This window comes from Chelmon rostratus, chromosome 11, assembly GCF_017976325.1.
Source record: "Chelmon rostratus isolate fCheRos1 chromosome 11, fCheRos1.pri, whole genome shotgun sequence".
Classification (NCBI taxonomy): Eukaryota; Metazoa; Chordata; class Actinopteri; order Chaetodontiformes; family Chaetodontidae; genus Chelmon; species Chelmon rostratus.
This window is the reverse complement of record NC_055668.1, coordinates 3,414,240-3,558,418: the sequence shown is the minus strand read 5'-3', so window position 1 is coordinate 3,558,418 and position 144,179 is coordinate 3,414,240. Positions and strand designations below refer to the sequence as shown.

Below are 144,179 nucleotides of genomic sequence, written 5' to 3'. Positions count from 1 at the left end.
TATACAACGCTTGTGATTATGGTTAAGGTTAAGCAACTTACTTAAAGACTTAGTTAAGGTAAAGAAGAGCTCATGGTTACATTTACCAAAAGGGGACTGTGATTTACGGCTCTGTGATGGGAATCAGACTCTGGTCTCCCCAACCAGCCACCACTGCAACATCTATACTGCTACATGAAGGACACGCTACTCCCTGCACTGGTACCGAACATTGGCACTGGACATAAATCATGAGGTGAATCCTCCAAAATGTGAATAATTGCTGGGTATACTTGGCTGCTCTAGGTGTTATTTCTTGTTTGAAGTCATCATTTAAGCCCTCTGCACATGATGAGCATCAGAATTCACTTGCAGCATGCGTTTTTTTTGTTTGTTTTTTTCGGCGAAGCAATGACATCCAAACTCGCAGCAGCAGCTCCACTTCAGGCATCTCACGTTAATTTTACTACTACTTATGGCCCGTCACCGGACTTGAAGCTCAATCAGGAATCAGGAAGAGTTCATTATCGTACAAAGCAATCTTACAATCACACCACCATGTGTTGGCGGGAAGACGTAGCATGAACATAATGTCAGCAGTCAGACAGTAAGGAGTGACCTGGTCTGCTACCTCGGGCTCACTGATGGCGTAAACTTACACTACACCTCCTCTCCACTGTGCTCCTCGAGGTGCTCGTAGTTGGTGCAGCTGATGGGGGATGACTGAAGAACGCTGGACATAAAAGGCGCCATGAGGATGCAGAAGAACAGTTCCTGTGCATGCAGCAGATGGGTGGGGTAAACAAGCACAAGGTACACTTTCTTCATAATGCCCCCTGACATATCGTGACTAGAACTGCCTTTTACAGTGTTGCCTTTGCAGATCAAAACTCGTAAATAACACATCACGACACAAAAGCTATAGAATAGCTTTATTTGTTCTTAGGTCATTGGTCTGCTTGGCTTTCAAAGGAAAAGCTTTTATTCTGTGAACCTGTGTTTGCACTTGGGGGTGTGTAGGGTAAGTACGTCCTCACATTTCCCAATTAAAAACTCAAATAAAGGTTATCGAGTTAAATTCAATGCAGGAGTAGAGCGGCTAATGCCTTTAGAAAACTTAATGAAATGGCAAGCTTTGGGGCTGCTCAGCTGCTTACTTTCGTGTTTCATGGAAGAATCTAATGATATTTACCTTTACGTGATGATTTCTTGGAATATGACATAAAATCGTAAGTCTTAATGCAGTTCCTCATCATCTCTCTTTTTTTCACCAGGAAGAAAAGGAGAGACAGGGTAGCTACTCTAGATTTCAACCTGCGCCTACAAGAGTTTCATCTTCCCACCACTGGGAAAACACCATGATCCTTTTAAGCATGTATCCAGACTGACCCCGTCCTTTCATCAAAAGTGATAAAAGCTTCGCCTTTACCTCTGATGCCACCTTCCCCCCTAGCTTCCCACCTCCCTACCTACAGTCATTCTATGACGGCTACATCTGAATCAAGAATGCAAATGGGGCTGGAGCCTCACAAAGCCTGGGGTGACCTATATTACAGCTAATGATGGGCCACAGTGTCGGAAGAAGAGCTGGAATGAAAGAGAATTTGAATGAAGCTGACCCACATACAAAGGCACAACCAGTCGAAAAGACATGTTCCCTTCCTACTAAGTAGGCCACAATGGGCTTCAGGATTATGCACAAGTTCCCCTTTTCTCCTGATGGATGGAAATGGGAAAAGTGATGGGGAGCCCCTGGCAACAAGAGTCATTCCTTACATGCAGCTAACAGGTTTGTAGTAAGGTGGGAGTCTCAGCTTGTTGAATAGGAATCAGTTTTCTTTTCCGAAGCAGAAAAGCCATGGACAGCATAGAACGTCATAATGCTGGCTTTATGTGGAGCCCAGCGTTCCATTAACAACATGATTAGAACATAACCCGAATAGAAATGTCCTTTTGTAACCACATCACACAGAATAGGCGAATCCTCATGTAATTACATTGGTATGAAAAAGGTATCCATCCTTTTCCAGCATGTTAATGTTTTCAATGTAATCTTGAAAAAATGGTCCAAAAGTTTCCAAGAGTGAGATGAGAAGATCAATACGGATCTCTTGCTCACTCATTTACTCTGAAGCTGGGGCTGGGTTAGCCTAGCTTAGCATAAAGACTGAAAGCAGGGAGAAACAACTAACATCAATGTGAGAAGATACACCCACCAGTACATCTAATTCACACTAGTTTAATACCTTAACGCTGATTGTCGCGAATTCGCATCATACCACTTTAATCCACATTACAGCCGAATCACGCATGCATTCCTCTAATGCCAGTTTGTGCATTGCGTTTCTCGTTGGACCGGTCAAAGTGAAAACTACATCCGTTGTGTTGTTGTTACAATGTAATGGTTGCGCCAATTTCAGGGCTTTTATTATGCACATTTACGAATTTTGAAAAAAAAGTATTTTAATGCAAATTAGCAACAACATTAACGCCCGTTGTCACTAATTTGCATCATACCTAAATTTATATCTATTGTATGTGCTACAGAAAAATTAACAAACTCCTCTTAATTTAGGATCAATTTGAAAGCAAAAACACAAAGAATTAATTTTTTAATATAATTCGAAATAAATTCAGGCGTCAAGGGGTTAATCTGTACGCAAACGCAAATGTAAATATGACATTTCTTAGTCAGCGACAGTGACTGTGTGCAGCTTCCTGAAGCTACACCGCTGCCGTACAGGTAGCCAGGTGTGGTACCATCATCCCTGAGCTGCAACCAAAACCTTTGCTCTCTGATAGTGTCTGGCAACAGATATAACTGGAGGCGCTGTCAAGAAATAGTTCTTGCACATAATGCCCCCCCCACACACACACACACACGCAGTCACATACACAAAAAGAAAAATTAAAAAAGAAAATACAGGTTCATTAGTGTTCTTTAGAGGTGTCGGTCGTCGTAGGCAGTAGGTGTGAAGCTCTTAGGCTCCCATTAGCACTGTCTCCTAAAAGTTGCATAGATACACAACTAATTGACATTGGTTAATAGTTTTTGTAGGAACATAATGATGCCTTGTTTACAATTTTAATGAATATAATTAAACATACTTGTATATATATCTGCACATAGTTCACGACCAACATCAGTGTTTTTTCGACAAAATCCTTCTCCTGGCAAATAGAGCACAATTAATGTGTCCATGGTTATATTTACGTGATTCAAATAATTTCTTTACGGTTAGGGAAAGAGCCTGGTTGTTTGCTTTCCTGAAAATGTCAACATCGACTACTAATACCATAATTTACTTCGATTTCTGGCTTCCAAAAAGCTTCCTCGGGTAGAAGATGGGGAGGGATTCAGCTACAGGTATTCTTCTGAAAATTATTACACAAATGGCACCAAATGTTTTATTCTGTATACATGTCTTAGGGAAAGATGTTTCTTTTTATTCAAAATAACAGAGAATATAATGGAAGTGGGAAAACATTTTGTGCATGTCACTGCAGCAACACCTCAGGGAATTGGACACACCCGTGAGACATGAATGTATGTGATTTTTAAAACATGCTGTAAACTCTCAATTATGGCCTTTAATAATAGCATAAACTGCCTGGTTAGTCATCCCGCCCATTCAGATCCCTGCCACTGAGAAAACATTTTCTGCCTTTGATTTCCACATGCATAGTTCAACAATAAATGAGTACATACTCCAAAAGGGTATATGTATTTGCATGACCCCACATTACTTTGTGCACACGGAGGGCCGGGAGTTCCCCTTTTGTAAGAGACACAGATAGGAAATATTTCATTTCCCGAGCTCATGTGGCAAGCAGGTAGTAATTGGTGTGTGTGTTAATCCTGGGATAACAAGTGTTTTCCAAGGAGAGTCAATGATCATCTTACAAGGTCAGTTTAGCCCCGTACGCTGCATGCATAATGGAGAATGCAAAGGCTAATAGGAACATAATCACATCACACACAGGCACACACACACACACACACACACACACACACACAAAGACAAACGTGTGCTTTGTACTCATTCCCCAACCACAGGTGATGTACCCAGAAAAAAGTTTAATCTTTAACTGCCATCTTCCCTCTCTGCAAGGCTTTTCAACTGAATAGGGCCACCCTGCAGTCTTACCAAAGCTTTGCCGTCATCTTAGCGGGGGACCCTTCCCCTTCACCTCTAGCCAATGGGATTACAGCTGGGAGGCGGCGACGGCAGCGACCACGCACCGTGACCCGTCCGTTTTTTATGACTTCATTATTTTCCCTCCCTGCCACGCTCGTTTTCATTCGCCAGAGCGGGGGCATAATGACTGCGCTATAAAAACGCAGCCTTAACGTTTGCATACTGTTCTCATTTGGTCCGGCCCTCAACCCTTCAGCTAGCATATGGCAGGTAATCAGGTCTGCAATCAGGGCTGCACGTTACACAGGGCCCCGCTTTCAGCACAGGGGCTATTACCCATCTGTCTCATCACACACACACACACACACACACACACACACACACACATACTGATACACGTGTATTCGGGCAAGCATGCAAGCACACAAAAAATGCACAAGTAGATACTTGTACACAAATTCATTCTCCACATAGATGCAAATGCGTACGCACACACACAAGCACACACACATTCTCATGCACATACACAAATGCTTACATAACTACCCCATCTCCTAACCTATAGAAAATCCCCTTATAAGAGACTCAGGGTAATGGTATTTTCTATGAAATGTGCTGTGACCATAAGTCCTGTGGCTTACTTTATGTGTGATTAATAGCAAAAAGACATGTGATTTTACAGCTGTGAGTGACAAAATGCATTTGCTAGTATATGGAGCTTATGCAAAGCCAGTCGTATTATAACCGAACCCCTTTGCCCCTGACCTCCGCATGACCTGGAATGATCATTTTACACACATCAAGGCACATACATTCTCAATAGCTCAAGCATATGGTTCCATCATTAAGTATGAAGTACATGCAAAGCCTGTAAAGAAATCTGTCTGGGACCCGTAATGGTAGGTGCGACCCACAGCCTTTTTCAAAGGTTTTTTTTTTTCTTTTTAACACCATCATGAGACGTAGATTTGATGATAGCTGACTTACAACTGATAGTTTTGGATACGTTTCACAGTGTAAGTTAGCCTCACTATGCGATAGATGTATAACCCAGTTTAATTCATTAAAAAGCTGTGACACGGATGGAACTGTTCACATACATGAATACTTTGTGTGTAGAGCTAAAAATGGCAACAGAAGAGAGCTCAATAATCTCTGGCCAACAAGTTTGCCTTGAGAGCCTAAACCTAAACCTGATTAAACATGCAGGTCTCTGTATTGTTAATGTTAGGAGGCACATAAAGTGGAAAGTGGCTCTTTAAAACTTTTGTTATTTGTAAAGAGGCTGCAGCTGACCTTGCATCACTCCCCCCACCATTCATGTACAATTACATCTTCCCAGTGAGTGGTGTTAATGTCTGAGCATTCATACAACCAAAGCATCAAAAGACCTGGTCCCAGTTATTAGAAATGAAGTGGACCTGTGAAGATCTTCAACATCAACGCTAATGATGCAATCCTAAATCACTCCAGGTTAAGATACGGGATAATTCATGAATCCATTTCTGTTTTTGGCACGCCATCAGCGGGGAAGCTATTTCAGTGGATGGATATATGAAGCATAGCTGCATATGGTATGTGAGATGGAACAAAAGGGCCTATGTGATGAAGATGATGGACTTAATGTGACTGGCATACTACTGTGCAGTCCAAAGGTCACAGTTACAGACAGGAGGGTAAAACTAAGAGGGCCTGTTTCTATTGGCAGGCGAGAATGGAACTTCCAAAACTCCAGCCAAAGACAAAAGAGACATTTCAAGTCAGTGTAAAATACTACAGAGGCAATTCTGAGGGCGGCCAAGACAAAAGATAAAACATGGTTGTCAGTAAATACAGTGGTGATGACAGGACGAACCCAATCTGGCAACAGGGATGGAAACCATTACTTCCAACCGGACTGGAGCTTTGAAGATTGGAGGAATCTTGTGGTGGGATATCCACCCCCCAACCAGGCACCCCAGCAGAATCCACCAGTGCTCTCTCATTTGTACAGATGTCCAGCCAAATAGTGCATGTGTGTGTGCTTTTGTGTGTCTATCCCATCCTTCCTGTGTGCGTGCAAATCCACTAAGTACACACACATTCTCTACCTCAGCTCCCATGTTTCATCCTCTCTGCTCTCCCCATGTTGTGTTTGTCGAGCTCTCAGGCCTAAATCCATTATTACCTCCTGAAATGACAACTCATTTCCACAAATGTAATCCCTTCCCTTGCCTGCGTGAGGCTGTAAAGTAAACACAGTCCTCTCTCTAGAAAGCACAGAGCAAGGAGGGTAGGGACTACTTCAAATTTGCAAAGGGAACTCAGAATGGTGAACGCCAGACCTGAGGAGCGAAGATGATAAAGACTGAGAGCATTTGAAGGGATTTATTCCAAAGCACCACAGTCTGTCTGTGTGTGTGTGTGTGTGTGTATATATATATATGTATACGTCACCAGATCATGAAGGTATGGGTGATCTGTGGTAATGTGGCACCTGTTTCAATATTTTGTTTTTACAATTCTATTTGTTATCAATGAGTTTGCCCTTTATTTTTTCAATTCATCAATAAATTGCTTTGTCTATAAAGTGCTGGGCACTTGTGCAGGTCATGATTTCCCACTTCTTCATTTGTTCTATCTGATCAACAGACTACAAGCCAAGGACATTTAAACACAGCAATCATTTGTTTAATTTTCTCTCTTCCAGCTCTAGCTGGAGTCAAACTTTCTTTGTTGGAATTAACTTTAAGCATATAAAGTGCAGTATCCTGCGTCCGTGTTTTACAGCCAGAAGCTAACGATCCCTAAACTGACTTTCTTTCTTTTTTAATATACACAAGCACAAGCTGCTGGTGGCCCAAAATGGCGCTCAGCATGTTGAACCACTTTACATTTTTTCCATGTACTGTTTGGATGTGTGGTGTATCCTCCTCATGTCTGCCAGACGCCAGCAGTTGCTTTTGTTGTAGCCATCCTTGTTGTGATGTGACTGCGCATCTGCTTGACCATCCCTGATTGACAGCACGGCAAGACAACACTGAAAGCACCTGGAAGTGGCAGCGCCCAGCTTCAGTGCAGAGCCCATGACTGTGGCTCCACGTTACATGATGTTACAGGACGTTACATGGTGGATGTTATGTCAGTAGCAAAGCACTATATGTGGAGTACGAAGTTGAAAGTTGCATGCTGAATTATAATGCTGAATCGTAAATCTGAGGTTGAATTCTGAGCTTGCAAACTGAATCTGTTTTGCAAAAACGAAGCCATAATTAAAACCAGACGTCCTCCCTGCCTCAATTCAAAGGTTGAGCATCATGCATTCCCATACACACATTCACTATGCACACACACACACACACACACACACACAAAGCTCCATCTTCCTCACCCTGCACTCACAGAGATAAACAACAATAAAAAAAAAAAAAAACGTCCTCCATCAGCCTGCCCACCAATCCATCCCTCACCCTCAGCCACATCATATGTGACTGGTTTAATCGCAGGCCAATCACTGCCGGGTCACAATTAATAAAAGCCACAACAGCCGCAAATAATCATTCCAAATTGCTGCCTTAATCGAATGATGCAAACATCGGTGAGTTACAAAAGTTCACTGCCACCACTGACAATTTCCTAATTGTATTCACTCATTCATGGCAATTTTATTAACATGGAGCGGATGTCTTCTGCCCTTCCACTGTCACAGCACCAGGGATCTAATTTCATTATTTTCCACAAGATTTGCTTGACTACTGCCGTCATGCTAGTGGCGCGCCATGGCCAGATGTTTATGCTATTTAAATGAGGAAGCAAAGCCTGTTGGGTAAACATAATTAAAGAAAGTTGAAGCTTTATTTTTTTTTTTGTTTTCTTACTTCTCCTCTTCCTTGCCCTCTCTTTGTCTACCTACGTCTTCTCATACGACTCCCTCTCTCTCTCTCTCTTTCTTAACTTTACTTCATTAGACATATTTCAATTAACATCAGAGCCACATGTTTCTCTGAGGAGGAGCACAAGGCCTGCACGGAGGGCTGGGTACGCAGAGAAGTGTGACACGGTGGACAGTGATAGCGCACACACACACATGCAGAGGATGCACAGATGCTTTAGCCTACACCTAACAGAAAAAAATCTGCAGTTTGTGCACAAATACACAAACATCAGCTAACGAGTGGAGAAAAGAGTAGAACAGAAAAAGCAAGGAGCTGAAGTCTGTGTTTTCTTCACAGGACATGAGTGTGTGTGTGTGTGTGCATGTGTGTGTGTGTGTAGCATGCTCTTGAATCATTCACAGCTCCATCCTACCTGTGGGGCTGACGAATCCAAACACTGTTGACCTGTGGCCCCCTCGGCGTGTGTGTGTTTATTAAAATCATCACCCGGCGCAGCCCAATCACACAGGCATTACTGTCCACGCCTGTCGCATGCTAAACAAGAGGAGAGACAGAGGAACGCAAAGAGAGACAGAGGGGAAATTAAATCACTCGTGTCACGGTGCTAATAGGCCAGCCTCACTCTCCAAGTCATTCCAGAGGCCGGCACCGCAAAAAAATCACGTGGGTTAAAAAAAACGAACGCAAGAACAATCTATTGGAGCCGATATCACAGTGTGCTACAGGAGGTCATTACAAGATTATGTAAACCAGGAGAGAGCGTTTCCACGCAGTGGTCATTTACATGTGATTATTGCATCAGAGTTAGGCGGTGATTATACAGGGGGCGCCTCAGCTCGACTCAGGGCACGCACATTGAATTATGTCACGAGTGAATATTATAGAGGGGGCTCGATCTTCAAAAATCAAAGCAAACTCGCAGCGGCTCCTGTTTGCGGGGCGGTTGTTTGGAGTGAGGATTTATTCGCCGATGCCCCCATTTAGCGGCGTGATTCGGGAGACGCCTGGCTCATAAAAGCCCTCGTTCTGCCCACCAGAAGCAGAAGCATTCATTTACTCCGTTTGATAGAAAACAGCCCATTCTCTGCGTGCACTGCTGCCCCACGCAGCCGGCTTGATGGCTGAAATATGCTTCGCGGCTCCAGCCATACAGGCACTTTTTAAGTATGCAGCGCGCGGCACATTCGATACCCTTTAGTGCACACGAACTGAGTAGCTGTCAAAAATACAACAGGCATCTCAAGTAATTATGCAGATTTATGCAAAACATTAACAAGAAGAATTAAAGGCACAAATGAGGTGGCTACACTTGAATTGTTAAGATTATGAATAATTACCATGAATCTTTTTGCTCTTAATATAACTTGTTTTTGATAAACAAAGCCTTAATTATCGGAATACTTTGGAGGATTCTGGTGACCTTCATTAATCTTAGACAACAAGACTCCGCTGAGACTTGAGATGAGGCCTGTGCACGGGCACGTTCACGCACACACACACACACACAGAGGCGCACGCGCTCACACACACCCGTATAGGGTAAACACGCACGCATGGCGGCGCATATGCTAACTAGCCACTTCAGCCCGGAGCGAGGAGACAGACAGGTACATCTCCTAGTTAAGCCAAGAGAGCTCCTCACACTCCCTGGTGTGTCCAGGTACGCTAAGCCAGGAGGACAGATGCACATATACGCACACACACACTCGCACACGCGTACACACAGCAGGTGACTCAGATGCTCCTTTGAGAATTGGCAGCACCAGGTTCTTCACTAATTACAATTACATCTCACTTCCCTCCCCTTTCCACTTTCCTCCAACTTTGGACATGAATATTCCAGCGGAGCTATTGTGCATTGGACACGCTGCTCAATATGTCCCATAATTAAAAACATGATGTGCGAGATGAAAATACTAAGGGCACTCTGCACAGAGCTTGCCGTAGCAGAGGAGAAAAAAAATGAGATTCAGCTTTTTTTTTTTTTCGCCCAAAAAAACAACACAGTTGAGTGGAGCAGCACTTCATCTGCGTTCAAACTCCTGTTTTTGGCTCACTGCACAACAGCAAAACCTCAGCAACTGTTTTTGAATTAAAAATATCGTATTAAAATACTAAAATTATATGCAATAATGAGTGTAGTTTGTAAGCAGATAATGTTTGAAATCAATTCATTTCTGTGTCATTCAGTAAGATATGGAGAGATGTGTTATATCCTGTGTTTGAGCCAGGATCGTCCAGGATAGGGTCACATGGGCCCATTAGTGTTGTTCTAAGGGGGTAACTCCTCCAGGGAGCAACGAAAAACACTGTGAAAACTGAACACCTGCACACCGGTGCCACAAAATAATATCAACATGATAAAAGGATGGTGGTGGCAAACTTATGAAATGCAAACTTATGAATGCTGAAAGACTGATGATGATGCTTGTAGAATTACTGGTTGTAATGCTGCATATGTGGGAGTTTAGTGGCTGAGGAGGGGGGGGTGAGGGAAAAAAAGATGTTGACATGAAGAACAGTTGAGACGGCAGGAGTTCATGCAGAAAAGGTGGTGGTTCTATGAACCAAACATTACAATGAAACAGAGGAGAAGAACAAAAGTCTGGGAACTTAACAAGGAGAACATAAGATACAGAAATGAAAAATAACTGAAATGCCGCAGCTTCACAACAAGCTGCTGCTGCAACAGCAACTCTCCTTACTGTCAGTGCCTTAATAGATTTATATACAACTCCCGACCCCACCCTAACTGGACTAAACACTGCTAAACCAGAGGGAGAAATCCCCACTAAAACCTTGTGCTGCCACAATCAAAGCAAACATTTACGTGCTAAAAATATTTCAAGGTGAGCAACTGCTCACAAACTCTTCCTCCTGGGACGAATTTATGCTCCCCACCTTAACTAGCAAACAGTGTCTGGTCACACGGAAAGAGGAGGAGACTGCTGGGCCCTTCTCTTCCTCCTCAGCCCAGGCTGCCAATGACCACAATGACTGATACTAAAAGGGGAAATCACGGTTAGAAAATGTAGGAAACGCTCACTGCACAGACGAGCATATAAACCTGGTTCAGGTGAACATGTTTCATTGTGTCTGTTATTGATTCGGTTGGAAATAAACCAACTAATTGATGGCGCCACAGATGCCGTTGTTGGAATTCATCAAGCTGCATGATGCTGGGGCCCAGGAGTAAAATTAATTAAGTAAAATTATAAAACCCTTCAAGTAAAACAACATAAGGTATACATGTTGTGTATGTTGTGCATGTATTCATTTACAAAGGCCTACATATAAAGTGCAGTAAATACAGTGTACCAGGTATCTTTGGGTCAGACACTACAGCTCAGCCAAACTGCTACAATGAACAAAGTGCTGCTCATATGTCATTACTATTTAAATATTATGCATAACTAATACTATCAGATTAAGTTTGATATTATTATTATGCATGTGTATCGTAGTGGTGACTTTGCACCCTGTGATGCTTCAGCAATTAGGGCTTGTCTCATGGGTGCCAAGCACCCAGGGGTCCTGTCAATCAAATCTCTGTTGATTGGCTTTTGTTTAGCTGTTGTTGGTTCTGTTTTTTTTTTACACCTTCCTAATGATCCTTTGCCGAACGTCTGTGGAGAGGGCTGGTCTAGAGTCAGTACCTTCTATCGGCTGTAGCAAATATGGTGACCTCGACGTCTACATCTTTCACACAGAGAGCTCAGCTTTTCCTAAACTCCTCGTAACGTGGCACCATGCAAGACCCCCGCAGTAAAACAATGGTCGTGCAAGAACTCATGGAAGGCACTTGATGGCCAATCTATGATGGGACGAGCCTTGCACTCATTTGATAACTGCTAATACTCCCACATTCCAGGATGTAGCCTAGAAATTGGCAGCACACAGCACTGCGAACCCAGGAAACACAGAACAAAGGGACAGCCTCTGCAATGCAAAATTAAATATATGTGATATGTTTAAGTAACCTTATCGGAAAAATAGGAAGGAGTTCTTTAGCATGTTGATGCTGATGCAGGAACAATAGAAACTGTACAAAGTTCATCATGGCCTGGCTTTCTTTTCGTGAGCTGGCTTGACAAAGCCGAAACTGTAACCTCAGTCAGAGATAATGGCTGTCGTGACAATTGTTATCAACTTTCTTTGTTAACCCAGCTTTCCTTCATCAGGCTCTATGCACATTCGTATTAAAAGGGACGTTTGGTGCATCATTTGACCTGAATCCTTCTGCACAAAGTGGACGGATCGTGTGCCGCCTACCTCAGTCAAGAGGAACACGTCATTATAATGGAGCGCTGCAAAGAATATATAAAAAAAAAAACACCAAATAGCAACACTGTTGCTGCAAATAAGGCAAGAGAGGAATGCTGGCAGAAAACCGCTTATCATGTAAATTAATAAGTTAATATATTTATTTTACCTCTCAGTACGTTCACTTGAAACAGCATATTCTCTGTAACCCAATGAAGGATACATGGAAATCATTTTAGATTTTGGCCAAATCAAAGTGGAATAAATTTTATTGATTAAATATTATCTGTGATATATATTATGATATAAATTTTCTGATCTGTGCCCTGTCAGTCACATTTAATGACTGCTATGGGTGACTTCAGCCTTGTTCAGACTGTCAGCCAAAATCTTTTTTTTTTTGCCAGTAAGGAGTCTGAGGGCAGGTATTAATCGTCTTTTAACTGAATTCACTGTCATGAAGACACCAGATTCAAGACCAGCACTGCAATGTAAAAAGTTTTACATAAACATAACAGTAAAAGCAGCAAAGACGCCAGCCTCCACCTGAGTCGGACCTTCAAAAATAATCCTATTTACAACACTGAGTGCAGTCCTTCAGGTCCTCATCCTTTAAACACCACAGGACGGCAACTGTAACACACAACCTGCAGGAAATACACTGATCAATAATTTGACATAGACTTGGACTCTTACTAGCATAACATTAGCTAAGGTTCTACGAGCTGAGCAGATTAGAAATATCTCCTTTTGCTAAGTCATATGATTGCTCCAGGTAGGCCTGTTAGTCAAACCCACAGGCGTTAGCAGGGAAACAGGGTTATGGCTTGTGAAAAACGTAACATTTTGAGGGCAAAATGGATGAAAATAAATTCATGGCCTTATTTTGTTTTTCTCTGGTATGTGACCATGGTATATTTGCGATAATGTCCGCCGAGGTGTCCATAATCAGGAATTAATGGACTCAACAAAGGTTTTTGCAAGTCGTCCATTAATTCCTGATAATGGACACCTCATTGTGCATTATCGCACTTATACCATGGTCACTTACCAAAAGAAAAAAAAAATTTAAATGTTGATATTACCTGATGCAAATGGGAATGAAACAATTTTCTGTATCACCACCTGAATGCATGTAGTTTCCCATGGCAAAGAACCGCAGAGCCATGCATACAGTTAGCATTGCTGTAATTACACCGCTTCATTTGGTGACATTATTAACATACAGGAGGTTTTCATATGTAATGCATTCCCTCAGCTGAGCATTGCTCATAGAGAATATTGTCAGGAAGTTACCTAGTGAAAGGGTGGCGCCTCTTTCAGACTATATCAACTCTGAACAGAATTTATGTTAGGTGTGCAGCATAGGTTACCATGGTGATTAGCCAGGTTAAAAGAGAGAACCGTCACGACATTCTTTAGCCATTGATCTTAAGTCGTAGGACACCTGTCTGTTTACATTTATACATTTACTCTGGAAAAGATGCCATGTGTTAGACAGTGAAGTAAAAAATTATGTACAGATCGAACCGGTAAAGCGGCTCTAGCTCGCAATAAGACAAAATGTAAGTTTAATGGAGAATTAATTGGGTTCAGGGTTGCTTGAACTCTGTTCTTGTTGACCCGTTGCCTATGCGACAGAACTCCGAATATACTGAAGGCCGGCATCCAGCCAACTTTGTGCTTTCAACACGCTCTGAACTACCATGTCTGTCACACCCAGCTAGGTGGAGGTGTGAGAAGATCCTGCTGCCTGAGAGAGAGACAGCCAAGTCAAACCAAGTGGCCGCGTGGGACCGAGTGCACCTGAGGATACCTGAGAGCTCCAGGGAGCATCCACAGCAACCTCCCCATCCACCACAACTTTTCCACCGGCCATCTGAACCACCAGGTGAACCTTATTTTCCCTGTGATGCTGGGGTTGATGCTGTTACACAAGAGTAACGAAGAAGTGATAAGTCAAAAGAAGGCTCACCAATCGACATAGGAACGGCATTTAATGTATTTTCCTTGTACTTCCGAACAAGCTCTCAGACGCTGAGTCGTGCACTGAGTTCCTCTCACTTGTTAATGCTAAAGTTTCCAGCCACTTAGCGGTCTCCTGTCTATCCACAAATGAATACATCTCACCATCATTCACTGCTTTATCTGGTCATTAATTGTCAACCTCCAGAATCGTTTTCCCTTTTGTAAGGGTGGTGCCCCAAGGCGAATTTAATGCAAGTTAAATTCTGTTATTTAGTATAGATACTGATTATTTCTGATAGCCTGAGGTTGAGTGCAATCACTCTGCTTCATCTTTTATACTGATTAATGAGTTAATGCTACCTCACTTTGGTGCCTTTTTGAGGTTGATTGATCATCGTTACATATTTTGGTATCATTTAAGGCATTCTTCCTGAAAGTGTCTCTGGATCCATTTTATAAATAGACACTGATACACATCTGGCTCTGCCCTCTCCTTCTCATGTAGTTAATAGAGGAACAAAGAGTCACATGCATGTCCACTGTCTTTGAACATCATTCACAAACCCTAGCTCGCCTTCTTGTGTTTTTGTCTTTGCTTGAGCACAGTGGGGATTTTTTTCCTCTACCATAAGATGTTTCTTCTGTTGTCAAAGAAAATATTAACTCCATGCTGACTTAAACTGACATCATCACAATGGAAACAGCTCTCAAGGCTTTTTGGTCAGGGCAAAACAAACCAAGATAATGGAACTTCTTAATCAGAAATTTTGAACGCAACTAAATGAATTAATTATGAGAGCAAATCAGGCTGATTATCAGGCTATACTCTCTATGCACACCTGTAGGTAGAAAAGAGGGTTTGGCTCCAGACACTGTCCATGATATGCAGCCCAGTGCTGGGGCAGTTTCTGAAATAGCAATAAAATATAATTTATAGATTTGTGTACGAGACACGGATGTTCCATTTCCTTCATGACGCTCTGAAAGTCTGGGAGGTGGTCGGGGTGGATGGATGGGTCAAACACAGGACCTTCACACAGGATACTGATTCAATTTCTGCTTGAAGCCAATGTGAGAGTCACCTGATATGTTTCTCAGCAAGCTTCATATTGAAAGTCTAACTGGACGTTGCATATTTATTATTCCTAACTTGACCGCAGAATGAGGACGATGGTGGATGGCGGTGCAGGCATGAAAGATACTTCCAACTGAAATCCAATAGCGTGAAAGTTGTGCAGAGTGTCATACTTCTTTCTTTTCTGTTCGTGTTTGTTTGTGTGTTTGTTTATTAGCGCTTGTGGTGAAATGTATTGTTATGCTCATGTGTAGGACTTACTCCATCGGCTGAAAATGCAAATGCAATGGGTGAGTTTTGTGGAGCTGCTTGTTTTTTCACCTGCTGTAGAAAGAGGAGAGTCAGAAACCTCTGTAACTGGTGAAGTTACCAGAATGGATGAAGCATGCTCTTCAGAGAGAGATCCTCTGCAGATATGTCATGGTTTTGTTCTATGTGGTGTAGGAATATCTCACTTAATGCACCATCAATGTTCTGGCTCTTCTTCAAACCTGAAGCTTTATCCTCATAATCTTTGTGTCAAAAGAGGGAAGTCGTGGAGGGTAAGCCTGCCTGCCACAGAATTATATTTTATATAGTATAATTCACCGTTATGCTGTTAGGGAGTTCTGTCTAGCCAGCAAGTTCCTGGAGTTTGTAGTTGTGCAGCCTCACTATGATCGCTCTTGGCTTTGCTTCCTGGGCTGGTTTGGGACTTCTGTGAGCTTCATCCACCCTTTTGTTTTTTCTCTCCAAGTTTTCTCTCGTTGATTCAAATGATCTATCACCAGGAGCGAGCCTGTATGTCATCGCAGATTCACAGAGTTAGCGTTCCGTCCGTCCAGCTCTTCAGTCCATTTCTTGTGCGACTGTGTGGCCTCCTCAGTCGATGTTAAACGGATGCTGACCTCAGCAGATGCAGATTTCAGACCTGGGAGGGTGGTTTCAGCACATTTTTTGTCCACCGCATAATTCAGTGTGGCGCTAGCCGCCGAGACATCCTCATTAGTAGCTGAAGAAGAGCCAGCTGTAGCATCACCCCTCTCTGCCGCTTCAGTTAAAATGTCGCCAAACAAATTTGTTGTTTTCAGACTATTTTCCTCTGCCTGGTTTCGTCATTCTGCTCAGCGATGCGTTTACCACTATTATTTGTGAGGGTTTCTCAGGAAAATAAAATATTTTAAAGTGCGGATAAAACTAGAAGTGTAGTGGAGCTCTGGACCGCATGTCTATTCCATGCCATTGCACAAAGTCATGGTATTAACTTCCTCTGAAGACACAATTAGCTCTTATTGGTTGTGTTTGCTTCCCTCGTGATGGATATCAAATGGAGGTCACAGTTTTCCTTCCTTTTTATTTACCACCACATCACTGATACACAACAGTAGGCATATGGAGGCATCAAGCATGTTCAAATTATTTCATCCCACCATATGTTTCCATAGGCACTGCTGCTGGACCGAGTCACAGTCCTTTCCTCAGACATCTGATGAGATGACAGCTTTACATGCCAGACCTGTGTGACTGCTCTACTGTCCCTAATAACAGCAACTCGAACAGTAACTCAGGCCCGGTCTATTGATCATGAAAACACAGCATCCTTCATCGAGAGGAGAGCAAAACAAGCCAATATAGCTTTCAAATGCTTTACTGCCCTCTAGAAAACATCAATGCAGGAATATTGGCCTGGTTTACATAGAAGGCAACGAAAAAAGAGCAAAAGAAGTGAGGGGGGGAAAAAAGATGGCCGCTGTTAAGCTGTTAGTCAAGAGAGCCAGATTTACCGTTTCTATTTCTACATTTTCCCTCTGCAGATCGATCGCTTCATTTTCTCCGGCATCAATACTAGGGAGCCCGGTACAGTTCGCTCCCCTCCAACTGCCTTTCATCCTGGCTACACTGGAGCTCGTGGATGTTAGTGTTAGCCTGACGCTCGAGGTGACGGCTGCCCTCCCCGGTGCAGGATCAGCTCAGGCTCACCTTTCCACGCTGCAACCTCAGCCGCGTGGAGGAAGGCGGAAGAAAGGAGGAGGGAGGAAAAAAGAAAAAATAGCTGACCTCTCAGGGCAATGCCTACCTCTTTTGTAGTCAGTTGGTGGAACTTTGGAGGACCTTTTCCCACTTCCTTCTCAGCAGCAGGAAGCTAAATGTTGGCCAGCTACTGCCTTTCCCGCCATGATGTCTGACTATGGAGGTGCCTCACGGAGGGAGGATTCCTTTTAAAGCGCCTCAGGAGGCGTGCGGTGCCCCCGCCAGCAGCTCTCAACAGCTTTGCCCCCAACCCTAGTTCAAACCTTGAAGCAGCGCAGGCAGAGGACATTGGAGAAAACTGGCCTGAATCTCCATCTCAGCACCCTGACCTCACCTCCTGGGCAGTGCGGTGGTCAAGGTGGCCGACGAGTCGGGCTGTGGACGGGGGATTGCAGTGTGTGTGGGGGGGGTAGGGGGGGTTCTTGGCACACAACTTTGAGAGTGTGGTCCAAGGAGCTCACAGGAAATCATGCCCCAGGACAGGAGCACTACCCTCTGTTCTCATGACTTCTGTTTGATGCATGTGCTCCTTTTTTATTTTTATAGCTTTCACTCTGTTTTGTTTTTGAAACTTCTTTTTGCGTAGACTCCTGGATACTCAGTAACAGACCAAAATTACTTGGTAGGATAGCAAGATCTATGCAATTAGGTTCTTAGGATGATCAAATCTTTTTTAATTTCTATTCAAGATAAAGAATCATGCACCATTTACATAGATAATTAAAGTTGGAGTCAAGGTATGCAGGTTTTACTGATGTATCATCTTATATTTCATTTTTTTACAGATATAGTTGACTTGAAAAATCAGAAAAGTGGGTTGCAAAGTTGTCGCACCCATATCCCAAACATATGTAACAGTAAAAGAACACTTTGCTTAAAAGTAGGCAAAAAAAAAGAAAAAAGAAAAGAAAAAATGACGTATAGCACAATCTTCACTGCAAAAACATGATATGCATTACATCAAAGTATCAGAATAATCTGATAATATTTGGAGTGAAATCCAGTTCACTGCAGATCACTGCAAAAAGATAAGGTAAATTAGTTATGTTTTTATTAATTATTCTATATGTATTCATTTACAAACCAACAGATACAACATAAACAGACCCACAGAGAAAAAAAGTCCAGACACGAGACAGGATGTGGGGATGTGGGATCAGGGGGGCCGGTTTGGGGGCAAGGACAGTGGCACCAAGCTTAAACATCGTTATGTCCAGAACTTATTTCATAAGCTTTCTTAGTTACAAGAGGCGTTTGACTAATCAATATGGCCATTAGTTACACAAATTATAATCTGCAACAGCAATCACAATTCTAGGAGGTGATTTGTGGAGGGATGGGGCAGAGGGACAAAGGGGGATGTCATCCCCCTTGTTAGCAAAATGCCGCCCCTCTTGTTAACCTGCCATCCACCTCTCCATCCCCCCATAGCAGAGAGAGAGCAGGCATGGAGGGGCTGTTTAGTCGAATATGCGCGTCTGGTCTGTCTGACTCGTGATGCTTGGCCTCGACCTCGCCTCTGAGATATCAGCAGCCTAACTGCTGCGCATTGATAAATCCACGGTGCTGTCCGTGGTGCTGAAGTAGCTGATTCATTTGTAATCAGGCCTCCTTCTGTCTGCTCTCACCTGCAGTTACCTGCTCCAACATGGACTCCAGAACAAGCCGCCAGCGCTGCCATTAGGTCCCCGGCATGATGGAGCCTCCATGCCGCCCTAACACAACACCCAACATCTCCATTTATCACATTTGCAGGAGTGAGAATCTGACACACAGTCATACGGCATAATTTTAGCATCCATGACAATTTGTGGCTAGCATGCAAAAGAACAAAAACAACAACAACAAAAGCAGCGTGCAGGACAGAGGGAATATCTGCATGATTTTTGCAGATATCCTGTCAAAACCAGACACAACTTGAAAGCAGGATGTTTTTTTTTTTTGGTTTGTTTTTAACTCCAAGCACACATGTCTTTGCTGTCAGTTCACAGTGGTATGAGACAGAGGCTACATCCCAGAATAGTCATGAGAGTGTCTGTTTTTAGGATTCCTGCAAGAAACAAATATTACAAAATATGTTTAACCTACTAAAAAAAATCCTACAAAAAATCTAGATTACATGCCATCAGAAATTCTGTGCATTTAGATTTAAATCCACACATTTTCCCGTCTTTCTGTCTCTGCCATACACACACACAGGACCACGCTTGTTCAGCTCACCCCACTTCATTTGTGATTTTGCCATTACTGAAGGGTTTATGTGCGCGTGTGAAAGAGAGGGACTGCATGCAGTGCATTTGTAAGAGAAGCTCGACCTGACAAATGTATTCGGCTCCCAGTGGCACCGCAGAGCCCCCGAAATTCATGTAAAACACCAGCAACCGACAGCGCTTTTTAAAAAGAGATCGGCTGATACAGGATAATCATGGAGATCTCAGCTTGATTATGGGAGCCCATCCCCATCAAATATTTTCATGTAAAAAGGCATTCAGGCCTGAGCAATCTATGGAAGAGACAGAAAGGACACATGTAGGTGGAGGGTGGTTTAGGTGGAGAGAAGAAGGAGAGTACCTGTAAAGCTAAAGTGAAGCTCTGCTGTTTTTTATTTAGTCTAAGTTTCAACCTTTGAATCATATTTTTAAAGGAAATCACAAATTCCTTTATGATATTTTACGACTTATTTGCCTCGATCTTTCACAAGTTTTAATGTGGGAAGTCTTCTGGCCCATATTTCTCCAGTAACGGTGGTTCTCAACCTGGAGGCTGGGACTGCCCACATGGGGTCACAAGATAAATCTGGTCATGAGATAAATAACAGGACAGGAACCAGAAAAAGACACACTTCTCCTAAAAGTGTGTCCATTTTCTTCAAATCTCCCTTTTCTGCTGAAATACTGCATAATAAACCAGTTTTTTTCTTAAATCAAAAAGAATCCTTGCTTGAAATGGTCACAGTATGTGCAGCTGGTGGCAAAGGGTCACATATGCACATCGTTTTATTTTACAGCAGCTCTATCAAATTAGGCCGTGCATCAAGTTTATCAGCGCATTGCAGCTTACAGTATTTTTGATTATTAAACATATAAGTATTTAAAGTATATAATGTTTGACGTCTTGAATGTTAACAAAACCTTTGATATATAGAGAGAAAAGAGAAAAGATCCAATCAGTTTGTCTTGTATGAGGGGCTGATTTGCTGCAGTGTGAAGTTAGACTCCAGGCTACATCATCTCTATTTACTGTAACACAGTATATGCAATCAATGAAATGAAAAGTTTGGAAAAGTCTTTATTGCTTATCGTTTCAAATTATTTTTATGCTCGGGGAAATGAGATGTTAGTGGTTATTATTTCACAGTATTAGGTGACAGTGACCATCTTGTTATAAAATGCAATGATAATCAGAACTTAATTATGAACATATACAATGTTAAGATGCTCTGATAATCACTTGATTCATGCATAGCTAATTGGATGCAGAGGCCAAGATGATGCCAAGGCAGTCATCAAATACTTTATTGTATTACTGTAAATATAAACAAGCCAGCTCAGAGCCTTGCTTTGCACCACGGCAAAATGATTGTGATTGTAATTAATTGCATAAGTTTACATGTTTGTGTTTGAATTCTCTCTGTAACACAACAGGTTTAAGTTGAGACTGAAAATGAAGGAAGGCAGTCCTGTAATGCTGCAGCTCATGAAACCATAAAGCACAATTCACACTACAGGAGACATTTTGACTGAAGCACATAGAGACAGAAATGTACTTCAATGATCAGCAATTATGTTTCAATGCTGCTGACCTAATATTGTTACCCTGAAACACTTTCACGTTTCTGACAATGAAGATTTGAACAGAAACATAAGAGAAAGGAGAATTCTGCGTGTGCCGTTATACACTTTATTCCTGTTAGCCTGTTAGTGCAAATCATATCATCTCAAAGTAAATATATGACTCGTTCCAAATGCAGTGTCATCTGTTATAAGGCAAAATGAGATGGAGAACAGTGCTACGGATTGTACAAATAAAACACACATTCACACTTTTTCAGAGACAAATGCAATTTTCAGGCCTCATCTGTGATTTGAAGGATTCGTTACGCAGTAACAGTAATATAGACTAATTTTAGGATCTTGGGATAAGATAAAGCAGCACTGTGTATGCTAAGATGAGATACAGGAGCCTGCAAAAATATCAAAAGCATCATGAAAGCACTGAAAACAAAACATGATATTAATATGTTTGTTTGTTTTTTTTATCTAGCCCTAATGTATGCTCCGAATTTGCTCGACTGGGTAGACAGCGAGCTTGTCCACCTCCTGCACGTCACCGCTGGCAGACGCTGCAGAACTTTTGATTCATTTCTAAGTTTTGAGGTACATCGTAAATGTAGTTCTGTTCTCCTGTGCGTAAAGCCCAGACACAAAGGTGGTAAATGGAGACGGGGGGGGGGGGGGGCGGAAAGGAGAAAAAGTAGAGGTCATCAACAAGTCAAGGCGGCCATCTCCTTTTATTTCCCTCCGAGCAATTTAGAGTGACACAAATGTCTGCTTCGGGAACCTATTGGATTCATGTTGATAACCTATGAGATAAATATGCTAAAACATTCGTCTGTGAGAAGGAGAGGGTGAGAGAAAACAAGGACAGGGCGAGGGAGAAAGAAGGAGGTGCAACAGGCATGCACATAATCAGAAGTTGCCGGTAATGTGCAGGCATTCACCCACTGGACGAACATCTTTCACTTTATTAGCATGACAAAGAACACAATCATTTTGGATATGCCTGAATGCCGTTTTCATTAACTTCCCAATGATTTATTAACAAAAGTGTCTGGAATGCTGCGAAAGCTGCAGGCCTCTGCCAAAACCGAAAAAAAAAAAAAAGAAAGTGAACAAGAAACAGAAAAAAAAAAATAATGCACAGCAAATGAAGAAATGTCATCTTAAGAAATGAATAAAGAGGGAGCCGAAGAGAGACGAAGAGGGGTGAAGAAGGGGTTAAAAGGTAGACGGTTTTATAACGGCGAATCCCATTCTAAATGTAAAGTATATCCAGTTAATTATGACATTCATTAGGTTTTAACACAGCACATTCAGACTGAGACTCCCAGCTGGGAAACATTCTCCATTCGGCTAATAGGGAATTCCATCAGCCATGGAAGAGAATGAGGCTCATATGGTTTTATACGCTGCCTCGCAGAGTCTGCATATGTGGAATTAAAAAAAGAGCATCGGTAGTAGAGGCAGCGGTGTAGCAGAGGAGGGACGCTGACCCTCTGCTCTCTTTGGCTACATATGGACCAAATAAATGATGCTGCTTTCATCAGAGCAAGCATGGAGATTATAATGTTTGTCACATTGTCACATGGATTTTTATTTTTTTTTTATTATTATTGTTTGAAAGCTTGATCTCAGCCATCAAATGATCATATTCAGTAGCTGCATTCATTTTTTCTGTCCCTGGACCCTAACCCTCTACAGCAGTGACAGGCAGACAGCAGCCTGCCCCTCCTGCAGTACTACTGACGCCCTGATGGTAGTTCACATTGAAACCTTCACAAATGTACTGTAGACAAATACAAGTAGTGAATACAAAGATCAGGGAAATCCCAACAAATATGAACTCCACACATCTAACACTGCCCCCATGTGTAAAGAGGCTCACAAACTGCAGCAGCTGCCGCTCGCTCTGCACAGTGCTGCTGACATTACGACTGATTCGCTGACCGTATGAAGAACACAGGTCGCAAAGTGCTTCATGGAAAATAAAACAAAAGCAAAAGCAAAAGATTTTAGGAAACCATGAATGAAGCAAGTCACTGATTGGATCTCTAGTCTCGGGCCTCAGCACAGAATACCCTTGAGTCTTTTTTTTCACCAAAGCAGTGTCAACATAAGCTGCCGTAACTTGTCAGCGCTCGCTAACGGAAAAATGACATCTGCCCTCAGATACAACACATCTGTTGTATTCTTAGATGAATACAAAAAAAAAACATATTAAAGAAATACAGGCGTGTACAGCACTGCCCTCCTAATGGACATATGTGCTTTGTATATTTACTTAAAGCTAATACAGTACAACCATTTCATCCCTCATTTGTTCTCATGGATCAGCTACAGTGATTTAGCACAAAGCACGCTGCATAGGGATGGTGTGTACAGTCTGGGTTTGCTTTTGGGGTTGTTGCAGTGTAACGTTTCTTTGATTACTATTAGATATCCTGACATTAAGTCCCTAGTCTAGGTCAAGCTGCAAAATCCTGGATCTCTCAAAACCCTGTTTTCAAGGTCAACAATGAACTTTCGCGCTCTAAATTTCAGTAGCTTTTCATTGAGCCACATTGTTCTCGAGTGGTATTTTGTTGAACTGACCCCCTGCCCCTCGTAATATTCACGACCCTGGCCAACAGTACTTGTCTCTATACCAGGTTAAAGATTTCTGTCTGCATCCAGTCCACGACTGAAACATTAAGACCTAAATGAGACACAAATACACTCGTTCACTAAAACCCAGGATGATGATAACAAACCACTCAATCAATTACAAAGCAAAAGTGCAGCATTGCTGTCATATCAGGGGTGGATGGCACTGACTAACATGCTTTTTAAAAGACCAGAAACAACATGATGAATTATTTATTCATCATGAATTAATTAAAAGGATAGGCTTGTTTCAAACCTGAGATATCCACCTCTTCATACAATACACTATGAAAGTAATGATGATGAGGACAGAGCTCGATGGTATGAAACGCATATTCATACTGAGAACAAGGAGATATGAGCTGGAGACTGCAGCAGCGTTCTAGTGATCCGTCCATTGCTTTCTCCGTTTCCTGCTGTACAGCGTGAGTCACTTCATAGCAGAAGGAAGCAGAAAATGAGTCGCAGACCTGTTTTGTTTGGACCCCTGTTCGATCATGGTATGCTTTTATGAGTGCGTTTTTCACTGGAGCTCTTGGCTGCAAACGTTTAACAGCTCATTTCGGCATCCAAAAGGCTCGCCTGTCTCCCATCACCACCTTCGCCCGCAACGCAAACAGTAACAATGGAAAGAAGGAAACTTGACTCAGAGGAGACAAGTGTTTTAAAAGATCGAGCTTTCCACCGCGGAGCTGATGAACGACTCTCCCCTTCCCAGTCCCTCTGAAAGAAACAGCCAATGAAAATAAGCTCAACAGTGCAATTTCGAGAGCCTTATAAATCAATCCTGGTGAGTACACATATTTCCGTGTGGGGAGAATTTATATGTTTAATTACTGAGCACAGGTGCCGGGCCCTGGCTTTACTCATTACAGTAAGATATATGAATGGCGGTGAGAGCCCGGATAGCGCAGGACAAAAGGGAGGACAAAGTAATTAGCTGGCTCTTATTTAATGGGACCCTTCCTCAAGTCATTCCCAGCTCCCGTTGCGGTTCCTCGTCCATATGCTTCAATTCAGAAGTCATTTCATAAAGGACCACTGGTGGCAGGTAGCACAGCAGCAATTAACACTGACGGGGAATGGAATCGGCTGGGATTGAAAATGAAGTGTTAAACACTGTGTAATATTTGATTGTCCAGCTTTTCTTATCCCCCCACAGCCCCCACCCTCCCTCTTAGATGGATTTTCCCAGAGAGATGGAGAGCCAAGCGCTGGGATTCCCTGCTGAGCGGGACCGTGCTGCAAATGCCTTTGGCCACAGAGTGGTCGAGGTTGGTTTTGGCCGCGCGTGAGTGTGTGTGTATTTGGCCAAAGTGTGTGTTTATCCTCCCGTGGCCTGTGAGTGGACTTGGCGGTAGATTCAGCTTTGGCTATCCTGAGCCTGTGTGTGTGTGTGTGTGTGCGTGTGTGTGTGTGTGTTTAGCCGAGTGGCACCTGTACTGTGTGCAAAGGCTAGTGTAGACACTAGCCACTGCGCTGCCAGTGTGCCAAGCCCGTCCTGTGCCATCTTACCTCAAGGACTCTGGACTTGTACCAAGCAGGACCGTGCCAAAGGGAAGCACTGACCGCCCAGAGGGGGAGGTTTCATCTACAATATGTGTGTGTGCCTCAATATTCAGTCTATGGGAGAGGGATATAGTCAGAAAGAATGAAATTGTGTGTGTATGTGTATGTGTTTGTGGTTTGTGATGCAATAAAAATACAAATGCCGAAGGATCTTAAAGAGCAGCGTGTTTTATCTCAGTGTTTGTTAAGGCTTCTGAAAGATACCACAGCTGAAATATGTGAAAACAGAAAAAAAGAAAAAATGAAAAAGAAAAAGTAATAAATGAAACTAAACAAAAACTAAACAAATGAAATAACACAAATAATTAAATAAAATGAAAAATAAAAAAAATAATGTCAAATAAATGAATATACAGGCATGTCTTGATTTGACAATTAGAAAATTAAAGACTAAATAAAAAGGAATGTCCAATGGCTGATCCCTGCATGTTTGAACGGCTCAGAAGTGGCTTAATTTCACCGTCTAAAGCAAATTCTGTGAACACATTAGAGCCTGAGGAAAATACCACGATTGTACCTCCTGATTAAAGCCCATCAAAATCCAAGCCTTTGCTTATTGTTCTTAACTGTTCTGTCCACCTCAGCCTGCTGTTGCAGCGCTGCTGTCCTTTCTGACAGCCAGGCTCACTGCATGTCCACATCAAGCTGAGACTGTTTGTGTGAGCTGGCATGAGACACTTTGGGTTCTGATGACCAGGTGGGCTAAATAATAAAGTGAACAATTTAGCGCTCTGCAGCTGTTACTTCAATCTGACAGACATGTGGTCAAAATCAAGGAAAAGTCAGGTAGAGAAAGAGACAGAACGTCCAGATACACAATGTTTTCAGATGAGGATTAGACCAAAAAAACTTGATCGGACATCCCTAATAAATATAAAGAAAAAACAATAAAACCAAATGAAAGCAAAATAAATGCAATAAAAAGTAAAGTAAAATATGATACAAGAAAAAGCATATAACTGAAGGCAAGGAGGAAACATTAAGTAAAAGATAAAATAAATAGAAATTAATAAAAACAATGGAATAAAAATTAGCATAACAATAACATGAAACACATGAAAAACAATCATACTAAATGATCACATCAAAAAATGCTGGCTATCAATAGAGAAATATCAGTAGCAGAGCATCCACCATCTAACCTTTCATAGCCTCTGTGGAGACGCAGCACACAGCATTTAATGCAGAGTAGCAAATTTTAACGAGGGAGGGGATATCCGGCCCAGACCTCTCATCACCCACACCGGCCAGCGAACAGCAAAGCAAACCCACAGAGGACGAGCTGAGCGTTTTCTGTCTCAGTCTGTCCACACACACACACACACACACAGCAGTCATGTTGAGTTAGTCCAGCCAGCCTGGGGGCGTTGTTTGGCCAACACTAAACCAGGATAACCCTCACTGGACTCCACTTGGCTGCTCCCGACCCCTGTGTACTCGCCGTCTGGCCACAGGCTTGTAGCAATTGGCAGGCCCACCGTGTCTCTGGCACATGCCCACTCTGAGTTCATAGCTTTTGACCTGTGTGTTGAGAGGATGCGTTTGGCTCATGCTTAGACATATAAACATGAGAGCGTGTAGCCGAGGGCCAGTTTGGCCCGAGCAGCCGTGTTTCACAGGCCGACACCGGCTGAATTAAAACACCTGATGTTCTCAATCTGTCTCGGAGCCACTTGCAGCCACTGTCCTTTGGCAGTCTGGGCCCATGCTAGACGGCATGTGGATCGTAACATTAAGTGGTAGTACTATACACGGAGAGCAAGCAAATGCAGCTCAAAGTGCTGCATAACCAACTTTGTAATTGGGGAAACTCCAGCGAACAATTACATGGCCTTTTGAGAACTGACAGACAGACAGCATTGAAAATGTCGGCCTTGTGTTTTAGTGAGGGCAAGAAAAACTGTTGATCACATAACGCAGGTTTCGTCACACAGGCTGGAGCTGTGGCGCTCTTTACCGGATGGCGGCCGTGATGCACGTCTGTGTCGCTTCTCAACCATAAGAAGGTGTGAGTAAAGATTTAGAGATTTAAGATAAAATCGTTCTGTCGTTTCAGTGTGGATATCTTTACAAAAGCAATGTTAGCAGTGTTAGCAGTGGTCTGTTAACAGTAGCTAAGTCTGAGAGCAAAAACCTTCCTCACAGCCCCAAACTGAGGACAGCAATCAACACTCTGCTGTATACTACATCACTTCATTTGGAAGTTGAGACGTCCAGTGTGAAAACTAAACCCAGAAGTCAACTGCTTTGTCTTCCTCACTTTCTTTGTCCCATCAGCAGCATACAATATATGAGCCCCCTGTTTATTTTAACACTGCTTCAACTTTGGATGTATTTTGAGCAAGTATTCAAAAACGTGAAAAAATCTGAATAGGGTCACCATCGATCCAGGATACCCTGCAAGTTCTGCAGGTGCACCATGGAGAGTACCCTGGCTGGCATTACAGAGGGTGCTGAAAACCACACAGCACATCACCAGGACAGAGCTGCCATCCTTGGAGGACCCCTAGCCCAGCAGTGCAAGAAGAAAAGGGGGGGGGCAGCAGGATCATCAGAGACCCCAATCAAACCAGTCACAAACAACAGTCTCTCGCTGCCGTCTGGCAGACGGTGCAGCAGCGTCTGGTCCCACAGAGACACTTTCATCTTGTTCAACTCTTCAGCTCTAAAGCTCACCACTATGACACTTTACTCACAGCACATTGATGCATGAATGTGACTTTACACTCTATATTACTTTGCACAGAACACACATATTCCACTGCTGTGGCTCACATGTTTACTCACCTAGTTACATCTCTGTATATATATTTATTACTACTTGTTTATTCCTGCATATAGCACACAAACATATGCATAGTATGTACATACCTGTTTACAACTTATTTGCATTACAGTTTATACATTTACCATTATTGTACTCCTGTCTACCTGTCTATTTTACTTCTCTTGACTTCTCTTTATTATACATATTTGTGTGATCATCGCTGGAGGATGCCTGAGAACTAACAGCTGCTTCACTGTCAAATTTGTGCAAAGTGTTTGTGCAAAAAACTTGAATAATGCAGAAGATGCATAGGGACTTGTTGTTATGGTAAACTGTCAAAATGAAAGTTTAGTAAGACTGCCAAAAAGAGACTGACTGACTCTCTCTCTCTCTCTCTCTCTCACACACACACACACACACACACACACACACACACACACACAGGCAATGAGGACCACACTGACTAACAACAGTGGCACTGTATGATATTCACCACTGGACGGGTGACAGATAAAGTAATGGAAAAAAAGTAGTGAATCTCTACGGCGGGTAACAAACTTTGAATGTCAGCGAGCATGACGGCCACTGGTTCAGTGAGACAGAGAGAGATTGAGGCAGAATTGGCATGGATCCCTACCGGGTTGAGAGCGGTTGGCACTCCTCCAGTCAGCGTGCCACCCTGGCTGCCATCTCTCCTCCGAGACGTCCCGCCCAGGCTCCATGCCCCATTTCCACTCACGCTGGGGACGCAACCACAAAAGCACCAGAAAGAGACAAGAGCAGGACCAGTCACTAATCAGGTAACCATCGGATCAAACAAAGAAGAAGAAGGCCATTTAATGCTTCAAGCCTGTATCAGGTGGTACACATTGCCACTTCAACATCAGTGAAAATACTGGGCTTTTAGGAATAATTCTTATATTTGGCTCCAATCTCATCCAAACAACAGATTTAAGTTGAATTACACAACAATGACCCCCCTGCCTGATCTATTTTCCTCACTGTAAGCCAGCTTCCATGGCAAATAGTAGTGAAGTTGATTTGTTCGACTGTTGGAAGTGAAAGGACAAAAACACTGACTCAAGCTTTGTTTCCATTAAATTGCTGTGCAAGTCTTAAGCCAAGTTTTAAAATTTTGTCAGGACAGATGTGAAGTAGTGCACGTTTCCCTCAACTACAAACATGTGAATATATTCAAAAGGACAGTAACTCTGACTTTTCATTGTTCCTTTACTCCTAAAATAGCTTTTTTTGTTTTCTCACAGATCCATGTGTACCCTGTGGTCAGCCTTTACACCAGTCATTACAAGCTCATGCATTGTTCGAACGCACCAAACTGTATTTTAAAATCTTGGGGGGCGGGGTCCCAAAGTTTCCAAAGTCCGGCTGAATTTTGAGAAAGATGTTACCATAAAAATACTCCTCTGCTTTAAATATTCTGCTCAGTGTAAGCATAATGTAGCTTCAATTAAGAGCTGGAACAAGCTCATACATATTATAAACTGTCAGACTGTGTGGAATAAGATGACTTTTAACAACCTTAAAGCCGCTAACAGGAAAACTTCATTCTGATCAAATTATTTTATTCTGAGCAAAATGCGAAAATATGCAACCCATATCACAAAAAAACAAAAAAATAGAGATATTGTGCTAAAGCTAAGAAGAGCGGGATAGAGAGAGAGAAGGAAGAACAGAGGGAAAAGAGAAAAAGTGGAGGGAGACCGAGTTGGGGGGGGGTAAAGCTCAGGAGGAGGAGCGATGAATTCCCAAAACTAATCTGAGTATAATCAGGGCACTGCCCCAGTGTCCTAACCCCATCTACACATACAACACATACATACACGCACACCAGAGCGCTTCTGCCTACCCATAACCCCCAGTGTGTGGGCGGTGGTGTTCCCATGACCCACTTAACACATCTGGGTCAGCTGTATTCAACCACCAGCTCATACACACAGGTACACTGAGACAAATGAACACACACACAGGTTCAGATAAGGCAGATGGGCTCGAGCTTTTTTCTACACTGTGCTTGTGAGCTATGATGAAAATATAAGAGTTCTGGCCGTTTCATCGCTCATTACTGAAAAAGCAGTACATCTGTGACCGTCATGTGATAAATTCCACTATTGTTCGACATCCGTATCACAGCATTCAGAGTTCACCAGTTGTTGTTTTTCTGAGAGCGATTACCCAGGTTGAAATACCTTATAATACCCTTCAGAAGGCCCAGCTCGAGCTGGAGCAGGGGCCATATACACTTCACACTTCACCATACTGTATATAAAGAGCACTGTGAGACGAACACCTTGGAGAGCCAAAAGGTTGTCTCGTAAGTTGTAGCACTGGATGTAAACTACCAAGTCTTTTTTGGCGCGGTGGGGCCTTTTTGCAGAGGCAGGAAGCGAGAAAAAGGGCACATGAAGGGAGCGGTTAGGCTCTTTAAATGCAGGGGTAGTACTGACTGTATCGCTTCCAAAAATAAAAAATAAAAAATGAAAAAAAAAAAAACTTTTGAAGTGTGTTTGTGTTTGAGGCGAGGGAGCAAAGGTGTGCTTTAGAGTTTGAGGCAAAAGGCAGGAGTATCTTCAGTATGTGTGTGTGTGAGAGCATGAGTGTGTGCGTGGAAGTCCCTCATGCCAGTTTTAAAAACCATCCGTAGCCCAGGTAAATGGCATGCTGTCCTTTGCACATGCCCGGTGGCTTTCTCTTTCTCTTCACAGGGAAGAGTTCAGAGGGCCAGTTAGCACCGTTCACAGCGGACCCCGAGGCTTCATTCAAACACACATACTCACACACACGCACGCACACACTGAAATTCATGCACAAAGATTTCTTTGAGCACAGACACACGAGGCCAAAAACACATTCACACAAGCTCAGAGGCTCTCGTAAATTCATGCAGCGGCAGCAGTTGTACATGCGTACACACATATGTGCGCGCACACACATGCGCACACACAGTTGGCCCGTGGCTAGAGTGTTCAAACAGGCGTGATATTGAAATCCAGCAGTAGGGAGAACAGTGGGTTTTGCTGAGGTCCATAGCAGGTTATTGATCAAGGTTAGTTTACTGTGAAAACTCTGCCTGTGGCCAAGGGCCATTCACACCAGAGGTGTGTGTGTGTGTGTGTGTGTGTTTGTGGTTTGTTTTTGTGTGTGTGTGTGTGTGCGTGTTTGTGTGTGTGTGTGTGTGTGTGTTTGTGGTGTGTGTGTAGGAAATCTTTGTGTACGGACAGAGGAGTGCAGATGTCAATGTGAGACAGTGTGTAGGTGCATGTGTGTGTGTGTGTCTGAGTGTGTTTTTGCACTCACATGTATTGGGAGTTTATGAGTAGACAACAGTGCTGCTGTGGTGCATGTAATGTGCTTCAGTGCAGCTGTGTTTTCATTGTTTTTGTACAGAAGTTCCTTTTCTTTTCTCACAACTGAGCTTGTGCGCTGTTTCTTCATCCCAGCTCTAAAAAAGTAAGGCTGAAAATTAATCAGCAGGTTCTGGAAAACCACCACAACAGTGAAATTTGTCAAAAATTATACACATATTTTCAAGTAACTCTGTCTGTGTGTTCCTGTCCACCTGTGTCTGTGTGTTCTCATGCCATCACCTCACCTATTTTGAGGAATTAGCTTCCTGGAAAATGGCCACAGTCAAAAAAAAAAAAACAAGTCAAAAATATCTACCATGTCCACTGTGTCCTCGAATATTTATACGGTATTGCATTGTTACATTGCAACCCTAATTGCATTAACCCGAGCCCTGTACACTGTACGATGATTGTGTGGTCAAGATGCTAACATTGCTAAAACACAAACCCACATGTGCTAACCTTGTTGCCATAAAATTCAGGTTTTGTTCTTTAAATGTTCTGATTTTTTCTGTGAAAGGGTGCTCATAAATCTGACATGGGACCTTTCATGAACAGGAACGAGCCTCAATGTATGTTTATCAATCAGTCAATCAATTATGTCGTTGTTTGACAGTAAGCAAGACACCATAACCGGTCAATGTGTTTGTTTTGACAACCTCAGATTAAGTTTTGTGGGGTGAAAACAAGACCAACGCTCCCCCAGTGCTCCAAGCCTTAAGTCCAGGCAGAGTCAGCTAATAGGACCGCCAGTTGACTACCTAACAGCAGCTACAGTTAGCAGCAATTAGCAGTGACTTTAGCAACAAGTGAAGCTGTCCATCAGGAAACTCGATAAAGCACAAAGAGTTGACAGGTTGAGCAGGTAAACAAGGCATGACAACAGTCCAAGTATGAGGAAATAAATGCATGAATATGCTCTCATTCTGCTAACATTCCTGAGCTGGTAGACATGATTGTACCATTTTGTGTGTATTATCCAAAAATTAGCTCGCTGTCAATGATCACACGCAGGTTCTGAGCAATGTCCTTAATATTTGGGACAAGAGGACCGAGAGGTGGCTGGACCTGATTTTGAAGGTTGTCATGGGCAAAAACTTTTGTGACATCCAGTCTCTCACATCAGCTCTGCAGTCTGGCCAGCTTATTGCATTCATAGGGTTTAATGGGGAGATATATCTTTGTATCATCTGCATAACAGTGAAATGACCTACTGGCAGCATATACAGAGACAGCAGGATTAGTCGTAGTGATCGACGAGGTTATGACACATGTTGTCTGTCGAGTTGAAGAGATGAATGAATTTAAACATAGCTTTCTGTTTGAAGACAGGAGAAGAGCCACTTCAAGACTGCTCCATTAATGGCCACCCAAACATTAAATCTACTAATTAGCATAGAGTGATTGTGTGGAAAGTTGAGCTAAAGTCAAGCAGCACCAGAGCAGAGCAGTGTCCAGAATCTGCAGCCACTTTTAAGCCATTTCTAACCCTAAAAAGAGCTGTGTGAGTAGTTTATAGCCTGCAATGTCCAGATTGAAATTACACGTCATGTCATGAATTGCTTCCAGAAGTTGTTCTAAACCCAGTTTCTCAAGAATTTTGGAGATGTTCGGCAATTTGAGATTGGTCTAATTTGTTTTAAAACTGATGGATTAAAGCCAGGGCCTTTTAGCAGAGGCTGAATACAGTAAATAATCTGGCACACATCTAGAGTAAAGGGAGCTGTTTAACATTTGGAGCAGACTAGGGCCTATTTCCCCATCACTCCTCTGAACAATTTAGCTGCAATGATATCCAGATGACTGGGTGAGGGTTTAATGTGGGACTCAGTTTCCGTGAGAGTTTCCATATCAGCTGGCCAAGAGCTCTATAGCAAATGAGGGTATTGACAAGAAAGAATGATGGGACAAGTTGGAATGGCTGAATTTTATTTCAAAAGAAAGGAGAGAAATTTCTCACAGTCAACAGAAGATGAAACAGTGGGACTAGTGGTGGGAGGTTTGTAAAGAAAAAACTGGAATTGTGGTGACTGGTGCTTACTAACTTTTACTTTTTGATTGTAGACGACCAGTTGATCTTTCATTTGTAAGGAATGGACCTGGAGTTATGTTCTGCTATGGAATCAAGAATTGGCGACAGTCTTTGGTGCAGGTGCAAGGGCATCAACAGTGTCCACAAGGTGTGTTTTCCTTGTAAAAAATGATGATAAAAATCAAATCAAGAATTCCAAAAGAAACACTGAATTTGCCTTGCGAGTTGAGAGATGCCAACACACAAGAGTGGACCCTGTGATTTTCAGCATCAACACTTGAGAAGTTGTTGACAGTAATGGAGCTGCATTTGAGCTGATTTTTAAAAACAAGAGCAAGGCCTCCACCACGACCAGTGACCGGAGTAACCCGGGGACAGCTGAAACACTCATAGTTTGAGGGGCACAGTTCACTTCAACAACAACAACCTGCAACCAAAATCATGTCAAAAAGAAAAAAATCCACTCTCAAAGAAGTAATAAATTCATTCAAGATAAAAGTCTTGTGGGTCAGTGGCCTTACATTGAACAACTCAGGCTTAACAATAAGGGATCTGGTCCTAGTTGGGTTTCATTTTGGATATTTAAGGTTTAGGTGGTCAACACCCTTTGTCTTTTTTTGACAGCATAATACAGCCTGTCCACACCGGAGAGCCAGCGAGTCTGAAAGTTTGTTGAGGTAGGTTATGTCAGACACAGGAAGCTGTAATTTGTGGCCAGCGTTGTGGGCAAGGTGCACAAGCAGAGCAAAATATAATACCTGTTAAAATGAGTCCCCAAGCCATTCAAAATTATCGATAAAAATGTATGTCATAGGTGGACTACAGCCAGGAGTGAACACTTCAAATCCTGCTAAATCATTCAACACTTCTTGTAAGAGAAGGAGCTGGGCCAGAGTTGAAGACACATTTTCTGCTCCATCAAAAAGATGGACAAAGTCATCTTTTAGTATTTTGGACATCTCAAAGAGTGTGAATTTTGTAATAAAAATGACACAACTGACCAAATGACCCTTGATGACAACAGTCATAAACATTCATAAAGGCTCTTTCATGTTATGACAGGTGCCATGACATGACATGAGGTTGTCATGTCAGTCGTATGCACACCTCTTCAAATGAAGTGTTACCATTTTCTAAAAAAAAGTACACTTGTTACGTTACAGCTTTTTATGCTGCTTTATTCTCTAAATCTCATTTTTTTTCCCTTCCAGTGGCCTTACTGTTGTAAAATCTAAAAAGGCATAAGATATAAGCTTGAGTTTACATATATATCAACAGTACAATGAACTAACGTACTGTATAAGTGCACCATTTACCAAAGAAACTTCCCGTAACTACTACTTTAATATTAACAGGTTGACATGTATATATTTGTAAGATAATATAAAACTCATTTACAGTAATTATATGTAGCTTTGAACTCCAAACTATATCATATTAGTGTAAAAAGAAACATAATGCTCCAAATCATTTATGATCTTGACTGTGGTTGTTTGACGATAACCTGCTGTGTCCATCATCATCATCATCATCCTCATTTGCCACAACACTGTTTATATATTACACAGCACAAAACCAGTGTGGCGCTAACGTGGCAGGAGAGATGAGAAATATTTCCTCTATGAGTAGCCATTGGATCATGGGCCACTGTGGTGCTGTTAGATGACTCCAGAGTTCAGATGTGAGCTTTACAAGCAGGGAGAGGTTCTTCACTGGTGGTGTGGAACTGATCGTGGTTTTTCATGTTCTGTAAAACTACAAAACTTGGCTGCTACTCTGCTAATCTCTCTGACATACTCCACACACATAGAGAAACACACACACACACACATACCCATGTCAACGATTCTCTACATCTCTAACAGAAGCAGATGTATGAATTGTGCCTGTTAATCTATTCAGGGCTGCGGAGGTCTGGCATCAAACGGCCTTCATATGGAGTTTCAACACAAACACGCTCTCACACCTACTGTATATATACATACACATCCATATACAAGTGTGTGAAGCGGGAGGGCTACTTTCAGCATGATCTCACACATGCAGTCCAAATATGGTAAAAGTTTACCGCACACACATAGGAGACGTCTCCTCGAGTCCACTGACACATACGCGCACACAACCTCATACATACACATGCATCGCCTTCACAGGAAAGCATGTATGTATGCAGGCTGCTTTTTTATTCATAAAATGGCAGAGAGGTGTCAAAGCAGCAAAGAGTTGTGGCCTCCTCTATCTCCCTTTTCTCTTCATCTCTTCTCTCTGTGTTTCCAACACTCTGTTGCCCATCTACTCAAAAGTGCTTACATGCATTTTAATGTGGAGGCAAATGACTGTGATGCTAGCAGCGCTGTTCACATCCTTGCCTGCGTGCTTTGTGTGTGTGTGGAGGATTAGACAATATGTCAGCACAGGAGCATGTTCCTGGAGGACTTTAGATGTTGCTCAGCCAAAACATAAAATTATTATTATTATTATTATTATTATTATTATTATTCATATGTCATTTGTTCAGACTCTGCTGCTGACTTTGTGTCAGCGCGCCCATCCCCCCCATGTGCTTAATTGCATTTTGACGCTCAGTAGGAACACAGATTATGCTGGGTAGACACCATGTGAACGCGATCCTCAGTTACAAACAAGTATGTAAAAGGCTCTAAAGAGTGTCAGAAAACTGATTGAAGCATGTGGTTGCATGCCAGTTTTACCGTTTGCATTGTCTCTGGTACACTGAGGTATTTTTAAAAAAAATTTGATTATTGTACAGATTGTACTTTTTTTTTTAGATGAGCAGCGCTATGTCCACGAGGCTTTTGTGGCTGGTGCAGCAGCTGTACCTGATTGTGGACTCCGCTGAGGGCATGCTGCGGCAGGCGTGTAGCCGTGCCCCATGCGTTCCAGCAAAACAGGCGCTTGCGTCAGTGTCGATCATTGGAAAAACCTCAGTTGGTTGAAGGGGGTACACAGCTATCTTCTGAAAAGGTAAGCTAAAGTATATTTTCCCCTGCAGTGGCTATGCGTATACTTTTTAGCAAGCTAAGTTTGTTGGTAGTTTTACCCTGATAACTAACATTAGTTTGTAACTTCCTAGACCCTTTTGTTTTGGGGGTATTGGGCTGCAGGACTAATGGGCTTATAGTCCAATGGGACATTTTTAGGACTATTGGAGTTTCAGAATAAATGCTCCAACACCCAGATTTTAGACTGGGTGTGGCTGAACACAATTATTTATCATTTATTATTATTTTGGTAAGAAAATATCTTACTTGCAAAACTGATTCGGCTACAAGTGGCGCTACACAATCACTTCATTATAATAACAAAGAAGTGGTTATTTGCTCGGTCATTGGCATCTCACACACGTAGCTGCTAGGCCACCAAAGATGTGAGACGCCCATCATTCTTTCTCATGATTCTGAGTGAACTGATCACTCAAATTGAGGCAACCATTTCTGCCGTCTTTCATCAGGCAATCAAGACTAACTACCTTCACATCTACAAATGTCAGCTCTTTTATAAGGTTGATGACAAATTGCAGCTCAACATGACGGTGGGATTATTACAGAATACAGAATTTATTAAGTAAATTAAAGTGTTGCAGTCTACAGTTTTAGTTTGCAATGACTAACTAGAACTTTTAGTGAAACCTGTTCATCAGTGTATTACTATTTTAGCTAATACACTCCTGAGTGTAATATAGACTCTCTCCTCCAAAGCAATCACTGACTGTTCTGTTCTGATTGTGAGTTTGATTGATGTTATGAGTGGTACACTGTGACCACTACCGAAATGTGTTCATTACCCATGACTGTCGTCTTGTAAGATGTAGCACCTCAGAGAAGCTGCAGTGCATTTCTCAACACAGTGCCCTAAGTTTCAGTACTATCTGTGACACCTGATCACTGTTATTGTATATGTTTTGTCAGTGTGCAATCAGAGGATATAATTGAGACCTTTGGCATGCAGGTGTCTCCGTCACACCATGTGAGTTACTGTACGGAGTAGACATTTTTTTCTTTTTTGTAAACTAGCTGCTATGATATCATCTTGTTTAGAATTCTGGAAATACATTAATACATAATTAAATATAAAAGACATAATTAGAAAAACAGTCAAATGAAAAGACGGAGTTCATTTCTGGCAGGGTTCACAATTGTGTTTTTAATGACATTTTTAGTGAAATATTCACGTTTTGCTCATTTACATTTTCAGTCACACATTATGTATAAAAAATATGCTGTATCCATTGTATTGACGGGGATGTGCAGAGATGCAGTCTAACAATTACACATTCTGTCAGTACAAATTAGCTCTAATCTCCTAATGTGTAACAAGACAGATGATAATTGATAGATATAACTTAAAAAAAACATACATGTTCTCATCAGGTATATAATAATTTTTGCTACTGATCATATGGAAACTGCTGTAGCATGAAAAGAAATGGCTAAAAATATTTGATCTCCTGCATTTCAGTGTTACAGGTCAGCTGCAGAAGTGGAGTCTTTGCACAGTCGTATTCTGATGTATGCTGGCAACTGCTTTGGATCCTCTGCCCCTTTGTATGGAGCTCAGGCCCTGCCAGCTGCCCCGGACTACAACCACCACCTTTAGGAGATTACCCAAGGGAAAAGCAAGTGCATCACTTGGCTAAGTTCAGCATGACACCACCTTATGTTTTAGACATATATTCAACGTGTGGGTAGGAATTTAGTAAGTCTGATCAAGAATAAATCAAAATGTTTATCAAAGTCAGAAAATTCTTCTAAAAATGTTGTAAAGTACAAATGCTTTACCGAAACATGTTTATTATTCTCGAGCTAAATGCAACCACTCTAACCGTTCAACAGGGTACCACCAGCTTTACAAAAAGAAGTCAAGGAAGCTGACTGTGCACACAGTGAAGGAAGCTGTCCTGCAGAAAAGGCTGTCCTCTGGTGTGTGCATGCCATCAGTGAGGTCAAGGAGGCCTGATGATGCCAGGCATGCTGGAGCTCTGTGAGGTGTTCCAGCACCACCCACGGAAGAGTTGTTGCAGACACCAGCCAGCACAGGAATAGGTGAGTCATAAAACTTGCCCTTGGTGAAACTGAACAAGTGAACAAATCTGTCAGCAGAAAGTCAGACATGATCCCAATTTGCCCAAAAAAACAAAAACACTCTCTAAAACCTCTAGTTAGTAATATCTCATTGTCATTGTCAATAACCTCAAATAACTACTGAGTATGTTTATTTGTTGTTAGTGATGAAAAAGCTGATTTACCTGTGACACCTTCAAACAACACTCCATGCTGCTACATAACATAACATACTGTCTGTAGGCAGTAGCCAGCCACAGGACCTTCTTGAAGGATCTACACGTCCACGTGAGGCAGCGAGGATCTGCAGCAGGCTGGCAGCTGAGTGCGGCATGTATTTTCTGGGTCTGATGGCATCACATCAGTGCGGCCGTCTGGGGAAAGGACGGTCTGGACCTGAAGCCTGCCTGATGCTGAGTAGACGTAGAGCAAAGAAGACCAGGCTGGGGTGAGTGAGTGAGCTCTGTTTCCTGAAAGGACAAAGTCATGAAATATTAGCACACACAGTCATGTAAAGCTTTATTGTGGCCAAATCACAGGACAGAATACTCAAATAGGATATACTGGCATGAGATAAAACTACAGGTGCACACGTGAAAATACTCTACCACGACAGCGTCCTGGTCCTCCTCTGCCTCAGCCTCGGCCTCAGCCTCAGCCCTGCGCTCCTTCCTCCCTGACCGCCTCCTCTTGGCTGGCCTGCCTGATGTGAAGTGTGATGCAAAATTATAACAGAGTCACATGCACAAGTCCAAATCGTAGCAAAGTTCTCACTGACAGCTGCGGCCTCATAGCAAGAACGTGCCCACAAGCTGCCATTAGCAAACCTGCTGTCTTTAAGAACACCAACTCCCAGTTAGTCCATTCATGTTTGCAAATGACGCTATCAGAACTGGGAATTCTCTGGCTAACTCTTTGCGTTTTATCCAGGCATTGCCAACTAGCTATCTGTCTATCCAGCAGGACACTAGCTAATATCTTCAAACACCATATTCATGCCACCACACAGGTGTAATACATTGTTAGTATGTTACTTTGGCGTGCAAGCTGCGTTTATTGCCAGTGTTTGTTTTTAGTGTACTTGCCGGTGAGAGGCAGACGACCCTGCTGTCTAATGCTGTCGGGCGCTGTGGCGAACGCCGCTGCATGGGGAACGGGTGAAGATATATTTGAAGAGTGCTGAAAAATGTTTAAATCTCGTCTAGATGTCTAGACGACTGTTTAACAACCAGAAATGAGCTATCTTTCGCTACTGTACACCGAGTGACTAATTCTGGACGTCCTGCAGTATGCCTGGTTCAAGTCTTCAAGTGGCTCACTGGTGGAAAACTTTTAGTGTGAAGTAGTAGCAGCACACAACGGAGACGGAGGGAAAATGCATTTCATTACAGCGTGCAACACAGTTCTGTGGCTCAAGTGCTCACTCCACACGCTTTGTGCTAAAACACAGAGCACTATTGGCTTGTGATCTACCATGTTTTCTTTATTTTGCAGAACACGTTAGTTGACCATTGGGCCAAATCCCCAAAACCTTGGTGAATTTCTGACCTGAAACTCCCCCACCAAACTTCGTGTGTAAATGATGAACAGCCAAAATGTCCTCACTTTGCAAAGACGCCCTCCCTCTGAAGGTCTAAAATTTCAAATCATTCTCACAAGGATTGGCAAGCATGAGCACACAGACACACACACACACATGCGGTACCTCCATCCCCTCTCTTTCCGCCTTCCTCTGTCCGGTCAGTGTAATGGATGGTGAATCTGTTGCTTACTCATGCATACAGCTGACAAATTGTCCCTCTCCGATCATGGCCCTGCCGCTGTGTGATTTGTGAAAGATGGGACGCGACAGGATGAGTCGGCAGCTCAGATTGAAAAAGGGCACCGAGGATACAGGCAAACTAAAAAGGTGCATTTGAAGAAAATTATATATCTGAGGGCTTACAGGCCACTGGGGTGTGGATGAGCTGCTTCTGTGTGTGAGTGTGTGGACGTCTGAGTAAGATTAGAGATATGTGAGACACGTTTCAGCAGTGACCTTGCCGTGTAGTGGACTATTTTCATCGAGTATATGTGTAAGGAGCTATATGAGTACACACAAAAAGCTTTGCCAACAAAGATAGGATCTCTGAGGCGCACAAGAGCCCTGAATGTGTATAGTAGGCTAAAATCTGAATTCATTTAACTGGATTTAACTGAGATAGCCCACATAATGTGCACCAGTCCCCATTTAAAGTGTATAATATGACCCACATACAGTCCAGCGGTCCCTGCTTACAGTATAATTTAACCCACATACTACTCACTGCTCCCTGGACCCATTATTGTAATATAACCCATATTCTCTGCAGCACATTCCACTGTTATTTCTGTTACTGGCAGTTTAGCAGATCCACTGACAACCTGCCCCTCTGCTACCTTTAATTCAGCTTTTTTTTAAAAATCCATGTTGTTTTTGAGTTCACTCCAAAATGAAAATATCTCTTTAAAACTGCACTGTATGAAAAGAAAACACAGTGGCGCTCTGTTAAATGGCTAACAGTCAGTAGCTTAGCTTCCCCTACAGGCTGGTGAGTAAACAGAAGGCTGTGGGTCATGCTCCAGAACAAAGCTGAGACGATTAGCTCAGCTGTACTGTATGCTTACAAAGTCCCGATGTTGTATGAGTTCACTAGAGCTGGGAAACATGTCACAATTAACTTCAGAATTTGGAGCAATTTGCTGTGTGTTTGAGCAACCTCAGAGACATCAGTCATTTCAGCAACTGCCTCAAAACACCTGTTTACGTTCATGTGACAGAGCCCTCTAGTGGCGGTGGTGGTTATGAGTCCGCTGACGGAGGAGATCGGGTGGATGGGTTGATCAACCGATCAATATCATACTTGAACACAGGAGAACACTGTTCGCTTCATTCCCTGAGATGGGCGCCTTTTGGGTCGTACCATTTTTTTAAAAGAACACCTCAAATAAATGTATTTCTGACCACTACATCTGATAGTGGACCAGCTAAACCTGTGAGAAAATACATTTTCCCACCTCAGGCATGAAATCTGCGAATCTGGAATTTATTTCTCACTAGAAGTTTTTTTGAGTTCATCTCCCTCACAGACAACTTGAGCCCAGAGTATGATTTGAAAATACGTTCTGTTCTTGTAGAACCTCAGTAATGAAATGTCCATTGCTTCACTTATTCTAAGCAGATTTTTTAATTCCTCAGCAGCTCTTCAGAAGTTTGTCTAACATCTGCCTTCATATTTGCCTTCAACATGCAGTGACATTAGGATTTGATTAGGCCTGATTCACTTTTTCTCATCTTCCTGTAGATTGTACACACATTTTAAGAGACATTAACTTCATATTTCTAATCATCGTCAAAATACTGTTTTCAGATAACAGGGTTGAACTCAGCATGACGGTACTGAAACGATAACAGAGATGATCGATATTTCAATATGGTTTTTTGTTGTCTTTTTTAGCATTCCTCCACATCTTGTGCTTATGTCGTTTAGCTCTGTCACTCAGATCCCACTTGTTTTTCTTCCTTTCCTGCCTTAGTGCCTCTTTTCCACCTCTCGCCCTCACTCCTGAAATATTTTTCCCTTCTCTCTGGGTCTGCGTTCCATCCTGCCCTGTTCTCTGTGCCGCTCCGCTGCTGTTTTTGCCATTGTGATGTCTGAAAATATTGAACATAAAATAGCATTAGGAATCATTTTAGACAGTTCACATCAAAGTCTGCAATTGAGTCATCTACTGAGAAGAGTCAAACTCTCAACCCTGTCACTACGATTCAACCCTGCTGCAATCAACAATGTGACGGGGCTGAAGTGGCTGGCTAATAGTAGCCATCACTCCATATTTGGCTAAGATAGCAGGATCACATCATCAAATTGTAATATTTTGCAACTCTATTTAATTTTTCTGAATCTTTTACTATCATTATACAGCAGAGCTGAAATTCTTATCATCTCAATCTGAAAAAAAAAAAAACACTGAAATATGGGTAAGAAAAGATACTCACACTCACCTTTGTTTACAGTACGATCTTCAAAATACTTGTGTGATGTCACTTCCTCAGTGCTGGTGGCACAGGGACTGATCCAACGGTACGGCACAAACTGGGGGCTGTGTGTCAATATTGCAATTTCACAAATTACTACTGGATTTTTTCAGAAAGAAGATATTTTTAGCTGAGTAAGACAAACAAATGATTGAATGAGCGGCAAGATTTCGATATTAATTGCAATTTTATTTGTTTGATATTCAACGAAATTTAATGACGGTCAATGAGGACACGCAAACATGTCATCTAATAGCCATTTTTTCCAAAATTAAATGAACATTTTATTTTGTTTTGAATTAAAATGCAAAGACTCCTGGTTCTATTAGGTGATGGTTTACTATGTATTTTGTGGTTTCCCTTAATTGAAAATCTTCAAAGTTAGTCTGGTGACTTAAAAGACATGTAATTCAGAGAATCTCAAGCTTAACAATCATTCCCAATCTTAAATGGCATCGTTATTACTGTAATCATGCAACTGAGCACCTTTTCACACCATGACTTATGTGACCCTAGCGACTCACATGATGGCTGGGTGTGACCTCAGTGACTCTCAAGGTGTGAACCATCCTGCAAGAGGATAAAAATCAGGGACTCCTCACCACTCAGTTAGAACTGAAGAAGCGTCTTGACGAGAGGCGAAACATCTCCTAGAACCTCAAGTAAGTCCAGTTACTTTTTAAAGCACGAAGAAGGACGTGACGACGAAGCTCCCTTATCATAACAAAGTAGTCACTTTAAGCCAAACCACAATGCCAAAACCAAAAATAGTGACCCTTCAGTGACCCCTTTTGAGAAATCCTGTATATTCTTGTCCCTCTTAACAGGGAGAGTGAAAGGTCAGGGTCAACTACAAAGCAGCTGAATCTGGGAGGAAGTCAGTTGGTGTGCACTTTCAAATGTGTCTGTGCTTGTGTTCCAGTGGACTTCTGAAATGCCATCAGTCACAGCTGACGAACTGTCCCGACTGAAAGGCCACATTTTGGTCCGCAAGAATAGAACAGCACAAATAAAAATGTTTTTGAAAAAAAAATGTTCGGATTTGATTTTTAGCTTTTTTGAATGTTAACTGACCGATATAACCTCTAGATTTTCTTGTGTAGGTAGAATAGATAGTAATGTGTGTACAAAGTCGGCTGCAAACCCTGCAGATAGCTGCGTGTTTAGAAGATTCACAATTCAAACAAAAACATGTAAATGGCAGGGCTGGTGCACCTGTTGCATGCAAAAGAAAAGTAGAGGTGGTCTCATGTGTTTCAGCATCTTTCTGTCTTTAGAAATGAGGGTTTCATGTGCAGAAAATAAGGCAGCACAGTACTGACCTGAAGCTGTGGAAATAATCACATACACATCATCACTCATACTCTTCCACTACCCAGAAACAAGCACACGCTCCTAATATGATCCTTAAAATCACAGACCGGCACAGTAGAGCTCTCATAAATTAGGCTACTTTATGACAATCCTCTAGCTATTAGGAGGAAGTTTGAAAAAAAAAGTATATCAAAGATAAAAAGACAAAGAAAATAAAGGAGGGAAGGTGCAGAGAGGTGGGAGTGGGAGTGGGGGTGAAAGGGACTCTCGCTAATTCAGAACACTAGACGGAGCATTGTGCCAAGTCTGCCTCTCCTCTCTAACCCCCTACTCCCACCCACCCCCCAACCCTCGCGGGTAGGTCTGCACTGGGCCTTTGCCACATTACACATTTGCTTATTTAAAAAAAAAAAAAAGAAAAAAAAGGCAATTCTGGCACAAAAACTGCTTCTCTCCCTTTTCTCTGCCTCTCTCATTCTCTGATCATTCCTCGAGGCCAGAGTTGAGGCTGTGATAGAGATTAGGACAGCAGCGCTACTGACAAGGCAGCTAAATCTACGCCGGCTGACAAACCTGGCGGTAGCAGTGTTTGGGAAAGGGCTGTTAAAAAAGAAACGGAGAGGGGCTTTGACTAATAGCATGAAGAGAGACGAGAAGCTGGGTCAGGAAATGGAGCATTCTGGCCGGGGCCAAAATGGTTGATTGGGGAGACTGATCAGCTATGATTTAAGGCAGATGTAGGGCTCTCACAGGGCTGATTTAGGTTTATAAAAGAGTGTGTGTGTGTGTGTGTGCGTTTGCATGCGCATGTGTGGCTGCTGAAGGAAGACTACACAATCTGTGTACATAAGAGGGTGACAGTCAGAGATGTTAGAAGTGTGTGTGTGTGTGTGTGTGGGGGGGGGGGGGGAACTGTACTGTACACCGTACTGTACTAAGCGCTTTTTTTAAGGAATTGGTGCATAAATTTGTCTCACCTTCATTTTTGTATCGCACATTCTCTTACAACAGAAAGGATATTTTTTCATAGTGATTTGATTTTCACAATGATAAGACATATCAGGGCTGTACATGAAATTTTTCAGGGTGCCAAAGAGGTTGAAAGTTTTGAGTCAAATGTAAACCTTACCAAACTGTGAGCATTTCACGGCGTTAATGACGTGTGGTGCGGAGGTCTGTCATACCAGCTTGTCGCTGGTACTCTCCAACATCGATACATGTCATTTTGGGATCGGCGGTCAACCTATTCATTTAGGTATGAGCATGTGTCACTACCTGACTACATCAAGGCCACACAGCAATTTTTGCATGTTAGAACTTTTGATGCGCGTGCACACTGACCTGGTTAGCTGGCAAGTGGGGTCAAATTAGGCCAGCTGTTCAAGGCAATATCAGAAAAGCTGATATTTGATTTCTTATCAAAACCTCCCTTTGAGCCAGCTAAGCGCCTGAGAGAGCGAGAGGGAGAGACGACAACTGACAAGTTGATACCTCCACCTCCCAGATCTGTGCCAGTAGGCCAACACCAACAGAGCAGCAGCAGCAGCTAGCCCCTCACAGTAATACTACTCTTCCTTCCCTGCCTGCTGAGGCTACTCAAAAGGCAGGTGCAGTGTCCTTCAGACCACCACAGACTAAATGCATTCCCTGACTGGGACAACTTCACGCACTATTTTTGCGATATATGACTACATGGACCTTTCATTCAGATGTGGTCTCTTGTCCAAGTAGGCTGCAAATATTTGTACCTTCAAGGGCCTATGAATCAGCTCTTTTGCAAAGGATTTTAGAAAGGATTTTTAATAGATATTTGCCTGCATGACATGATTTCTTTGACATGAACCATCTTTTATTATCCCAATAATCAAAAGGATTTGCGATTATCAAAGTCTTGCTTTTCTAGTTCTCTCAATAGCTGCAAACATCTCATATTATCCATTGTCCAGGGTTGGGCGCCACACAAAAAGTAATGACACAAAAGTAGTAGAAAATAGTTCCACTGTCTCTGGTGACAGCGATGCTTAGCCTTGAAGATTTTTGCAGGAAAACAGTCTACGCTTGCAAAATGCTGAATTCACAACACTTCAAGAGAGACACTCATGGTGAAACCACACACCACCAGACACCACCATCAAACACAATGTGGTCAGCTCATGCTCATTATGACATCCAGAGTGAAATAGCTGGAACTTCATGACAGGGAACCAGGTTTGTTCTGATTAAACCACTCAGGGATGGCTCACTGTAGCCTGATCACCTGAACCACTTTATCTGGAGTTCAAACTGAAAGTGAGCACAGCCAAAACCAACTGGGCAAAGCGAGCAACCCCAGCCCCGAATGGCCCCAAAAGCCCTTGTGTTGCTCTTTCCAATTTCTGGGAATCTCAGGGAATCTCAGGGAATCTGTGCCAGTAAAATGCATTATCAACTGAGGTCCTATTAGGAAATCTTATGACCTTGTCTTCATCATTTTAGTTTACTGGGCTCACATGACGTACATTGCTATTAGAGTTGCATTTTAGCTGGTTAATGTTAGCTAATGTCATTTTACTTGCTGAAGCGGATAAATTGCTAGCCAGCTAACGTAGGAAAATACTGTCTTGTGAGGATGAAGCCAACTAATTCATCCAGACTCCTTAAATTAGCTAACGTTGTGAAACAATGCCAGAGCTATGTAGCTATGTTACAGCTAGCTAGCTAATCTTAGTTTGCTTGCTTGCTTACGTTATTACTAGAGAAATACTATCTGGTGTTAGCTAGCTAGCTAGCTTGTCAAATTACTTCCTTCACTTCAGGTAACTTGTGTTACTTTTGTCTTACTTTTAAATGTCTGCTTCAGTTCTGTTCAATTCATTTTGTCTATCGTTGTAGCCATTATCTGTGTACAGTGGCAGGACAGTGGCCAAGGACGCTATGCTGCGATGTCTTGGTCAGAGTGCATTGGTTTTGGTAGAAGGCCGACATGATGCTGCATGTATGTGTTAACTGAGCTTTGCTAGTTAAGTAAATGATAATGTTTGATGAGCCAAAGTTTCTTCAGTTTCTATTAGAATTATTCCAATCACTATGATAAAAAGCAAGCTCACGTTGCCTGCAGTGTCTTGCACCACCATACGGTTGATAGGCATTATATCATAAACTGAACAATCTGAGCAAGCTGTCCTCTGTTTCACATAAGACAAAAGTACGAGTAATTTAAAGTAATTCTAAATGCGTTATTTAATTTGGAAAAAGTGCGCTTGGTCATTAATAACAATGACTTTCACAAATGAAAATTCCACATAGTACCTTTAAGAAAATTGCTAGAATGATACTAAAACACAAATTCCGTATTATTCCAGCATGGGAGTACTGGTTGCTCTAGAATTCAAGGAAACTTGGAGGCCACCGGAGACATATTGGACAAAGGGTGGTAAGTCTGGGATCATTAGGGGTCCAGTAGCAAATGTTTGCACTGGGGACCTCTAACTTAATCCAGCCATGCTCATTGCACAGGACAACTATGTGTGCACAACTGCTGCAGGTACAGCGGGGCAAATTTAAACCAGACAGTCACTTTGTCAGCTGTGGCAAGTGATTGAAAGCACTGAGCAAAAGTTAGTAAGTGGCCCTGTAGTTAAGAAAGTCAACTCATTCAAGGTGTAATAAACTGAATTTTCACTTAAACTTTATTGCAGTGACTGTCCATCAGAAACAGTATTGCTAAAGCAACATGCAAAGTGTGAGTCCAGATAATTTGGTTTATAAAGCATTTGTTATGCAGTAATACACAACAACAACACTGAGAATTAGAGCCCTGCAGATCATTCAAAGGCAAAGCCAAACCACTGTAATAATTATTTCATGTGTACTTTATGCTTGTGTCTGTACATGTGTTTGTTCTCAGTCTAGATTGTGTATTGTTACTCTCTGGGTCCGTCTTTCTGTCTTCTCTACACCCACCACCTCAGAGTTGCAGATTAGGCCGCTTAGCGCTCACCATGGGGTGAGCTAATCACCAAGGAAAGCAAGGGGTTTGGGAAGAGTAGGGGGTGGGAGAGCGAGAGAGTAAGAGAGAAAAGGAAGGGGAGTGGTGTTCAACTGCCCCCCACCTCCCCATCAACCATCCGCCCCCCGCCAATCCCGCCCCCGTACTGCCCGCAGGGCACCGTCACGGTGACAGCGGTGTGACAGTAATCTTCCAGTGACACTTTTCTGTTTTTTCTTTCTTTCTTTTTCTATTTTTTTAATGGGGGGCTTTCAGAGGGGGAATCAGGGGTATTGTCAACCCCCCCACACATATACACACACACAACAACACCCCTCCAAACCCAGAGGTACCATGACACTTAGACGATTGTCCCCAGAGAAGGCAACAACACGGCGGCACAATGCCGAGTGTCGCCTGCACCAGCACAGCCAGCCAGGAGCGCAGAGATGCCTTCCCTCCCTTGCCTCTAAAAATACTTCCACACAATGCATCTGATAATAGGTTTATGCAATGATGCACCGGCAAATGGTAATGCATCCACCCCAACATCACCCACCACCACCGGAGAAAAAAGGGAACGGGTGCACACCAATTGATTTGCAGACTTTTATTTTGCAAACAGACCAGCATCAACATTACTGCTTCTTCATCAGAGTCAAAATGGACAAAGACATAAGGCAAACACTGATGACTGACTCTGACGAAGACACACCCTAGTGTCGAAACAAACATACCCTAAGTCAAAATATAGCCGGGGTTCAAGCAGATTCCGAAAAATCATAAAATTTGACATTTTAAGAGCAGAAGACCAGATGCAGATGACTTGAGAGATTAACATGATGAAAGGATTCTGACTCTAGGCCAAGCTGTTTTTTGAGATAATTGCGAAAGCGTAAACTTGATTATTACAGCGTCACACTGAGGTCAATGAGTGGCATTATGTATGTGCCTGAGTAGTGGGTGGATTCCGTAACCCACTTGCCATTTTTTTTTCTTACGGTTTCTGCTGCACAAACAGTTTTAGCAGAGAAAAATAATAAGAAATGATATTACTGATATATTTGTCATGGGAGACTGGGGATGAGTTTGGAAATTGCAAAAGTAGCACAGGATACAGCATGTCAACTTTGAAACCACAGGAGTTCAGAACAGATAAGAAACAGACACTTTGGTGCACGGGGGACCTTCATGTGTGAAGCTATATGTTTAGACCAGTGGACCATCTGGAGAACACAACACTCTCAGACAGCAGTTGATGCTAAACATACATACAATTAGTGAAGTACTGCATTGAAGTCAATGGGAGTGATAGCGAGAGCGAACCAGGTGCAAGTAGTTCCTCGAGTCCCCCTCCAACCCCGACCACTGGCTTCTGAGCCAAGAAGCCAAACCAACCTCACAAGAAGAAGGCAGAGATAGGGGTGTCACAGAGCTGAAGAAATTCACAACAATTTACCAGCTGAGGATGCAATTCTGAAAAAAATCTTTTTGATGAAACTTCTTCAAAAATGTATAATTTCAAAATAAAAATTCCTTAATAACTTTTGATCAGCAAAGTCCGTCGATGATCCTGAGTGACTTTCAGGACGGTGCTGTCGAATTAGAAAAGTTGCAAAAAAAGCAAAGAAGAAGAAGAGAGATGTTGAAAAAATGAGAGATGATGAGAGAATTTTGATTCCAAGCCATATTTTGAAACTTGTTTGTTCCGGCGCCACCTTGAGGTCAGTGAGCTTCATTTTGTGTGCCTGAGTAGTGGGTGGAATTTGCACACCACCTGCCTTTTTGGTGACTTTTGGTCTCGTGGTTTTTGCTGCACCAGCACTTTTAAAGCAGAGAAAAAGAAGAAAGAAAAAGAAGAAAGAATGATAATGAGAAAAACAACAAGATTTTTTGGGGCCTAAGTAATTACAGTAGCAAAACGTACATGTATATATAGGATTGACTCAAAATCAACTCCAGTGTGTGGATAATGACGGAACATGTTACCTTGTGGCTCTTTGATGCAGGTCTATGATTTGGAGGGATAAACTACGATACTTTTAAGTCGGATCAATGCTTGTCCTGGAATTTGTTGTCAAAAAGAAAAACACTGAATACCTTATCCTTTAAATATATGCACTGCTGTGAGAACGTGAGAACACATATAGCAAAAGGGGAAAATCATGCGATAGAGGTCAAAGAGAAGCACAACATCTAGCCACACACGGCGCTGAGTTATGATCGCAAAACCACCTGTTTATTGTAAGTTATTCTCTCTGCTTGTTTGAATTGGCACACACATAAGAATTTATCTCCTTTTTGAGCACAATGAGGAGAAATGTGTCTACGCATGTGTCGGTAAGCAGAAGGTAGCACTCCAGACAATAGGAAAAGAGCCAGATTTAAGAGCATTGTCGCTCGGCGTGCGCCAAGCATCTCCATAAATCCTAATACACAGCCATTCCCTGCAGAACAAAGAAAAAGAAAGGCAAAGAAAGGGAGGGAATGAATGCATTTTCTTCTTATCTATCTGTCTTTCACTCTTCTTTCCCCAGTGAGAGAGACAGAAGGGAATAAATGGCTCCCCTCTCCTCTCCTCTCTCCTCGGTGTGGGCTGACAGTGCAGCAGATGGTGGTTTAAGCAGTGAATTTATGAGCGCCACAATCTTAATGTTGCAGAAAGAAAAGAAAAGGACTTGCATCAAACGCCACTGACAAATGCACTTGCTAATATTAATGCACTCCTCATTCATCCAATATGCTGCCTAATTGCTTTTCTGTACACAGTAATATGGCACCTGCTGCTCAAGTCCGGCACTCGCGTCAGGAGAGGGGAGACTGAGGAGGGGGGAGGACGGGGAATGTAGAGATGTGGAAGTAGAGAGATTAGAAAGAAAGTGTGTCTCTCTCTCCCTCTCTCTCCCTCTCTTTCTATCTTTCTCTCTCTCCTTTCTCTGTGATGGATGCAAGGCTGTGGATCATGCGCCAGACCTGTCAGTGTTCCTAATTAAAATTTTATACTTACAGGCTCAGGGAAAAAAGGTGAAAAGCACTCAGTAAACAATCAGTTATGAGAGGAGAGAAAGGGAGAGGCCATCACACACACACACACACACACACACACACCATGACACACCGAGGCGCACACAATCCAATTTTAAGCACAGCATCATACACTGAAAATCTGTGGACTTTATTAGAGCTTAACAAGGCCATCTTGCCCTCAGATCAAGTCCAAATCCGAAAGGGGCCAAAAAGCAGCGAGTCGCCCACCTTTGCTGCAAAAAAAAAAAAGCTCTTTCATGAGCTCTTGTGGACATGCCAAATGCAATAAAAGCACAAAGGCTGTTAGGCTGTATTGCCATGTCACCTTCAAAGTATCAGTGACTAAAGTGGTTTCACAGAAATGTTGGACGGAGCCGGAAAGTTACAATGAGCCATAAATTTCCCCCTGACAAGTCACGGTTTCTACCATACGCAGAGCTCATATTCATTGTACGCTCAGTGCGAGCTCTTCATTAAACATTAAAACGAATATTTCGATCAAAACAAAATTAAAAAACAATCAATACTGTGTGAATTATTCAGGGCTGATATCTTGCACATCATCCCTATCAGGTTGTAAAAATACAATCATGTGCATTACCGGAAGCTGCCTTTTCCCCTGTATCAACTTTCTTATGTGTTTTTAATTTTATAGAGATATAACATTTTAAACAGACAGACAGATAAATATCATCATTTTAGTGTTTTGCATCATGTTTGGGGCCCATCTGGGGCCCGCGTTAGCCCCCTATAGCCCCACCATTATCTGCCCTCCAGCTGCTGTTAAATGCACTAAATTGTAAAATAATGAGTTTGTAAATTGCACGCAATTATGGATGCAAATTGAATAAATCCTCCAAACTATAGATTGTCCTTTCTCCTCACATCAACACTTAATTGATGCATGTTTGATGGAGAGTAGCAGGTATTTCCTTGAGTGGTGGGATGAGAAACTGAAAATGCATTTTGTTGTTTGAGGCATCTGAGGCTGTAAAAGGATGAATTGTGATTTGATGGAACAGAGTGTACCCACTTAGTGCAGCACAGTGAATGATCAATGCATGTGATGAAGGAGAATATATATATAGACACACACGCACAGTATTCTTAAAGTGGTCAGTGGGGTCAGGGGATAGCATAACATAAAACACTTCTCTCTAATCATTTATTTTTTTTCTTCTGAAATACTGATGCTAGAAAATATCTGTATAGAACAATTTGAGAACTCATAAACATATTAAACCTGTGATGTGGGCTCATGTGGAGAGCCTGCTATGTTTTAATGGGCTGGAAGGAAACAAGGTGGAAAACAGTGCTGTAGGTAATGCATATTTTTATGATCACAAAATAATATTTCATTATGTCATGTAATCCATGCAAATGAGTTTTAGAACTACAACTGCGAGCACATTTTTAGTTTTAGAAAAATTCTGAAAAGGCTACTGATGGCAAAGCAATGCACATGAGAAATAAGTAAATAATTTTAGAAGAGCACTACTGAAGGAAAAAAGAAATATTAAGGGATTGATAGGAGAACAATGATGAAAAAAGTTACTTTATACTGGCCATTATTTATTTTGAACCTAATAAATGGCTCAATAGAATTTTTGTGGAAATACAATAGAAAAAAAAAAAGAAAAACTTCATCACATTGCATGCCAAAGCCAGGATTTTAGTCACCCTTAAATCCAGAGTCCCCCAAATGGTGCTGTCACCAGAAATTTCTGACCAAAAACGCCCAAATTTCTAACGACTTGTATTTTATGTGCTCTATTTAATCAGTTATCTGTTTAATTATACATAAAATGTATTTCACAACATGAAGGTCTAAATGGTGTTTCAAAAGCCTTCTCAGCACTATTTTTTATTTCTTTATTATTATTATGACCTATAAATAGTCAAATGCAAACATGCTGGAATTAAATTGTGTGTGTTTTTAATTTAACATGTAACCTCCCTCAGAGGCTGCTTAAACCAATGTATTATCATACATTGTGCAGCATGTGGCTGCTAACATTTACAAAGAGTTGTAATGTATTACAATGCATTATATGTGTAGCTATTAACACATACATGTAACAGTAATGTCTTATAATGCATCATAAGGGTAGTTGGTAACACGTTCATTTAATGCTAATGTATTCTAATGCACCGTGGCTATTAACACATATGTACTGCATAATACTACCATTAATAATCACACTAACTATAATATGAGCTTTTTCTAGGAGATGATTATTATTAACTATATCAATTCTGATTCACTGGAACCTGATTTAAGCGTTCCCAAACGTTGCTTTTCTCAGCTAAAGGAGATCAATTATTAATGTCAAAAACAGCATATGTAAGTTGTAATAATGAGGCAGCAGACACCGAAACATCCGACACACAGTTAATCACACAGGATTCACTTTGAGCATCTGACACACATGCACACACCTGCTTTCTCCTCTGCTTTCCCCGGCGTGTCTGCGTACGTGGGCGGATGTTTTGCATGCATTTACCTTGTCCCTGTGTGTGTATGCGCCATATGTGTATGTGAGTACGAGCTAACTCTTTTATGCGTGAAATGGAGAACACTATGCACCTGAAGGCACACGTCAACACGCCAAGAACAGCCATCAGCTCAGGACTTGAGTCATATCCAGCTGTTCACACACAGACGAACACACATACAAAAGTATTTTCAACTGCGTGTGCAAAAACACATTTGACATAAATAAAGTAATAAGATTTTTTTTTTTCAGTGCTATTCCACCCACTCATTACTAACTAAGTACAACTGTGATTTCTCCCATGAGACTAATAACTGGCATTAGTTTAATTATTTCTAAGTCTAAACAGCAGCATCATACATTCAGTTTTAATAAAGCATGTGTTCATAATGCTGAACTGATACCAAATTACTGGAATTATTCAATAGAGTGTAATCATAGAAAAGGGTTTCTGTAAAAAGATTGAGCAAAAAATACATTTAGGAGCAGGTTTGACTAAATATTTCTCTTAAATGCAGCATTGTGCTTTAAAAAATACAGCAGTTTATCATAGTAAGGGATTATTCCAGCGCCATCCCGAGCCACACTTCCAGCCACCGCCCTCCTTTCACCCACTGGCAATACTGAGGTCACCACAACCCACGGTGTTTTATGGTTTGTGTGTTTTAGGGAGAGGAGTAAAAAAAAAAAAAAAAGGCCCCTCTGAATTAATCACCGGCACATTTGCAAGTCGTAGAAAGACCAGAGCATCGCCATCATCATCATCTTCGCTGGAGATATACTACACAATCCTTTTCCACAAGCCGACTAATTAGCCGCAGAAAGGTCAAGTAAAGTCAGAGTGTGATTAGAGAGAGAAGGAGAGAGAAAGGGAGCGAGGGAGGAGGGGGAGGGAGGAAATGAGACAGACAAGAAGAAGGAGAAGAAGAAGCTCACATACATCTAGCTTTGGACCCGTGCCAGAACGTCTCCTGTTTTTTATTCGCCGTCCCTTCTCCTCCTCCTTTTACCCCGCGCCGACTGAGAGCTTCTCTACAAAATGTTGGCTTCAATTTTTAATGAAATGCTTATGCTGCTGCACCTGGACATGTTGGCTAAGCTGGCCCATCAGGTAAGGGTTCCCAGGAGGGTCATTAAAAGCAGATCGGACCTGCCTGGGTGCCAGCCGTGATGTGAGGCCTCGAGAATCAAATGCAGTAAAGACCGGTGTGTTTTTGTGCTTTTAGGGAAGGAGTGTGTGCACTTTAAGAGTCATATTAAATTAAGTTGTTTTTTTTTTTTTAGTGTTCTTCTATTTGTAGTCAGCATTGCTCGACGCTGCACGATTACCAACTGGAGGTCGTGGATAGATTAGAATTTACCTTCATGCATTTTCCTGTGTGTGTCAGACATCTGTATGAATGCATTTGTGGCTGTGCGTGCGTGTGGTTGAGTGCCAAGTGAAAACATGACGGTGGAAGCAGGACCGGTGCTATTCCCAGCGAGCCTCGTACAGTGGTCTTGCCGCAGGCTTCTCCCCTGGCTCAATGTTGAGTCAAAACATCTCCCGTGGTAAGAAAAAAAAAAAAAAAAAAAAACAGCGGCGGAGTGCGCTTCCCTGTCAACAGCAAAATACAGCTACGTGTTGGATGACAATGACACTGACACTGCCCTCCCAACCTTTGGGAATACACTGAAGTGAAGAGCCGGAGTATACTCAGCATCACAGATCCAAATGATGTACAGTATGTGTCATTCTGCGAGCTTCTCTAAAGCAACATATGCTTTGCCACACGCAAACACACACACGGGCACACATTGACAATGGCTGTGCACTTGCCCCTCTACCTGGAATAGCCTGATCCCTGAGGGGAGCAGTGTTTTAAGACATTCAAACACGCACTCTGTCTCTCTCACACACACAGGCACACACATATATAGATGCAGGGTAAGTGGACCCACAGCCTAATGTAGTTTAATCACTCCCAGCACATCCATCAGGGTCTCCGGTAGGGGAGTGGAGTATTTTATCACCACTTTTAAGGGTTATTAGTACAAATACACTGTCACCCTGCATTACCACTGCAGCGCTTTAGGGTGCCATGCCCTCACCACATTCATTACAATCTCTATCAATATCTATCAGAACTAAACGCTCCCTCTTTCTCCCTCCACATTCCTCCTTCCACGTCCTCCCCTCGCACGCTCGCTGCCATTAAAAGATGAAGACTGACTCCCCCCTTACCCTCTCCTCCTCCTCCTCTTCCTCCTCCTCCTCTTCGTCATGCCTCCGTCTCCCTTCACCTCCTTTGACACACACCTCTAAAAGTTTCCCTGCTTTTATCGTCCGACACTCTTCCGGCCCGAGCTGTCGGACCGACTTGATGGAGTTTGGTGGCTAGCAAGGACACTTGCAGATGGTGACTTTAAGAGCCCAGCAGTCAAAGAAAAGAAAAGAAAAGAAAAGAAAAGAAAAGAAAAAATGGACAATTCCTGGATCGGATGGCTTCTTTTCAGGCAGGCTGAGCACATTATTCACTTCACACCATTACCAGGCATGCAAAGGTGAGAGGATGAAGAGCGATACGCTTCTTTTTTTATTGTGTAAAGTTACTTGAGGAAATGGACAGTTTGCAGTTTCTGGCCCAGGAGGTGAAGTGGGCGTTATCAATCAAACAGTATGTGACACCTATGGAGTCCATTACTGACTGGCTAGACTGACATTTTGACGAATTTGAAGGGATATTCTTGTTCAGGTCTTTTAGGCAATGATAATGTGTAGGGCGTATCTATGTGTGTGTGTGTGTGAGTGTGTGTGTGTAACATAAAGTAGGGCCTACATCATTATTAGAACTTGTGTAATTACGTGTAAATGACAGCTAATGTGGATTGTAGCACTGGAGTTATAGTTATTTATAATCTAGAGATCAGTGAACACAGTCGCTGCATGTTTTTAGACTGTACACAACACACTGGGCTCTTAGTCAATCACAATTCAGCCATAACACTTATTTAGCAGCCCTCATACTGTTGCAGATTTATTATGCAAACATAAATCAAAGGCCAGGATGACTGCAAAGGCTGAACAAAAGCTGGAATCCATGATGTTTTAATTAATATAGTTTTAATATCCATCTTTATGGGAGAGTGAAACGCTATCAAAGACTCTGCGGTTGGAGATGCACAAATGTTAATCAGGTTTATCAAGGATAATATCAAGGATAATTCCAGCTTATTCTAGGTTTGGTCTTGTAGTGTTGGTCGTCTTTCCCGCAGATAATAATGACACAGTGCTAACCAAGTTAATCACTGAAATCTGGGCACTTAATTGTAAGGTCAAACAGGGCAAAGGAGCACGAGCATCCCATGGTTAGCCAAACAAGAACACAAAGATGAACAGTGAAATGATGACTCTGTGTTCCCAGACCTCAGCAAAATGTTGGTAAGTATGCTGCAATGTTGCCATAAATGACACATAAGAGATGATGATGATGATAGACCAAAGCCCAAAGCTGTGATAAGCCACAATTATGCTGAAACAGTGATTTTTGTGGCACTAATTGAAAAAAAAATGGCAGCCATATCATGTTTGCTCGGAAGCCTGGTTGACTTCCCGAGTTCAGACCAGCGGCAACAGCGACAGAAAAAGAGTGAGCTAGCCCGCTGACCGTAAAAGAAAAAAAAAATTGCTGCCATTATAGTTCCTGATGTGCCGTTCGAGCGTATCTGTTAGCTGACGTTGTAGTTCTGGCTCCACAGTTCAGCCACTGAGGCTCAGCAATTAGATTATTCTGCCTTAAGAGCAGCTCTGCCTCGTGGAAACGTATGTAGGCCTACGGGGTCACCCAAAGATCCAATCTGCCTTCTTTTATTTGTAAGCCTAAACACTGCAAGATCTGATTCTCGCCAACTGCAGCATGTTAAATACAGAGCTCCGAGTCCTGACACAGCTTTGCTTGCTAAGTGGCACAATTATCGTGCTTACACAGTGTTTACGTCCATGGCACACACCTGGCACAGTTGCCTGGGTGTGCATTATCATATGAACCAACCTCTAGAAAATGCACACAAGGACACAGCCCCTCCCTGAAAAAACATGAGGAACAATTCACATTAAGAAATTTAAGATATGTAGCAACTCCCTTCATTTTAAATGAGATAACAGAGAGAAGCATTTACTGCTGCTGAAACAGTCTGCAGGTAATGAGATTTTCAGAACGTCTCGAGTGCCTGTAAACTCTCTTCATACACGTGAATCTGCCTTTAGACAAAAGACATGCAGATCATTTAATGACAAGCTCCACCATCACATGAACTCCATATGCTGCACCTCTCATCTCCACCCACACGCACATTAGAAAAAATAACCGACCACTCGAGTCATTTTTTAAAGTTCCGTTTCAACCTCCCCTCTGATCAGGTGGCTGTTTATTCTCCTTTAATTATTTTCTTTTTCTTTTTTTTCCCCAGGATCATGAAATAATAATCTATACTTGGATTCCCAGAGCTCTCGTTATCCAGTTGCACATACTTTACAGTGAAATAAAACGGCAGAGTAATGAACGCTGGAATTTGACCCCATGCTGTTCGGGCCGCGCAAAGGTCAGGGAAATTAATTTTGCGCACTGTTGCAGGGGAAAGATGGAGGAAAGGAGTGAGAAACGGAGAGGAGCAGAAAGGTTATGAAGACAGTGAGACATCCTGTGTAACTTGAACCTTATAAACTGTGTTATTCAACAGTTGATGAGTTAGTCCTGTGATTTAAACGTTCAAGTTATTGCCGTGCATACATTGTGAAATCTGAACTCGCAGCCTCGCAGATATGGAAGTGTATCTTTTTGGTGCTCTCTAAATTCAATTTACCTCTAAGAGCGTGGTTAAGGATGTGTGTGTGTGCGTGTGTGTGCGTGTGTGAAGCACCTCGAGCACTGCTGTCATCCATTCGAGAACAAAAGCACTCAGCGTTACAAGCCGGTCCAAGACGAGTTCTGCCCTGTTATTTATGGAAAACGAGGAGTGTATGGATTAAACAGATGATGCCAAGACAAACAACAAAAAAAAAAAAAAACGAAGCCATGATTCATTTCCCAAACCATGAAAAAGGGCCAAAGGACAAACAAATCAATGGCAGTTTGGATGATATCTGGCCCCAAGCATTGACAGGCCCTGGAGTGTTTGGCATGAATGTAAATGTGAAAAGTGCAGTTTTCTTTATATTCGGCGAGGCGGGCCAAAGCTACAATATATGCTGTATTGTCCTGATTAGCGTTGCTCAATACGTTCATTTGAAGCTGCTGTAGTCGTCGTAGTGGTGGCAGTAAAGCTCCCAGCAGCTGCGGTGTGCTAAACACATTTATTCTCCTCCTTTTTCAGCTGAACGGAGTAAGCAGCTGATGCTGATGATTTTAAGAGACAACAGTGAGATCCATCAAATTAGAAACCAGCCAAAACAATCAAATAATGCACTGGATAAATGATGTCATACTGTAAAATCTATGGCTTATTGTCTGGGCAGAGGGCCAATTCACATTGCTACACTGGTTATGCAAAGCAGCAAGAATGCTTCGAACGTAAGCTAGTCATCAATATACAACAGCAGCAGCCTGCTACTGTTATTCAATGTAAATCTGATATGTGTTTGTGTGTCTACGGTAGCCCTGTTAAAAGCCACATGTGAGGGAGGGCGAGGAAGAGGAGGAAGGAGAGGAGAGGTAGGAAGAGCGGCGAAGAGACGAGCCCTGGCTGGCTGCCACTCATCTGGGCACCTTCTCTAAGCAGGGCAGAAAATCAAACACGCCAGGAAAGAATTAAAGGAGAAAGAGAGGGAGAGAGAAAGAAAAATGATTTTTCTTATAAATAGCAGGGCTTGCCAGAAGGCAGAGGAAATGAGAGCAAGTGAGCGCTGGAAAAGAAGGGCTTGAGCTTGACACGGGGCTTAAAATTGAGAGGGGGCGGGAAGAAGGGACCTACTGCGCGAAAATGTCTCCAACCAAAGCAAGGATTAGTGTTCCAACCTCCTCCACCGCCAAGATCCGCCAGTACAACTAATCACCTTCACAGCTTCTCTCACTCTCTCCCTTCTCTTCTCTCCCCTCTCCTCGTCCTTTTCTCACTCTTTTCATCCCCCTCTCTCTCTCTCTCTCTCTTTTTTTTCCTCCACTCTCCTCTGCTCTTTAAAGTATCATTTCGCCCCTCTCATCGTCATTATGGCTAAAATTAAAGCAGAGTATGTTCTGCCAAGAACGATTAGCCGCCGCAGCCTTACTGGGCGCAGAAAGGTGCTCAGGGTTTTTTAGTCAATCTTGTGCGCGGGTGCATGGTACATTAGCAGCACAGGAACACGCTGCAAACTTCAAAAGGCATCTACATATATGATGACAAGGGACGTCGCAGATACCCCCCGTCCCCATCCCCTCTCTCCTGCTTTCTGTCTGTCAAAGCCCCTCTGTCACTCCATCCCTCACTCTCTGCCTCCCCCCAATCTCCTCCACCTGCCAGTCCATTCTTCTCCTCTTTTCCTCTCCCCTCTTCCTCTCTTCCTCCCTGTCACTGCCATCCATTTCCTCTCCCCCGACAAGGCTCCTCGCAAAGATGGCGACGGCGACAAGAACGACGGCGCATAAACATAAACAAGTCAAATTGATCCCATAGAAGATGAGCCAGTTTTTTTCTTTTTTTTTTTTTCTTTTGGGTGGGGGGCATGAAACAGACAGGAGCGATTAAGCTCCTTTCTCACTCTTCTTTCTCTCTTTCTACCAGGCTCCATCTCTCTTTTCCTCTTGTACGAGGTGGGGGAAGAGCAGTTGCAGAACCACACCGGAGAAAGAGCCACTTCATAAGCAGATGCCTGGCATACGATTGCAGCCGGGGGAGTGTGTGAATTCATTCTCCTCCGCTATAAATACACGCCGCGTCTCTGTATAGGTGCATGCACAAAATGTAATTAGGCAGTGAGGCAGAAAGGCAAGCTGCCTTTCTCTGTGTTTGCATATTTTGTCCACAAATAATGTACTACAAAGGCAAAGACAGGAGAAATCGCTCTTGAATATTCATTTACAAAATAACGGTTTGCTGATAAGGCCAAGGTATGTGATAATCAATTAGCTAAATGTTCTACAAAAACCTGGCAAGACGGAATCAAGACAATAATAATAAATATGCACACACACACACACACACACACACAGTGTATGTTGGTGAAGCGAAATGACGACTTCAGCAGAAGTCTGCGCTGAATATCCATACCACATTAGCCTAGATAAAATATCACAAAGAACAAAAAGGGAGCAGGATGTGTATTTCTAATGAGTTTGTTTGTTTCGAGCGCTCGTACAATAAGAAAGAGTTTGTTTTACATACAGTGTGCCTAAACGCACCTTCTGTTGCCTGTGTAGTGTGCGTGGGATTAAGAATATTACAGGAGAAGATGCAGATAGTGCAGATGGAATAGAGAGCTGCATAAACACCAGTGTGTGTGTGTGTGTGTGTGACAGTCGGGAAGGTCAGCGGAGTGTCAGGATGAGACCTGGCACAATACTGTGAGTCCATTTTGTTTTTCCCAGCAACAAAAGCACACAGCACAAAATCACGGTGATGTTAAGCGCTAAATGTTTCAGCGATGCACTCCATGGCCTCTGATGACAGGCAGACGCACAGAGAGAAAATCAGCTCTGCAGGGCTGAAACTGATGATTGTTTCTATCCATTCATCTGACCATTATGCCTTCTTAATTTACTGATTCAATGCTTGGTATATAAAACATCAGAAAATAAGTGACGTCTTCAAAGTGCATGTTTTATCTGGCCAGGAGTCCAAAACCCAAGCATATTCAATTTATAATGCTAAGTGCTTCAGCCCTGCACTGCATGGACGTGACAAACATGCGGACACACAGAATGCACGACCGCAACTAACGATTATTTTCAACAATTATTTTCTCGATGAATTGATTTATTGTGTGGCCTATAGCCGTCAAAGGGTTTTTATCAGCTCAAGTGCCTAAAAGGATGTTAAATAAATAATGATATAAAACCATGAGGAGCTGCAAATGTGCAAATGTTCAAACGCAAGAAGCAGACAACAAAGGAAGCTGTGCATTGTTGCTTAAAAACTCACATTATGACAGCTGCCGATTGACGTTCTGTCGATCGGCTAATTGATTTTTCAGCTGATCGCTTCAGCTCTGGATCTGTGCATACATGCAAGGCATTTCCTGCTGAATTTCAAGTCTAATTGTACAGCATGTCTAATGTAATTGAATTGTTCGACATGCAGCGCTACAGTATTAAGAATTACAGTTGTTACCGCAACACTGTTGTGTATGCATGTGAAACCAATTACAATACATTTAATTAGGCCTTGTGCCTGTTAATAACTGCTAACAAATACTAGTGTTAGATATAAGCAGGTGCTTTTAATAAGAATAAATGTCACCGCCGAGGATTTCCTGTTTCTCCTCCAGGCCCTGCGCCCCTGTTGCTCTGCAGGGCACGTCGTCCTCTACAGCCCAGTGCGTGAATTACAGCTGACCCTACCTCGTGCAGTCGACCTGGCAGGGAACAAAGAGGCAGCGCTGTGCCAAAGAGGCCTATCACTCGCCCCTTCAGAGGGGAGCAGAGGGAGGAAGAGGAGGGAAGGTTTCCAGAGGGGGCAGGGTTAAGGGGGCTCCGCCGTACTGGAGCAATGCAGCTGTGCTCTGCGGTTGACTCCCAGCCGAATGGGGGCAAACTGTTTCAGTGTGTGTGTGTTGGGAGGTGGGGTGGGTGGTGGTTGTTGGCACAGAGGGGTGGGCTGGTAAGACATCTGTCATCCTATCATCAATGCTGTCACATCATAGAACAAATGGGCTGTGGGATTTTTACAGCCCAAAAACAAGGGATGGCAAAAGGTATCAGTTAGATGTGATCTGCCACCGCTCTTTTGTGCCTTTTTCAATAATTGTCGGCCACTGTGCTTCACCTCATCAAAGGGCGTGAAAGAAAGGGTGGAAAGCGGTTACAAAGTGAGAAAGCAAATGCAAATCTGTCAAATTCCAAATCAGCACAGCATCATGAAGGTGTTGCAGCTGAACGTCCTTGGCTGAAGCCACGTTTAGGGGTCCGGAACTCCCGCTTCCAAGCGAGGACGAGGAGTGAATGAAGGGAGAGTGGCATATTTAATTTCCCCCCTCTACCCCATTGCACCACTATCCCTTTTGTTTTTTGAAGCGGGCCGCCGCACCGAGGCAAGGTCTTCCATAATGACACCTTGACTGTGAAGAACTTCATCCACTCCGCCGTGCTATCTGGTGCCTGCGTAACAAGACGGCTGGCTTTGTTGCCAGGAGAGTGGAAGAGAGCTTTGAACTGCAGACTGACAGCGCAGGGGAAGCCGTTCCAGGCGTAAATGTAAATTACTATTACTTACACGTTTAACCCAACACCTACAACCCCCCCACCACCATCACAACCACCCCACACACACACACCAACACACACCTCACCCCACCCTCCTCCCTGTTCACCAGCTTGCACTCTGAAGGAGGTAGTGGTTGTGGGGGGGACAATTCTGACATCATGTTGCCCTCTTTTGGTGGGTGTTTGCAACTGCACCTCACTGTCCTCTCACCTCAGTGGCAACAACTCAGCCTGTCTTCCCTGTTGAAGAACAAAAAGCCTGAACGGTGGAGCGACTGTCAATACGCTGGCAAATAATTTGAATGATCTTAATATTAAATGTATGAGAACATAATGAATATACTGCATGAACGCCCACGTTAGGCCAAGGTGAATAAATCCTGAACAAAATTTGCAAAATGCATCTTTTCTCCTCGCCCATTCACATATCGCAGCCTTTTTGTGTCACCAGGCTTTTCGTTTCAACTTAACCAGGTAAAAGACTCATTTTAGCAAGAGAGACATTACCAAGAAGGCAACTTCTGAATAATACAAACAACACAGACAACATAAACTGACTGCGAGATGACTGACACATGCTACAACGGAGTATTAATAATATTCAGTTAAGGTGCACGCACAGGCACGAGTTGTAATCACGCTAAAGCAGTAAATTAGAAGGGAAATCACTGGCCAAGAGTGCTGCAGCGTCTTCCACGTCCTTTCAGGTTGACTTGAATTCACCAAAAAATAATCACCTCTGTCAATTTCTAGTCCTTCTCTCTTGCTCCAAACTCCATCCTCACTCAGGGAAACCGTAACACTGTGAGAACACAACCCAAACTGGATTTTAATTTCTATAACTATGTGCACACAGCTTGGAGGGAACCAGATTTATATGAGAAATCAACCACCAGCCACATATAGTACAGTTACGGTGCCGCTCCGCGATAGCAAAGATAACCACTACTTTATGAAAACTTTTCAACACTGAGCAGGTGTATTCATGAAGAGCACATCATGGTAATCTAATCAACATGCCTAAAAAGACCCTCTAGAATTTAACATGATGTCTTAGCTTCTGTGTATTTTCTGTCAGCTGGAAGAAAAATAAAATAACTGAATAAATCCTGGCTGCACTGTCTTCATATGACTAAAAAAGAACGAAGGAAGTACGCGACGCAGGGGACACACCGCTGAATAAATCAGAACCTCAAATCCAATCAGTGCCTGGACTAAGTAGCCTCAGAGGGTTACATCTGAGGCACATTAGGAGAAAACAGGTGAAAACATACTATACTGGAGCTTAATCATTGGCCACAGATTGGATTTTAAGTATGAAATGACGCTGAGCGTGGACTGTGGATTGATGCTCGCGTTCTGCTGTTGATCTTGTTTTGCCACTCCACGCACAGAGCTGAGCACGCTGGCAGCGCCTGTCGTCAGGCAAAGCTCCAAGCCATTTCCCCTAGATGCATCTCCACTGAATCAATAGGGCCCTCGCAGCATATCATTAGACATAAGTATTATAATTACTTGTGTTATTAATTTTGCCTTAATACCAGGGATAATATGATATGTAATTCAACCCTGTAGAGGGAAGAGAAAATAAGATAATCACAAATGCATCTCTTATGAAAATCAATGCTGAAATGGATATTCCAATAATGCCAAACCACTGCCCTTCTGTTTTTTTCTCATGCATATCAACCAGTCATTTTCCGCATTCATCTGAAAAAAAAAAAATATATATATATATATAAATATGTCCAACATATTTCACATAGGCGCCCCTGTCTGAGGCAAAACAATATGGATTTGTGTTGCCTCGCAAACAATTTTAATAAAAAGCTATTGATTGGGGATCGAGCAGCTAGCCTGTGGGCGCGGAGCACCAGACCCCAGTGGGTCCAGATCATTAATGTCCTCAACTGCTGGCTTCACTGGCGCAAATTTGTTCAATAAGGGTCTGGCACGCATGCTTCAGGCTTTGATTTTGATACAGCCACGTCAGACTGTTTGTGGCCGCACCACAGGCCACAAAGCTACGGCACATGACGGTGGCGTGTGTTTTTCTTCGTTAGGAGTTTTGCAATAAATTCCATTTAATAAACAGTGCTGATGCATCTGATTTCAGAAAGTGGCAAAATGATGAATGAATCTGCACACACATTAGCCCTATTCGGCCTGACCACTCATGGCAAACATCACCCGGAGCCATGTCCCACAGCAATCCATGGCTTATCTCACACACACACACTTACACACGTACACACACACACATACACACACACACACACACACACACCATACAGCTTGTCATCAACAGATCTCCTCCTGACAGAGGGGAAAAAAAACAGCAAAACACACACTCACATCCTCTGCTTTATGTCAAACCTCACCGAAATGTGCGCAGCTGCAATATCTACATCGATGCAAAAACACACTTGCACATACTTTCTTAAGCAGGTATCAAAGCCTTGGCGCAGCAAGACAGTTTTAATTACCAGGTACTTTCCTTATGCTTATGATTTCAATTTCTCCCTACAAAGCTGGTAATGATATTCAAAATGCCTGCTGGCAACTCTGACTCCTTATTCTCCCCTGTCTTTCCTTCCCACTAAGATGTGAATACCCCAGTTTATAGGCTTATTTGTCCTCCAGTCACTTTGTAAAATCTTTATTCGGCCGAAGATATCTTTTTAAATGCGAGCCTCGCTGGAAGGAATGGCAATAAAGGTTTTAGGGAGGGGGGAGAGAGATCAATGCAGAATGTATTAGCCTGCACTACAGAGACCGACTTCAATAATAAAAGCATTGATCCTTTAAAGTGAAGCTTATTCTGGGACGGCATGGTAAAGGAGGATGGACCATTCCAATACTGCACAGGCCAGATGGAGAATCACAGCAGGATATTTCACCCTCCCCCCAAATATTCACATTATATTTCAAATCCGTATTAGATTCAGTCGCACAATTACTGAGGGATTCTTGTTGAAATGCATGCATTATGGAGGAGCATGTCCAATAATACAGCATATGGAATAACATATTTAATTGGTACTACTTAAGCTTTGCCAAGTACAAAAGAGGGCGAGAAAAAAAGAATAGATGAACATGTAAGGAAGAGAATAAAGTTAAATGAGGTAGTAGATTTTTTTTTTTTTGGAGAATATAAGGGATTAGAGGACATTTTAGTTTACAATTATTTCATTTATTATGGCAATTCAGAGGATAAATATGTATCCTAAAGATTAGCTTTGGCTGTCGTGTCATTTAATTTCATTCAATTTTCTTTGAAATTTCTTTTCTTGATTTCCATTCGTCACCGGACACACCGCATCCCAGCAGTGTCTCTGTGTACAGCCGTCAGTAGTGAAGCGCCAGCAGTAATCAAGCGTGAGGCTGGATATATAACAAGCACACTTCACACACTAATCAGCTCAAGTGGACTTGCAGTGCGTCCACATCCTTGTGTTTGGCTCATAGAGACGAGCCGTGGCTTAGATTAGGAAACTACCTGGATAGTATCAATAGATAAGGTTATCTGTGATTTACCCAGTGCAGTGAGTGCGTCAAAGTATGCTGGGGAGGGATGCTTCCTCTGTGTTTAGTGATAAAATAAAGTGCTGAATGCAAAGTGGGGGTCAGAGGTAATCAGAGAGAAAATACACACAATGTGCATTTTCGCAGCAAACTCCGCGCTACCTGTATTAATCTTCTTCTAGGCCGATAAATGCTTTGCTTTCCCTCGCCGGGCTGCCGTATCAACATATTGAACCCAGCAGTGCACACGAATGAGGCTGAGACTGATATGTCGTTCTATTAATAATCAGACTCAACGGGAAGGCTATTACTTTCCTTATCCATCAATCTGCTGATTGATTCCAATTATTGTCTAATCTATGAAATGTCATAAAACTGAGGAATGCACGTCACAAGTTGTGAGAGCACAAGGTGATGTCTTCAAATGTTGTGTTTTGTCAGCAAATTTCCATATTTAAGAGACTGAAAGCAGCAAATAAGTGACATTTTTGGTTAATTAAAACAAATTAAAAACTAAATTCTATTGGTTAACTAACTGAGAGATCAACTAATTGTTCTACTCTATTCAACAGTTTGCAAAACCTACAGTTAATCCTGTGAAGCTGACATCAACCTTAAATCATTCCACAAATAAAGAGGCAGCTACTTAAATAGAGATTTTTTTTTTGTTTGTTGTGCCCTGTGTCAAATTCTGATTTACAGAAAGTGTCATGTACTTATGTCATTTTGTATTTGTTTTGTAGCTGCAGTAAATGCAGTCAAATGTTTTTTTGCACATAAAGTTGCGTCAGTTATTCATAGCCGAAATAACAAATATAAGCATCAGCCTGTAATGGTCTAACGCTAACAAACACACACGCACAGTGACCCTCTGTTCCACCTCGTGTCTCCTCCACCCATGGAGGGACGGGGTGGGGACGGCAGGACAGACACCCGCCTCCTGTAATCCCATCAACTCATGTCAGACAGCAGTCTGGATACAAGCCTATCTGTGAGGCCTGTAATCCACGGCTAAGACTTCACACACCACGCTCCCACTTATCTGGAAACACACACACTCGAAAACATACTTGGAGAGAAAAGTGATAGTTGGTGGCTGCTTCGCTCAATCTGTCTTTGTAGAAAACCACGATATTCTACTGTGAATGTGTACAAAGGAAGAATCAGCATAAATAAGAAAATGTTGTCAGGTCAGTTTGTGTGCCAGGTAATAAGCGTGCAGCTCAAGCCAAACATCCACGCTGATGCGTGCGTTAGATATGCTTTAAAAAAAAGAGCTGAAACTGATCCCAGAGATAAAAACTTCTAATGTGGATTATATGAACAGTAAAGGCTATGAAGGAAGGAAAGGGAATGTCATTTTTACTGCATTAATATATCAGTTAATCCTTTATGCGATGTAGCAGCACAGACAGAAAGAAAGAAATTAAGAGAGAAAGAAATTTTACTTTTTTTGTGTACAACATCGAAGGCTTTGATAGGACTTACGATTGCAGTCCTCATGTAAAAATTTTGACTAATGTGCTAACATATTACAGATGTTTCCCCATAAAAAATAAAACAGAAGATGCTTTGTCTTAAGAACACAAAAATCTGACTTGTGCAAATTCATTTTTTTAAAATTGTGAATAAAAGATGCAAACGCTCCCACTGCGGTTAGAAATCATGCAATATATCATTCTGTTTAAACATGAAAACACACACACACACACACACAAGAAATAACCCTAAATTAAAATAAAGACAAAGTACATTTTCAAAATGGTGCTCAAAAAAGACAAAACACAAGATAATCTATCCTCGGCATGCACAAATTCCTGAACGTCTTCAACACATTTTGCTGTCAAGCCATTCAATCAATCACTAGTCCGGGGAACAATATGTGCCATTATCATTCAGATGCATGCAAAACACCACGAAGGGGGAAAAAAAATGAGCGAAAGAGAGATAAAAAGGCACGTCGGACAAGGCACCCCTGCTCGTGTCTTGCTTCAAAGCGGGAGAGAGAAAGGTAGAGAGAGAGCGAGAGCGAGAGAGAGAGAGAGTTAGAGAGAGAGAGCGAGAGAGAGAGACGCAGGGTGCAGGACCCACACGGTGTAGTTCCAGCCAATTGCATTCCAGAGAAGTGACCATGGCCAGTGATAAACAAAGCACCATAGATCATTCCTCTCCCAGACGGAGCCCGGCGCTGGAGGCAGCGGAAGGTAGAGCGGTCAGACAGAAAGAGAAGGGAGAAGCAGACAGAGACAGAAGACAACAGAGAGCTCACCGCCTATACGCATCTGCCCCATCTGCTATCCTCTGACGCTACATTTTGATGCCCTTTTTGCAACTGGAATGCCATTAAAGCCGGCCGCGCTGCACGCCTGCAGATTTGCTCTCCATGACAGGAACGAGAGAGCGAGCCAAAGAGGAAGACAGAGAGAGAAAGAGAGAAAGAGGGAGGGAAGGGTGCTGCTGCTTCCTTCTCCCACCGCCACCGTGCCGATGCATCGTATTCAAAAAAAACAAAACACAAAAAGCGTTAAATTGTTCCCATTTCCCTAAGAGAACAAAAAAGGCATTCAACACTTACCCACTCCCAGACACAAGACTCAGATTCAGTGTTCAGTGTTTGAGCCCAGTGTGCGTCACAACAGAAACCTCAGATATTCCTCCAAAATAGATGTGCAAAGAGTGCAGTGAGGTTCTCCCTCTTTTGTTTGTGAGCCTGCCTGGCTAGGTTTCTCTATTTGCATCAGCCGGCTTTTTACAGCTTTGAAGCAGGTGGATGACAAAAACATCAATCTCTCCAGGCACATTGTGTGGTATGCACACTTTGACACACTCCCCTCACCAGCTCTATACAGTATAATCACACATTCCTATTCTCTCCTCACAGCTCCACGAATGAATATGGGCTCAAAAGAAAACTGAAGGACAAGTGTGCATTGTTGGAGTGTGCTTTTGTTGTAATCATGTTTTGATTGGATTAGAATGGGAATTTGTTATATCTCTGGAGTTCCATTTGCCATATGTTGAGGCAATTTCATGCAAACTGGTTATAAGGGAGGACACTGGCTGATGGATGCAAGTTAGCAACAGACAATAAGCATGAGCCAGAATCATAAGGTGTCCATCTGACTGTTTCCCTCTTTAAATCAACTTAGCATTAATTTTTTTTTTGTGCATACAAAGGTTCTTAAAGTCTGAGCAGTTTCAAGATCAAGTTAAGTCCAAGTGAGGGTCAAGCATGAGTCAAGATTGATTTCAGACCAAAAAGCAAAAGCTTGCCCATTCAGCATTGTCCATACCATTGTCTTAAAGCTGCACTAATTATTATGAATTTTTCTCAACAAATAAAAAAAAAGTGTGATGTAAAAGGTGTCCCTCTTAAATGAACCCACAGAGAACTGTCATCTGCAGTTCCCCTCAGTTCTACAGATGGCTTTCAGAGTCTCTCACCTCCTTCGTTTAGCTTTAGGTCCTGCAGCTTCACTGTTTTAGTTCACTCAACCTTGTCTGCCGCTCTAGCAAACAAGTTGCTTTCAACCAAAAGCTCCGATTAGCCCACTGTGCTCCGCACTACCTGCCCAGCACCAGATGACAGACAGGCATCTTAGTGAGTAGCTGGTGAAATAATATATATACATATACACAGTATGCTGCCTGGGTTAATATTGCTGAAACATGTTTCAGTTTGCCAAACTTTACCACGCAGAAGAAAACATCTGAGTTCCAAGAATAGCATGTAGGCTACATCTCTGCACAGGCGAGGAAGCATAAATTAACAACCCGCACTAACACCACTTTGAAGCTAACATTTAGTGTATGGTACAGTAGATCAAGTTTAGCTGGCAGCAGCAGAGTTGCACCTTGCTGCCACCCTGTCGGTTTAAGTGTGAGCTGTATGAACTGTGAACTGTATTGGCTATACTGTCAGTGAGATTAAGAAAACTTTTACACGTGATTGGAACAAGAAACGTAGGAAATCTAATGTCCAGCTGTAGACCAGCAGTAAACAGACAGTATGGTGACAAGTCCAGTTGAGAGGTGACTTCAGGGAAACTAAAGGATTTAATGCCAAAGTATTAATCCTTATGTACTTTTGTGAACATGCCCTGCACAGTCCCTCATCTAACACTCGGTGCACCCAGTTTCCTTCATAAGCAGACCATTTGCTGTGCTCTGGGTGGGCATCACAGCCACACAACCTCTTCTCATTTCCAGAGTGTCAAATACTGTCACGCCCCTCGGCGTCTCATGCAGACACACAAGGTACCCTTTAGTATCTGTATGGGGTGCACGTTGCTTTCAAGTAATCCCAACGTAAACCCATCCACAGCAATATTAGCTGCCCAGAGTAACTGTTCAGGCCATCCAGAACGTTCTCATCCCAGCGATGCATAAAGCCTTCCCGCCAGAAAGCACATTTTAACATGTGGTCAGTGTTGTAAAATGGCAACACTTTGGCTAGTTTAGTTTGATCCATTCATCCACGCCGACTTTCTCCATTTGTGGACTTTCTTGCTCTTTATACTACATTACCTTGCTCTGAGCATCTAATATTGCTGCAGATGGGTTTACATTGGAGTTAGTTGAAAGCCGTCTCATGCAGATGCTCAGAGATGCTAAGATGCAGCAGTATTTGATGATCTGGGAATGAGACTGAGCTGGGCTACGTCATGTGATGAGGCAGGCCCATCCCAGTCAGAGTAAAATAGAAAGAAACGTTGTGCAATTAAACACCTAAATCAAAAATAGAAAAAGTGAAAGTGAGACAGTGAGAAAGAGATTTATTGACAGCTCTCTACAAACTGTCGATGACACACCTCGACATGAGTATGTGGAATTTGCATAAATACCCCTTTGTTATGAGAAAAAATGGGTCTTTCGCTTATCAATACCTTAACTCTATTTCGATCTCATAAATTTAGGCCACAAGTTAGTCACAGTCACAGTTTCTACTTTCAAGAACAATAATCTGAGCAGGTGACACTAAAAGACCACAATAATAAAACAATTACGTTAACCTAGCCTAGCAGAAGAGAAGAGAAACCTTTTTGCAAAAGTTCTCCATCAGACACTGCATTAAAGTTATTTGGGTCATCACAAATGATGACTAAACAGGCCTTGGAATCACTGCAAATGACAGTTACACAATGAATAGACAGCTGTGTGATACCACACGTATTTACAGACGTTGACATTTAAACGTCACACCAACAAGAGTCTGTCTCATAATTCCGATGTTTTTAAGAGTCCCTGAAGGTAGCTTCATGACGTTGCATGTTTTGTTTTTCATGGCGCGATGTGAGGGCTTCATGCTCAACTTTGCGAACTGTGTCCTGGCTAAAACCAAACGACTTCTCGGTAAATTCTGCAATTTAACAGCATTAAGCGGCGTATTTAAGTTCAAATGTGTGGTTCAGCCTTTCGGGTAATTTCAAAATCTTTAGTTTACTGCTAGTCTGTCCTGTCAGGCTTGCTAACGTTAGCTAAGGAAGCAGTCCTGGTTTGACAGCTCACTGAAAGTTTGGCTAACCTAACTTTAAAACAGACGTTAGTACGATGGAGAGTTCATTGGTAAAAGACAACCCACTACTTTTACCTCTTAATAAGGAGAAAACTGTTTATGACGGATTCATTACAGTCCAGGTAAGTTTGTTTTGTGTCAGTGGGGTATATTTCCAAACTTCATTCAAAAATGTGTCAATTTAATGATTCTTCGCAATGGAAACATTTGCATGCGTAGTAGAACATAAGCTCAGACATTTCATGAATGTCTACGTACCACTGGTAAATTCGGCATAGATGTTATACTCGGGAACTTTGGAAAAACATGTTTGCCCACTTGCTGATTTGCTAACTTTTTAACGGTACGACACAACATGTAAGCTACGTTACTGCTACGTTAAGTCATGTTTGCAGTCGTGTTAGCGTCTGCTGAACATAATGTCTGCAGTACAATACGAAGCAACTATAAAAGCCACATTTCAATTGATTGTTTGTTACGTTCAGTGTATCAATGAACGTTATGCTGAATTTAAGAGTTGATACTGGGGATTCAGATGTTCTGCAATGATTTTAGCCGCTTTAGCCAATATGCACATGCCAGCAAGCACAGACGCTTTATATTGTTACATTTCTCAGTGGAATTTGGCAGGCCACGTGTTCCTTTACGTCTGTTGATGTTTGTGCCTGTCGTGGTTTACAGTCATGCTCTGATTCTCACAGGAACGAGACTTCAGAATGAGAATACTTCTACCACCAGATCGCCAACTCATACGGGCCAGGTATGAATTGTCATTTTACCTTTACAAGACACCTATCCCAGATATGTTGATATTGTCATAAATTACGCTCCTTTTACATCCCAGCTTTCATGTAAGTATGGCATTAAGGAGTGTGCCCAACTATAAGCTACTACATAAACGAAATGTGTTTTTTCTTTTTTTACTTGTTGTTGTAACCATAACTTTGTTCTTATAGGCTGCTCTGCTGCTGGCAGTTAAAGCACCTGTTGCGTGGGTATGAGCACACAGTGAAGCAGGTAAACGGAACACGGAGCACCAAATCCTGTGTTGTACTTTGCTGCAAATTGTGTCATACTGTTTTTTGTTGTGTTGTGTTTGCCAGCTCTGCCTGAGATCAGGTTGATTGTTCTGTTTCGTATTTTTCGTCATGTCATCTTGGCTCTTTTGTACTCTGTGCATCGTTCTTGAAGTCGTTCTTGTGCTCTCTGTCACCCATCAGGCTCTCCTCACTCACAAGCAGAGAAAAATATTTTTCACTGTTTAATTAACATCGCCTGGAAAATGTCCCTATTTGTTATGTGGCCCCTCAGGGTTATTTGGATGAGATTGATATTTCACCCCGGGCTGCAAAGTTCATTATTTTCACAGCCTTTAAGCTATCATTAATTATTAAAGCTGGTGGCAGCCCCCATTAATCACAAACACTGTGTTTGATTTGAATGGCTGGCTAGAGGAAAAAAATAGACAGTGTCACTTCATTATCCTCCCATTCAAGGATGTCTTTTCTCTCTTGTTTGACTTCTCACAGAGGCTGCAGCAGTCGGCTGATCTTGTCAGTTTCATTCTGGAGCTGAAGACTGTCTTGGTAAGGAGGAGAATGACACAGTGGTTAGCACGGTCACTTTGACATTGTTGCTTTATGAATAAGTAGTAGATGGGAACTTTCAGGCACTCTGAATAGCCTTGATTGTGAGGCTCACATGTGCATATTAAAATTAGATTAAAGAGAAGTGCTACTGTATGTGCTTGCCACCAGCAAAGGCATACAACTTACCAGCCTGGGTTCAGTTTTGCTACATTTATGTTGTTTGCTTTTATTAGAAAGATAATGGTACAGTGGTGAAGTTATGATGATGCACATAGTAATATGGGCTTTAAATAAGAAGTGTTCTCTCTGTCGTTGCAGGAAGTGGGTCTAAAGAGCTTTCCTGAGTGCCGCTCCATCCCGCCTCCACAGTATTACTCTCAACTCATCTCTGAGTTGGAGACCCTTGGGTGGGCCAAGTAAGTGACAACTAGGAGCACTAACACTGTATCTGGAACCATGTTTTAAATAAACTTAAACACCTGAGCTGTCAAATGTTAGGAAAGTTGGCCATGACCATCGGGTTTGCTAGCTCTACATGTCACTTTGACAGATAGCTCACCTTTATTGTTTGTGTTGATTGATGATTACATGAACTATTGAAAGTTGAAGAGATGATTGCCAATTGCTGATGCTCCTGCTGATTGTAAGATGATTTTTTTTTCTTTTTTGCATTTCTTAAAACTCTTAATTGGTATGCTGTGGTAATACAACAAGTCATTTTTTTCCTGAGTATTTGTTTTCCTACATGAAGTTTTCTAAACCAGCCCTACATTACTTTCACATTAGTGGTGCAACAAATGATTTTATGATAGACTGTTCTGCATATTATTTTCTGAGCAATCAATCATTTTGTGTGGAAATCAGCAAATATTGAAACAATGCCAATCACAGTTTTGTAGAGCAGAAAGTAACTTGCCCAGTAATTTGCAGTATTTTGTCTGTCCAAAACACAAAGATTTTCAGTTTGTGATATAGCGGTATAGTTCGTTATATGAAAGAGAGAAAATAATCAAATTTGTACATTTGAGAAGCTGGAACCAGCAAACATTGGTCATTTTTTATTGAAAAATGTTTTTGCTTTGGAATAATGTTGTTTTGACTAGGAAGAACACACCACTGACACATGAACGTAGCTGTACGGGGATGAATCTGTCACAGACAGTTCTCTGCCTGTGGAGAGGTAAAAGCAGTGGGATGTCTGTTACTAATGAACTCTCTAAATGATTAACTAATAATCAAAATTTTGCAGATTAATTTTCTGTAGTTCGGCTAATTGACAAATTGTTTAATCGACTAGTCGTTTCAGCTCTGCTTCACATAGGCACACAAAGGGCTCCTCCAGCACCCGCTGTCACTCAGCTCTGTCTGCTCATTACTTTTACAAACTGCTCTGAAGTCGCAGTGTGGGAGAGTGATGTTTCGTCAAAAAAACACGAATGTGATGTTCATGCTCCACTTCTTGATTCAGTTTAGTTTATGTAATCTGTGGATACATGTATGCCGTATGCAATCTGACACAAAGACTACCACAACAGACAGACCAACTAAAGCATCACTTGGTGACTAAAATTCAGTTTCTAAAATAATAAAACATTCCAGTAGATGAGGCTGAGCTGTTATGTTGTGTTGAATTGTTAATTTATCATCCAGACAAGCCTAACCAGAGCTGCTGTGCATGCTAGATACACCTCCTGTTTCCTACAATTTGAGAGGTTGACGTGAGATATTTTATTGAAGTAGAGTCTGCATCACTTAAATCCAGCTGAGACTGTGCTGTCAGTAGCAGACTGCATCGTATCCAGTCGTCATTGCACTTGCTGTGTCTTCTCTGTTTGTGTAAACAGTACACGCTGTGTAGACCCCCCCCCCCAGCAACTGATTAGGGCTGAAACAACTAATCGACTAAATCGATTCTAAAAATAGTTTAATTTAAAACATTAATAATTTAAAAACAAACTGAAGGCACAGAAATGCCTTCCATCTGTTTTCTCTCTGTTTCAGGCCCTTGATATATTTATATTTTAATGCTAACACTTGGTAGAGCTAACTGATAGAGCTTGATCCATTGCATAATGGAGATAAAACAGACAGAGCATATCTCTCTCTATTATGTTTGTTTTTGAAATAACATGTATTGTGTGTTTGTCCACCAAAATGGACACAAATCTACTCGAGATAGCAGATTTCGCTAACAATAACTGTCAACAGTGAATTTTTTATATCTTCGTATCAGAAACTTAAGCAATATCTGATCAAATAGTTAAACTGTTAGTTACATTTCCCTTTTATTCTCAGTGCATGGATGCATCTCCAGAGTCCCTTTATTTAACTTGCCTTGTCAGGATCTTTTAAAGAGCATTGTGCAACAAGCCAAGGAATAACATTTGTGTTTTAAAATGCTCCAAATAATACAATTTAGTGTTTTTCTCCTAAATCAATTAATAATAGATTATTTGAAGTAATAATCAACAGATTAATTGATTATCAAAATAGTCATTAGTTTCAGCCCTACAACTCATTATGAGGTATCTGCGATCAAACACAAAAATGATCAGATTATCTGAAAATGTTCGTGACTGTTCAACCCTTTTGAGGCTGAAATTTTATTTGAGTTTAATTCTACTCTGTTAGGCAGCAACCACCAGTAACTGTCGTTAACAGTAAGTGTCTGTATCTCTCTACATTTTCTCTGCTATTACTGCCGCAAATGCGTAGTTGTTTCCATCTTTAGTTAACTAAATGGTCCACATGCATATTCATAAATCATGTATGCTTTGGTTCAGACATAATCTATCTATTTCTCTCCCCAGCCCTCAGCTGAAAGGGAGGGGGAGTGAGAGAAAAAGAGAGCGAGAGCGTGCGAGAGAGTGGTCGAGTGAGAAAGTGAACTTAACTTAGTGTTGCTTGGTGCTTTATTTCTGTGTGGATGCCAAAACTCCAGCAGCGCTCAGATTTCATGTTCTATACATGAATTGGTTGGAGTGCTAGCGCAAATTTTCAGGCATGTTTACCTTCCCTTACTGCAGGCCTGGCAAGAAGCAAAGTTGCAGACTTGTATTTTATTTTTATTTCACCAAGTTTATTGCTTGCTTTTCAAGGGGGTCCTTAAAGATGAGATGTAGTTGTGACTATGATGAGTGTCACAGCAGTAAAGTATCGCTGTAATGCTACTGAATGAAATCGCCACTACATGTAAGCAATTGTTTCAATTGGCAACAACTGGGTGATGTTCCCACCCCCACTTCCTTGGTCTCAGGATACTCTAAAAGTTATTGAGAGTTATTTCTCAGTGATCTAGATATCAACTCTAGTTTTCCTTTTCTCACTAGATCTTTGTAGCTTCAAGTGTATAAACCTCAGAGTTTGTGGGCCACAGATAAGCAGTTGTAAGCAACTCACAACCCAGACACAAGGAAAAGTTCTGATTTAAAACTGAAGTTATTGCTATAGATTTTTTTGGACTTTCATGTATTATTCCCAGAGGTAAGATTAACATGCCGAGGTGGATAGACTAGAAATCTCTGCTGCTTTAAACAGCTTTATGGAGCAGTGCTTGTTTTTCCCAGCTGTGTAAAGTGATTGGAGACTGCAACAACACAGCTCCACATTAACAAATGGCTCTTAATGACTTCCTTATTTTTAGTTATTGAGTTATGGTTAAATCCAGGTCACATTTAATAACTCTCAGCCCACGTGTGGTGACAGGCCCAGCTAATACCGGCGTCTCCACTCGTCAGGAGAGGAGGAGGAGGAGGAGGAGGGGGCAGTGGTGGTTAGTAGGAAGATAGCTATTCTCCCCCTGCTCGGATTAAGCCTTGACTACTACACTCATTTTCCACTTTCCTATTAATGACCATGGCTACAATTATGATATTAGCAAAATGCAAATGGCTCTAATTGAAGACTCTCAGGTTGTAATAGGAGAAGGGGGGTGAAGGTATGCTTTATGCTGGAAATGGGACCAACATCATTTACAGTGTCGTCTTACGGTTAGGAGGCATTATACACAGTGGGCCTCAATCTCCAAAGCACTCGAGATTCGCTTAGCGTCTTAATTGGTATGGGCCGTGCTAATAGCCACCAGGGGGTTTCAGCTGTAATTCTGTCTGCTGATTGGACCAGGTAAGTGAGTCTGTCTCTCTCTTCTCTCTATCCACGTGTCTCCATTTCTGCATTGAGAGTGTGGTCATCTTAATTGGCTGGAGATGGCATACCACGTGTTAATTAATGGAAAATGAGGTCAAGTAGGTCAGCCGCCATCACTCGGTGGCCCCAAAACGTGGCCCTGGAAGCTTCGGGGCTCATTACGGGCACAGCTGGCACTCCATGTTCACAGCCTCTTGGTGTACATACAGAGCGTCGTCTCTTCTCACTGTGTTATCACTCTGTCACACTGTGTTGCTGCTCTTCTGAGGACAGTTATATTGGCTCTCTGACTGCAGGGCTCTGTTTGGCCAAACAGGGCTGAGGGATTTGATGCTTTCTAACATGGATCCCCCCCCCAAGCTAATTAACGTATATGTAGATGTCTCTTTGCTGAGATTAGTGTGAGACTGTATGTTGTTTTATGTGCACTTGATATGCATGGACCGTACATTGTTTGTTTGCATGTGATTACATTGTCCTCTCTTTCTTCTACTGTACCTTGTGTATGCCATCATTTTGCATGCAACACACACGAGCACTACATATGTGTTGATCTCACCATTCATTAATCACTTCGTTGACGCACACACACAAAAAAACCCAAAAAAACTGAGACATGCGCACACACACACACACACATACACACACATACACACACATACACACACACACACACACACACACACACACACGCACAAATGTGCGTGGTGTGCACTGTCTGGAAGCAGCTCACTTGGCTGTGGAGTTGCAAATGGGATGCTCCCATCAGTCTTCCCAGTGGGACGTCTGACTGTCATGCTGTTTCCATCATGGCCAAGTAGGGGCGGCAGCTAGTCCCTGCTACCCTGGGTGTGAGACCTCGGAGGAGAGGAGATGGAAATGTGTGTTAGCGATGCAGCGACTTTTTCACTGCCGGCACTGTTTCTAAAGTACTAAACCTTAAAAGTTGGTTGATACCGAGTAACGGTCTGAGTTGTCCTCTCTTCATACAAAATGAAATAAGTGGTGTGACTTGCGTTATACCTGCTGTACGTAACACAACTGAATATTATGTCTTTTTTTGTGGCATTCTGTGCATTTATTGTTCACAGCTGTGATATCCACCTGGAAATTGACTATTATGCCAGCCCTTCTTTCTTATATTTCCTTAACTCTTTAACATCCACTGTCCTGGGGATACCATACTTTTAGAGTACTTATATATATCCATCAGACTTTCTTTTGGAAAATGAGCACAATGACTATAAAAGGTCAAAGTCTAATCGCCAGCATGGAAATGTAGGGTTTAGCCTAGAGCGGCAGTGTTGTACCTCTTTATATAGCTGATCATGTGACATCCGTTAAAAGACTACAGTGTTTCCGTCTTCTCGGCCAACAAAAGGCGAATACCCAACTTCCCCTCGAGGATCAATAAAGTATTCTCATTCTGAATACAGGTTTGAGTTATAGTTATTTTTAACTGTAGTTATTTGCTAATTTGAGACATTAAACCTAAATAAATTCAGAAAAATATACAAAACGATTTGGATTCAATAAGCAGATTTGTACTTGATTTGGATTGGATAATTTGCTGTTGACCAAGCATAATACATACAGTATATACAATATATGGTCATATTCGTGTAACTTTCCATACTATTAGTAGTAGTGCTCGTGTCCTGCAGGTAGAACAGTGAGAGGGGGAGGTTGTAAAAGATTTATTTCCTTGAAAAAAACAAATGTTATAATGTCTAGTACATATTTGGCTTTCTACAATCCTTGTACCGTGGGTTTACCCGTCAGGTCTAACAGACTGGTAACTGCAGAAATATAAAGGATATGCAGTGATTTTCTCAGGTGTCATGACTGAAATAGGATAAAGAGAAACAGATTTTCCTTTTGAGAGAACCAGCATTCTTTTGATCCATGCACTCTGCAAATCACCAGCACCTTATTTCAACGATTCAACTTCTTATTTATTGATTTGTTCATTTGGATGCTTGTCACTTCTTTCACTTGCATAGGTCTATTAACTGGTCTTGCTTGACAGATTTGTGTATTTATTGCTGTTAGCACTAATGGGTTTTTTATGTGCCTGTACTCTTTGTAAATGTGTGCACCTGAGGATATAAAGTCACCTGGGCATTATCTGTTCAGGAAGTTCTAAGCTGCTGTTAGATTATTTTGGCCTATATATATCCCATACTGGTATTGACGCGTCCCTAAAGAGTGTGTGTATGTGTGTGTGTGTGTTATGAAGGATAGAGCACAGAGAGAGCAATGTGTTTGGAAGATCTTTATATGGAGATGGTTTAGAGATAAAGCGATGAGAGGCCGTGAAAGTGAGTAAGCGTGGGAGCAGAAATTTTATCAGGTTAGCATGCATGAAAGGGACGCAGAGTTGAATTGGAGTCATCACGATGTTGTGTGTTTGCATGTGTAGATGTTCGTGTGCATATGACACTTCAGCACTGTTGCCCTTCGCCTGCGTTTGATTGCAAGTGTTTGAGCGAGCAGACACTTTTATGAATTGGGCACATCGGACACCGTCTCCCATCATTCCATCACTTCCCTGAGTGTGTGAGTGTGAGTGTGAGTGTGAGTGTGTGTGTGTGTGTGTGTGTGTGTGTGTCATTCCCAAGCACACTGCTCACATCACTCCTCTCTAACACACTCCATAAATCCTCAGCAGATATACAGTCATGTCAGCCTCGGCACAGAGCGTCCATCGTAATGTACTGTAAATCTGGAGGAGGACTGTCCAAATCCTTTGTCTCAGATCAGTCTTTAGTCTTCATGTCTCAGTAGACAAGAGAGGGACTTGAGAGGGGGAGGAACTGACTCACTCATAGTGTGCTGGAACAGCAGTAAATCTGACAGTGTTTTGTCCTCAGCCTCAATAGGTTATAATTAGCTCAGGAAGGAAGGGGTCTGATTTACAGGTCGACTTGAGCTTGAAAATATGAACCCATCGTAAGGTCACCGGCAGACATGTAATTTTATGAGAGCTTCAATCCAACTGCTGAAGTCATACTCTATTAGTACAATACTAGTATTGGTACTATTATACTCAAATAGTGGCAGTGTGGGCATGACATGGAAGATCCTGATTGGTTTAATTAGGTGTCAGTCAAAAAGTCTGGTCACCCTCTGTTCATCACAATCAGTCTTTGAATGTTTTTGCTGGTTAGTGTAAAATTGAAGCCTAATTGTATTGCGTCATGAAACGTGTACTCACTCCCGTTCTTCTGCATCAGTCAGGTGACGTGATGTCAGATTGGTTACTATTGTGCAATTAATTGAGTGTACATACAGTCCGTGTGTTTGCTTACAGCTTTATTAGAAAGCATAAAATCCAGGACGTTTCTGTGGTTACTCAGCATGAAAGTAATGCTCTCAGCCTCAGCACGATTGGATTTGTTATGTGTGATTTGTTGTGTTCCTCCATTAGAGCGTTAAAAAGGCACTTGCTATGGAAGACTGCATATTAGAATTTAGAGAAGAGTTTAGTTCCAGAGCTGTAGGTTTTTGTGCACATAGCACTGGTGCTACAGAGGTTGATAGTTTTGTAGCACAGGTAGTATAAAACATCTGTTACCAACTCTAAAAACAATGACAAGTAGTGCAGTTCACCAGTTAAACAAGCAAAGGACATTAATGTTGCTTACAGGGCACCATCCAAACCTCAACGAGAAATGTTTTCAGACTAATATTTTATTTATTTGCCCATAATGGTAAATTGCAGTGACGCTTACCTTCTTGCTATACACAACATCCAGATGTTACACATCAAGTGAGCAGTACAGATCTCAGTACATTTAGATCATCACGCATACAATATTTCACTGGTTCCGAGTTATTATTATTATTATACAGATTTTATTTTAAACTAACACTAACTGTCCTGATGCTAAATTTAGCTAACCTGTGTTCGGTGATGAAAACATCACATTTTTTAAATTACATTTATATATCAGTAAGATGCTGAAAATGCTATTTATTAATCTTCTTTATACACTTACTGTACATGAGATTAGAGCTAAATTTGTCAGAAATATAACTGTCACCATCTACATAACATAAAGGATTTTGGTATGAAAACCAAGCATCCTATCTGATGAATACATGTCTGGCATTTGTAACAAAGTGCTTGAAAATTGCTTGAAGATCCAGTGAGTTATGATAACTGTAATTGTGTATGGACCTCCTGCCTTGATAGACTTACATGTATCAGGAGGTGCAGCTTCCCTGTCTTAATACGCTGGCATTTTGGGGCATGACTGTGGAGCTGCAGCCTGATGTAATGTCACTTTGTTGGTGCCTGCATTGATAAATCTAAAGGCAGATGATGGAAGTTGTCTCGGTATTGTTCTCTGCAGCTGTGATTAACGATGGATGATGGCTGCTGTAAGTTTAGAGTTATGTGTACCCTTCTCTGTGAATGGATGTTGATTTATTGTGTTTATTGTGTGTGTCCATCTCCAGGCTGCTCTTCATAGACACAGACTTCCAAACGTTGAGACTGGAGGCAGAGGACTCCGCTGGAAGGCAGCACATCCTCACTATTAAACTCAAGTCTAAGGTAAGACGCGCTCTTGTCTACGCACAGAAACACAGAGTTTACCGCAAGGGCTGGAGAATTTTCACACTGGAAATTATGCATCATCAAATGGAATACTCCAAAGCTTGACGTTGACCTATAGCCAATCTAAATCCAAACAGGCTGACTTCATCAAACGCATATGGGATGTTCAATTTGCTGATAGCAAATCAGTGATTTACATCTGCACCCCTAAATCTAGGTCAAACTGGAGAGGGTGTGGAGAGACATGATAACCCGCTGTGACTGAGATGTAGCACAGATAAAACATCTCCACATAGACCTCAGCATGATAGAAAATCTTCCTCTGTGCATAGAGGAAACCAGTGCACCCACACTCATCTGCATAGCTGCTGGCTCTGCTCGCTGCTAATGAAAGAAGTACACAAAACCTTTACCTGCTGTAGGTACGGCTGAATGCAGACTGCTGAAATATTGTAATACGCGCAGTTTGAAATGTTTCCATGTCACAGGTCTGCAAATTACCAGAGAACATGTTACAGAGTGTGTTTAATGATATTTCAGGAACACACAACAGTTTTGGTTAATTTTATTATTGAATTGTAGATGCATCTAGACAAGACTCTCTAGCAATCATAGTGAGCTCACATATATTTCTGCATTCTCAATCTCAAATCTGATCATTTTATATGAATTCAGTTACTGTGACATTAAAGTGCTCCTCATTAGGTGCTAACTCCCTCTAATAGGCTCAAGGGCCCCAACAAGTGAAAATTGCTAAACATTCTCTGGTTTGAGCTTCTTGCATGTTACAAACTGCTGTTTTTTGTATGTTTTTAAGCTGAATTTCTTGGAGGTTTGGACTGTTTGTAGCAGTTTGAATATAAAATTTTAGTCTCTGGGAACTTATAATGTGTATTATTTTACTATTTTCTGACATGGAATGGACTAGTGGATTAATAAGTTAATTGTTTAAATAATTGCCAGATGAATTGATAAAAAACAAACAAAAGAAACAGTCGTCAGATGAAGTCCTTAAATGTATCGTTGATAAACTGTGATGGATGTTTAGAGTGAACAGCTTGGGTAGTAATTTTACCGTTTCACTTTGTTTTCTCTTCCAAATACGCTGCTGTTAAACCTGATTGGTTCACGGCTCTAGTTTCTTGCTCCTTCTGACTTCTTTTTAGTGATGCTGCAGCATTTTCACATTTCAGCAATTGGGGAGTCCAATGTTATTTTGAGTGATTGAAATGAAGGCCAACACTAAAAACAGGTTGTATGAAAACCTTTAATGTGTTTTGAGTGTGACTGCAAACTAGAGGTATAATTATAAAACGCTGGCAATGAATGTCTACATTTTTAAAAAGTATATTTTACTATTGTAGTAGTAGTAGTGGTCAGTGCAGTTTTCTGTATCTGAAACTTGTTACTTAAATCTCAGTCAGAATGGAGCATCTAGTAGCTGGCAGGAGTGTAAGTATCTCACAGTGGGGTTGCATATTCTAGGCATAGTGAGTGAGTGGCATGGTGAGGTGGTGCTTACCTAAGCCCAGATAACATCCACCGGGGACAGGGGAGGGTGGTGGGACCCCACTCTGTGCCCACCTGCCCACCTGGCCCTCCTCACCCCTCTGGCACCTGGTAAAAATAGCTTGAAGTCCTCCCTGCCTTCCAGCTGCTTCCACCAGATCCAGCGACAGGTCATCCCTCGCCAGGCACAGTTAGGGAGGAGGCAGCACTGGTATGGACACATGGAGGCTTGGATGGCAGGGGAGTGAGAGAGGAAGAGCACAGGGAAAGGACGGAAACTAGCTTGACGCTGAAGGTGAAATTAAAAAAAAAAAAGAAAAAAAATACTGCAAAACTGAAAGTCAGATCACAAAGGACATGATAGAGGGAAGTGCTAGGAGAGGAACAAGAACTGAAGTCAGGAATTTTTTATCGAAACAGTTTGGTACACAATTCAAATTTTAACACAGGATATCAAGGGTTTGGTGCCCTGCTACCTGTTTGAGAGTTGAAGGGAAACAGAAGATCAATTAGCTTTTAAGTTTAAATGATGTCTTAATTTAGGACGCATGACAGTCCCACCTTCTACACCCACAGCACCCTGCAGAGGCTCCTGAATGCTCAGCTGACCTGCCAATCCCTCTGGCCATAAGCTGGACGCCACAGGTATGTACATGTGCACGGATATAGCATCTAACAAAGCAATTTTACCATCTCTAAATTCAATTTTTGCTAGAACATTTAAAAGGCTGCTTACAGGTTCTGTCAGCAGTGTTGATTGAAATAGTACCTATGTCCAAAAACATCAACTAAAGCATTTAACCACAGTATGTTACAAATTACAACCGGTTTTATAAAAAAACAGACATTTATGAAACTGAACTGAAAGTCTTTGAAAACATGACAGAAAAAAAACAACTGATACCATAAGAATTAACACTGAATATTGAATTAAACATTGATAACCTATTTCTGAGGTCAAATCTTTGGGTTCATACAACCTAAAAAGGTAACATAATTATGCAAGAAAAAAATCACTCATGTCCTGAGGATGTCACATTTTAACTTTTACTAATTTAGCTTAAGCAGTGCTCCTGTCATCCAGCCATAGGTCTTACTCTTCTCATACATGCATATATTCTATGTTCTTAATGCACTGCATATGGAAACTTCTAGAGACTTTGACCACTACATAAAAAAAGATAAATAAACAAAAAACACATACGGCAAAGGTGTATGTTAGGTGTCAGAAGTGGGATGAACACAATAAAGTGAGGGCTTCTTAAATAAAAAGACACATGATTTAGAAATTTCAGTTGTCAGTGCAGAAAAATTTAGAGTGCAGTTGAGAAAACAAGCTCTGTTCAAGAGCTCGATCATATCACATGGGCTTCATCAGCAGATGGAGTTTGTCCATTTCAAATTCAGATTTACTAGTGCTTGAAGGACTTGGCTTGCAAGCTAAGGTTCATAGATCATCCTTGACCTCAGAAACAGCAGTAAACATGAATGCTATTTCCTCCCTTATAAAACAATGCAGCAAATAGCAAATCATGATGAAACTGGTGATTGTGTATTCTCCTTCCACCAACACAAAACCTCGAAGGGATCCACCTTGACACTTCAGTAATCTGGAAGAGTGACAATAATTCTTACAGGCTTAATGTAGCACTTTGAATAAGATGTCATGTTTTGCTGTAAACACTCATCACTTCACCCTGGTCTGCAAGCAACTTCCTGTGCAGGACTCCAGGCTCGGTACTTGTAGAAGCAGAGCTAAAACTAGGTGAGCTCTGCTTCAGCTTTGTCCTTACTCAGTGGGAGACAGAAGCTGTGCTGTCGCTGTGTTTATGTGATGTTATTGATTGTGGTAGTGAGCAGAAGATATGATTTGAAAAGTGATAGGGACATGCCCACCCCAGTATAAATGATGTCCGTGCACCAATGACATAAACCATAAATGTAGTCTGCTATGTGAATTTTTTGTCAATAATTACACAACTGGTCTTTTATTATAATTTATGTACCGTGTATTTCATGTCAGTAAATAACAATGCCAAATTAAATCACCATCACATACTGCATTTGTGAAAGGTCACAGCAGAGAGACATTTCAAGGCCCCACATTTTCAGCTGTTATGTTGTGAGAATCTGTTACGTCAAGTCTATCCAATTATTTACTCGTCAAATGTATTTGATATTTTTGAGATTGTTTTTTTTACTAAAACTGAGAGCCTCAAATGTGGACAGGGATGTTTGATGTTTCCATTTGATGTTTGGTAATGTGATGTTTGGTGGCCCTCTGAGACTCAAACTGTGATTAGGGGCTACACAAATACACTTGACTCATCCTGAGCTACTTATTGCATAATTTGACAAACACTTCTCCACCTGCTGTATGGACACATTTTCTTTCAGTCTCGCAAATGTAGTCTTCTATAATTGGCATGAAACTGTTCTGATGTAAAACCAGCTGTGCACTCTTTGTATCTCTCTGCTTCCTTGTTATTGTTGTTCGCTGTCTTGCTTCTTTCACCCACGACTCTGCTTGTCATCTCTGTCACAGACTCTGTGTCTGTCTGTGTGTGTGTGTGTGCGTGCGCATGTGTGTGTGAGTGTCACTACATATGCAGACGCACAAAGATTTTCGGGGGTCACCCCAAAAGTTGCTCTTCCATCATAAAAACTACTGCTCCATATCTAAGCATTGCACTGGACCATTCCTCGTAGTGTTTCACATATATAACAGAAGTGTGTGTGTGTGTGTGTGTGTGTGTAGGCAAAAGTCACAGCGAGGAAGGAACAGTGCGAAAGAGAATTTGAGCAGAGAGATGCTAATGTGTGTGTGTGTGTGTGTGTGTGTGTGTGTGTGTGTGTGTGTGTGTGTGTGTGTGTGTTATTGCGCTGATACATGGCAGGCGTACAGTGAGGACCAGCTTAGAACAGCGCTACCGTATGGAGCCTGTCTGCCTGCTGGGTCGTTGATGGATCTCTCCTACACTGCAACATGAAGTGTGTGTGTGTGTGTGTGTGTGTGTGTGTGTGTGTGTGTGTGTGTGTGTGTGTGTGTGTGTGTGTGTGTGTGTGTGCGTGCGCGCGCGCGTTTGTGTATGTGTTTGCATCTGTGCCAAGTGTGTTTATGTCTTATGTGTGTGTGTGTATGTGTGTGTGTGTGTGTGTGTGGCGGGGGGAAGGGCCTGTCTGTCGGCAGTCCTGACATGTTCATTTGAATGAGTAATTATTGCTTGCTCTGTTGCAGGGCCAAGACATGCCACTCTGTGCATTTGTGTTGAACTAGAATGGGAAGAGAAATAAACCTCTGTGTGTGTGTGTGTGTGTGTGTGTGTGTGTGTGTGTGTGTGTGTGTGTGTGTGTGTGTGTGTGTGTGTGTCCTTTCTGCTTGCAGACTGCACAAAGGAGATTTTTAACTACCAAAAACTGCGAGAAATAAGAAATCCAGGAGGTTTCAGCGGTAGACAAGGCTGATTTAATAACAATAGATTGGAGCAGAAAAAAGCAGACTGCTGATTAATTGGCTGTCAAACATCAAACACACACACACACACACACACAAAATCATCAACATTCGAAAATGAACAATCTTTGACTTTATTATAAACTGGATAACTGTTGAACTGAACATCTAAGTAAAGTAATAAATTCATAAAAAATAAGTCTGGAACTGAACATCAATCTCAAAGTAATAAATCCAATTAAGTACAAATGTCAATTAATTCAATAGAGCCATAGCTAAAAATATATTGAATAGTTAAAAATATAGCTATTAACTATGTGTTTAATTAGAATTTAGAAATTTGGAGAATACTGTGCTCAGTTTATTCAAACTTGGATGAATTATTTAAGTTCACGTTAATATAGGGAAAAAAAATATACTGCAGTTGTGTACGGAAGATTGATGTTTGAATGAAACCCTTCAGCTTAAGTTTCCTGAACCTATGGATATCATCACAGAGGCTTTCTAGGTATTGTGACATGCAAAAGTTCGGGCAAAGTCTCTGTTACTGTGACTAGTTTAGTGAATAGAAATGAACTGATCTCCAAAAGTCATAAAGCTAAAGATGAAACATCCTCTTCAACATTTTAATTAGGAGTAGTGCATTATTTCTGTTTTGTGCAATTTTAGAAGGAAAAAGGGAAAGAAGCACCATGTAAGAGATTTGAGCTCTTTAACAAAGGTCTTTGATTTCAAAGCTTTCTAAACACAGTGACACCTCCAACCTTGTCCCAACAATCAGCTGCCATGGATGTGTCTAAGCAGCTGCCTATCTCTCTGAAAATGAAAATAATTGATGCCCACAAAGAGTGAGTAGGCTAAAAAAAAGATAGCCAAGCATTTTCAGCTAGTTGTTTCCTGGGTTTGTAATGTAATTAAGAAATGGCTGTTAACATGAACTGTAGAGGTCAAGTGGAGGTTTGAAAGACCAAGAAAACGTTCAGAGAGAACTGCTCATTGGATTGCCACAAAGACAAATCAACCCCCTGTTTGACTGCAAAAGGCCTTCAGGGCGATTAAGCAGACTCTGGAGTGGTGGTGCAGCGACAAATATGACCGTCATGGAAGAGTCAACAGAACAAAATCTTTCCAACGTCACCTCACCACAAAATTCAGCATCAGAAGTTTGCAAAGGAACATCTAAACAAGCCTGATGCGTCTTGGCAGTCCTGTGGACTGATGAAGTTAAAATAGAACTTTTTGGCCACAGTCAGCCAAGGTATGTTTGGGAAAAAATAATTTCATGAAAAGACACCCCTTTAAACTGTGAAGCACGGGTGTGGATCAGTGCCCATGCTTTGGGCTTGTGTTGCAGCCAGTGGCACGAGTAACATTTCACTGGTAGAGGCAGGAATGGATTCAATTAAATACCAGCAAATTCTGGAAAGAAACATCACACTGTCTGTAAAAAAGTTGAAGATAAAAAGAGGATGGCTCCTAAAACAGGATAATGATCCTAAACACACCTCTGAATCCACAATGTACAACTTGAAGAAGACCTAGGTGAAGGTTTTGCCATGGCCCTCGCAGTCCCACCGACCTAAACAACATTGTTACTGAGAACTGACCATGCAAGGTGCCCAGACTTTTGCTTCTGGCCCTTTTACTCTTTTGTTATTTTGACTGTAAAGTACAGAAATAAAATGGTCATCTTGCTTAAAATATTAAAGAAATGTGTCATCTTTAACTTTGCACTGTGTAGAACACAGGCCATCTTTTACCAGGCTAGCTTTTCACAGTAACAGAAATTTTTGACCAGTTGTACCTAAACCTGTAATTAGGCCTTTATTTGGGGAAAAATGTAAAAATACTATATAACTCAGCAGACGCAACTCAAGTGGTATCAGTGAAGCTGCCATAACAAAGTGAAGTACCCCTTTATCGACATCAGTCAGTGTTTGCGGTGTTGTCAAGCATGGCGTCCTTTACTTCTGCAGTAGCGGCTACATTTGCATATACCATTTCTAATAAACTAGTTTGTTGTCTTTCCAAATGTAATCAATAGTAAGAGAATATCCTGAAGTGTGATTTCATGGATCACATTGTTGGTAACAGAGCATTCTGAGGTGTGATTGGTGGATTGCATTGTTGGAATATGTTGTTTGTTTGTCCTCTGTGGCTTATGACTGGCCAGGATTACTTTAGTTGTGTGTCCTGTTACATTGTTAAATGCCAAACTGGTAAGAGAAGTAATAGCTGAATGATTCTTCTCCTCCCAGTCTGCCTGTCTTGTATTGTTGACAAAGGGCTATTAGCGTTGCGTAATATGTTTGACAAATAACTTTTGTGAGGAGAATCAAACTGACAACAGGTCAGATCTGACATGAATGCCACTACAGCCCTGCTGTAAAATCAGCTGTTCCCCGGGACCAAGGTTTCGCCCACATTTTCTAACCCTATCACCAGAATAATGCAAACGCAAGATTTGGTCATGGAGTGAAGAATTGCTTTCTGAAAAGATGATCTGCCATCTACTCTACATTTGTGTATGTAGCCTCCATGCAAAGTGGTGATGTACGTCCCCCGCATAACGGGTGGAGGCTACACAGCCATACATGCCTATCGGAGCTAAGTTCACTAATAACAATATTTTATAACATGTGTTGTGTGTGTTGTCGTGCATCTAAGCACTGTATGTCTAGTTTTATAAATTAAAGTGTTTTTGAAGTTCATAGCTGCTACTTTAGGTGTGAAACTGCCAGTGGTAATATTATGGTCTGCAGCTCCTCACCTTCTGGCTAAATTTGTCGTTTTGACATTCATAATATGCCACCTACGAGATTTGTGTGGATCCGAGGAGAAACACATTCTGTACATAGATAAGACAATGATAAAGAACATCTTCATCATTGAATGCGAGATTAAATGTTGTCTTGGGATTTTTAAAACACGTATGGATTCATCATTATTATTTTAACAATCAATAATTCTTAATTCCTTTATAAATCAGAAGCTGCTTGGTGAGAATATAACTGATTGGCAATAGGTTAACAGCAGTAAAGTTTTATAGCATGCATGTAAAGAGGAGTGAATTCTTGCAGCCTGGCTGCTTTTAAGAGCTAAATTGAGGTCAGTCAAAGATAGCATAAATAGATAATATCTCAGCTCAGATTCTGTCTCTTTCACACTTTCTTAAGCCTTCCACACTCACTCATGGTCTCCTCACAGATACATCAGGAATTACCAGCTCTTCATTTTTTTTCTTTCTGAACTGGGCCGAGCGTAGTTATCCTGAGCTGTAACCGTAATCATGCCACTGGCATTAATTGGGCTGTAATTGCTGAGGCTCTCAGCACCTGGACGATGCTTAATTGTGTGCACTGTGCTGGCACAATGACCCATAATTTTTGGTTCATTTTTTCCCCTAATTTTTTCCCTCTCATTCCATCTGTATTGCTCTCAGACACCTCTATCAGCCTCCCTTTCTCTTCTGTGTGTGTGTTTGTGTGTGCGTATGAGCATGTGTGTGCCTTTAAGTTGTCACAGTTTTTACCAACTGGTCAATTGCTATCTGCACTTTTAGTTCACTCTAGTTGCCTTAAATGAGACGCAGCAGTAGAAGAACTCTGCATTTGGTTATATCAAAAACTCATATTCATGGCTCAGTGTGCTATTTAGATGGAATCATTAACCAATAAGAAATTAAAGGATTCTCTGCCCTCCTGCAAGTCTTTCCTTCAGACTGTGATGAGTCCTGCCTTGAATATAAACCTAATCACAATATACGGTTTCCATGCTGGGAGCTATTGTGTACTTTCGTTAGCTTAATTAAACCTTCATTGTACTGCTGTATATTTGATCCAGTCCATAAACCAATAGTGCATTCCATATAGAATAAAGTCTGGATAAATTATCTGTCGCGTTACTTTTGTCCTCCTATCCTACCCAATATAGCACATCTTAACTCTGCACAGAGTGATCTCTGACTCCTAGGCAAATTATACAAACATATTTTTAACATCTGTAATTAAAAAAAATAAACAATAAGTTTTGAATTTTGCCAGATTTCTTCTGTCCATGATTGTGTGCATTTAGCCTGGACCTGGTATTTAAACTCCTCCAATTTTTCTTTTTGGAAATAATTTTCTTGAAGTCCACACTTTTCTAGTAAATCTATAATCTAATAAATCTATAAATAAAATATTTCACCAGCCAATCTGTTAGTTGGTAAACCCTGTCCGTTGGTCCCATCCCAGCCCATCATGCTGTCATGCCTTCTTAATCCATTGGAGTCAGGCTACTACGCTATCTAGGCTACTTAAAGAAGTTTTACCCATAGCACTTCTTTACTAGATATCATTCATGTGTCTTTATCAACAGGGTATGTACCATAGTCCTTTAAACTAGCTGTAATTAAACCTGTTCTGAAAAACCCATTCTTGATCCAGGGGTTTTAGCCAACTACAGACCTGTATCTTACCTCCCCTTTCGCTCTAAAATCATGGAGAAAGCAATTGTTAATCAGCTGTGTGACTTTCTACATAACAATAGTTTATTTTGGGCTTTTCAGTTACGATTTAGAGTGCATCATAGCACAGAGACAACACTGGTCAAAGTTGCAAATGACTTTCAAATCACATCAGACAAAGGACTTTTCTCTGTGCATTCGCCACACCACTGACAATCACATCCTATTACGGAGACGGGAACACCAGATTTGCATTAAAGGAGAAGGAGAAGATGGTTTAATTCCTACTTATCAGATCCATTTCACTTTGTACACATTAAAAATGATTCCTCCATGAGTTAGTCACGGAGTTCCACAAGGTTCTGTGCTTGCCGATTCTGTTCACTCAATACTGTATATGCTTCTTTTAGGTGATGGTGTCAGGAAACACTCAAAAAACTTTCATTGTAATGTGGACGATACCCAATTATGTTGATTGATCAAGCCAGATGAAATTCAGTTAACTAAACTTCAAGCAAAGACCTGGATGACCTGCACTTCTCTGCTGTAATTTTTTTCTGCTTTTCTACACCTTCACACATAATATCTAAAGATACTAGATAGTGTTGCCCTGGCCTCCAGCACCACAGTACGGAATCTAGGAGTTATCAATCAGATTAATTTAACTTAATAAACTAATCATTTCAGATGTTCCTCACTTTTGATTCACTCTACGGCAGTTTGTTAATCCACAGATACCTTGAGTGCTTAAAATCTTCTCATATATAATAATCTCATATATCACAGTGTGAATTTTTCAAGTCATATGAAGAAGTCAGACAAAAATTTAAACCAGTAGTTTGGGCTGGAAATGAGAAGATTGTTATCAGACATCCCACACTATAGCCAAGACACTTCACAGAACTAATGGGCACATGGATTAACTGTTATTCATTTATAAGTAGTTCCAGGCTGTAATCCCCTTTAAAACCACAATTGTAATTTTTACATGTCTGTATGTTTCAGATTAATCAAACAAGACACAGCATGTTAATTAGTGATCTTACAATTAGTCCACACTGATGCACAGTGTGGACTAGTGATGTGCTGGTGGGCAAATTTGATTGACAATCGCCTTCTACTTTCAGGTCCGCACTAAATGCATAGACATGAAACCAATATGAATTTATTTAACTCATAAAGAAAGCAAATAAGTGTTTGTCCCGTAAGTTTTTAATATTGTTTTCAAATCAGTGTTAAGTAATTTGAGTGAAATAAAATGATCATAAACTAGGGCATTGATGACTGCTGCATTTTAGTCAACAACTGCTACCAAAAAAGTGATTGAGTAGTCAATTAATTGCAGGAGATAAATCATTTTTTTCCAACCAATAACACTTGTCAACAGCCAGTAAAGGATTAACTAATGCAGGTGGGACCAACATTTACATCACATCATGTTTTAAAGTGAGTCAGAGTTGGAAACTACACTGCTACTAGCTTGCATTGAAAGAAATGACATTTATAGTTTTTACACAGTTTAGTTCAGGAGCATCTTATTTTTGTATAATTTTAAAAGGAAAAAAAGGAAAGGAGCACCATGCAAAAGTTTGGGCACCCCAAGCGATTTGAGCTCTCTGATAACTTAGGGGTCTTAGGGGACCTTATTGAATTTGATAGCGCTATGGCTTGTTGACAAAAATCAAATCAAAAAGGCCATGTGATGCAAATTTAAGCTTTATAAATTCTGTGTCTCCTCAATCCTTGTCCCAATCAGCTGCCATGGATGTCTCTGTGCAGCTGCCTAGCACTGTGAAGATGAAAATAATTGATGCCCACCAAGCAGGAGAAGGCTAAAAAAAGGTAGCAAAGCGTTTTCAGGTCGTTGTTTCCTGGGTTTGTGATGTAATAAGAAAAGTAAGAAATGGCCGTTAACAGGAACAGTAGAGATCAAGTCGACCAGCAAGACTTTCTGAAAGAACTGCTCATAGGATTGCTAGAAAGACAAATTAACCCAGCATCAGAAGTTTGCAAAGGAACATCTAATCAAGCCTGATGTATTTTGGAAACAAGTCCCGTGGAGTGATGAAGTTAAAATAGAACTTTTTGGCCACAATGAGCAAAGATATGTTTGGAGAAAAAAGCGTGCAGAATTTCATGAAAAGAACACCTCTCCAACTGTCAAGCATGGGGGTGGATTGATCATACTCTGGGCTTGTGTTGCAGCCAGTGGTGCAGGGCATGTTTCAGTGGTAGAGGGAAGAATGGATTCAGTGAAATACCAGCACAAATACCTTCTCAAAATCCACAATGGACTACTTCAAGAGGACCAAGCTGAAGGTTTTGCAGTGGCTCTCACAGTCCGTGGACTTTAACATCATCAAAAATCAGGTCACCTTTTACTTCACAGTAAAAGTAATCATAAACTATATAATACATCAAATGTGCAGCCAGGTATTTTGATTGTCGTGAGTTTGGATATGAGCATGTCACCCCAGCCCTATTAACAGTGAAAAGGCTGGTTAAAACAGAAGCTTCACTGCTGTTGGAGCACTTTGGAATTCTCTCGTCTTGTAAGTGACCGCTTTGCTTGCTTTGGTCTGGTTTGTTAGAGTACTCTGGACCAGCTCCACAGCCAGTTCCTGCTGGTTTTGGAATCCCTTACCGTGTTCTGGGATGTCCTGGACGAGATTGACAGTAAAACCTGGATTCTGGAGCCAGAAAAACCTAGCCGGTCCGACACCATGAGACGGATTGCCATCGGTACTGTACACATGAAGGAGGATCGCAGCACAGTCAGAGACAAGTCAGACAGTTCATATGTATAGTATCACATACCGAGCAGTGTGAACAGTGAACACTGAGTATATACGTATATATATATAGACTCAATAAATATCTATATATATATTTATATACTCATACAGTAACACTTTTCAGTACAAATCATAAAGCAGTTTTTCGTTTGCATCCCAATCTATGTGTGCAGGAAAAAAAGTATCCATCAAAGTGGAGGTGGATCCCAGACACCCTAAGATGCTGCCAGAGTGCTGCCTGCTGGGAGCCGAGCACGGTGGGTAGGACCCCGGAGACATGGCAACACTTGAAAGTGTGTTTTCAGGCACTGCGAGAGCATAAGAAGTGTATCAGCACTAATACACCCGAGCTGACACACTGTATTAGAGCATATGAAATCCTGTCCTCATTATAGCACAGTTATCAGCTGCCCATGAGGTTTGTGAATAAATTGTTTGTTAACGTAGTCACAAATGAAAAAATGGTTTGACTTACAAGTAGACAGTAAGCAAGTGAATGCTAACACCGGAAAGTGGCACATTAAAATTCACCCACTTCCTCATGAAATAGCTGGTACGAGGAGCTTGTCAAGCAGGGGGAGTAAGTTTGGTTTTAGAAGTGTGGCTGAAACAATGTCTGGAGTCTGTCAACCAGACCAAAAGAATAAAAAAATGCTAATTATTTACATTAATATAGCCTGTGACACAGTGGAATTAAATTAATCTTTGTGATTTCCAGTTGTAGCAACAAAAAAAAAAAGTCTTGCAAGCTGCTCACAAATCTTCAAAATGCTGCTTGGAACACATGCTGCTAACTGAAGACAACCCAGACGAGCGTTTCTGCGTCTGGATTTTCTCAGCTTGAAGGTCAGAGGAGAGTGTTTGGTGAGATTTTCAAGAGACAACAAACTGAAACTGTTAAAGTGGGGGGACAAAATTTGAATTTTGAAAGTGAAAGGAGCATGTTAGTCCATCCCCCTTGCTTATTACGCCCTTGCTATCCAGACACTTAATTGATTGGTAAATGGCACAAATTGACGTGTTAATGTTCACCAGAAGTGAACTTTATGCAAAAGCACCACATGAATCTCTAAAGATTGCAGCAATTACATTGAAATGAACTGATTTGGATCAGCTTTTAGATTTGCTTTTTAGGTTTGCTAGTGTGACTGAGCATGTGGTCCCATTGTGAATCTAAAGTTATTTAACCTAATTGATTAATACATTTTATTATTTCTTCAGTTAATCATGTTGTCTAGAAAACACAGAGAGACATGTTCAAATGTGCTGCTTTATCCAACTAAATCCCCACCTAATATTCCGTTGACATTGTTAAAAGAGAAAGTGAGAAGCGGTAAATCCTCACATTTGAGAAACTACAACCTGCAGGTAATCAAAATAATAGATTAAACAATTAAGTGTTTCATCACTAATGGAAACAGCTGGCCTGAGCCTCTTCATGAGGCCCACCTCACTGCAGTCAGGTGCCTGTTGTCACACAATAATCTGCCAGTCGAGGCTCAACACAGGCAGTGCGAATTCTGCCCGTGCCCACCGTTATTCCGATCAGATCTGTGAGGAGCCATCAGGTGTAAATGAAGAAGGAATGCCGCTGCTTTTTCAGCGATCTCCACATGTCTCGACTTCAACCAGACCGGTCGCGTTGACGATTGTCTCTCGTCGTGTCAAAGACTTGCTTCCAGAATGGCACGTTTTCATTCTCACCGCGCCAACACCAGGGCCAGGCGGCGGGCTTCGGCTTCAGCTTTCTATTTAAGTTCCTATCAGTTGTCGGCCATTGTTTCTGTAAACCCAAGGTCATGCAACTCCTAGCCTGTTGCCTAGCAATGCACCTCAAAAGATATTAAACACATACACACTTCAGCCACCCAGACGGGAGGCAGGCGGCGACCCTCAAATACGAGGGGTCGCATAAAAATATTGCTTTTTGCATGTAGGAATAACAAATAGTGAAAGTGATGAGTGCTGCATGGAGACAAAGCTCCCCCGTGGAACAGAGGAAGCAATGATGGCTCATATGTGGCAGTGGTGATGTTGCTGTCTGTCCGTGTTTGAAGGTATACAGTGTATGTTTTTTAAGACAGTCTAATTTTCTGAGGGCTCATATACAGTAACAGTGGAATGTGTGAAACAAGACTTGAATCAAATTTAAGGCTTTTATTAGCAGTGTAGTTTACATCCAATAACAAGTATTTCCCTCTCTCTTGTTGCTGCAGAGGTGACTCCACTGCGGAATAAGCTGAACGCCAACATGCACTTGTGGTAAGATTCGCCGTATAAGTTCTTTCTTGGCTTTTCAACTAGGTGGACATACAGTACAATCATTTATCGAGTCATGTCATGATGAGAAGAGTAGCATTATATTATTTTCCAATGAGTAATAATATTTTTTTGTTGACTGTTGTATTTGCTTGTTAAGAATGAGATATTTTAGGTTGTATTTTGCACATATGAAGAGTTCAGTGGATTTCATGTATAGTGGACACATACATTTCACAGCATAGTGATGGTTTTATGTGAATTTGCATTATCGTTATCAAATCCCATGAAAAGACCAAGACCAACCATCTCTCAATACTTTTTCTGATATGTCTGTGGCTCAAAGCCCCAAGCCCATTGGTTAATATTAAACAAATGTACAACATTAAAGATTCTAATCTAGATTTTTATATTGCTACAGTATGTGCCAAGTGACTACATGTAATGTCAAAGGGGCCCTCAGCACTATAGAGCGTTTTAGCATGATTGATTTGATTCTACCAAAAAGAGCTCAAAGGAAATTGGCTGCTGATGTTGCTCCATATCTGCTCTATGTGCAGATAGTGCAAGTTTTTGCTAACACGCCATATAAACTGCTGCTAAAGTTGTGGAGCTCCTCTCCAAAGTCGCAAAAATGTTTTTGTTTTTATTTCCTTGCACTTGTTGGGGACTATTTTCAGCAGCGGATTGATCCACATTCGGAGCTGTAGTGAATATTTGGGCCCACGGGGCCGTATATATGGGATTGAATCAAGAGTGTGTTCATGTAATGAAGGCACATGTCACCCAGTGCAACAGTGTGGCTCACTGATGTGTTTTTAATAGTTTTTACACAACAATGGTGCTCTATGGCACAGAGGATTACAATTGATCAGGCTTTGGATACACACACAATCCATGTTCAATTCAAAATGCAACTCCCTCAAGGGGCAATTTAAAGCAAGCGACTGTGCAGACAGAAGTACACACTGACAATTAATTTACACACTAAAAATACAAAATTTGACATATGTTTGAAAGGCATACACAAGGATTAATGCATATCCAATACCACAACAATATCCAAAACCACAACAATATCCAAAACCACAACAATATCCAATACCACAACAATATCCAATACCACAAAGGCACCTAGTATGTCAAAAAAATGTAAAAGGTCAAAAGTGCATATACATTTATCAGTCTATGCACAAGAAAAGGTCTTATACTTTGGCTGTTTAATGGCTTCTGGAAGTAAACCAAACTTGTCAGGATCAGTTCATTGTTAGTTTCGGTCTTTTCTGGGGATTTGTAGGCTTTGCATATCATCCAGTTCTATTTTTTTTTTCACCAATACGTGTAGTTATGTTATCAGTGTCTGATGAAGGAAACCATGCATACCAGCTCCACTGCTAAAAAAAGCAAAAAACATGATTACATTTCATTATAAAATAAAGCACAGATTTTAATTTCACACAGGTTTCAACATTAGCCTCCCTGCATGACACATCTTAGGAAAATCTCCCTCTACCTCTGTTCAGTGTGAAGCAGCAGAAACGCCTGCCTGCTTTTTTAGCTCTTTTTTTTATACCAATGGTGAAAGTCTCCTAATCATCCCCCAGTGTCTTTGCAGTCTCATTTGCATGTGGTTAATTAGTGTGTGAAGGAGCTGTCTGTGGTCTGCTGGCAGGAACCCGGACTCCAGCGTCTTGCACAACCTCCGGGATGTTTTGGAGATCGAATTCCCGTCACCTGCCACCCACGAAAAATCTGTATGTCACACAGTTGCCCCCTTTCCATTTCAAACACGTCCATTCCCATCATGATTACCTCAAGGAGCTGTGTGTGTGTGTGTGCGTGCATGTGTGTGTGTGTGTTTGTATCTATGCATGCATGCTCCTGTCTGTGTGTTTGTTTGAGCTTCAAGTTATAAGGGGGCGGACATACGCTATTGCCTATTTTTCCATATTTTTCTTTCTCTCTGTGTTTTGTTTTTCATGAGGTGGGCACAAATTCTCCTTTAATTGGGTTGTTTACAGAAAAGATCATTAGAATAACAAAGATGGCAGAATTCTCTGCACTATCAAATCGCTTTAATCACGCAAAACCATTTATCTGTCTTTTTTAACGCTCGTTCTTTTTCCATCCCCTCTCTGCGGATGGGTTAAAAGGGCGTTGTGTTTATCCGCTGTCGCTGTGGTGATTAATGCCTTAGCTTCATTAACATTCAGAGGAGTGCAAAAAAGTTGAGTTGACCAGATGTTGATTTTTTTTTTTTTTTTACCTGCCACCCTCTCCCTTAATGGATAGCCCCAGAAAAACAGGAGCTTCTCATTACACCAAAATGCAAACGAGAGCACAGAGGAAAGTGTGTGTTGAGTGTGTGATGATAGGACTGGAGAGAGAGGGGTGTTACGGGGCGATGTTAGCACTGGAGTTCTAACTAGAAGGTTGTTTAACACTAAGTGGTTGCAGAGGCCCTGCCCAAGTCTTCAGCATCTGTAGCCACAGAGCATGTGAGAAAACATGCTGAATGTTTCAGTCCCTCCACAATTTCACAGCTTTTTGGGTTTTTTTTTTTTTTAAATACCTGATTTCACAGAAGCTATTCTAAAAAAAATGTGCATGTTTTTAGCTTTTTTTTTTTTTTGCACTGAAATTGTGGCAGCGAGTGAAAATTAAAAAACAGCTGAAACTTGAAGGCAGCTCGCTCAGTTAGAATAAACCGCACTGTCCTGTGTGCTCAAAGTAACCTTACCGAAAAGGCTCAGGATTACTAGAAGTCTAAATATGCTCTATTTCTAAATGAAGACATGCATCTGCAGCTGATATCACAAAGCAGGAAAATCTTTTTGGAGCTCAAACTTTGTTAAAACAGACAGTGACAAAAGTACCTGTGGCGAAATAAGAAAAATAAAAACACAAACAAATATAAATACATAATCATGTATATGTATTCTGATTACCTTTAAATCTGCAGACTTAAAAGTTAAAGTATGCAGAACATCACAGGAAGCAATCACTATAGTTTATGTTGGAAGTTCCAATAGTTGTCTTTGGAGTACCCCGTTCATTACCTGAATGCAAAAACAGAAGTTAAAGTGTGCAAATTCAGAAGCTCAAGTGCACAGAACTTCATAGTAAACACACACAAACCAAGTCCCACTGTCATTTTCTTTTCCACACTGTGTGAAGAGTGGTATCTAAATAACCTACATCTGCTCATAAAATAAAAAATGGCATTTATGTTGACAGGTCCATAACAAATAATTCTAAACCCTGTACTGCTGAGTAGCCATAACTCAATACAAATAACACTAATGCAGAAGCAAAATGAAATGATCCAGGGTCAGTCAGTACATGTAAAAAACAAACAAAGAGTACTGAAAGGTGTCCTTTGAGTCTCCCTTTCCTCACCATCCCTCTGAAAAGCCCCGTGGTGAGTCGATGGTTGTGGTGTAAGAAGATCCAGGCTTTGAGGTTGTTGTCTGTAACTGAGCTCCTTTGGCAGGACAACACCAGCTCGTAGATGCTGTTGCTTCATTCAGCGTTTGCTGAGTCTATGATGGCGTCTTTGTGTCGTTTGACGCTCAGCACAGGCAGTCTCTCCTTCAGTCCATCTCAGAACATATCCACCACATGCTGCAGCTCGGAGTGCTGCTGCGCCCAGGCTGAGAAAGTAGGCATCTGATGCATCTTTAGGGACAGCACTGGAGCCTGGGATATATCTGTAGCAGGACACACTGTCATTCATAAATGCAGGGTGACAAAGATCAAACACCTCGACCTCTTGCAGGATATTAATGACATTAATGACAGGATATTAATATCTGACATGTGTCTCCTCTGTTGTATGCCTGTTTCACTGTGTTGAGGATTTGTGTCTTGATGGCAAAAAAATAGGTCAAGCCCCTCAAGGGACTGGGCGCCTGCTTCACACTGTAGCTCTTTATTTGCAGCAGAGTTCATCTGCAGATCCTCCTGGTAGCCAGAATTCTTTGCTCTCTGGGTGGTGTCCAGAAGCTACATAATTACTTTGCACTTGTCTGCCATGATGCTGATCTGGACCTACAGGCTTTGAGCCATCTATGGATTTTGTAGCATTTCATGGAGTCTCTCCACAGCTTTTGCTACACATCTATGAATAGATTAATGAATGAGTCAAAGTTGTGTCAGTGCAATCAATGCTAATCACAAAAGCACTGATGTAGAATGTGAAAAACAATGAAGATAGGAAGTAAAGAAAGGACATTTCTCTTTGAACAGACTGAAGTGAATGGACTCTGAATAGTACTGCACTGCAGTGAACGTGTTGCACCTGGATTTGGAGCCATGGTCACAGTTTTATTTTGTATTTATTTGTTTTGAACTGAAGGTATCTTCTTTTGTGGGAGCCAGCTTGGTAGAACACCTGTAGGACACTCAGATTCATCCTTTTTCAGGGGTGCAGTGAGGATGTTCAGTGCACATCTCCACTCTGCATCTGTGTCGTCAGTATAACAGGAACAGCCTTGTGCTAGCTAGATGTGTCCTGAGTGCTTTTTTTCTCTCTGATATAGTGCTCCTAAGTATTTCTCTTGAAACTGGTGAGAACCAGGAATGTTCCATTGTTTCTTCAAACCTCACCGGGAGTCTTTCAGAAGCAGTGTTTTGGCTGCCTGATTTTGTTGACTTGTTTAGATTTGGCTCATTTGGTCGTTCTTTTCTTGATGATGTTTGCTGTCTACCATGTGTAAGTAGGCTGTGTAGTTCAGTGGTTTCTATTGGAACATGGATATTCTATGCTGTGTCTAACTTCTTACCTGGCTCGATCGGCTCTGTGCAGCTTGAGGCAGCGTCCGTCAGAAATATGGGCGCATATTCTCCGCAGAGCATCTGTTGGAACCGCAAGCATCATCTAGAATGGCCGCTATCTAGCTGCGCAGCCGTGCCCGGTGGAATTTAGAAGTTACGAGTGGAATGTTGACTGCAGTGCAGGTGGTGACCCGGCCTTCACAGATCTTAGGGAAAACAAGCCTGGAATCCCCGACAGATTTTAAACAATGCAAAAACAAGTAGAAAGACCAGCTCAGACTCAACGAGATTACATCTGCACATAAAAAAGTAGTAGAAAACCAGCTAAAAGTGCCACTTGGTCTTTCAGAATTCATGGGGAGTGGTTGAATTTGTTGCAGTCGTGACTGATATTTATTTCTATGTGTGTGTGTGTGCAGAGCTTCAGCGTTGAGTGTGGGATCTGTTACTCCTATCGTCTCGAAGCTGCGATCCCTGATCAGGTGTGCAATGACCCTCGCTGTGGCCAGCCCTTCCATCAGGCCTGTCTGTATGAGGTATGTTCACACACACACACACACGCAGATGGACAGACGCAATGCTGTGTGAGCAGCACCTACAGATGTCTTCATCTTCATCAGCAGGCTCCTATAGTGCTGAAAAGCTGAACAGACAAAGGTCAGTCTGAGGGCTTAAGCTCTGTCAGTGCTCCTCTGGCGAACAGTAAATCTATTTATTTAATTAGACAAAGTAAATGTGTTGCTGAGGGTTGAATTTATAACCTGTTGGTCACATCTAGGCTGCAACAAAATATTTAGAATTACAAAAAAAATTGCAATTGATTAATGGGGTGTGAATTTTGTTGAGTAATCAATTGGTTTATCAAATATCAGAAAAATATCCATCACAATTTCTGAGAACCCAAGATGGTGTGTTTAAAGTGCCTGCTTGTTCAATTATGACTACAAAACTCAGTGTATTCAGTTAACTATTATAAAAGATGAAGATATCCAGCAAATTCACGTTTGAGACAATGGACACGGGGAAGTTTGCCAAGTTTAAATTGTAGCCAATTCATGTTCTATCGATTGTTCAAATGACTCATCCTTTCAGCTCAGGTTAACATGTGCTGGATGTTAGTCAGCTGATAAAATGGATTGGATTTAATCTGATTTATCCAAAATAAGGATGACCTAACCGATCCACATCACCGTTTTCTGTTCTTCTCTGTCCATTTGCTGTGGTGAGCTAATGTTGTAAACCTACTGCTGATACTAAATCTTCACTTCCTCTGTGTGTTTCACACTCAGCCTTTGCTGTGAAACCTGAATGCTTCAGTGACGTTCAGTCAGCGGACGCTGCCAAAACACGTTCTCAAGATAGCTGTTCTAAAGCTAGACTCAGACATTTTCTGCAACGTTTGTCAGGAGGTCGTTAATAAAACACTGAATTAGTCCAGAACTTTGTATTGGCTGATGCGCTGAGTTTTGGTATCAGTATCTGGGGAGAGAGAGTTGGATTGGTGCATCTCTTTACCAAATCTGTACGACATATTTCATCAATACTCGTTACCTGTGGGAAAGCCCATTTCTGTGGAGACTTGTATGGTGCTTTCTGGGGGTCTCGATGCAGCACAAACACCAGACACTCGTGTAAATACACTGAGAGATAATGAAGATCTCAACAAACAACAGCTCTGTCATAGGTATTGTTTAAGAGAAATTATTAGATAGAGAAAAGATCATCGGACTCATCTTTTTTGCAAAATAGTTTGGGTGTGTTTACATGTGCAACACAAATCAGTCAGTTTTTGCATTTAAGCCTGCAGACAGCCGACCACAGTGAGTTTCATTTCACTAATAGTCCTTTTTTTGTACACATCGCTGTAGCAGATAGAAATAAATCACTGTCCCAGTTCAGAGAGAGAAACTTTGAAATGTGATCCAGGTCATGAAAGTCTGAATGTATCACTTAAGAGCTGATCAGGGTTTAAACTGAGCTGCTGGGAAAAGAAATAAGACAGTCAAAGGCCCTTACCGGGCTTTCTGCTCGGCACTCAAAGGTAAAGAGAGGGACTGAGGTGAACCGATGCAGCTCCACAACACAGGAAATGAGCTCCATCCGACTGAGCATTGATGACTTTGTTTATATGTATACTCTGTATTCAATGAGACTACGCATACTGAGATCTCTTTTTGAAAGAGATGTCAGTATGCGTAAAAGTGGCAGGAGGACATTCAAAAGTTCCACATGAAAGCCCTCAAAATACTTCAGTGTCACGTAATCTTGAATATACCTTTAAAGTGTGCAGTAATAAGTGTGCATTGAAACAAGCATTATTATCACTTGACACTGACACATCTGATCCAAGGTGGTGATTTGATCAAGTAGCCTTTTTCCTTCTCTGTCCTTTTCCTTCAGTGGCTGCGAGCGCTCCCCTCCAGCAGGCAGAGCTTCAACATTGTTTTTGGAGAGTGTCCTTACTGCAGCAAGGTACGTCTGCAGCTCGCCGTTTGACTGACAGCCGCCTTCACAGTGCTTCATAAAGGCCTTCACTGCAGACTCAATAGATAGTCAGCATACTTCATTTGCATGGCTCTATACATCACATAGCCTTCCCTTTGCTGAAAGGCTGCTCACAACAATATATTGCATTCAGTCAATTTTACTGAAGGGACTCCTTGTGTGATAAAGGGGTAAGTATGTGATACTGGATATCTGTGAATATAGCGCGCCTTTGAGTCGAGTCAAAGGCGCGCTGTATTTGTGAGTATGATTTTGAGTGTATTTGGGAGCCCTCCACCTACAGTCCATGCAGAAATGAGAGTCCACTTCATTTTTTCACAAAGTGATCCTTCACATCGCATTTAAGTGTATTCATTTAATAAGCAGAAATAACGGAGGATTCTCCTTCTGTTTCAGCCCATTACCGTGAAAATGACAGCCCAGAAGTCCTGAGAAGTGGCTTTGTGTTCCTGTCAGCTCCATCACGGCGCGGGGAAACAGCTCAGAAAGACAGTGATAAAACTAGTAGATACAGTAACTGCTTTTTAATTTAAAAGGGTTTAAGTGCACTTTTGCAAACTCCAAGAACGGCACCCAAGAGAAGTAAAGATAAAAGATAGATAAACCAGGACAACAGTCCCTTCCTCTGTGTGGGAGCCGCTTCCTCTTCTGGACCCCTGAGAGCAGACCCTTCCCATACACCGCAGCTGTCTGTGTTTTCATTACAGCGGTCACTGTCCTCCCCCTGTCCATGGCTGTCGCCCTCTCTGTGGAGGAGTGGCCTTTCGTCCCACCTTTCCCAGTACTCCATGTGTGTTTGGATTGTCAGTACGTGTTTTCTCTGTTGCGGACGGAGCTGTCTTCCTGAGGTAGTGGTGCGGTCCTCTGTTTTCCCGCCAGTCCTTTTGGGTTTAGTGTTCTGTTGAAGAGGGTAATTCAAGTGTTTGCTCTTTTAGAACTGGCAATAGCATGAACATTGTACTGTGTTATATGTGAGTTACTTCTGCTCAGTAAAATCTTGAATGATTGCTCGCCAACCGAATGCTTGTGTATTTCTTTGCCACCTTCTTGAGAACTTGAGTCACAACAAGAAGTCTGAAGTTTTAAAAACATCTTTATAAAGATGCTGACAATAAAATACTTGTTTTGGAGCCATTTTTATAAAACCAAACATCTAGTACAGTTTCACACAGTAAATTAACAGTCATACATAAGGAGCCTGGTTGCTCTCGGCCTCACACCTGTTTAGGCTGAGCTTTGGGGCCTATAGGAGGGCCTCTCAAGTAGCATGCAGGAATGGGTGTGGGTCTGGCGGCCTCCTCCTCTTTTTCTTCTTCATCCTCATCTTCACTGTCCTCTTTATAAGTCACCACAGGTTTAGGCCTCGGCCTCAGTGATCTGCCGACAGCAGGCAAAACTCCATCATCCCTCTATGAGCAAACAGCAAAAGACAGCAGATCATTACTGACTGAACCGGATTACCTGGTTTCACTGAGTGCAGTTATATGATGAACACGTGTCTGTGTCGGTGCCCTGAATGCGGCCTGATGTAGGAGGTAAATGGCATGTTCTTATCATGTCTCCGAACAGTGCCTCCTGGTAGTGTGTTTTCAAACCATATATTAGCATACAGCACATACCCAGCCCCCCAACTTCATTTCTTCATCTCCAACAAGTACGTCTTCAGGGAATTGGCTACAAAAGAGCTGAAGTCTGAATCAACATTAATCAGTATATCTGGACATGCACCACACCACTGATAGAGCAGAAGTGAAGGTGGAGGTTTCCATTTATTTGCTATTAGCCTTTTCCTGCAGTGGATCCAGCTGGCCATAGTTTTCTCTGAGACACTGAGAGGTTGAAGGTAGAGTCACTGTTCAGCAACATTAGCTGGGGAGAACAGGTTGAGAGCGATCCAGTCGTTTTACAAACCTGCTCCCAAAACTGCTAATCAGCAGGATCATTGCTACATCATATGCATTTAAGTCCGTACCTGATGAAAGTAGCTTTACAATTAGGAGACACTGCCAGCTTCATCATCATAAATTCATCAAAAAATCTTAAATTGATGACATTTGAAAGCAACACAGAGCAGCTAAAACGAACTCACTGTGTGGTTAATATGTGGTTTCAGACCTTACCTGTTGTACCTGAGGCTTAACGGGGGATGGCCCTTTTTTGTGGTGAGCTGGCACTGGTTTAGGCTTCATCTTCTTCTCGTCCTCATCCTCCTCTGCGGGCACAGCCTTGGCTCTGGCGGCACCTCTGGCTCGTCCTGCTTTCTGCTGAGACAACGGTTGTTTGATTTGAACGGCTTATTTTCGCGTCCTCACTGCTGTCGGAGCTTTGTTTTCTCTACCAGGTGCTGCTCAGCTAATGTGTCTTTTAAATCCCCATAAAATCAAACAAATAACTTCAATCAGACGACACTTGAATGTGCTAAAATGTGGGTTTTTTAACTGTGTTTGACTAGTTTCTCTTAAATAACTCACCTCAATACAGAACTATCATCATCAGAAAATAATAGTATATTCATACAACGCCAGTGGGAAATGGTTCAGTGAACATGCCCACTGAATGGCCTTTATCTCGGCTGACATTTACTCTCTTCACTAAACCGCCGGTAAATGGCCACTTCTGTTTATCAAACTGGCCAGCACTTTAGCATGGAAATTAAATGACACAAGGAGAGGAGAGGAAATCAGGAGCATAATTGGAGACACCCTGTGCTGTGGAAAGTGTGTGTCATCAACTTCTTCAAATTGGGCCATTGAGAGGGCGCTCGCTGGGCCCGGGGGGGTCAAGAAGTGATTCTGGTGAATTTGAGGAGAATCACAGTCCTCCTCCAGCTGTAGACCTGCCCACCCTTGCTTGACATACTCATTTGGTGGTGTCAGGGGCAGGTTAACCCTCCCCTTCACTGCTGTCACATTTCTCCACTGTGGGGTTAAGAGACTCGACAGAGGCAGCAGGAATCTTTGTGACCAAAAATCAAGTTGTTGAAGGTTCACCGAATGCAAAACGTGTCAAACGTCCCCCACTGACTGACTGGGTTTCTGTTTTAAATCAACACCTGTGATGAAGTGATTGGAAGCACTTTATTTGAAGGGGAGTGCATCAGACTGACATGACACCTGTCATGAACATGAAAGACTCTTTATGAATGTTGTCATTTAGTCAAATTTAGTCAATTAACCCAAAACCTTAATGACAATTAATGGCAACGGTCATAAACATTCATAAACACGAGGTGATGTTAATGACAGGTGCCATGTCAGTCTGATGGACACCCCTACAAATAAAGTGTGACCAAATGGTTCAAACTATTAATAAATGATCAGACTTTCTGTAGCAGGAGCACATACACACCCTGAAAACATTAACAATAACGGACTGTCCTTATACAACACTGCAGTATGTGCAGTACACACTGGCATTGGCTGTGATTGTTGTCATTTTATTTTATAGTGTGTGCGGGGTGAAAAAAGCTTTTCCAAAACTATGAGGAGAGGGTCGGAAGGGTGTTCAGAGGACAGCCTGTAGTCGCCTCTCACTCACTAACTATGACTGTTTACTTTAATATGGCGATACAGAGGAGCAGACCTTGTGTTGAACCTGGATTTATTTTGATAGCGTAGTGATTATAAATTAATGATTTACAGCATCGGCGCAGCGCAGCGCAGCAGTGGTACATGTAGTGCGGTGTCGCTCAAATGACGACAAAAGAAACAGACAAATCTGTAAATGAGAACAACTACATGGTGACGGTGAGCACGGGGAGTCTGATCAGAGATGAACCAGGCTGTGTGTGGCCTGGTAACAGGTGGGACGTGTGAAGACAACGTCTGTCAGAGAAGAAGAGATTAAGATGGTGTTTCACTGTGGACAGAGGTCGATACAAAAGCAAGCTGGAAATGCTCAATGTGGAGTTTTAAAATGTAGACTTAGTCTAACTAGGCCCCTGACCTTGTCATGTTCTCACCTTTTCCCTGGTGGGGGGATCTTGTACCTTGGTGGCTGACCCCCCCGCTGGTCCAGGAGGCATGGAGAAGTCAAGTCTTCCTGTGACAACACTGGCCAACACATTTTTGAGATGCTTGTAGTCTGGCGTATCTTGGTATTCCAGAGTTTTCACATAAAGGAGGAATGAAGCCACCTCATCTGAAGACAGGAAGAGAGTGAACGTCAAACAACACAGTCCAAGATTTAAGGAAGAAAGTTTGTGTACCACCTAGAAAATAATGGATCGAGCCAGATTAATCAGACCACTTGATAAAACGTGTCATCTGTTGCACCAGCTGTCACTGGTCCATTTTATTAACTGACTGACTATTTTAGACAGGCACTAGCTTCAGTCATGCTGCACCCTCAGTCTGAATCTTTGAGAGACTTGCAGAGAGTCATGCAGCAGCAAAGGCAGGATGAACCCGAAGGTCTCGCAGTCCAGATAATACACTTCCTGGCAATGTATCTCCCCACACAGAGTAGATTAGGCAAGCACACAGCTCCGGATATGCATTGTGTGTGTGTATGTAAGTGTCATACGCTGTCAGCTGCCATGCATCACACACTGGCCAGACGACGTGTATGACACATACTGCGCTAAAACTTGCATCTCATATACACAGACGCAGACACACACATACACACGCACAGTTGATGCATACCCTGGCTCTTATCTGAGGCGGGCAGCCAGGCCTTGTCAGCAAAGGAGCACCCGGTCCCAACCATACATCACACACTAAGCCCTCACACAGGTGTGACCTCTCCTTATAAAGAGGAGAGATAAAACACGACAAACTTTGAAAGGCACGTCAATGGGACAGCTGTTTAATTGGCACAAAGTTATTCAGGGGCTTCAGGTAACCGAGGGAGAGATGGAGTGTTTCATTCTGGGTGGAAAAGCTTCAGCTCGGTGACTTCGGCAGAATGAGGATTTGATCTTCATGTCGTCTGGACCGTTGTTTCCTCGTTTCTACAGACTCTTGGGTGATAATCCATTTTAAAGGTCCTGTTCACGCTAGGTATGTTAAGGCCACATTCACACCCACATTAGCCCAGTGTGAAGAAACGCTGCCTCCTTCTTCATTCTAGAAACAGATCCCACTGCGCTGGGACAGCGAGGGGTGCCGCTGCAGAGGAAGGCGCGGCTTCGTCCAGCAACCCTACTACTGGATCAACTGTTCAACAGCAGCAGGTTCTCCCAACAAGAATAAAACAATCCCAACTAAAATGTCAGTTAACTGCACGCAGTATTCACGTCAGGTCAACCCTACGAACATGATCTTATGCTGAACAGACATGACATCAAAACAATCAGAGTGTGTAAGTAGTGTGTTTTCTTTTGTTTGGCAGGTGAGAACTAGAATCAGCTAATCGCACCAAGGCTCCGAAAAATGCAGACTTCCACTGCACTGCTCTTCCATGACAACTAAAACGTGACATGTTGAAGACACACGTCCTGATTTTGCCGAGGTTGAGGGCGCAGTATAGATCTCCATAACGTTCCAGTCATCAAACGCTCTCTACACTTTGGGGCAGTGACACTGTTAGTGCAGTGCAGTCTATATGATCTGAACTGAAGCTTAGTTTCAGCTGCCAGCTGTTGCGTCGACACAAACTGGCAAATGGAAAACGTGAGGAATTGAAAATGATTTTCATGCTTTACATGATACTCGATCACTTTGTCTTGAATCTGTCTATGCATACAGGGATATCGGTGTACAACAGCTATTACCCACATGCCCTGTGCACGTCAGCCCAGTATCTAAATTAGTCATGGCGCTGGCCTTTACTCTGGATCTCCATTAAAAGAGCAGAAGGTTAGACACAGATTCTTCTCCTCCTCCACGGGCTCGTCGTCTCGTTTCGAAATTCTCAGCTGAACCCAAGAGGAGTAAATGATCCTGTCCTGTAACCTGAAGACGCCCTGCGGACCTGGCTTACCTGTGCTGGCTCCGCTCACTGACAGCTGCTGGACTGACTCTGGCAGATTATCCATCAGTCTGATAGAGGAGTAAAGAAAGATAAAACAGTGAGGGAGTGAGGACAGATACATCATGAGAGATGGAGTTTGAGAGTAAATAGCAGGGTGGGAAGAAAGCAGCAGGAGAAAAAGCTGAAAGCATCTGTCCTAAAGGAAGTTCATACTTCTCTCAGCCATTTTTTTGTTGTAATTATTAGAGGTAGAGCACTGCAGCTGCAGGACTAGCACCCTCATAGATGTTAAAAATCTCTAAAATTGAAGGGTGTGAAGCATCACAGTATTTTATTGCACAAATAGTATTAAATTGAACATCAATCTTAAATGTTATGTTATATTTTGCAGGCTTCTGGTGTTTGTTAAAAGTTATTTAGATTGTAGGAACACCTTAGACATACGATAATTGTCTAAGGAAAAAAAGGGAAATTTAAAATCCTGCATGTGCTTCTTCATGAAGCTCTACATAGTTCTATGCATCATTAATCATTTAAAGGTTTTCTAAAAGTAACAGAAGTAATGGACAGCCGGCTAATGTTTCTGTACTGTAGAACACAGTGGAGGACGGTGGAGGAGCAGCCCATATAGAGCGAGCCACAGCCTGAACCTTTAAGAACCTGTAAGGCAGGGGTCACCAACTACATTTGTCAAAAGGCCAGAACTTATCCTTTCAGGCGGCTATCACCTATACCACAGTCAACCACCAGGAGTGATATTTTGCCTCAACTCAGTTCAAGTAAACTTTATTTATAGAGTACATTACAAACAAACACAGCTGAAACAAAGCCTCTATCGTGGGACTGTCATATCAATCACTGGCTTCTACGCTAATACAGCGTCACTTAGTGGAAGGAGAAGGCCTCTTAACACAGGTAAAGCGGCACTCTCAAAGGCCATGAAACGAAAAGTTGATGCACCAACTCCACAACACTAACAAACAAATGTCTCCTCTTCGCGGTGCTGAAAGCCTGAACACATGTTGGCTGTCTTGTCCAGAGGACTGAGGCACATTAAAGACGCTGGCTGCGTCTGTGCTCACCATGTGAGGCTGCTTCTCCAAAACGAACTCGATAAAAACACACAGGAGGAAGTGACTGTCGGAGCAGTCTGACAGCTGCCAGCCTGATGTGAAGAAGTTGGTGTCAAAGGGGAAATATAATTTCAGCCATTAAGCAGTGTGAGCAGCCTGTTTCAGCCTTATGATCTAATTAAAATTTGATTTGATGAGCTGAACATTATTTGTGACCTGTGTTTTGTTCTGGTACCAGGTTAGTATTTACCTGCTATTTTAAGTTATGCCAGCTGGTTTTTCTACTTTTATTGTATTGACAAGTCTACTAGTTTGAAGCTTGTTGTTGAGACTTTGAAAGAAAAACCAAATGTTAAGAAAGGGCATGAGGAAAAAAAAGAAATGTGAAACAATAAATGTTAAACAGTGCAGTGAGTCTGTCCTCATTTTGGAATGTAAATAGAGTCATAAATGGTGATAGTTCAGTTGCATTTTGGAATAGAGTTGTGGGCTGGACAGTTTGGCGGGCCGGATGCGGATGAGGCCCGCGGGCCGCCAGTTGATGATCACTGCTTTAAGGTTTTGGTTTGTAATGTTATGCCTTGTGTTTCCACTGTATTGCATAAAGCAGGATGTTTTAGATAAATTCATTGTCATTCATTGTGGCAGAGATTTATGCATATGATGGAATTTCTAATTTCTGCTTTGATGTGGTTGTTGACCTGGGAGGCCTCCGAGCCCTTCACACTTGGCATGCTCCATATTGGGAGGTTCTGGGTCCGGAGGCACAGATAAGATGGGCCATGGAGAAATTCCAGACTCCCTTGATAACGCTGACTGAGAAACGACATTGACCGAGAGTTACCCATATTATTTGCCTCCTCCCAGGTGGCGTGGTTCTTGAGGGCTGTAGATGCCTTATTAAGCTGTGTGACATGCAATGATGTTTAAGCTTTTGGTATCTGATTGTCAGTATTTTCATGTGAGAACAACTAAGGCTCAACAAATTCATTATTTTATCCATCAAAGTGAAGAACGACCCGAAGTTTAGTCATTAAAAACATGACTGCTGGCAAACTACATCTGCACTATCATGGACAGTTTTTTTTAGAACCCCAATTAAAAAAGTGCCATTAACATTGACATCATATGTGATGACTTTTAAACATCATCATGAAAAATGAATTAACGGGTGTGACAGAGAGAATTACAAGTGAACAATTGGATGGAGAAACAGACATCTGAATGCTCTATACAGCCATGTAGTTCTCACCTGTGCTATGTTGCTAATTGGTAGAAAACTTTTCTTGCTAACAGAAACACATTTTGAAAATTTCAACACTGCTCCAACTCTGAGTTGCCTCTGCAAAGAAGCTGTTGCATTGTTAACCCAAACAGTACCGCCAGACTCTGTTGTGTATAATTGCACAAATTAACAGTTTATGTTTCATTCATCACATTTCATGAAGTCTCTGCTGTGAAAAGAGTACAAGGGACTATCTACCTGGTCTTGGCCTCCTGGACCTGGGTTGGGTTCTTGAGAACGCTGTCCCAAGGCAGAGACCCACATAACCAGTGAAGAAGACAAAAACCCAAAATCTGGAGGTCACCGCGTCTAGATGGAGCTATAAAAAGACAGAGGTGAAGTGGTCAGAAAAAATAATACATCTAATATTCAGCTTCCATTAGTATTCAGATCTGATTAAGATCTCTAGAGTAATTCCACAAAGGCAGGAAGAAAATAAAAAAGCAGCACTACAAATGACAGTAGTAGTTTTACTTGCATCACAAAGAATCAGTGTACAGTATCTTCAAACAACAGATCTTTCCCCGCAGCAGTCAAGGTTGAACACAAGTACCCTTTCCAGTGTTTCCAAGTTAAAGCAGATTTGTGATTCACAAAGATGAATAAATCAAAAACCCAGCAGCACAGATACTAATTCACACTAACACTATCACCTGTCAATGGGACATTTTGTTTCACTCAACAAGATGGAGACGGTTGCTTGCTTTTGATTTACAGTTTATTTGGATTCAGCTGAGACACAATGACAGTGGGATTACATACTGTAGATGATGAGGACAGTGACAGTCATAGGGGTTTCAAGCTGGGTCTGGTTCTCCCCTTGTCAAGACAAAAAGCACCCTGGAGTACTCTGGGAGACTTTTTTATCTTTTTTTTTTTTTCACATCCAGTAGTTGCCTATATTATAAAACCACATACCTGTGACCTTTGACATGATCCAGACAGAGATAAGAAATATATCCCTTTCAGTGTCTGCTTTTAAAATATAGAAATGTCTGAGGCCAAATACACAACTCATCAACAATGCACTGTTGACCCCTTTCAAGATTGTGTATGCGCATATTCCATTATGACAGTCAGAACCTGAAGCCAATTGTCTGTCTAAACTTGAAAGATACAGAGAACAGCACAATTCCCATCTAATTCTGTTTGAATAAGCAAGACTCCAACCATGCTGGAGGCTCTGTAAGGCTGTAGTGCTCATTAAAGAAAAGCAAAAAGTTGAGATTTAAAGTTTACTTTTGATCGTAAGAGGTTGTGAAGTAAATGTAAAAGTAGTAGTGGTTAGTATTGTAGCTGTTGACCATATGTTTGGAATGTTAGTATGCCAGCATTTGTTAATTAGCATAAACACAAAGTACAGCAGGGGTGCTAGAAGAACCAGCACACAATTCATCCTAAGGGGGACATGAATGTTTTCACCATATGTCATGGCAACCCATCCAATCGTTGCGAGACATTTCAGTCTGGTCTAAAAATGTTAACCTTATGGTGGTGCAAGAAGAAAAGTCACAGCATCACCAAAGTCATTAGGATTCGTCCTCTGGGGAACATGACTGTCAGAACAAAATGTCATGGCAATCCAGACAATATTTGTTGACACATTTCAGTTTGGACCAAAGAGGTGGATAGATCAACTGACAGACCAACCAACTGACATTACTATGCCTAAAGCCATTTTACAACTTTACCGAAAACATTTAGAGGTGGGGGGAGTCATTCTGAAGAAAGATTGCTGAACTTGAAATTCAGTAATCTCCTCACAGTCTTAGTTGTCTGTTCTGTGTGCGCAATGAAAAAAAAACAGTTTTTTGTACACAGCCCTGATTCTTCAAATGGGCAACAAACCAAGTGGCTCTTACCAGGCCACACAACACTTCTCCAGCCAATCAGCAATAGGTGGTGTTCATTCTCAGGCACAAGGGGAGAGAGATGGTGGAATGAGAAGGACAGCAAATCCGGCATGCTAACATGAAATCACACCGTGAAGACTGAGAGATACCAACAATCTTGTTCCATAATAACTCATCCCACCTTTAAAGGGGTGCTCCACTGACTTCAAACATAGTCGATTCACAGGTCTTAGAGTGTTCTACTAAATATGTGAAAAAAATGTTGTATAAATGTCTCTACAGGGAGCTGTGTGAAGTGTTATATATTACATCAAGTGATGCCACTTGAGGCAGCGTCAGTTGGGGTTTTGAAAATTAAATAAATCTGGGGGCGTGGAGTTATGTAGGCCACTATGACCTTTGTAGTTCACTCCTCATTACTGCGGAGTCTGTGGCTCCAGACTCTGTTAGCTGCAACTAGCATAGCACACCTGAATCACACCTGAGTTGCTTTCTTGGTAATGTAGGCACCAGGTTTTGACAAGGAAGAAAAATTCATGATACCCCTGGTCCTGCCGGAGCAATATTTATCTTTTTTTGTCCATTGTGTGTCCCACAATGTTACAGGAGTGCATGCTGAAACAGACGAGTCCTCTTTTAATGCTTTTTTCAAATATGCCATTTGGCAGAACTTGGCAGTTTATGCTGTTTTTCTTCTATGTGCAATGAATGGGAGTAAAGCATTTCCAAATTCTTCATTCTTCAACTACAAAGACAGATATTTCTGCAGAAAGGCACAATTCAAAAGGATCAGCTGTGGCAAAGTGTTTACCAGCACTGGTTGAAGTATGCTTTACACCTCGGTATTTAATTATTAATATATCTAAAAAATACTTCAGCACTTCATGGATTTGATCGACAGGGCAAGTAGAACAGAATCAAAAATGAGGGAATTCTGTATTTGAAGTTGTATGAATGACACCAGTGTGATTTCCCATGGAGAGACTTCTTTAAGAACAAGTCTTGAGTGTGTTTGCATTTTATTGTGAACGTGTGTGATTGTATGGGTCTACATTAATGTGTGAGGTCTATCAATACTTGTCGACCAAGTCCATCCAGAGGGGTCGAGCCCGGGGAGTTTTAGCAACTCAATACTGTAACGGCTGCCACACATCTCTGGAGAAATTACCTATTGACTGGCTCCATCAGAGGGGAGAAATCTCCTCCCTGAGCCACGGCCAGCATTGATCCCCCCCAGCCAATAGGCTGCTCTAAAGAGGAAGCATGGTCACTGCCACACACAACCAGACTACATGGAACGGGTGGGCCTGGGCAGTAATCTGATTATATCTTAACAAATATGTAGTTCATGAAATATTAGTAATCCAAATATTTTAACATAGGTACAGAATATCAAGGGCAGAGTGCAAAAGAAACCAATCACTTCAAGGAAATAAAGGTTGAGTGTTGTGCTGAGTAAAAAACTCAGGACCACTAAACTGCTTGGGCCCAGCATGGAGGCTAAACGATCAATGAGAATGATCAGAATGGGAGAGGTGGCTAAAGACTGGATTTGACACAGACTTTATAGGAAAGGCCATGAGAAGAGTGATGTTAGTTAATGTCCTACCATGTTTGCATCAGAAACCCGACAGCAACTCAACTTATGAAGCCATGTGGGGGTTCTACAGAGATGTTTAAGAGCTTTCTTAAAAGTACGGGACTGAAATGTGTAATTAATATAAAATCAATTCCATCATATCCCCCATGCTTGTGAAGATATAATCACTGTATCATGCCACAGCTCTCATCAACTCCAGCTATCTTAATGGACCTAATGTACACTGCATCACAAACCTGCATGGACCGGCTCTTACCAAACCATTAATAAAGACCATGAGAATTGTGTTTACCTTAACGTGCAACAAGCAGAGAAAGGTTCCTAATCAAACTGTATGATCCGATGCTACAGTCATACTTCTTGCACACAAATGAAAATGACTGTTGTGGACGGACAACTTCTATGTTGAGACGTTGTGATGATGTCATATAATGTGACAAATAGGAGCACTGAGCGCCATGGTCAAACAAAAAGGGGATGTTTTTTTTATTTTTATTTCAGTGAACCTGTAACCATCATCTTCAGGTTAGGAGCATCGTACCAAATTAATCCCACCTGTGGGTGCGATGTGATCCTCCGTACACATGTACACTACACACCCACTGGTGTCACTGACAGAGCCCACCTTCACCATCAAGTGATGATGAATGGTTCCAGGTGCACTTTCATTCATAAAATACATGAACATCCATTGCTGGTTCTGCCAGGTGGAACAGTGAAGTCGGCCCCTGATCACCTCTGTATGTCAGGCAAATCGTGAAAGACATCAACCTATGATTGTGTGGGGTCCAACATGTAATCTGCCATTTGACTGATCGGTCTGATTTCTAGTATGCCGTGTCTTTTTTGCAATACATGAATCTATGATTGATTATGATTACAATAGCAGTGTATCAAACATGAATAAAATCAGAATGCAAACATTTGGAAATGACTTGCATTTACTGAAAACAGTTTTATGAGACCATGTAGTAATATCCTTTATACAACTTTGCTTCACAAAGCAATGAACCTCGCTCCATCCTTGCTTGTGAACGACTGGGTGTTTTTTTTGGAGCCTTCCACAACTTTCCCAGTCTTTTGTTCCTCCTGTCCCATCTTCTAATCAACAAATAACTTGTTGATTAGAAGATGGATTAGGTGTGTGCAGCTTTAGTTTACACCCTACTGTTACAACTGCTTCATTCCTTGTCTTAATGGTTAATCATAGTGGCACGTTAGAGTCTTAGGGTGGCACTAGCTCCAACACCCTCTTCCCTTCTGGACTGTGGATTAGCATGGTTTCCCATCACTAAACTCTGTGTGTTAGTCCAGTGGGGCCTGGGTTTGGCCATGTGGTTGGAGGTTCAAGGTGGACAGGACTTTACAAAGTCAGTGAAACTGATGAGGTAAAACATTAAACATGTTGTCTTTGTACTGTTTTCAATGACAAAAAGGATTAGTAAGTTGTCACATTCTGTTTTGTGTTTAGCAATGTCTTCCAACTGATTTGAAATCTGAGTTGTAAAAGTGACTTGAGTGAACCACTGGATCCCTGTTCGGGGGGGCAAAGCATAGAACTTTAACCAGTAAAACTAGTGTTGAGTTATTTCTTTAACAGTCACTTTTTAAACCAAACAGGTATGCACAAACTTGCAAGAAATACAATATTAAAGGTCAACCATATGTTATGGCCAAATATGAAACTGGCATTTTGCCACAGTACATTTCAATAACTCTGAAAATAGGAGTTAGGACTGCTTGCCCTTGTGGGTGTATAGCATTCACTAAGTCAGTATTACAATGTGGCCTCCTTTTGTTGTAAATAATTACACAACACTTCATTGCTACTGAGAGCCTGTTAAAGTAGAATAAAGATGAAAAATACATGTGTTACTGACACTGGAAAAAGTGTTGCAACTCCCAGAGCACCATAATAGATTAACAATTAAAAAGATCAACAACTACATTAAGCGTTGCTGCCCTCTGTACGTGCTCTGGGCACGTTATCAAAGCTCATAATAGTGTTTTGCGTGTCTGCTCTTCTGTATTTAATGCATTTTGCCCTTATTTGAGGAATGACATGGAGCAGTGCATAGAGATATGCACGTGCATACACAGTTTAACAGCTCTCAAAGGAGGTTGGGCATGCTTGAAAAACATATACATGCACAATATATAAAACAGCGTGCGCATTCACACACGCACACACACACGTTCCCTACATGCTTTAGACAGGGAGACGACAAAGGCGTTGTTGTTAATTATCTCCTATTGTTATTCAGATTCCCTCCAGCATGCTGTAGTGTCACACTCTTAACCCCTCTGTTCCACAGTCTTGTTGTTTGGAGATGGTCTTCTGTCCACTGGACGCCCACTGAACGCTGGTAATTACACCGTTTAGCTCTAGGTTCAAAGGCCTGCCAGGTGGCAGCTGCATTCACCAAACCTCACCATGACAACCTGTCAACATCTTATCATAGGGAAGGCCAAATAAGGGTCAGGTCATCGGGCATAATATTCATGTGCAGTAGAAAAGACTTGTCTTTTTAAGTAGGTGTTAAAGATAACAATAGATAGATGGATAGACAGACAGAAAGATATGTTTTCTTCTCACAGGTGGAGGTTTCTTCAGGCCTTTCTTTGAATGACAAGAGTAATATAGGCAATATAAACATTGATTATCTCTGTCAGGCTTGCAGCACTCTTGTAGCTCCGATAAGAGCACTTGGTGAAAATATATGCTTATGTTACCACTGTATTCTGTCATGTAGCATAGCAAAAAGGTGCATCACAATTTTTATAGCTCACCTTTCTTTGCTCTTTCCCTCCCCATTTGAAAACCTTTACAATTGACATGACTTCCATTTGATAGTTGCTGACAGGACATTTTCTGCCGCTCCTCTACACACTGTGTTGATAGAAACACTACCCGTAGCAATTAGGCAGTCTGAGCCATGCTAACCCACAATATCGAACTGGAGAGTAGTGAGTTGGTCGGCGTGGAGCTCATAGAGGTTATCTGTGGCTCGGGCCTCGCTCTAACCAAACATCAAAGCCCTTAATTAATGGGGGATGAATACACGACGCAGGTTATGACTTCAGCTAATTAGGGAATTGTTAAACAGAGACGGTACCAGGGAATTCAGCAGGGGCCGTGGATGGAGAATCGATGGTCAACGAAGAGAGGGAGCATGTAGGCAATTTGCCAGCTAATGTGTTCCCAATATCAGCCGAGGGAGGCAGATGGTGGCAGGGCGGAGAGACTATTTTACATGTATTGACAAACTAAGACTGCAAATGAAAAGGGCAGAGCTTACAGTAGGGTTAATATACTGTAAAAAATGCCTGAATACTTGCAATTGTGAATACTTGTCATTCTTCCTACACTAAGTAATAAATCACTTGTAATAAAATGTGCAGTCTGAGATCGGCGAATCAACGGGGCATCTTTGTCCTGGTAGTGGTGTGTCCTGGTGTTTTGTCCCAGCAATGCACCTACCAGGACATATATCTGCACCAACTCAGCAAAGAAACACTGTCCCATAACAAAAGAAGGAATTTGAAGGTAAACAAACAAATTTACTTTGGCTGAACTTTAGAATGCATTTTCACATGGAACAAGGACTGTGGACCGTTTCCCCCATGTTTTACAGAGTAGTTGCGTTGAGAAAGAATCAATTCAAAGGCAGTATGGACAGGAGGGGTGATTACAATGACTCAGTCAATCTACATATGGCCTAGAAGTTTCATTTTAAGATTGAAAAAACACACTCACTCTCTAGTCTCTTACTGTATGTAAATCACACACACACTCTAAATCAAAAATTTGTTGATTGGTAGTTTTGGTTTGTACATTTATCAATGAGCTGCTCCTGTTTAAAATCACTGATTGAGGTTAGAGTGTATTTATCATCTGCAATGTGGTGTACTTCCATGTAAAAAGGGAAATTACTACAGGGATCTGAATCAAATCATTTAGACATGATTGGATTGCTCAGAAGTGGGCGTGTCTTAACGAATTAAGTAATGCGATATGGAGCTGTATAGAGATCTGTGGGAGAGACAAGAAGCTAGTGAGCTGCCAAGGACTGTCAGCCTCCTAACATACCTTCATAACCTGCATTAGTCAAAGAGGAGGAGACTTACACAAATAAACTTGACCTCAATGACATTCATTTCCACAGTTTTACTGGTGTGCTCTACCACTGTTGGCAGACAATACAAAGCAGATTCCAAAAAAGTTGGGATGCTGTGTAAAACATAAATAAAACTGAATGTGATGACCTGCTAGTCTTTTTTGAAATACACTTAGTACAGTACAAAGACAATGTTTAATTTTTTACATCATCAACCTTATTATTTTTTGTAAATATCTGCTTATTCTGAATTTGATGGCAGCAACAAGTTTCAACAAGTTGGGACAGGAGCAACAAAAGACTGGGAAAGATGCGAAATGCTCCAAAACAGGGGCGTCTTGATCATCCAAATCCACAGTTCAAAACTAACATTAACAACAGAATGTCAAGAAACGACAGTTTTGACGGTATGTCAACGACGTCTGTGTATTGTCTTGCAGAGATAACTACTGAACCACCTAGCTGCGGCCCGTCCTGTCTTCTAATGACACTTTGCAACTCAAGAGGTGATAGTCCGATAGTATAGCCACCCTTAGTTTTAGCTGGGAGATGTATCCAGGCAGTGAGTTTGCTACATTTCACAAGTGCAACTAGCTACTGACAGCTAGTAGCTACAGCCAAATCTAGCTACAGCAAAGAATGTAGTGAGCAGCAGTTATCAATTACTCAGGTGATATGCTGCCCCCTATTCAACTGGAGCGACCTTTGACAAGTGTCCAATTCTTATTCATTGTACCTTTAAGGAGGGTGGTCCTGATATATCTGGAACATTTCATCAGCTGTCAGCCTGTTTACTGACCAACCTCATGACCCAGCAGGCCTAGGTGTTTTGTGTGAAGTCAGAGAAGGCCTATGCAAACGCGATGGTAACCTTATTAACAATCTCATGCAAGTTTTGCAGCTTTATGGCCAAACTAAATTGCTCATGAAGCTTTCTGCACATTGTGATTGCTGCAACACATAACCTCTGTTGATCAACTAGATTGCCACACATAATATGCAAATCAACTGACCATCCACGTACTCACAACACACTAGTGTTTATCTGCTGATGAATTTGAAAGCTTACCAAGTCCTTTGTGGGCATCAAGGCTGGTGTACTCGATGGTTCCATTATGGCCCTTCTTGGGGTTTTCCTTGTATTCTTTGTGGACTCCATCAGGACAGTACCTGTAGGACAGCCCATAGTCTGCAAGGTAGACCTACAGCACACAACAGGACACGCATTCCTAATTACAAAGCCATTCAACAAATAAAGTGAATTTATCTTGTCCTGTCTTGTGAGAGACATAATCCTCGCTAAAATTAACAGGTGGCAACTGACCATGTGTTAATTTAACAGAAGCATAGCTCTTAACTGCCTCATACACGTACAGTGTATATTCTGTAGAATAGAGCAGCCTCACTTCTATGCACATGCAGGACAATTAGTGGAGGTGTAAAGTGGACTGACCTGTTCAGGGTCTCTGTAACCCAGCATGAGGTTGGCAGCTTTGATGTCAGCGTGGACATACTCATTCTCATGAATATACTCCAGTACAGACACCTGGCACAGGCCAAAAACATAGCACGTACACACAAAATCAACAGTGACAATTATGCAGTGTCAGAGGTATTTTCTGTTCACCGTATGGAGAAGGACCAGTGTCTGTCTGTGGCCTTTGACTCTGTGTTTTCTACCTGAGCTGCTAGAGCTCCAGCTATATCCAACAACTACCAAAAAGAGTCTGCCTTTTGATGATCTCACCAGTCCTTGACCAAGCTGGAGCACAGTGGCCTTCTTCAGTCGACCTCCGTTGCATTCGCAGACTTTCTGAAGATCACTGCCCAGTCGGTCCATGGCCATGAAGCGATACCTGAGTGGGAACAGATCAGAGGTCAAAACCTTTTCTTCTGATTCTGAATAACATATCATCTACTAATGCCTGATGTTAGTGAGAGTACTATAAAGCCAGGTTAACAGAAGAAAGTTTTAATCAGACATTTATAGTTTTTAAACAACCCTGCAAAAAAAGCACTATGGTGGAATTTCACTGTTGACATAATTAGAGACTTCTAAAAGAATAGCAGTATTTAGTAGGACAAGCAGGAAAATAACATCTCATATCAACACGAGGCAGAAAAAGTGAGGAGGGCAAACAAATGTTGTGTCTGAAAATAATGAGTATTGGAAATAAATAACTGGAGTTTGAACCATTTCTGAGGCAACGAGTTGAATGAATGAATGAATGAAGGATTTCTTTCTAATGTACAACCAACAAAACAATGGTCACCTGAAACAGAATGAGTCAACAAATAAGAAAGATTCCACTAAAAGCTAACCTTCAAAGTTACCAAGCCATTACTGATGGCCACTGGGTAAGTGTAGCACACTAAAACAGACTGGCCCTGTTTCAAAAGTCCAACAGATCGTTTAGTTAACATTTCAAATATTTGACATTGTATCGAGGATCTTTTGTTTTGAAGTTCTGCCCACAAAGTCTTTAGGACCCCATTTACACCTGGTTGTAACATGTGATCTATATCTGGATAGACTAGCTGGACAAAGACATTAGATTTACCGCCTTTGTATTCACACCTGGTATTAAGTGCTCAAGTTATATAGATTCTGCCCACATTGGGATTGGATCTCAATATGCAAATAAGTTAGGAAGTCAGACTTCCTAACTAACATGGCACATCCCAGGTCAAGGAAGGAATTGCATGGACAGGTGTATTACTTTTCAAATCACTTTTTGCGAGAGAAGGCTTGCTGGCTACTACATTTAGCTTTTGCTGAAATAGGTGGCCTTTCAACTTGGTGGGTGAATTTTTATTATGTGGTCATAATGTACAAATTGCATGAACACCTAGCTGTGATCTGCTCACAATGCGAGCCTGGCCACCTCTAGATGTGGTCCGATACAATGACACTCCAATAACAATGCATTTTGCGTGCCATCATCAACCATCATTGACATAATTTTTTATCCTTATTCTGATGGGATATGAGAATACAAATCAAATGCTAATGTAAGGTATAAACAGGGTCTGAGAAACTACATCTGCCATTACCACTCGCACCTGCTTACTTTTTCTCATCATGACAAACAAAACTTAAATAAATGCTCCAGTCACATCATCCTCCATTTCAATAAAAACCCCTACTTTAAGCTTCAACACATTAGAAACAAACCGACAGTAAAAAAGTTGATGCTGTTTTTAATTGAGAAAGGGAGCAGACATGTGATCATCTAATCATCTGAAAACATGTTGTGCCGGCTACGTCAATACCTGAGGTCATTATATTCAGCGAGCCCTGATCCCCAGTACATTGGGATGCCCAGGAAGTCCAGTTTCCTGCTTGTTTTCCATTTTTTCACTGGAACAAGATTAGAAGAGGATTAATTATGTCAAAGTGTATATGCACATTTCTATTTTTTACAACCCTGGGGTACTTACAGTGGGATTCTGAAAAGATTGAATTACAGGAGTCAAAACAAAAGCTAAACTAAAACCCAAAACAACAATGGCTCTTGACTTCAACCACTTAGTTGTCCTGACAATGAGCCTGAAGGGAATGGTTGGTGACTACAAAAACTTTGGTGAGAGTCTAATGATTCCCTAACCTTGATCAACCCCCAGTCCTTACTTAAGACGAATCTGAACAGAGGCCCCAAAACTCTCTGAAGAGGAGGCAAATGTTTTGTCCAGAACTCCAGTTTGTCCTTGTAAGAGTAATAATGCATGCATGCAAATATCAATCTTACTGTATTGAGGGTGCAACCACACAACTGCAAATACACACACACAGAGGCCTCAGACAAAGCAGTGGGCCTGGCTCAGAGCTCTATGGCGGCTGGCCTGACTGGCACTCAACCAGGCTGGCAGGTGGTTAGGGGCTCAGTGGAGGCCCAGCCATCATTACGTGTGAGTGGCTTCCTCTCTCTTGCTCCTCTCCAAACGAAGGCGTTGAAGAGCTCAGACAAGCGCAGAGAGGGGGCTAACTGCCACTGAGGTGCATGTTTGCTTTGGCTTATTATTAATTACTGTGCGGCAGGCAGCAAAGCCTCTGTGCTGTGGCCACTTCATCAGTCAAACACACTCGTGCTCCAGCGACCTGCCGGAACGCCGGACGGGTGGTGCTACTCACTGCTCTCTGGTTTGGCTGCCCTCTGGTAGAACTTGAGTTCTGAGAACAGGGGGCCATTCTCCTGGTACTCCTGCACATACAAGGGCACATTCTTACAGATCTGCAAACTATAGAGCGGTGAAAAAGATGACAAAAGTAAAATCAGGTTGGGGGGCACAGAAGACAATTTTAGTGATTTTAATAAGCAAATGAAGTCTTTTGGGGCATTTTGGGATTAGAATACAAGGTAAACAGCATCATATTTTGATAAACAAATACGTTTTATTGCATTTTGATTTTTTTAACGTCAATGTCTAACAGCAGGCAACATGGGCGGCAGGATAAGCTGGAACACTGGTGGATAAAAAGTGCAATATTTGCCTTTGAGATGTAGCGGAGTAGAAGTGTACAGTAGCAGAAAAATACTATACTCGTAGAAGTACGAATACCTCAAATTTGTACTTAAGTAGAGTATTTGAGTAAATGTATTTAGTTATATATATTACAATTATTTGAACAGGGAAGGCCATTGACAGCTAGCTCTCTTTTACAATGGTGCCCTCATAACAACATAACACATAACAAGAAAAACTACAATACATATAAAACAATAGAACTAAATTACAGTACATATGAAGCAGAGGTACACGAAAGATCAACAAGTATCACAGGCCAATGACAACAATATGAAACATGACATCGATCAAAAAAAAAAAAGAGATGAAAAGAGATTTAAATCAACTAAAAGGGATCAGCTCTCTAGTTTTGAGAATTTCTGCAGGTTGTTCCATTTGTGTGGTTCATAGTATTTTAGACCCACTTTCCCAAACTCAGTACAGACATGGTGATGATCGAGGACCAAAATAGTCTTGGAACCTAGGGCAGTGCTAACTTGATTTATAGTTAAGAAGACATGAGCGATACTCAGGTAGTTTACAGTGCTGTTCTCTTCTGGCTGTTAATGACTGCCACCAAACCTTCCTCACACGGTGAGCATTGATGCATTCTAAACTCATCCTCTGTTATGAGCAGGGGACAAAATGATAGACTGCATATAGAGATTAAAGACTGGAAGCAGAAGAACGCATATAAATTACATCTGTGTGGTCCATAATGGGTAAAAAGGTTGATGAGACAATTTGCAGTCTGCAGTTTTGACTAATACATTTCTTGTTGCTATTAAAAAAATGCAAGGTTTCCTTTTAAGGACTTAGTTCATGAAAATGTTTTTTAAAGCACAGCTTGTCATCCAGGCAGAAACCAAGGTATTTACGACAGGATACTCTTTCAACTGGAGTCCCATTAAGTGCAGAATGTTCTTTTCAGTTTTTTTTTCCCAGTGAACAGCACATATTTTTATACATTAACAGTAACTTAGGATCAATCAAAGTCTGCTGTACAGTACAGAACACACAACTCAACTTTTGAACCACCTGAGCAATCAAGGGCACACAGGTACTTTCCACCACTTGTAACTGAGTTGAGAAACAAGTTAGCAAGTTTAGTACAGTTAATATCTTGGAAGGTGCCTTTAAACAGACTGCATGTTTTTCACATTGGTTTGTTCTGTAAGGCAGTGGTTAATGTGCCGTTGCCTGCACTATTTGCTCAGGCTGCAAGTAATCAAACATGACTCATGGCAAACTCTTGCATGCCATGGACAATCACTCGCACGTTAGCCGAGCAAATTAAGTACCACACTGTAGCCTCCTAACATGACAAGTTCCCACATGACAAGTGTAATAATGCACATCAATGTTTAAAGAAAATCAAGTGTTTAACCATGTTAACATGTCCATAAGGGGTTTTTACATGCTACAAGACATGCTACATCATCAGAAAAACAAGCAGTCAACACCATGGCTGAGCATTTACGCCTTGGAACTGCAGCGTACCCATGACAGTCTCAACTCAGGCTCATACAGCCAGGGTTTCATACGTCACATACCTCAGGAACCAATCCTGTCACCTTGTGAGGTGGGGCTTTCCAAGGGGTTTCACAGAGGAAGCCAGGGGGAGCTACGTATCTGTATTTTGCAAGCTAATTTCAGTATTTACAAAATGATGTCATGCTCTGTTTTTGATTACGAGGTTGCAAAAAGAGAAAAAGTGAGTCTTCATGTATTACCAAAGGATCTGTAAATCCAAGTCAGAGAAAACTTGGGTTTGCAATAGCCTCTTTCCAGGGCACTGCTTTGAAAATTTTATACAAAAACGGATTAGTTTTACCACAACACATATACTGAAGTCCAATACTGTTCCATCCATTTATCCTGGGGACACAGCAAGTAAGAGCCAACGTGTCGCTCAACCATAAGTTCATCTTTCTTGTTTTATCTGTTGACTATGTCCAACAAATCTGCAGTATGCTTGATAATGTTAGCCAACGTTAGCCTGCCAAGTTACACAATCATTCATGTTAAATGCTGACAGAAGATTTTATATGGCTTGGGGATGTCGAGTGCAGTGAGGGCATCTTGCAGTGTACTAGCACTTCAACAAGCGTTATTGTGTCCCTGAAGATGGATAGGCTGTCTGTGTGCAGCACAAATGTACTCACCACTTTTATGACAAAGTCAGTGTCTGCCGCAACAGGTCTGTTCACATCCCGGGAGGCTTTGAGACAATAGGAGACAGTGAGGAAAGATGAGAAAAAAATGCAGGCTACAAAGGTTGTGATAGATTATGTTAGATTTTACTCTTGGACTAGATCAGGGACAATTTTTAAAATGCATCAAAGACCAGGAAGATATAAACAAAATGCTTTATTGAGCACTCCTGGATTTGTAAATGTTGGGATTTACAGCTGACTGGAAAGGCCTTTATTGATTAGGGATAGTGAACTGTTACAAAGTACATTACAAGATGAAGAGTTGGCATCCTTGGAGCAATATGTTCTGTTCCAAAGGCTTTGACAACCAGGAGAAAAACAGACCAGAGTAGTGTCTCCCAGAAACAATCTGGTAGAGAAGGTGGAGTTATTCTACTAGTTTGCAGGTGTGCATGTCAATACTTGTGTGAAAGAGTGTGAATGTGCAGTGTGTGTAGGTGTGTACCAAGATAGATCAGTCCAAAGCCACCTTCGCCAATGATTTTCCCCAGCCTCCATTGCTTCCGCTCAGTGTCGGTCAGTACGAAGCCCTCTGGGAGGGGTTTGGGTAACGCCCTCTTTCTTGGTGGTGCCATGAAAACTGAGTTTCAGAGTATATGTGTAAGCACTTACTAGAAAAGCATTTTTCAGTATTGTGGGGAAATGCTGCCCTGCTTAACGTTACTGTTTCTGCTGTGTCTGTAATCCCAAACCTCCGAACAAAACTGCAAGCCTCTGAGACTGTATTTGAAGAAAAAATAATTCAATTGTAGGTGAGCAAACAGCAGACTCGATCACTTATCACAGTCCGCTGGTATAACACTGCTCCACCATGATACTCTACTATTATACTGCTTATGAGCAAAGCACTGTGCATACAGTAACGGTTAACTGTCTGTTATATATGGAAGTTGTGTTACCGTGAGGCATAGTATTTTAACAGCTAACTTATCAAGACTGCTTTTGTAAGCCACACACTAATTTAAAAGTTAGAGATTTCCACAAGTTCGCTGTGACTTCTTCTCATACTGGCTGTAGCTTTCGTCAGCTTTAACAGTGGCTGTTATGGATTAAGTGAATCTCTGGCTGACTATACGCATTACCACAGAAAAGTAGCTAGTTTAACGTTAGTAACATGAAATACAATGAATGACAGCTGAAATAGCTGGTCAGTTCAACGCACTGCAGTCAGCTGACGAGCGGAAGAAAAGAGTTTAAATGACTCTGGTTGGTAAATTACAGGACCACGTCTGGGCAATGTAAGTAAGTTAGCGCCCAACTAGCAGCTACCCTAGCTTCTGAATATGCGAAAACGTTCAAATATGCACCAACCTTCGGAGGGAATCCAAACCGTACGTAGTCTGTTGAGCTTTTTTTGCACAAAAATATATCAATACGGTGTTGTAACTGCAACTCAATAGCGAATGTCTTCCCGAAATGTTTCGTCTACTTCACAAGTTCCTCAGTGGACCGGCGAAAAACAGAAACCAAAACCTCCTCACTTCCTGATAGTTGTCCCCTCTCCCGCCTCTGCAACGCGATACAGCCAATAGCATGCAAGGAAAAGTTCCTGAACAGCCCAATCTCCAATAGAGAAGCAGTAGAGGCGGGAATAAACGGGAACGTGCACTTATACTGACAAATCAACATGCTTTACATGGAATTTGTTATCTGAGAAATTAAGTGCTGTAACGCTTGAGATTCTTTAGCCTTTAATCTGATACCTTCATCAATTGGCTTGCAACAGAGATTATTGAAATATTGAACATTCTAATCATACAGATTCGATAATCTACAAAGAAAACCTACATAGGCATCAGTGAGTAAGCACTGATTACTCAAAGAGTGACTAACTATGTGAGAATTTTAAAAAGATGAACTTTATCGGCATGCATAAAGACAATGTGAAATAAGGGTCGACTGAAAAGGTTTTTAGGGCTGATACTTATCATTAGTGATCAGAGGCCCAAATATAGGTCATATGTGGAACTGATATACATTTGCAGTGAAAATGCCAACCTTATTGTCAAAATTTAGGATAACCAGTGGTAGAACGTAACAAGGTACATTTACTTAAGTACTGTACTTAGGCTACAATTTTGAGGAACTTGTACTTTACTAAAGTATTTCTACTTTCTGCCATTTTTTACTTTATGTTTTCAAGGCTAACATTGAAGGATTAATTACATTACATTAACTTGATTACTTAAGTGACTATTTACTTTGCAGATTCAGATTATTATCTAAAATATGAATCAACTAAAAAATTTGATGGTGAGTATATTGAGTTTAACTACACAGCAGTGTATAAAGTAATTATATAATGAGCACCACCGCTATCTGTGGCAATGTTAAAATGATGAACACATTAAAGGGCAATTCATACCAAAAATGATAACTACATTAAGAACTATAAATATATCATTTTGGCTACTGTAGTATACATCTGATTTAGCATGTGTAGGCACCAAATTATATGAAGCTAGAACAGTGACTTTAAATTTTGCCACTGAAAATCAAATTCTGAGCTGAAATAGGAAACACTGGCATTCAAACACTTGAAAAAGTCATATTGGCACTGAAAACAATGCCACTAAAAAAATAAATACAGACATTAAAAATATATTTAATTTTTGTTATTTATTTTTTGTGTATTTTGGTGTTGACAATTTTCTGATTTTTCTTAACATTCAATTTTTTTTATAGCATCCCTTTGTTTTTTGTTTTTTCATTGTCACTGGTTTTCCGTTTTAACTTCCTGTTGCCATTTTGGTGTGGAGAGGAGGGGCAAGGGTTTTATTTTCTTAGCTGTCTTTTTTTTCCCACTAGGAGGATCCTGGCTTTTCTGTGAAAATGGAACAGTGACTTCATTTTATATTTTTAACAATATTTATTGAGGCTTGTATTAAGAAGTACACCTGCTGATTGATCTGCTGCCCTTTTGACAGACGCTTCAGGTCCATGAGTCACGGACAAACATTCTTAAGAACAGCTTCGGCCATATGAAAACTGAATACAGCCAAACACTGATACTGACTGTCTGGGACCTGTGTGACTATCAGCATTAAAACACTACAATACTACAGTTAGACTTATGAACAGTTCTGCAATGCATTACAAACTAGGCTCACAGTTTAATGAAATATATTCTAAGAAGCCATGACCTTCTCTAACAAAGTAATCCATCTGGCAAAAAAGGATTACTTTTCTAAGAGTGTTACAGAGAATTCTGGGAACTCTAGTATATTATTCTCCACTATTGACCACCTACTCAACACTACCAACACTCATCTCTAGTTTTCTGCATCAAACTGTGAACTTGCATTGTTCTTCAATAACAGAATAACTTCAGTTAGAGGGAGCATTGCTGCTGATGTAAACACAGATGACCTCAGCAAACCCTGTAAAAAAGATGACACACAGCTGTACATTTCTGCTGAACTAACAGTTTTTCGCAATAAACGAATGGATGAGCAATAATTTCTTGAAGTTTAACTGAAATCCTACTCACTGGCCCTAAAACAAAAAGAGAAATGCTGTCTAATAATCTGGGGAAATTAACTCCCTGGATTAAATCTGAGGATACAATTCTTGGTGTTCTCCTACATCAAGGCGCTGAAAACTTAATTTTTCCGACTTTTTTTAAATCAAAAAGATGATGGAAAACTGATTCATACCTTTATTTCAAGTTGACTCAATTACTCTAGAACTATTTTACTGATCTTCAGAAAAAAAAACACTGAGAGGCTTCAGCTCATTCAAAACTCTGCAGCTCACTATTAACCAAAACCAAGAGGAGAGAGCACACTAGTCCAGTTTTAGCTGCTCTGCACTGGCTTGCCATAACATTAGGAACTGATTTTAAGGTCCTCCTCCTTGTATACAAAGCCCTTAATGGACCAGGACCAAACTGCATCACTAACTCCCTTGTTTATTATTTGCCTTCAATAACACTGCGACGATCTGTTTGGTGGTTTGTTGGAGGTATGAAAGGTGCTGTACAAATACACTTCCGCAAATATGCAAAATTCAGCAAATGTGCGATGTCCAGAAGTGCAATATCTCAGTTGCTATTGTTTTATATATATATATATATATATATTTATCTTATTGTATCGTTTCATGTCTAATGCGGTATATATATCCTAAGTCTAATTTGAACTCTTTCTTTCTATTCTAAATTGCTGTTATATATGATATATGTGAATGCACTGTCAGGACGGCTACTCAACCTTGTTGTACTGCAATGATAACAAAGAAATTCTTTTCAATTCTATTTCACCTTATGCTGTTGATTTAATTTCGTTTCTCCATTTTGTTTAATCTGTTGAAATTTTCTGAAAGCCTCCGAGCATAAAAACTGTACATTTGTCCTTGACTTGTCAGCCGGTGAAAAAGACAGTAGCGTTTAGTGATTTGTCTTGGATTCAGACTTTAAAACTATGCGTGCAACTTTTTGTTGTTTTGCATTTGCAAATTACCTGAATCCAACTGTGCTTGAGGGGTTGTTCATTCTTCATGGATTCTCGCTCAGTCCTTAAAAACTGTTAGGGAGTCATTGGTGTATACAACAAGTGCATCACTGCCTGTGAATGCAGCTTGAGCATTTGTACAAATACAGACACAAAAGATCTCCTCTGGCTCCCTCTTGCCCCTGCTGACAGGAGCAGATGTATAGGTATAGCCTGCGCTTAGACAGTCGTATGCTTAATGTTTTAGGTTTGTACATGATTTTGATTATGCTGTTGTGTCCTTAACTATTATGTGTATGTACACAAATTGAACTTCATATCTCTTCATGTCATGTATTGTAAAGTGTAGATGATGTATTCAGAAATGTCAGTGTTTTTGTCACATGATCTATATCTGATAGTTGATCATTGGCTATCAGAAGCTTTACAAGCATATGAGGAACAGACCTGAAGAACCTAACTGCATTGTTCACTCATCATCTGTTGAACTGCATGGTCCAGATTTACTGTACATCTGTATTTTCATCTTGATCACTCAGCACCCATTTTTTTGATTAATTGCATTGTTGAGGCCAGCAGCATGCTAACAGTTCACTGGGTGTAATGACAAACAAATGGGTGATTCTCAGTGCACCGTCAGGAAGCACTCACTGTCAAGCCATCTCGAGGCATCAGTGGACTTTCTTCAACCAAGCACCTGTGATGTAACATGTCCTCATGACAATCCATCAACCATCCAGGATGTTTTTAAAAAATATTGTTTATTACAACAGATCCTATCCATAGCATAATGTTTTTTCTCAGTGTGATGGTCCCTAAATTCAGTCAGTGTCATGTGAAGTGATGCCATTTGCCATTTGTGTTCTACAGCATAACACATAAAGGCAGCTCTGAAAAGATATTATGTTGATTTAACCTGCTACAATATCATTACATTCTTTAAAAACCATATCAGCCACATACTAATAAATCATTCAAAGAAATCTCACGTGAAGTCATTTGAATGAACTCAAAGTAAGCTGCAGAGAATGTGCCTTTATAGATCAGTGTCATTTAATTCTCTGAATTCAATAAATACTGTTTACAGCCAGGCTGCGTCCTTCACTTTCAGTATGTTGCAAGTCTGCCCCCGCATAAAAAGAGTCTGTAGAGTCTTTTTATTAACTCATTTAATTATTCAGTAATGTTCAAAATTACATTTTCTTTTAAAGGTCACATTATTTCTGAGATTTTGCTGCCGCAGAGTAACTGTGGGTCACCCTGTTTTACAGAGCAGATAATTCTAGTTGTATTGATGTTACTGTATTGGCAACTTTAGTTTAAAAATGTATCTTCCTGTGTTTCCTGATCCTAATACAGTTGCACCCCATTCTTACACTCAGTGCTAAAGTGGACTACACCTATGCATGAGTACAATAATGGCAGCCGGTGTTAGCAGCAACATGCCGCACAATGGAAGCAGAGGTGGTGCTGGATTCTAACATGGAATTGGGCCCTCAAAGCAGCCTCTTTTATACTGCGTATATTCAACTTACTTACTGACGAATCAATAACAGTTTGTTTTCAGGAATTCAGGCGTCGCTGTTGTAACCCAGCTTGATCTCCGTTTTGCTGTACAACATGGTCAATACCACGCCTGGCTAATGAACATAGGTTGCAAGAACAAATGGAATGCTGCAACCGCTGGTGGACAGAAACTCACACATTTCTTTCCACTCATCGCTCCTAATCAAGCTTGTTTTATTCTGATGAAAGGGAGAGGGAAAATGCCTTCTCTTGTTGTTCCTGTCGGCGTGCACCTGCAGTGAGCCTATCGATCTGCAGGCATCCTCAGGGCCTAATTTAAGACTCAAGGATTCTGCTATGAAAGAAAGAAAATAAAACATCACTGGTTGAACATCAGGAAGTCGTAAGGAAAGCTGGGGGAAAACCTGGATCTGCTTTGGATTGAAGATGAGCTCTAAGTCATGTGCGCTGTTTGTCTGAAGATCAATGGAACAACACTTACAATGAATGTGGCCTGATTATTGACTATAGAGCCTATGGTGCATCTGAATACCTGCTATTAACTGAGCTTATATCTAATTGACTAACAAATGCTTTTAATTGTGAACATGAACAATCCTGAACATGTTTTTTTTTAAACAAATGTGTGCATTATTAGTTGAATGTGGTGTTAATACATTTTTAAGTTACAGGGTTTTGGCTTTTATATCTTAGTATCCATGGACAGATTTGAACCTGTGTGCCATTTGCTTCCCATTTGAAACAATTCTAATTTTCTAATTTTTTTATTTGTTACTGTTCTGTCTGTAAAACAAACATAAGTTGGTGCATTATGGGAGGTGTAGGATCCAGGAATTTTGGAGCTTACTAGAGATGAGAGACAAACTAATGATGCTTTGATTAGGGCCCCTTTTATTTTACTTGTTTCTTTGGGTGGCAGTAGCTCAGTCGAGGAACACAAAATCACTGGAGTACCCCACTTTTCAAGTCTGTATGAAATAATAGTCACATGCCCATTTGTAGAATGAAAGAGTTCTTGGTTGTTGTAATTGTTCCTGATGTTCATACTGGCTGTGAAGAGATCAATTTGTACAGAGATGACAATGTCAGAGATGGGGGACAAAATCTACAGTCTTCTTCCTGTGCATAAAATGCATTACAAGGTTGAGCTAAAGCTCATATCAGGCTTCAGTATTCTCAGGCAGTCAATCAATCAACATCAAACAACTGTGCATGCCCACCATACTAACTGACCATATCTGGCAACCTGACTATATCTGGAGGTAGTGCACAGAGGTGCTAGGCAGATGGAGCAACTGTTGTTCCTAAATGTTACAGCATGTAGCTCCCCCTGAAACCACAAATTGTTTTCACGTGTCTCTTTGTGAGATACATTAGTGTGAGGCAGGGCTGCTGTGGGGGCTGCAACCCCCTGGCCAGAGTGAAACAGTGGAGACATCATTTTACATGTTTAAATAATCTCTGCAAATTAATGTAACTACTTCTGTTTAGGTACTTATGAAATGCATCATTCTGTAAATCTTAAGTACAAACATAGAGTATATGTGGTTTTCTACTTAAGTATCCTGACATGACTGCCTGCCTTCAGCTCAGCTAATAGATGAGAGGAGCAGCAGAACATAACTGGCCATACAAAATTAATGGTGCAGAAAATAGAAAAAAAGGATATTTCTTCACTTTAAGTAGTCCAGCTGAATAATACTAATAATGATAATAATAGTAATAGTAAGAACAGACACAGCATCCAGTAGAGTTTACAGTTTTGCCAGTAAATCCAGTGTTTTCTTTCTTGAGACAGAATCTCTGTCCGTCTGTCAATGTGCAGATGTATGGAGACAAATACAAATGTTTTGAGGACAGTCAGAATATGGCAGTAAGTGGTAATCCTCCCATAGGGGTGAACCATTTTTTGCTTTCATTATTTAGCAGCCTTGACCAAGTCAGCAGCAGCAGAGCTCGTTGCATGTTCCAGCTTTCTTGATCATGGGGCTCGCACTGTTAATCCTGCTGTCTGTGCGTACATGTTAGCTGCTGTGTACATGCACACATCCTGGGCTGCCCCTCTTCTTAAAATAGGTTCCTGTGCGCTTGGTGAAGTGTTAATTAGTGAGCTGTTAGTAGGTGTATTTCTGAGTTTTTGTACATAGCAGGTCTAGCTGTTTCAGCCTGCAGTGTATTTCCAAAATGCTTAAAACTATTCCGTCCACCAGATCTCCACTAAAAGAGACCTCAAAGTGATCAATAGAGGTTAAATGACTGAATAAATAAAGTCATTGTCCTTGTCCAGTAGGATACCTTTGTACTGCCTCACACCCAATCCATCCAACAGTCACCAACGTTAACTTCATTGATACTGTAACCTCTCACTGTGGTCCAGGTTTTAACCCCCGCCTCCCTCCACCCCTCTACGATTTTCTCTCTGTTGTCTTCTCTCTTTTCACTTGCCCTCTACCTCTCTTGCTCTCTCCTCTCTCTTCCCCCTCCGACTCTGGCACCTCTCACCCGGGGTAATTGCTCTGTGGGCTCGGCGATGCCTGCCGAACGACACTGCGGTTTCCTCTCGCCGCCTCTCATAGTCTGGGCTTGGTGACACCAATCTCGGCGAGGGCGTGACACCATTTTGTGTAACTGGCCCTCATGATGGAGATGGCATAATTGTCCTAATTAGGGAGGTGCGGATCGGGCGGCCGCTGCTCTGACCCACCCCGACCCGAGTCCATATGGTGGGAGGCTGATAATGAGCCAGTTAATGTGCTGTGTCCATCAGTAAGAGATACTCAGTATGGACGTTGTGCCAAAGAGATGGAGGAGGTTTTACTCTCTTTGCCCTCTTTTCTACTTCCTCCCTCTTGCTCTCTCATACACACATACATTTACATTTTGGCTCCCATAAAGGATTGGACAAAATTCACTCAAAACTTTGATGCATTTATATGCTTAATTACCTACAGTAGTCATACCTGTCAGTACATTAGGGGGCGTTGCATTTTGTCAGTAACATTCTGCCCCCATATCATAAATGACATTTCCAAACTGTTTCATTTTACGAATCATTTGTTCCTGGCCTTGTCTCTCAGCTCCCATCATGCAGCTGTGTCACTGTTTCACATTGTGACTTTGTTCCGTTTATGAATATGAGATGTATTGCCAGTTCAAATGAAAGTAATACAAATCTAATGGCCAGTAATGAGATGCTGTTTCGCCATTATTGGACGTGGGCTGGGTCTATGCCAGTGTGTGTGTGTGTGTGTGTGTATGTGTGTGTGTGTGTGTGTATTCTCAATGCTGTGTATGATTTGATGCTAATAAAGCCATACTTTCTGCTCCAGGGAGCAAGCACTGACCAGGATTCAGATTAGGCCTTAATGGCTTCCAGACCTGCGGCTAAATTGAAATGTAAAACCCCAAACCAAACATCATTTAGTCCTTACATTTCTTGATGTGGCCCAGCAAGTGGAAATTGGAGACATGTAGCTGTTTAATTGTAATTTGCTTTGTTTCATGCAAACATTGCATTTAAAAGGCTGCGTTGCACGAACAAAGACGCACGTCTGGATTTGCATTGCGATGCTAGGACTGTTCACTTCTGTTAATCTGCATCCCCTCAGCAACACTCACTCACTGCGCTGAAATCAACAGTGCAAGCACTTACGAGTTTCTATTAGCCAGAGTCTATAAAAAAGGCTTGAAAATACAGGATTACTTTAATGCTATTTGGTTTAAACCTGATTCTAAATGAATTATTCTGACTGTTTGAATTTTCTTATTGGCAGAATCATTGGTGGACAGTAACAAAGTACATTTACTTAAGTTCTGTACTGTTAGCTTTATTTACTATACTATTTGTATTCCACTACATTTCAAATGGAAATATTGTATTTTTTACTCAACTACATTTATGTTACTTAATAGATCCAGATTACCTATACAAAATATAATCAACCGTATAACATATTGTTAGAGGTTGTTAAAATAACTTCCAGCAGTATATAAGTATATAAGTAAATACAATTAGCCCAACCTTTACCAGCTATAACACTAAAGTGATGCTGACATTAATGCATCAGTAATTATAATACAATATAATTTCTGTACAATGACTTTTTTTACTTTTGTACTTTTACTTGAGTAAATTCTGAATGTACTCCTTTTGCTTGCAACAGAATACTTTTACACTGTGATATTACTTCTTTTTCTTAAGTGAAATGTCTGAATACTTCCTCCAGCACTGGGTAGTATTTGTCATAGTAATGTGTAAAGATCAGTTAAAATGTTGCATTGGTGTCAGTTCGCTTTGAGGCTTCTAATAAACAATCAGTATGGATCAATTTGGCATTGAATTCATAACACATCATATCCATCACAACAGAGGAATACAACCCAGACTGGACAGGATATCAAATCGATGTTGTTGGCCTACCAGATCAGCCAATCAATACATTGGTCAATAGATCACAGTTGATGATTAATATGTATGTAATATGTTAATATATCAAAAGTATTGCTAGAGGGTGAAGTATAGATTCACAGCACGGCAGAAAATTACAAAAAAAAAAAATTAAAAATACACAATTTCTGGAAGCTGAAAACAGCTGAAAACATCCCAGTTCTTGCATATCCAGCAAACTCAGCAGACATGTCACCCACCAGGCACGTTTGGGACCCTCTGGATCGGCATGTATGACAGCGTGTTCCAATTCCTGCCAGTATCCAGCAGCCATCGATGAGGAATGGGCCATTTCACAGGCCACGGTAAATGGTGACAACACCAGATGCTGACTAGTTTCCTGTTTGCTGTTTAGTTTGCGGTTTAATCAAGTAAATGTTCATATGTTTAGTTATGTCCTGGATGAGCAACTGTAATTGGAATGAATGAATGAATGAGTCTGGTACCATATGATTTTATTACATCCATACAGGAGTCTATATGATGTGATCAGCTGCTGGTGGCACTAACAAGAGATTAAGAAGAGGACCACTAGCCTGAAAATAGATAATATAAACTTGCAGGTTTGAAAATACACAAAATTGGTCTTGCACTTGTTCTTTTGGAGAAGGAAATTCATTCAGAAAATGTGGTAGGCCTCAAGGACAGAGAGAATCCATTTAGGTGAGAAACACTATCCATCGCCTGTTACCACACTGATCGGCAGTTTATGGGTCTTAATCCCACGGCATACCAATTGGGTAATGACCACAGTGTATTAAAACTGTGTGTATGCAAATGAACCTATAGACCGACATGCGTTACTCAATCAGTCAAATCAAAAACTCTCTTCTCCTCTGAGGTTAACAAATTCAGTGTTTTTAATTATAATGCTTTTGCAGATTCCCTGCCTTTTCATCTGGCCCCACCTTCAGGTCAAAAGTTTTATTTGTCCAACACTTGCAATTGCTAGCACACAAACACGCTACACTAAAAGAACATGGCGATCATTATATCTGCTTAGCATCACCATGTTAGCATTGCCATTGTGAACACAATAGCATTCCCACATTAGCATTTAGCTCAAAGCACCAGTATAGTATTTATATATACCAGTATAGCCTCACACAGTTGCTACCTTAAACTCTCACCATGTTTTTTAAATGTAAAAGAAAACTCCACAGAGCACCTCCAGCTGATTTAAAGTAAAAAAGAAAAAAGGCACCCCTTTGTGAAATGAATGGAAAAAAGTTGAAAACTGAAACAAAAACTCTTCTGTAATCTTAGATCTGGACAGATCAGAAATGAAACCATTTTCCCTTCACAGCCTCACCATAGGCTATTTGTTGAAGGTCTCCCTGACAGTAGCTATAGCCTTCAACAGCTAAACACCCAATATCAATCATCTCTTTGGACAATGATCGATACAAGACCACTGGAAGCTCTTCTGTCAAACATTCCTCATCAATCTTCTCACATGGAGAGAAAGTGAAAAGAGAAGGGGTTTTTTTGCATCTCTGCTTATTATGATAGCTAGAGAGAGAATCAGCAAAGAGCCAGGACTGGAACCGAACCCAGGCCAACGGTGATACATGCATGTATTCTACCAGCTGAGCTACCAGGACCCCCTCGAAAAGAGAAGGCTGAACAAAATGAATTGTCTTGTTGCATGGGAAGGCTGCAGCACTGTCCTGGCTGCCTTTGTTGCGTGTTATAAAAAGCACTATGCTCGAGCACATTCACAGCCTGATGCATTCACTTGGATGGCCTTGGCCAAGGCAACACTAAGTCCAGGGTAAACCAGTGGAATATGAAAGAGAAGAGAAAGACAAGAAAAAAGGGAGAACATTTTTTTCAAGAATTTTTGAAAGACTTTTCATCGGTCTCACCCTGTCTCACCTTGAGCAACAATGTCTGGACATGGTTTAAGACCACGGCTTGACCACGTCTCTCTCCACTCTTCTATGTGGCTTTGTTTGACAGTTCATGGACTGCATTTTATTCAACAAAGCAGTCAGACATCACATCAGTGCCCTCTTTGTACCTTCAGAGTCTTAGTTGAGAGTTAACTAAAGTAATCAAACTGAAGAAAAGCCCAATGTTCCATGTAATACTGCTGATAGACAAAGAGGCCTCAGTGAGACGGGATGTTGTTGTCTTCATTTTGAATGCAGACAAATCATACTTACTTTTCTCATCAGTACTGGCACTGCAGTATGGTAGTACAATATCATATGATCAGCCTTGTGTAAAGACGTGACCTGAGGGATCACATTTTTTGTTGTAGAGTTTTTCTCATGAAAGTAAGCAAGATTTCAAACAATTCTGTATTACACTGTACAGAAAAGCAATAGGTAAATAAAACTTGTATAAGGAGTGTTTAAGCAGTTCCTCCTTGACTCTATTTAAACATTCAAAGCACCAAAACATGAATTGCACTGTATTAAGCAGTAGAATTAGCATGTGTCCATTTACATACATGACAACGGTGGAACGAGGCTGACACACCATCCTCGTCTTATTCACAACTTTCTCTGTTCTGCTGTTGTAGCTGACCAGGAACCCGACTTATTACAGGCAGCTAATTTAAAGGAGCCCAGTGGGTCTGTTGCAGTTGTGCTCGCCATAGTGTGATTAACGTGCACAGAAATGAGTTTGTTGTGCTAACCTCAGTACATACTGCTATCAGCGTATGTCTAAAAGTTTCTGGGCGGATCTTGTGCTAGTGAACTTCTACGACATACATAGTCTGCGGTTGCGTACAGTGGATTGTGACCCCCCGTACTCTTCACGAATACACAAACCACTACAGCCCTATTAGAATATATAATAACTGTTTTTGATCAAGCAGTCACTATAGTGGCTCTAATTATTCAGTTTTAGAGGATGAAATAAACAGATCATTAGTATGATGATGTTTACCTTCTGCTGACTTGTTTAAAGCAAATTGGCAGCTTCAATATCCCGTTAAAACATTAAACATAAAAACTTCACATGTTTTCTTGTGTTTGAAAGACTCTCCAAGCACCCTCTTAACATTACCTCTGGGAATTTAAGAGCCAGTAAAAAAAACATCCTGCAAGGCTAAATTGGCTTAAAGTAATTTTAGCCACGTCCTACGGGGGGCTAAGATGACATGATACAGACATCGTTCAGCACAAAGCTGGTTAGGCTTACAAAAAGTAGATTAACTTCAGTTCTTCACCATCACAAGTTACCTGGTAAACTTACGTGACAGTCTTACCTGTGTCAGCAGATATTTGGTCTTTATTTATATTGCCACACATTGGCAATGTTTATGCTGCTTAATACTGCACTGCAAAGACTCAAGCTTCGCTAGCAGCTCTGTCAGGTTATACTGAGCTAAATGCTAATGTCAGCATGTTAACATGATCACAGCAACAAAGCTAGCATGCTGTTGTTCAGCAAGGATAGTGTTTACCATGGCAGTTAGTTTGAATTACTGTAATTGGTACAAGCACGAATAAAAGCATGTGAATCGCACTGAATCAACAACAAATTAGTTAGCCAGACAGTATACTAACTCGAACTGACACAGTAAAATTGGCAGTAAAAATCTGCAGTTTTTAGTAGTGGCCTCAGCAGCCCTGGAATTTCACCAAAGGCCACATGCCACGGCACAGTTTCTAAGAGATTTAATTCAGTTTTAATCAACAGTGTAATTCAAGAGAAATAAAAACAGAACTTTTATCGAAAGAGTAATTTATTTCTATTTCAGGGAATGTTTAGGATCACATACAATCAGCACAATAATTGAAGCCCAGGGTACTAGAATGAACAAACAAAACAAACGGATTAATCACCACAAAGGTAATGATGATGGGGAATGATGGGGGTTCATCTTGCCACAGCACTTTGATACTCGACAGGAGCACCGGTGACTAGATGACCAAGAGATTGCCTATGGTCATTGAAGTAAGCATTAAATGCCAATCTCCCAATCTCTACAATATGTGTCCTTGACAGCCGGTCAGGCCCCGTTGTTCACACTGCATTTGTCCAAGATGACCCTGTAGACCCAGCCTGTGTCGCATTTATCTGGTTCTGTAATACTGAACAAGTTGAGGGCACAAACAAAGCACTGACAGAGTAAGTCTAATTAAATTCTCTCCAACTCGTGTTGTGCAGGTTATTAATCTTAGTGAAACGACAGACACACACAACTCCGATTCCAAAAAAGTAGGGACACTGTGTAAAATATAAATAAAACAGAATGTGATGGTTTGCTGATGTTTTTTGACATGCACTTAAATGAAAACAGCACAAAAACAATATATTAAAAGTTTTACCTGATCAGCTTCATTGATTTTGTAAATACCTGATTATTCTGAATTTGATGGAGCAACACGTTTCAAACAAGTTGCCACCGGAGCAACAAAAGACTGGGAAAGTTGTGGAACGCTCCAAAATCACCTGTTTGGATCATTCCACAGGTAAACAGGTTGATTGGTAACAGGTGATAGTATCATGATCGGGTCCGAAAGGAAATGTGTGTGAAATGTGTTCTCCCTGCTTTCCCATTGTCTCACCTCGATGTCCTGTTCCTTTGTTGTTTCCTCCATCTCCTCCTCCTCCCTCTCCATCTTTGTCATCTCTTCTCCCTGCTCTTTATTGTGTCCTTGCTGCACTCCTACTTCTGCCTATAATTTCTGTTGTTTTGTTTCTGGTTCTCCAACTATCTCCTGGTTACCGCACTCATCCTCACACTGACTGAAAAGTATGGAGTTGTATAATGAATCAAGATGGTGCAACTAATTGGATAAGATGTTCATTACTTACCAAAGCTATATACTTAGGCTACTACAAGATAAATCGAAATGTAATTAATAGTTTGCCATTCCAGTTGTATGATGTATGGTATGATGAATGATAACTATCCACCACCAACCTTTTAAATAAAGTGCCCATTGTTTTGCAGTTTTTTGCTAAGTCTTGAAGAGTTCTTTTGTGATATTTCTCCACTCTGTTCTCTCTTGGCAATTAGTGTCTGAAAAGTGAATTTTTAACTGTTCTAACTGTATTTGTGTCTATAAGATTAGAATTTGCTGTAATATTTATTTTCTAATTCCACTTTATAATTTTGATCATTTCAAAATGGCAATAACAAAGTATAGGCAGCCTTCTACTACGCATGTCGCTGTCACATTGGATAAGCCGTCCTCAGAGAGCAGTCCTCAGTCATCACTTGGCTTGCATAGACGCAGTGTTCTGCTAAATGCAGATGAAGACGCAAACAAGAGCGATGACACACGCACCATATATATATACCATATACATTCGGATCACAGTGAATTATATGACGTTAGTGTGGTGGGTTGTGAACTTGACCAAAACATGACAGCCCATGGTAAAAGTATTGCTATAACTTGATTTTCAAAGGCTGTTCGCTGATAGTTTTTCAAATGCTAATCATCAAGTACTGCGCATCGGCAGCTCTCAACAGAGATGAGAAGGAGGCGACATGCTCACTCGTTAGCTCCTTCCATCATTAGCTCTGAAAAAAACAGTGTGTTTAATTCAGAGTGTTTTTTTATTACTTTTTTTTTTAAAAAAACAGGTTCTGGATGCAGTCTGATGAGGTGTATGATATGAGCATATATAGTGACTTATATTCACACCATATCTATCTATCTATCTATCTGTCTGTGTGAGACAGACATATAGAGTCTGTGTAGTTTACATTTTTTACAAATATCAGATTTATGTAAAAATTGTAAAAAAAAAAAAATAGTTACATTAATCAACAACATTAACACCACTTTACACCATTCTGATTTAAACCCTGTTTTTTTTCCGGAGCTGATGATGGAAATAGCCAACGTGTGAGCCATTTGGCTTCCTTCTCATCTCTTTTGTCTGATTTGAAAGAGATTGTATTGTAATTATAATTACAACTATAGTTGTATTAGAGTTATTACTCCCCCGCACTTTGATTCATTTCAACCTGCGGACGTCTCTGGTTTTTCTGTGACTCACTTTGTAGTTGAGTGTTTTGTCAGAGTGATTGTTATTTGGGGAGCTTTAACTGTGCACTCTCCCTCATGCCTCTCGGTGCATGGAGAGGTGTTTTCTCTCCTGCTCTGCTTTATGCTGGACTGTGCTGACTACAGTGCATAATTACTGTCTGTGCTCCTCACAGCAGTAGGTTTTATGTTGTTTTCCAGTTTCATTCCCTCATGGTGAATATCAGGTGGTCTCTCTGTGCCATCTGTGTGCATATGATGTACTGTGATGTGCCACTGGGCTGTGAGGTATGGACTGGTTTTTGATTTCTCCTGAAGTGGATGTATGTTGTTTGTGCAGACCCAGTGGGGCATGGACCACACCATGCTTCACCCTTATCCACCTGGCAATAGCCTTAGAGGGCTAAACCTTTGTGAAACAGAGCTTTACTTACATACTCCAGATTCTGTGAGAATAAGCACAGACCTCTAAGCTGTGGGCCCCACTGGTGCATTTAACTAGCTGAAGAAGAAGCTGTTTTTTGGAGCTGATTGTTAGGTCTCAATTCAGCTGATACAAGATGAAACCAAGTTGGAGCACACATAATGAGTGGGTGTAAGGTAAACGTCTTCAGTGCTGCGTGAGTGATGGATGAACCTTCCAGGGCTGCACCTATACTCATAGAGTTATAGTACAAAACTATCATCCATGCTGTTAGAACCGGGGCTAATGTTATGACAACACAGCCAACTACTTGCCTGGCTGATGAAGTGCTTCCTGTCTCTGGAGAGAGCACCTGATTGGTCAACGCGCAGGAACATGTCACACTAGGCATTTCAAGACAATAAAATTCTGACATGCTGGACCTTTCATCGGGATGTCGTGAGGTGTCATAGAGCATCCCAGACACTCCACGGCAAGTCATTTAGCATGTCACACCACACGGGTATATACACCCGGTTCACGATCGGCCACAATGCTGGTAATTGGTCGGCAGAGACAAAATCATCTCAAAAGCAGGCTAGATTTAGTCTCATCCAAACATCTGAGCCAGGAAAGTCACTAGTTTTGGTAATAAATCAAAGTATTGCACACATTGAAATATTCTGACTTGATGATAGTGTTAGATGAGAAGCCAGTGGATCACCAAAGTTATGACAATTCATCCTGCAGGGACAGGAATGTCTGAACAAAATTTCATGGCAACCCATCCAGTAGTTATCAAGATGTGCTCTGTAAGAAATTTGTGGACTGGCCTATCAAAAGACATTACCATTCCTTGAGCCACACTGCTTATATGGCTAAAAATGTTATTGCTGTGGTGAACTTTGACAACAGATATTGAAGTTTCTCTGTTATAAAATACGGGATGAGCACAATT

The 144,179-nt window shown here is 41.5% G+C and overlaps 2 protein-coding genes across 3 annotated transcripts; one reads left to right on the top strand and one right to left on the bottom strand.

Annotated features, from left to right (window-relative positions):
• Positions 1 to 71,604: 71,604 nt before the first annotated feature.
• fancl (FA complementation group L) lies at positions 71,605 to 104,872 on the top strand. The gene is made up of 14 exons (XM_041947221.1): positions 71,605 to 71,941; positions 72,521 to 72,579; positions 72,776 to 72,836; positions 73,349 to 73,405; positions 73,727 to 73,824; positions 82,019 to 82,115; positions 84,204 to 84,272; positions 94,120 to 94,270; positions 94,497 to 94,580; positions 96,540 to 96,585; positions 98,255 to 98,336; positions 101,778 to 101,894; positions 103,759 to 103,830; positions 104,260 to 104,872. The coding sequence occupies exons 1-14, from the start codon at positions 71,855 to 71,857 to the stop codon at positions 104,293 to 104,295; spliced, it is 1,116 nt and encodes a 371-aa protein (XP_041803155.1). The 5' UTR covers positions 71,605 to 71,854; the 3' UTR covers positions 104,296 to 104,872.
• On the bottom strand, positions 104,373 to 127,877 carry LOC121613666 (serine/threonine-protein kinase VRK1-like). 2 transcript variants are annotated; one of them, XM_041947219.1, is made up of 14 exons: positions 127,742 to 127,877; positions 126,876 to 127,010; positions 126,380 to 126,435; positions 123,841 to 123,910; positions 122,982 to 123,069; positions 121,456 to 121,564; positions 121,162 to 121,254; positions 120,778 to 120,910; positions 112,336 to 112,456; positions 109,789 to 109,847; positions 107,825 to 108,003; positions 105,984 to 106,127; positions 105,084 to 105,272; positions 104,373 to 104,761 (listed from the first exon to the last, which is right to left on the bottom strand). In XM_041947219.1, the coding sequence occupies exons 2-14, from the start codon at positions 127,003 to 127,005 to the stop codon at positions 104,393 to 104,395; spliced, it is 1,740 nt and encodes a 579-aa protein (XP_041803153.1). In that variant the 5' UTR covers positions 127,006 to 127,010; positions 127,742 to 127,877; the 3' UTR covers positions 104,373 to 104,392. The 2 variants fall into 2 exon arrangements, with proteins under 2 accessions (XP_041803153.1, XP_041803154.1); XM_041947220.1 differs by having other exon boundaries at positions 105,984 to 106,124.
• Positions 127,878 to 144,179: the final 16,302 nt, after the last annotated feature.

Excerpts from the sequence above, each read along its gene's own strand:
- fancl (XM_041947221.1), top strand. The coding sequence starts at position 71,855 with ATGGAGAGTTCATTGGTAAAAGACAACCCACTACTTTTACCTCTTAAT. Across the intron at positions 82,116-84,203 it reads CTATTAAACTCAAGTCTAAG|CACCCTGCAGAGGCTCCTGA; the intron begins GTAAGACGCGCT and ends CTACACCCACAG. Across the intron at positions 98,337-101,777 it reads CTGCCACCCACGAAAAATCT|AGCTTCAGCGTTGAGTGTGG; the intron begins GTATGTCACACA and ends GTGTGTGTGCAG.
- LOC121613666 (XM_041947219.1), bottom strand. The coding sequence starts at position 127,005 with ATGGCACCACCAAGAAAGAGGGCGTTACCCAAACCCCTCCCAGAGGGC. Across the intron at positions 121,255-121,455 it reads TCCAGCTTGGTCAAGGACTG|GTGTCTGTACTGGAGTATAT; the intron begins GTGAGATCATCA and ends GGCCTGTGCCAG. Across the intron at positions 105,273-105,983 it reads TTAAGCCTCAGGTACAACAG|AGGGATGATGGAGTTTTGCC; the intron begins GTAAGGTCTGAA and ends GTTTGCTCATAG.